Source organism: Corythoichthys intestinalis, chromosome 15, assembly GCF_030265065.1.
Source record: "Corythoichthys intestinalis isolate RoL2023-P3 chromosome 15, ASM3026506v1, whole genome shotgun sequence".
In the NCBI taxonomy this organism is placed as follows: Eukaryota; Metazoa; Chordata; class Actinopteri; order Syngnathiformes; family Syngnathidae; genus Corythoichthys; species Corythoichthys intestinalis.
Genome location: NC_080409.1, coordinates 35,134,157 through 35,278,335, shown reverse-complemented (window position 1 = coordinate 35,278,335; position 144,179 = coordinate 35,134,157). Strand labels below are relative to the sequence as shown.

Below are 144,179 nucleotides of genomic sequence, written 5' to 3'. Positions count from 1 at the left end.
CGGGTTGGACCCCCTTTTGCCTTCAGAGCTGCCTCAATTCTTCGTGGCATAGATTCAACAAGGTGCTGGAAAGCATTCCTCAGAGAGTTTGTTCCATATTGACATGATGGCATCTCACAGTTGGTGCAGATTTGTCGGCTGCACATCCATGATGCGAATCTCCCGTACCACCGCATCCCAAAGATGCTCTATTGGATTGAGATCTGGTGACAGTGGAGGACATTTGAGTACAGTGAGCTCATTATCATGTTCAAGAAACCAGTCTGAGATGATTCCAGCTTTATGAAATGGCGCATTATCCTGCTGAAAGTAGCCATCAGAAGTTGAGTACATTGTGGTCATAAAGGAATGGACATGGTCAGCAACAATACTCAGGTAGGCTGTGGCATTCCAACGATGCTCAATTGGTACCAAGGGGCCCAAAGAGTGCCAAGAAAATATTCCCCACACCCATTACACCACCACCACCAGCCTGAACCGCTGATACAAGGCAGGATGGATCCATGCTTTCATGTTGTTGACGCAAAATTCTGACCCTACCATCCGAATGTCGCAGCAGAAATCGAGACTCATCAGACCAGGCAATGTTTTTCCAATCTTCTATTGTCCAATTTCGATGAGCTTGTGCAAATTGTAGCCTCAGTTTCCTGTTCTTAGCTGAAAGGAGTGGCACCCGGCGTGGTCTTCTGCTGCTGTAGCTCGTCTGCCTCAAAGTTCGACATACTGTGCGTTCAGAAATGCTCTTCTGCCTACCTTGGTTGTAACGGGTGGTTATTTGAGTCACTGTTGCCTTTCTATCAGCTCGAACCAGTCTGGCCATTCTCCTCTGACCAATGGCATCAACAAGGCATTTCCGCCCACAGAACTGCCGCTCACTGGATATTTTTTCTTTTTCCGACCATTCTCTGTAAACCCTAGATTTGGTTGTGCGTGAAAATCCCAGTAGATCAGCAGTTTCTGAAATACTCAGACCAGCCCTTCTGGCACCAACAACCATGCCACGTTCAAAGTCACTCAAATCACCAACTGTGTGATGCCATCATGTCAATATGGACCAAACTCTCTGAGGAACGCTTCCAGCACCTTGTTGAATCTATGCCACGAACTATTGAGGCAGTTCTGAAGGTAAAAGGGGGTCCAACCCGTTACTAGCATGGTGTACCTAATAAAGTGGCAGGTGAGTGTATATTGAGCAAGAAAACTCAAAGAGACCACGACTGTTCGGAGTCCAGACTGAGACAAGACCAAGACCATAAAAATCAATTTCTGACACGAAACAGGGAACAAATGGACCCAAGAATGTAGAACTCAGATCAAAGGTTTATCCAGCAAATTCCCAGACTGGACAGGCCTTGTCTTTCCGTGAAGTCTGGAGGGTTTGTCGAACGGGTGGGGGGGTCAAGCAAGGCAAAGGCAGGAAACGTTCCGGGTCAGGTTCCCGTTGCAGTTTGAGGGTCACTGAAATACAGTCAGAAAAATGCAGAGGCACAGGCAAGGAACAGGCTAGAGGCAGAGGTCCAAAAAGTCAAAAACATGTATCAAGGTCCGGGAAGGCAAGATGACAGGAAAACATTCGTAAGTTGCTTATAAGGTCGAACAAACTCACACTGAGGCAGAGGGCTTACAGTGTATAAGTAGGGTGGCTATAATGAGCTTCAGGTGTGCAGAACAGGTGGGTGGAATGAGTGCTAATGAACGGGGTGGGAGGGTGGAGAAAAAACACGCAGGCCTGCTGCTGCACGCTAAAAATTTCAAATAATAAAGAATTTATTCATCAATTCATTTTGTGGTGTTAAGTTTGCGGTATGGGGACTTTATATACAGTGGTACCGCTACATACAAAGTAAATTCGTTCCAGGACCTTGCTTGTAAGTCGAAATGATCGTATGTCAAGCAGGATTTTCCCATAAGAATCCATTATAATTCTATTACCGTAATTTTCGGATTATAAACCACTACTTTTTTCCTTCATTTTGAATCCTGCGTTTTATAGTCCAGTGCGGCTTATTTGTTGATTTATTTGGGTTAATAGGTAACACTTTATTTGACAGCGGCGTCATAGCACTCACATTATAACATGACACTGTCATCGGCATTACTGAATGCTTATGTCATTAAGTGCCATCCGGCAAATTATGTCACTAACTCCATTTATGTCCAGCTCGGATATTTTACATCCATTCAAAAGTGAGATAACATGCCAGATGACACTAAATGACATCTGCATTCATTAATGCTCATGACAGTGTCATGTCATAATTATGATTGTCTAATGACAGACATATGATGCCACTGTCAAATAAAGTGTTACCAAATACCATAACTAGCGATTAATGAAACAACTGAAATAGTAACTGAAGAAATATTTAGCACAGAACATGAATTTTGATTGTTACTTACATTTGTAGCTCTGCAATGCATGCTAAGAGGCATGTTGGACTACAACAATGTTGACAGCAGGTGGCAGCAGAGGTTGACTGTCTCCCCCAAGGGAGCAGTGACGGTCAAATTAAGCTTCTTGAAGCAATGAATGGTTGTTCATTTGGTCTTATGACTGTAGTATGATGTCACTGTCAAATACAGTGTTACCAGTTAATATCTTTTAGTGTAAATATCCCATAATACAGTGAGGACAGCTGCGGCTTATATTCCAGTGCGGCTTATCTATGAACAAATGTCGTTTCGTGCCAAATTTGGTGGGTAGCAGCTTATAGTCAGGTGCACGTTATAATGCGGAAATTACGGTAATTTGTTCCACAGCCCGAAAACCTACACTAAATCCTTAAAAAATACTGCTGGTACTATTGCAAATAGCAATTAGACAGAGCAAAACATATAAAGTATGAATATGTCAGAATAATAAGTAGGGCTGTCAAACGATTCAAATTTTTAATCGAGTTAATCACAGCTTAAAAATTAATTAATCGTAATTCAAACCATCTCTAAAATATGCCATATTGTTCAAGACGAACATAAACATTCAACATACTGTACATAAGTACTGTATTGTTTATTATAACAATAAATCCACAAGATGGCATGAACATTATCAACATTCTTTGTTAAAGGGATTACGGATAGAAAGACTTGTAGTTCTTAAAAGATAAATGTTAGTACAAGTTATAGTCATTTTATATTAAAACCCCTCAATGTTTTCGTTTTAATAACATTTGCAAAATTTTCAATCAAAAAATAAACTAGTAGCTCGCCATTGTTGACCTCGCCGAGCGGTGAAGTCACAGCCATTCTTCCACAGTGTCTTTAACTATGTAAGATAGTGATTGAAATACACCACAAGGTGGCAATGGCGAGTTTTAAATTACTTAAGAAATCAAGCCAAGGCAAAGTCTGAGTAAGTTTTATGTATATTTTGCATAGCTATTTTGATTGGGTATGCCAGTTCTCATTGCATTGAGCGCTTTTCTATTTGTGAACATTATTTTTTTGAGAGATAGGAATATTATTTTTGTTGTGCTTTCGCTAAGTGATACTGTTGCGACTTAACTGTTCCGCCCAAATGCATGATGGGAAGTTGGGCAACCATGACTGTCAGTGGTGGCTGCAAATGGTATAAAGTATGTTCTGTGTTGTGTTCAACTAAGCGTGTTAAGAAAAAGATCGTCTCCTGTGAGAGATGAATATTATTTTTGTTGTGCTTTCATTAAATGAAATTGTATAGACTAAACCGGTCCGCCCAAATGCATGATGGGAAGTTGGGCAACCATGACTGTCAGTGGTGGCTGCAAATCGTATACAGTATATTCTGCGTTGTGTTCAATTAAGCGTGTTAAGAAATAGATCGTCTCTTGTCATCCTTCCCCACCAGTTGCCAAAGCTTAAGCCAATAAAAGGCGCGGTCCAATGAACGCCTGTGTCCACTCGCATTTCTCTGCCTTAGCGCTCTCAATGTGCTAAATCGGCGTCATTGTAAACAGTTTGAGGCAATGCATGAACGGGTCATTCCGCGCATGCGGTAATTGCGTCAAATATTTTAACGTGATTAATTTTAAAAATCTGTTACCGCCCGTTAACGCGATAAATTTGACAGCTCTAATAATAAGATAATAATAGTAGTGATACCTGTAATAATGTAACAGAACGGGTTCTAATGTGGTGGATGTATTTCGCGAGGTGTACCAGAACGCACCGCGTGGCTGACTTGACAGAGTGAGAGAGGACTTTTTACTTTCACTTTTCATGTTCTGTTGAAGCCGTCAGCTGCTGCAGACAGGAGCTATGTTGTGTTGCACAAGTTCTAAAATAAATGGTTAAAAACCTGACGAAGCTGGCGATTTCTTTGGGATGTTACAATAATATTAATTGTCACCTTATAAAAACTAGTGAATGGAGGAGGACCGTCGAGATCGTAGACATTCTACGGCCGTATTGTCGAGCCAGTTCACGGATGCGCACACCACGCTCATATTTTTCCATCGTTTCAATCTTCATTTCAATGGCCCCCTATTTTTTCTTTTTTCATCACCTGCACAAACATTGCTGGAACACATGTTGATTTCTCTCACAAGAAAATCTGCCGTGCGTTCATTTTGCAGGAAAGCATAGAAACTGGGGCGCTGTCATAAACCGTTGTATTTAGAGCATGTCGTCGAATGTAAAAACAAATGGCCAGTCAAATTTTACGCCGGATGTGGAAAAGTTCGCGTGTCGAAGCGATCGTATGTTGAGGTACCACTGTATATTGAATTTGGTATATACAGTGATCCCTCGTTTCTCACGGTTAATGGGGATCCCGCCAATCCCCCTCGAACTCCTCAGCGCTGAGTTCAGTTGAGGGGGGGGATGTCACGCCAGCGAGTGAAAGCCGGGCCAATGTTTATTCTGTGTATCCTGATGGCCTATCTTTTTTTCTCCTCAGACAAAACTTTTTGTCTCTTGTTGCTCTGCCATCTTTGCAGCATTCGCGCGAAACCGTTCGCATCGACTTCCGTCTTTAATATGAAGGGGGAGAGAGGGAAGTGACGTATGCCATAAAGCGGTCAGCACTTTTTTAGTTTTTTTTGTGTGGCAGGGTTCTAACCATCCTCCTCAAAGTTAATTAGTGCCGGAGAAAGCGATACAGACTCCCTCGAGATATAAAAGAGGTGTCAAATGTCAGTTGACATATCACGAATGTTATGAAAATCTCTTATAAAGGTTGAAAAGTTATACCTAGTGTTGTTTTAACAGCATTGGAAAGAGATACATATAAGACATGTTTTTTCTAGGGCTGTCAAATGGTTAAAATTTTAATCAATATTTTAATTTAATATTTAATCGATATCCATATTTTTCTGTAAATTATTGTTGGAGTGGAAAGATAAGACACAAGACAGACATAAACATTCAATATACTGTACATAAGTACTGTATTTGTTTATTATAACATTAAATCAACAAGATGGCATTAACATTATTAACATTCTGTTAAAGCAATCCATGGATAGAAAGACTTGTAGTTCTTAAAAGATAAATGTTAGTACAAGTTATATAAATTTTATATTAAAGCCCCTCTTAATGTTTTTGTTTTAATAAAATTTGTAAAATTTTCAATCAAAAAATAAACTAGTAGCTCGCCATTGTTGATGTCAATAATTACACAATGCTCATGGTGCTCAAACCCATAAAATCAGTCGCAACCAAGCGCCAGCAGAGGGTGACAAAACACCAAAAAACACTAGTAAGAAGTGGACATAACACTGTGCTGTCATTTTAATCTGTTTGAACGGGGCATGTGCGTTAAATGCGTCAAATATTCTAACGTGATTAATTTAAAAAATTAATTACCGCCCATTAACGTGATAATTTTGACAGCCCAATTTTTTCATGGTATTTTTTAGGGTTGTTCCGATCATGTTTTTTTTGCTCCCGATCTGATCCCGATCGTTTTAGTTTGAGTATCTGCCGATCCCGATATTTCCCGATCCGATTGCTTTTTTTTGCTCCCGATTCAATTCCAATCATTCCCGATAATTTTTCCCGATCATATACATTTTGGCAATGCATTAAGAAAAAAATGAATAAAACTCGGACGAATATATACATTCAACATACAGTACATAAGTACTGTATTTGTTTATTATGACAATAAATCCTCAAGATGGCATTTACATTATTAACATTCTTTCTGTGAGAGGGATCCACGGACAGAAAGACTTGTGACTTTGTAAATTGTGACTAAATATTGCCATCTAAGTGTATTTGTTGAGCTTTCAGTAAATGATACTGAAGGCCATGCCCAAATGCATGATGAAAAGTGGAACCATGACTGTGCGTAGTGCTACCAATTGATATATCTTCTCTGCGTTGAGAAAGAACATAAGGTATTAAGAAAAAGATCAATTGCTACCTTGCTTCCCCACATTGCTTCCCATGATATTTCTAATCAAAGGGAGAGGGATTGTAAGGCTTTAGCCAATTAGAATAAGGCTCCAAAGGCTGCCAAAATTCACTCTACTCATTTTACGCTGCCTTTTAGCTCTCTATATAGGCAAAACGGCGCCATTACAGATGGAGCGCGACAATGCGTGAGTGGGTCGTGCAGTGCATGCATTAATTGCGTTAAATATTTTAACGTGATACATTTTTTAAAAAATTAATTACCGCCATTATTGGGATAAATTTGATAACTCTACCTTAAGCCTAAACTAAAGACTCTGGATAAGTGTGACATATTATGTCTGTAACATTAAATACAATTAGAAAACGATTTAATTAAAAAATATATATTAAAAAAAGGCATGGCCGATATTTTTTTGCCGATTTCGATACTTTGAAAATGACGTGATCGGACCCAATCGATCGGCATCTCTAGTATTTTTTTTACCGCAAAGTATAATTTAAAAAAAAAAAAAAACTGGTACATGTATGTATATTTCTATAAATGTTTTTTAAGCACTGCAAATGTAATAATTATGATATAAATAATATATGAAAGAAAACAATGATTTGTACCTGTATACATGCATATATCTCAACATTTTTAATATAATACTGTACACAGTATTTACGTATTTCTCAAAACGAAACAAAAATACAGTAGATATCTGTAATATAAACGTTAAATAATGTGATTTATACTGTACATGAATTGATTAGTGGACAGATAGCCCCGCAACAAAACTGGTGATTAGTCAACTATCAAAATTATCGTTTGTGGCAGTGCAGTATCTCAAGGCTTCACTACGATAATTTAAATATAGTATCTCAAGGCGCCACTATGAGAATTTAATCTGTTCTTAGACCGGTTAGAATAGACAAGGAGCAAGTGCTCCACACACAAGAAGCCCTTGGGAGCACATAGCGTGGTCTTTAAAATTACATACTGAGCTTTTTGATTTGCTCGCAGCATTAATCGCCTCCAAATTAAATGGCAACATCTGAATAAAGATCTTCTCAGAATAAGAACAGTTACCTCAGTTAGGAACAGGAAAAAGGGCTGTTTAGCTAAGGCCTAAAAATCCAGGCTTGGGGTTGGCCCATGGTGACGCATGTTGGATCAGCCAAGTGCAGGTCCATGAGGCTTTCAACGGAGGAACATCTGGTTGCGTTTAAGGACGCCTGCAGTTCATTCTGCACAACATTACAAGGCGCGGTCTGTTGTGATGTGTCATAGATGTAAAGAATGTGGAGGTCCAGCAGTGAGATTGCAAAAATGTGGGTGTCTAAAAATGAATGGAAAATTTGGACATTCATAGCTGTCAATGGCATAGCCTTACTTGGGTGCCAGTTAAATGTCAATGCGCTGCCATGTAAAGTGTATGGTCAAAAATCACAACCACATGTTTTTGTGCTATTCAAAATGAATAGAAAATGTGGACGTTCATAGCCGTCAATGGCATAGGCTGACTTGGGCGCCAATTGAATGTCAATGTGCTGAAATGGCAAGTGTATGGTCAAAAACCACAGCCACACGTTTTCTGCCATTTAAAATGATTTGAAAATTCAGACGTTCATAGCCATCAATGGCATAGCCCGACGTGGGTGCCAGTTGAATGTCAATGCGCTGTAATGTAAAGTGTATGGTCAAAAATCACAACCACATGTTTTTGTGCTATTCAAAATGAATGGAAAATGTGGACGTTCATAGTCGTCAATGGCATAGGCTGACTTGGGCGCCAGTTGAATGTCAATGTGCTGAAATGGCAAGTGTATGGTCAAAAATCACAGCCACGTGTTTTTCTGCCAATTAAAATGAATGGAAAATTTGGACGAGCATAGCCATCAATGGCATGGACGTGCATGGTCTGCAAAAATTCCATTTACAAAAAAGCCACATACCAAAAAAAAAAAAAAATTGTAAAAATGCTACATGCCAAAATCCATTTTGCCACATACCAAAAAATGCCATGTGGCAAGATTTTGCCACGTACCAAAAAAATGCCATATGGCAAAATCAATTTTGCAACAACATACCAAATACCACTTTTCGTTCTTGGCCCTGCTGAAAGACGAACTAGTAAAGTTTGTAATAATTTGTATTTTATCATACTGTGTGGAAGTAAGGAGGAATAATTTCTAATCATTTTTTTGAAAAGCCATACACGAAAAGCAGCATTAAAACATGTGGTCCCCAGGTTACGAGCAACTTCCATTCCTGTGCCGGCGACGAAACCCGGCTTTTCGCGTGAATCGGAATTTACCCTTTAAGCACCCCTAGATACCCTCTAAATCGCAAAATAACTATCCAAAAACATGTATCACAGGTCGTTGTACTATCCTCGTCAAGACGTTGGAGCCTAAGTCCTAACTAGACAACGAGTTAATTTGTAATCTTTCTCCTCTATCTCTCACTCGGCTGCGCAACTTCTTCGTGGGAGTAAATACATTCTTTTTTGTGTGTACGTGCGTGCTTATTCGCATGCGGAAGTACTACCTGCTCCACGCTTCCAGCGCCAAAATAAAAGCATAAATCACAAAACAAATGTCAACATTATAATCAAATACACATTTCAACAAAGAGCAGAATAGTCACCGTATTGGCCCGAATATAAGACTGTGTTTTTTGCATTGAAATAAGACTGAAAAAGTGGGGGTCATCTTATATTCGCGGTCTAGACATTATACCCATTCACGACGCTAGATGGCGCCAGATATCATTGAAGCGATGTTCTGTCATGAGAGATCTCACCTATTCTAGAAATTTAACCAGTTTGCATTATTTATTTGCAATGTTTTTCCTTATTCAGATTTGTTTCAAGACTACAGTTAAAGTTAGACTTGACTTTGATGGTTAATGCAGTTATTGCAATTTTGTTGTTTTACATTTCAAAACCAGAAGCCATTCATTTACGAATGTGATTGCACTTTAGTTTACATATTTAAATGTTCAGATATTAAGATGGGGGATGCCCAGGACTTGAACTTTATTCATCTTTGTTTACTTATTTGTTGTTTCTGACTGTGTATCATATTACCTTGTTGTGAGGGCTATACAAATAAAATTGAATTGAATAGAATTAAGATTTGAATGAGGCCAAATAAGATGCTTTTTCCCTCAAATATATTGTTATAATCATTTGTTTCAGATGTACTGTAATTATTTTCTGTATAAAAATTAATTTGGTGTTCAAAAAGTCTTTTTTCAAACTTGAGTCTTGAAAAAGAGGGGGTCGTCTTATAATCAGTGCCGTCTTATATTCGGGCCAATACGGTAATAAAGTAAAAATTAAAAATACTGTGAGGTACAATAAGGTACTGTTTACGCAAAGAAAAAAAAAGGCTGGAGACAAAATGGTGGATGAGACACCAGCGTCGTAAAGTTGAAATCACACAAATCGGGTACGTCCGGGGACTACCTGGATTAAACATGCTGCCTCACTTCAGAGAAGAAACATTTGCCGATTGCCATGCTTTGTGCTAAATGGGACCAGGGGCAGTTAGTTAGCGATTATGCTAATCAGTGTCTTTAAGTGTCTGTTTGAAATCGGGTTTTAGAGAATATAATGTATAGGCGCTTGTGTTATTTTTAGATCGTAAAGTTGTCTAATTTCTTTTTGTACAGAAACCACACACATCAACCCATTCGCACAATAGCTTAGGGCACTTTCACATTAACCCAAGAGAACTTTGGTTTGGTTGGAGAGCTACCTCGCAACAACACTTGCAAATGACTTGAAAAAGTTCAGTGTTCACACTGTGCCAACCGAACTTTCCGAGTAGCATCACGTGGACGAAAGGCGCACTCATTGATTGGACAAATTTTGAAGAGGAAATACCTCCCTCGGAGCAGAGCGGACGGTAGGGGAGGGAGAGTGGTATGATGCTGCACGTAATGTAGCATACGCGCACCCTGGTGCGCTTGGACTGAGACCCACGAACTACAGCTCGGATGCGCGTTCATATTTACAAAACGAAGCGGACTATCTGAGAAAAAGAACTCTGGTCAATTTAAAACAGACCAAACAGTGCTAGAGTAAAAGAGTCCCCTTTCAACACAAACTGGCATTCACACTGTAAATTGTCATACAAGAGAGTGTGCTTTGAAAATGGATTTGAATCATATTAATGAACAACTGTTGATAAAGAAAAGTCATTCGTTAGTCTGCCTCCTCCTCATTCGATTTTGTCGTTTAGTTGGTTTGAAGAAAAAATGTCTTATGCACTTAAAACAATACAATTGTAGACTACAGTTAAGTCAGAAAGCTGTAATAATCTGTAATATATCGTCCAATTAATCGATAAAAAAAAAAAAAATTGGGGTTGTTCCAGTGCTCCCGATCCGATCCCGATCGTTTTAGTTTGAGTATCTGCCGATCCCAATATTTCCCGATCCGTTTTTTTTTTTTTTTTTTTTTTTGCTCCCGATTCAATTCCAATCATTCCCGATAATTTTTCCCGATCATATACATTTTGGCAATGCATTAAGAAAAAAAATAAAATAAAACTCAATTCAGTTGCTCCAATTATCTTTTTTTATTGTCCAACATTACATTGTTCCACTGCTTTGGATCAAAACAAAGCTTATCAGCACGGTGCCATAAAATATGTAAACAATAAACATGTTAAATAAAGTTTTTTCGGTGCCACACTTTGTGACTGCGACAATAAATGGCAGGAGAGGATGTTTGTTGTTATTATGAACCAATCTTTAAACCAAAACTAAAGACTCTGGATGAGTGTAAGAAATTTTGTCTGTAACGTTAATTACAATTAGAAAACGATTTAATCCAAAAAAAAAAAAAAATTTAAAAAAAGCATGTCCGATATTTTTTTGCCGATTCCGAGACTTTGAAAATGACGTGATCGGACCTTAGTTGCAGCCTAACACCAACCTATACCCATACATACATTTTCAACAGGATGTATTAACTTGTTGAATCAATTAGTTTTGTTTAACAGTACTTCTTCCTGTAAATAATGTGCTGATTCCCATCATCTAAGCTTATTATTGTTTTCTACCAGCATTCTACTGCTGTGTGTTCCAATCAGTTTTATCAGCGCGACCATGCCAGCCACTGACAGTCATCAGGAAGTAGATTAATTTGGAGCATTGTGACCCACGTATTATCGGGGGGTAATGTGTTTTCAGGAGAAAGGTTGTAAACTTATCTTGTGGGCAAGTCAGAAGGGAGTTTTACCAACCTTGTAACAGCCTGATTTGGTGCCAGACTGGCTGGTAAAAATAAAAATAAAGAAGTCACAGCACCCCGATTAATTGACTTTGCATCCCAGTATCTGATTACGGGAAGGGTTTCTATCACTCATTTAACTCATTTGTTGTCGTTGACGGCGCAAGACGTCCAATAAATTTTGACTGGGTCTCTAGCAGTGATCGTGATAAAGTACTAACATGTAACTTAATCCATTGATGGTGCTAGACATCGAATCCATTTTGACCGGATATTATATTAATAATTAAAAATACATAAGTAACAAGAAACTGCGATTTCTGGAGCTGTGTGGAGATACAGCTCTTCGCCCCGCCTAGGTTGTTTGGGGACATTTCATGGACAATATCAGGTCACTTCCTGTTGATTTGGGGACATTTTTTTTTGCCATTGAAAATGAATGGGGAATTTGGATATCCATGGCCGTCAAAGGCATCGACTTACATATGTGTCAATGGAATCCAAGTACATTGGCATCAATAGAACTGACATACATAGCTGTCAATGGCATTAGCCAAAGTAAATGCCATTTGATATGAATGGGGAAATTTGGACGTCCACGGCCGTCAATGGCATCCCATTAAAAATGAATATGAAAGTTTTTGGCAAATTTCCGGGGAACCGAATTTTTTTTTTCCAAATTCTGTATACAACTTTTATGCCCCTCACCGTTTTTGATGTCAAAATTATGTGATTTGGTCAAAAATTGTAGGACTTGATACATTGACCCCCCCCCCCCCCCCCCCCCCCCGAAAAATCGGCGTTTACGGGCGAACAGAATATTTTCGGGGTAGTTCGAAAAAGTCCAAGCATCGTGCGAAAATCCCGGCCGTTTTGATATTTGAACAATGCCAATCTGCCAAACGGTTTGGGCTGTGTTGCGTGCCAAAGAAACGCCATTCAAAAAAGTTTTTGAATTTTGCTATCTGGGTCTTTGCACCGCAAGCCCCAGATATCTATAATTGAGACCTGGCAGCCACATACATTGGTACAACAAATTTTGGGCACTATTTTAAATTTTCATGCTTATCTTTTATAAATAACTGCTTGTACAGCTCAGCTATTAAGTCAAATACAGTGCTTCAATGATTAACTCGAGTAATTCGATTAGAAAAACAGATTGGAATTAAATTTTGCAGCTTCGAGTATTCGTTTAATGAAAGTGGCGTTGTAATAGTTTGTTTTGAAAGTGTTTGCATTTAATTTAATTGATTTAGCTGGATACACTGCCCTTCTAGTGGTAACACAGAATATGACATAACTCATTTCTACATGGCTGAATCCAGCTGCTCCCTGTTAAGACCATCAGAAGTTTTTGTTTGAGCTCATGCTTTTTAATAGAGATGCACGATAATATCGGTCACTGATAATTATCGGCCGATAATGGCAATTATGATGTCACACAGATAATCCAGATAAAACGAAATTCAACCGATACTGCAATCCGATAATTATATACTTGATTTAGCCTCCAAATGTGCGCAATCAACAGTTTTGTCCAATTCTGCTAGTTTTAAGGAGGTGTTTTTGCGGTGTAGTAATGTGATATATGTTAGGAATGGCTTACTTTTAAAGGCATTTTTGTGCAACTTGGGTGTTTACTCTCTAAGTAATTGTTGCCAAAAGCATACCATTACACAATGTCATTGTCATTGTTTAGATGTTAGAATTTACTACTTGTTCACATTTGATGTGGAAAAAAAAGCACTAAATTACATTTTTGCACAGTAAAATTTGATCTTTGTATACTTTAGAATTTTACATACATATTTGAATAGAATTATCGGCGTGCCATTATCGATATCGGTTGAAAAATGTATTATGGTGCATCACTACTTTTTAATGAATTCCTAATTAATTTATAGGTATATTTAGCTGTTTTTGTGGCAATATGTGTTTGAACCATTTGTTTAAAGCATTGTTTAAAAAAAAATAATTTAAAAAAAACATTAGCATTTTATAGCATTTAAGCTAGCGGACTTTTACTATGCAAGTTAGCCAATTGTTCTTTTTTGTACTTACAGTAGATCCTCATCCATTTTGTTATACCGTTTGAGGCTCAGCTCAAGTATTTAAATTTTTTATGTTCCTTATCCGATTACTCAATTATTCGAAGAAACTAGATCATCGATTAATCGACTAGTAAAATAATCGATAGCAGCAGCACTAGTTAAATATACAAAAATCAGAAAAGCACAGCATAAAAAAAAAAAAAAAACGTATTGACAGAACTCTCGATCTCACTCTAAATCACTACCAAACCCATTAAATTCATTTTCTGAAACAAATCTATGGCCATAGCCAACCAAATTCCGAGTTTTGTCGCTCCTGTCAAAGTTTAAAAATTTGCTGACCAGTAACTTTGTCTTTTGGCCCCAACCCCATCTGCACAGTTTCAATTCCAAGTCCGTCTGCCCAGCGTTACGCGCTGAGGCTCTTCTCCAGCTTCTCTAGCGTTTCAGAAGCGACTTGCAGCTGGAGCTTCAGCTGGTTCGTCCGTACTCCGTTGATATTCTGGGCAGCCAGAAGACCTGCCGCCTGGCTCTTAAGCAGAGCTTCATACTCCAGCTCTTTGTTCTCCAGCTCCCGCACGAGGATGCTGTGATTAATGGACAAATCTTCAAGCTCGTCCTCCAGGACCCTGAGGCGAGCGTCACTGGCCTCGCGCTGTGCCTTGTCCTCATTGTGCTTCTCCAGCTGACTGTAGAGCTCCTGCAGGTTCTCCTTGTCCTGCTGGAGGTTTTTCTGCGGGCATGACGGCTGCTTTTGGATGGACGACAGCTGCTTCACTACACCTTGGCACATGAGCGTGGTGAGCTGTTTCTCCAGGAGCGAGATCTCCTCCATGTGGGCTTGGTAGAACTCCCAGCTCCGCTTTAGCGCAAGGCGGAAGGCTCCATCGTGTTCTTTTTTCAGCGTCTCCAGACGAATTTGCATCTGGGTGTCCAGGATGTTGATCTCGGCCTCTAGCTTCATCTCCGATGCCTCGATCATCGGTAGAATCTTGGCATTGTGCTTTGCTTCCAGCTCCACTGTTCTCCAGTCGTGCGGGACCATGATGTCCACCATCTTGGAGGCCTGCTCAAACTTGAGCTGCTCGATGTGGTTTTGGCTGTACAGCTCTTTCTCGCTAAGGTCAACTTGTAGGCGACGGATCTCGTTCAGCGCCCCTTGCTCCATCTCAAAGCGGTTGTTGTCGTTGACAGTAGAGAAGCTGGTCTTGTCTAGCTTCAGTTGTGAGACATTGGTGTGGCACTCTGACTCCAAGTGCCGGACTTTTTGCTGGTACTGGGCTACCTTCATGCGGTGACGCATCTTGGCCTCATCGCGCACAATGCTACCTTCGCGTATCTTGTCCTTTACATCTTGCAGTTTCTGTTTGGAGATCTCCCAGAAGGCCTTAACCTGGTCCCTCATTAGTTGGAAGTTCTTCTTCTCCTCTTGGATGCGGCGCAGCTCCTCCGTAATCTTAGCAACGCGCTCCGTCAGCTGTTGCTCCGTCAACTCGGTCAGTGGCGTGTTTTCGTCGACTTCCGCCGCCTTAGCTTTGCCTTTACCCTTTCCTTTGCCTTTGCCCTTCCCTTTGCCGGCCATTCTGGAAAACCCTTACCAGTCCTGGATGTATTTTGAGGACAACCAGTTGATTCAGTTCTGTTCCACAATGAGTGATGCTATTTCAAACAGGAACTGTTTCAAAACACGGTGATGTCATATTTGTCACTGAGGCGTTCTTTGAAGAGAAGGCTGGTTTAGATGACATGAAAATCCTCATCAAACATCACAGATGACATCTTTACTAGGGTTGGGAATCTCTGGCATGAAGCCGATTCGATATGTATCTAGATTAGAGCTGAAACGAGTACTCGAGCAACTCGAGTAACTCGAGTTTAAAAACTGATCCGAGTAATTTTATTCACCTCGAGTAATCGTTTATTTTGACAGCTCTAAGCATCACGTTTTGCTAGGACTACTTTTAATGCGGGACAGCGCGCTGTCACGTGCGGAGAGGAAGAGGAAGAAAAAAACAAAAAACTTACCGCAGCCGACAGCCCCCACAAACGACGCCGACGTTGCTAAATACTAGCCCGCACAATGCTACATTGGTAACAGGCAGCGTCTGGTGCGTCTCATAGAGATCACATGTATGTTGAACTAGATGCACAATGACAGACTCGGCCGCGTCTGGGCAGCGTTTGTAAACAGCCGCCATCTTAAAGCAGTACAGCGCTAAGCGCTAATAAAGAGCGCTAAGCGCTAATAAATAAGATTAACGTTACTGTCGCTACTAGCTCACGGAACGTTAGCCCTGCGGAGGGCTAGGTTTCAATTCATTAAGACCACTGTCGATGCGTGGCTAACGTGTCTTACATACAGGCTTTAACATAACATAGCATTGTGGAGTGATGAGGGTGTAAAATAAAAACTTAATCATGCTAACTATCAATTTTAGCTCAGTAGTCATTGCTGGATAAAACACCAAGTAGCACTGGTCCCTAATGTGCTCCAATACAGCCTGTATCATACATTTATTTTGAACACAGCAAAAACTCAAAATCCTATCAGGACTTACAGTTTAGACTAACTTAAAACTTAACTAGAACTTAAAAATGGCTTGACACAAAGAGAAATTCAATTGAAACACGTGGGAAAAAATCCTAACTTTTAAGTGATGTGTGTTATCAAGCGTAATGGCATTTTTAGGTAAGATATATATATATATATTAATAAGATCTAAAAGTTTTTTGAGTGAAAGCAGTGAATTAGTCTTTTTTTTTATTCTAGTTACATCTGAGATGCAATTGTTGGCTGTTTTCAACAATATACATCGAAAATAAAGACATTGATTGACTGTAAATGGTTCAAGATTACATGAAATGTCTTGTTTTCTCATGTATATGTATAATTGCTCTTCACCTAAAAATATATTTGTTTTATCCGATTACTCGATTAATCGATAGAATTTTCAGTCGATTACTCGATTACTAAAATATTCGATAGCTGCAGCCCTAATCTAGATACACCGGTTACGATTCGATTAAAAAAAAAAAAAACGATACATTTTTAAGGCCGAGCGATTCGATATGATATGACAGTGTAAGAACGATACGGTTCGATAGAGTGAAAACGATACGATAGTAAATATTTGCTGTGTGTATTTGTACAATATTTTAAACATATAAAAAGACCACATTTCTAATACAGCAAAATTAAACAACAAAATTTCATACCAATGTTATGTTTTATTTTTTTATGAAAAAAAAAAAGGCTTACTATTTGACCGTCATTTTGTTGTCGGTATGGTATCGGCCGATACTGCACAGCCAGGTATCGGTCTCGGGGCCAAAAAATGGTATCGGTGCAACACTAACATTCAATGCTTTTTTGAATGTGCAATCTTAGCAAGCCTTTTTTACATCTCCTAGAATTTATTCTACTACGCATTAAATGTTCCTAATCCGATTATTCGAGCTAACTAGTTGATAGATTAATCGATTACTAAAATAATCGATACTGCAGCCCGAGTTATGTTATTCATTTTTTATTTACCAAAAATAATCACTTGACGCATAAAGGAGTAAAAACTTACAGCCAAAATTTGAATAGCGGATTCCACTGCTGATGTGGCTTAAAATGCAGTATTTTTTGGGTTTTAAGACTCACCTGGATCATAAGCATTCTCAGGCCAGTCCTCACAGTTTAAATGAATTGGATATTAAAAGGAAATAGTTTTTTCTATTTTCATTATTTTTTTTAAATCTACATTTTAGTATTATTGGGGGTCATTACCAGAATGTATTTTTTTTTTAGATGTCCACATAAGTGGATGCTAGTCTTTGTATTTTTTTTTATTTTTTATTACCAAAACTAGTCATTTGCCCTATAAAGAATTACGCAAAACTTAAAAAAGTTAAAACAGTAATCCCTCGCTACGTCGCCTTCAAACTTCACGCCCCCAGTCCATCGCAGATTTTTTTTTTTTTTTTTTCAATTAAAGAATAAATTATTACAGATGAGCTGTCCCGAGCCGATCACTTAGTCTCACTCTCCCGCCTGCTGCTCTTTGTTGGTCAGGCAGTGCACTAGAGTTGCTTATTAAATGCTATAAAATGCTTTTTTTTTTTTTTTTTTTTTTTTTTTAAACAGTTCTCGAAAAACAAATCCTTCAAACACATATAACCACAAATGCTGCTAAGTATACCTATAAACTAAATTACGGATGCATTAAAAAAAACATGAGATCAAACAAAAACTTACCTTATGTTGGTCTTAACTGGGAGCAGCTGGATTCAGCCATGTTGGACAAGTTATGGCATATTCACTGTTGCCACTGGAGAGCAGTGTATCCACCCAAATCAATAAAACTAAATGCAAAACTTTCAAAACAAGCCATGACAACGCCACTCTAATTAAACGAAGCCTCGAAGCAGCAAAATGAGATTTGACGCTTTTTTCTAATCGAATTACTCAGAATAATCGATAAATCGTTACAGAACTAAACATAACCCCATAAAGACCTGGGGGAGAACAAGTATTTGATTCACTGCCGATTTTGCCACTTGCAAGCCATGTAGAGGTCTGTAATTTGTATCATAAATTCTCTTCAACTGTGAGGGAAGGAATCTAATACAAAAATCTAGAAAATGACATTGTATAATTTCTAAATAATACATTTTTATTTAACTGCATGAAATAAGTATTTGATACATTACCAACAAGTAAATATTTCGGCTCTTAGTTCTTTTTTAAGAACCCCTCCTGTTCTCCACTCATTACCGGAAGTAACTGCACCTGTTTGAACTTGTTACCTGTATAAAAGACACCTGTTCACATGCTCAAACAAACAAACTCCAACCTCTTCACAATGACCAAGACCGAAGAGCTGTGTAAGGACACCAGGGATAAAATAATAGACCTGCACAAGGCTGGGATGGGCTACAGGAAAATAAGCAAGCAGCCTGGTGAGAAGGTAACAACTGTTGGAGTGATTATTAGAAAATGGAAGAAGTTAAAGTTGACGGTCAATCTGCCTCGTTCTGGGGCTCCATGCAAGATCTCACCTCGTGGGGCATCACTGATCATGAGGAAGGTGAGGGATCAGCCCAGAGCTACACGGCAGGACCTGGTCAATGACCTGAAGGGAGCTGGAACCACAGTCTCGAAGAAAACCATCGGAAACACATTACGCCATCATGGATTAAAATCCTACAGCGCACACAAGGTACCGCTGCTGAAGCCAGTGCATGTCAAGACACGTCTGAAGTTTGCCACTGACCACCTGGATGATCCAGAGGAGCAATGGGAGTGGGTCATGTGGTCGGATGAGACCAAAATGGAACTTTTTGGTCTAAACTCGGCTCGTCGTGTTTGGAGGAAAAAGAAGGATGAGTACAACCCCAAGAACACCATCCCAACCGTGAAACATGGAAGAGGAAACATCATTTTTTGGGGCTGCTTCTTTGCCAAGGGTACAGGACGACTGCACCGTATTGAGGGGAGGATGGATGGGGCTATGTATCGCCAGATCTTGGCTGACAACCTCCTTCCTTCAGTGACAGCCCTGAAGATGGGTTGTGGCTGGGTCTTCCAGCATGACAACGACCCAAAGCACACAGCCAAGGCAACTAAAGAGTGGCTCCGTAAGAAGCATCTTAAGGTCCTGGAGTGGCCTAGCCGGTCACCAGATCTGAACCCGATAGAAAATCTATGGAGGGAGCTGAAAGTCCGTGTTGCCCGGCAGCAGCCCCGAAACCTGAAGGCTCTGGAGAAGATCTGCATGGAGGAGTGGGCCAAAATCCCTGCTGCAGTATGTGCAAACCTTGTCAAGGACTAAAGGAAACGTTTGGTATCTGTAATAGCAAACAAAGGTTTCTGTACCAAATATGAAGTTTGATTTTTGTGATGTATCAAATACTTATTTCATGCAATTAAATGCAAATTTATTATTTAAAAATCATACAACGTGATTTTCTGTTTTTTTGTATTAGATTCCGTCCCTCAACATGCTTTGCAAGTGGGAAAACCAGCAAAATCGGCAGTCTATCAAATACTTGTTCTCCCCACCGTATCATTTTGATCTGATTGAAAACAATACCAGCAATACTGATTAAATAAAGACCTTGCCATTTCACCGGACTGTGAACTGTGCACTGCAAAAAAAAAAGTTCCACCAGGTAAACAAGTTTATGTTGTAACTTAAAACTTCTGCTCTGGGACGTTTGGAGAAGGATTAAGTGTCTCCTAGGCATTTGTCTGTTTCCACCAAACAACTGATTAGCGCATTCCACAGCATCTCTCTTACATCTGAGAAAAATTATGGTTTTTAAGGCTTGTTTTTCGGATGCTGACGTAAGCGTTTTTTTCCCCTCTCTCAAGGATAGAAGCTTTTTCTCCTTTGAGATCCAAGGGTGGAGGTTTGACTTGGTCACCACAGCAGGACCCACCCTTTTCCTCCTCTGGGAAGGAACTACAGTCCATATAATTCTAGACATAATCAAGCAAACCACAAATGCTATTATTTCATCCTCCAGCTAGCTTGGTTGCGTTATTACCGGCTAGTTATCCAACCAAAAGCTTCAAACCAGACCCACTTGTGTTCGATATGAATGAAGAACAGATAATGAGATTAATGTGAAATTGGCAGAGTATGTTTGTAATCTAAAACGTAACAAGTAATTAAATTTTTGGGTTACAAGGTCAAAGGTCATAGAGGTCAGAAAGGGATTTGGCAATAACTTGATTATGGATTATTCTATTTAAGTCAAATTTGCAGGGTATGTTATGTAAGAGAATGAGTGATGACAATCTGGGGGAAAATTGTGTGGCCACACTAACAAATATGACAATGCTTTGATTTGGACTATTTAGGCAGAAATCTGCTCTCAGTCCTCCTCTAATTTAGATATTTAATTGATCATGCTCGTAATTCAATTTGACCTAGGGGTTTGGAACACTGAGGCTTCAGCTGAAGTAGGTGACGAACCCGGGCCCGAGGGCCAGCTTTGGCCCGCCACATCATCCCGTGTGGCCCGTAAAAGCGAAGTGTATCATTTTTATGTTTTCATGTTTCTCGCTAACAATGTTTGAATAAAATTTCTGTTGTCTTCAATGTAAGATCACGCACAAATCATTGAAAAGAATAACAAATAAAAATGTTTTTCTTATTTTTATTCAAATAAAAAATTTAAAAAGATTAACTGTTTTCCCCCTTTTTTTTGAAAACGAAAAACGGAAATACATAAAGAGGATATTTGCAAACTTTTCTAATTAAAAAAATAAAAACAATGAATGAAAACTGAAAACATATCATAATATCAAAATAAATAAATAGGGAATATTTGGTTTTCCCTCCTATTGTTTTGTTTTAAACTAGAGATCGGCATCCCGATCGATCGGGTCCAATCACGTCATTTTCAAAGTATGGAATCGGCAAAAAAATATCGGACATGCCTTTTTGTAATATATATATATATTTTTTTTTTAATTAAATCGTTTTCTAATTGTATTTAACGTTACAGACATAATATGTTACACTCATCCAGAGTCTAGTTTAGGCTTAAGGTAGGGTTATCAGATTCATCCCAATAACGGTGGTAATTATTTTTTTTTTTTATGTATCACGTTAAAATATTTAACGCAATTAATGCATGCGCTGCACGACCCACTCACGCATTGTTGGGTTCAATCTGTAATGACACCGTTTTACCTATATAGAGAAAAGCTATAAACGGCAGCATAAAATGAGTAGAGTGAATTTTGGCAGCCTTTGGAGCCTTTTTTTTAACTGGCTAAAGCCTTACAATCCCTCTCCCTACGATTAGAAATATCATGGGAAGCAATGTGGGGAAGCAAGGTAGCAATTGATCTTTTTCTTAACACCTTATGTTATTTCCCAACACAGAGAAGATATATCAATTGGTAGCACTACGCACAGTCATGGTTCCACTTCCCATCATGCATTTGGGCATGGCCACAGTATCATTTACTGCTAGCTCAACAAATACACTAGATGGCAATATTTAGTCACAATATACAAAGTCACAAGTCTTTCTATCCGTGGATCCCTCTCACAGAAAGAATGTTAATAATGTAAATGCCATCTTGAGGATTTATTGTCATAATAAACAAATACAGTACTTATGTACTATATGTTGAATGTATATATTCGTCTGAGTTTTATTCATTTTTTTCTTAATGCATTGCCAAAATGTATATAATCGAGAAAAATTATCAGGAATGATTGGAATTGAATCGGGAGCAAAAAAAAGCAATCGGATCGGGAAATATCGGGATCGGCAGATACTCAAACTAAAACGATCGGATCGGGAGCAAAAAAACATGATCGGAACAACCCTATTTTAAACACATTCGTCGAAAAACAAAAAAAAGAATATTTGCAATTAAGAGGCTCTATTTTTACAACTTTAGGTCAACATACAGTGTCTAAATGATTCATTGACAATTATAATGTTTTTTCAATAACAATAAATTATGTATCTCCAGTGAGGAGCAGAAGTATTTGCACCCCTTGTGATTTTGCAAGTCCACCCACTTAGAAAATAGGTAGGGGTCTAAAATTTCAATCATAGATCCATTTCCACTTATAGGCATAATTTTTTTTCTTAAAGGGGATGTTTCGGCAAAGGGGGTGTGAGACATCAATAGAACCGTTATGTGCCAAGATAACAAATATTGATAAAGTTAACAAAAAAATCAATCACATTAATGAGCAATTATCGAAAATAGATCGAAAATGACGAACACTACCGAAAGTGTTCCGGAAACAGCCGAATGGGGCGGCGACGTCACGACAAGTGATTGAAAGTCGAGGCGGAGCTAGGTGCCATTGTTTTTTAACGACGAGAGAGTAGCGTTGGGGTTTGTTTGACCAAAACATCACAACAATGGTTCAAAACTGCTGTGCTATGTGGTGTACAAATAGTTGTTTATCGGAATATAGTATCCATGAGTTCCTGAACGCGAAAAAAAAAGCTGGACTACACAGAAAATGGGTAAAGTTCGTCCGTGCAAAGAGGGCTAATTTTCTAGACACAGCCTCCGGCACGCTTTTCTGTGGTGCGCATTTTCCAACTGAAAGCTTCTCGAACTATGGACAAGAGAAATCGGGTTTTGCTAAAAGATTGCTGCTCAAAGGAGATGCGGTGCCGACCATAGATGCACAGCCACCTAAATGTCCCGAGATATCAAGAGAGAGACGATGACTGCTAAAGGAGGCTAAAGCTACGCAAAGAAGGGAGCAGCCAAGCTTGAAATGGCCAGAGTGAGTACTCTTTTATAATTAATAAAAAAAAATGTCACGCCTTTGGATACAGGACTCGACACATGTATAAATGATCGTTCGTAAAATATATAGAACAAATCCTCTGATCCCGTTCATATTTGTGTCTGTTGGCAGAGCGAAAAGCTATGATAGCGCAATAAATTATAATTATTCTATGCATTCCTTTATTTTGCAGTCACGGTGTATCAGCTTCACAAAAAGAAATGCTAAACAAATCATTGGTGTTTCCCACACGATCTGCTGCCGATGTTTCATCAGTGTCATTGCTCCCCTCAATGACCGTTTCATTACGCTGCATTGGCGTTCGTTTGGGCTCAAATTGGTCACCTATAACACCGATTAAAGCTTTGCAACTCTCCTCGTCACCATTAGATGAACATTCGTTACGTCCTTCTACGTCGGATTCGTCGCTGAAACTAGAAACGAAATTGTCTGCCATCATCGCCGCCATTCAGTATTAAAGCACTGAGCCTTTTTCTTGTTGAAGAAACAGCCCTCACTGCCAACTCTGAATTCTCTTTTATTGACAACGAGCGGTGTTTCTTCATGAGGGAACCTGGAATATGTGCAGGACGAACACAATGCATCAGCATAAACAGCTCAAAACACCCCTAATTCTCCCCACACTAGAAGGAATTATATTGATGCAGACAGGCGCTGCCCCCCTAGTGGCCGGTGGCACTCTCTTCACTTGACGTGACGTCACGCACACAATCTGCCAGATCTCGGGCGCCGGTCGTTTTAGCTTGACAATCGAGCCAAATTTCTCTCATTTTCTTGTGTGTAATTACACGAAGTGGCATGATATGAATACAAAAGGCATGCGTTTATGGATAAATGATGGAATATCAAAATTTTCCCAGGGCGCTACATCCCCTTTAAATCTGGAAAATTGTATGAGTTTTCAATAATTTATTTGTAATTTACTGGGGTTAATCAGTATTTGTACCCCTTAGGAAATCAGTGCTAATATTTAGTGCAGAAGCCTTTGTTTGCAATTACAGAGGTCAGACGCTTTCTGTATTTTTTCACCAGGTTTTCACATATGCAAACAGGGATTTTCGCCCATTCCTCTATACAAATCTTCTCTAGATCTGTCAGGTTTCGGGGCTGTTGTTGAGAAACACGAAGTTTCAGCTCCAGACAAAGATTTTCTTCTGGATTGAGGTCTGAAGAATGGTAGGCCACTCCAGAACCTTGGTATGCTTTTACACAGCCACTCCTTGGTCAGCTTGGCTGTGTGCTTCAGATCATTGTCATGTTGAAAGATCCAGTCACGACTCATCTTCAAGTCTCTGACTGAGGGAAAGAGGTTGTGGCTCAAAATCTGACGATACATTACACGATTCATCCATTGCTTTATAGAGTACAGTTGTCCTTTCCCCTTTGCCGAAAAACAGCCCTAAAGCATGAGTTTTCCACCCGCATACTTCACAGTGGAGATGGTGTTCTCAGAATTGTAGTCTTCCTTGTTTTTCCTCCACACACCACGAGTAAAGTTTGCACTAAAAAGTTCTACTTTTGGTCTCAGGTGACCACATGACTTTCTGCCATGACCCCCATCTTGGCAAACTTCAGACAGCCATCACATGTACTGGCTTCAAAAGGGGAACCTTCTGACCAATGCATGATTTTAAACAATTGCACCGTAGTGTTCTACTGACGGTAGCCTTTGAAACTGTGCACCCAGCTCTCTTCAGGTCATTGACCAGCTCCTGTTGTGTAGTTCTAGGCTGAGCCCTCACTTTTCTCATCATGAGTGATTCCCAACGAGGCGAGATTTTACATGGAGCCCCAGTCTGAGGCAGATTATCAGTCATGTTTAGCCTTTTTCATTTTCTAACAATTGCTGCAACTGTTGATTTATTCCCACCAAGCTGCTTTCCAATTGTCCCACTGCCTTTTCCAGCTTTGTAGAGCTCTTTTTTTTCCCTCTGGTTTCTTTAGAAAGCTCTCTGGTTTGGCCCATGGTAGCAGTTGGATTATGACTGACTGTGGGGTGCACAGGTGACAATATTGAGCTTAAAAGCGTGGTGAGTGGGTGGTTACTCATGGGGTAAAGGTAGCCTTTTTTAAGGTAGACTGACAACTCTGAGTGTCATAATTATTACTTATTTAGAGGGTTAAAAAAAATCATACAATGTGAATTCTGGTTTAAAAAAAAAAAAGAAAAAAAAAGATTTTGTCTCTATGGGTGGAAATGCATCTATGATTGAAATTTCAGACCTACACCTATTTTCTAAGTGGGTAAACGTGCAAAATCACAAGGCAGGCAAATACTTACGCTTCTCACTATATATACACACACACCTCGATTTTTTAATATTCATACATATATATATATATATATATATATATATATATATATATATATATATATATATATTAGGGCTGTCAAAATTATCGCGTTAACGCGCGGTAATTAATTTTTTTAATGAATCACGTTAAAATATTTGACGCAATTAACGCACATGTCCCGCTCAGACAGTATTCTGCCTTTTGGTAAGTTGTACAGCAAGGTTTTTTGTGCTGTCTAACAGCGAACTCTTGTAGTCGCTTTGCGACATGGTTTATTGCTTTCTTGCCAGTTCAATGTGGCTGCACGACGTCTCGGGCTGACGCCTACATTGTAATGTTGTGCTTATATGATCCTTGGACAAGATTTGTCCGTAAGTATGGTTGTTGTAAAGAATGTACATATTATGTTAGTAAGCGAAATGTTATATTTTTTGTATGAGACGCTTTTTGTTTATGTTTAGTGAACCTGTATAGCGTGCTAAGCTAACGTTGTTGTTAATGCAATGCTTGTGTACTTTTTTTTTGTAGTTTCACTACGGTCTAAAGAGGACAGTGGTTTGAGGCCATTTTATCAATAAATCAGAGAAAAAGGAAGAAGTCTGATTATTAAGGCGTCGTTCACTAGCTGTCTAACTTTGGAAAAAGTAGACGCTTCGGAGTGAGGACAGCATAGACAGATTTAAATGACAGTAGAGTGAAATGCCCACTACAGTCCTTATGTACCGTATGTTGAATGTATATATCCATCTTGTGTCTTATCTTTCCATTCCAACAAATTATTTTACAGAATATATATATAATTTACAGAAAAATATGGCATATTTTATAGATGATTTGAATTGCGATTAATTGCGATTAATTACGATTAATTAATTTTTAAGCTGTAATTAACTCGATTAAAAATTTTAATCGTTTGACAGCCCTAATATATATATATATATATATATATATATACACACATATATATATATATATATTAGGGCTGTCAAAATTATCGCGTTAACAGGCGGTAATTAATTTTTTAAATTCACCACGTTAAAATATTTGACGCAATTAACCCACATGCCCCGCTCAAACAGATTAAAATGACTGCACAGTGCAATGTCCACTTGTTTTTTGTGTTTTTGGGAGTTTTGTCGCCCTCTGCTGGCGCTTGGGTGCGACTGATTTCATGGGCTTCATCACTCATGAGTATTGTGTAATTATTGACATTAACAAGCTACTAGTTTAGTTTTTGATTGAAAATTTTACAAATTTTTTTTTTTACAAATTTTATTAAAACGAAAACATTAAGAGGGGTTTTAATATAAAATTTCTATAACTTGTACTAACATTTATCTTTTAAGAACTACAAGTCTTTCTATCCATGGATCGCTTTACCAGAATGTTAATGTTAATGCCATCTCGTTGATTTATTGTTATAATAAACAAATACAGTACTTATGTACCGTATGTTGAATGTATATATCCTTCTTGTGTCTTATCTTTCCATTCCAACAATAATTTACAGAAAAATATGGCATATTTTATAGATCGTTTGAATTGCTATTAATTTTTAAGCTGTAATTAACTCGATTAAAAATTTTAATCGTTTGACAGCCCTAATATATATATATATATATATATATATATATATATATATATATATATATATATATACACACATAGGATATTTTGTAATTTCAAAAAAAGATTTAGACAATTTTTAGGTCGATAATTTCTCTACTGGTTCATCGACCATGAAAATATTTTGTCGATTAATTTGATCATCAACTAGTAGTCAAATAGTCGAATAACTCATTCACTACTATGCAAAGACATATAAACAATGTTGCTTATGATGTTCAACTGCTCATGACTGAAGGACGAAAAAAAAGTATAACCATTTTTTTCTTTATGATGAAAGATTCATGTACTCATAGAACGCAATATTCCACGGCGCTGGAAAGAAGGGAATGTCTTGTGACTTTTTCATTTTTGGTAGGTAATGAGTTAATTATGTCAGCCCAAATTGGCACAGATAATCAAACACGACTTTTAAACCCCTGCTGTAACTTTTTATTTTTAAAATCTTGCATAATATGCTTGTTCCAGTGTCTGAGACATCTGTGTCACATATGCCACTTGGGTAACATTTTTTAGGGAACGGAAACAGTGTTTGTGGTTTACGACCAAATACATGAACAGGATCATACATTTTAATCTCAGGGTCGTGTATCTGAAGGGACATACATTGATCACATCTTGACATGTTTTCAGCAGAGAACGTTTGATGCTAAGAGAATGACTCTTGTACTCAATTTCACTTGGCAACGTAAAATTTGGCAGTTATGGGGGGAAATAAAGCGTCAACATGCTTGAAAAGACAGGCCTAGATTGCCATTTAATAGTGTTGATCACTTGAAAAAGTCTTGATTTAGACTTGTTCTTTGTTATCTGTTTCAGACAAGTCTTGGTCGTGCCTTGAGAACAACACTGACTACTACATTAAGGCTATATGTAGACCACACATGTCTAAAGTGCAGCCCGGGGGCCAAATGCGGCCCGTGGTCAAATTTCATCCGCCCCCCAGCCTCTGTCATAAGATCAATAACGTCTGGCCCGCACACAGAGTTAATAAATTGGTCAGCAGAACTGCTACCACAAAATGAAGTAGCTTACACACTAAATGCTGCTCCTCATTTACCCACTAAAAGGCAGCAGCACTCTAAGCGACATAACCCCGTGTGATCCTTGACTTCCAATTTTCTAAAATGGCGACAATCAACAACAAAAAAAGTTGACTGCGACGGCTGACTCTTCAAGGATAGGTGGAAATTGGACTATTTCTTCAATAAAATATGCAACAACTGTGTCTACCTCATTTGCAAAGAGACAGACGCTGTTTTTAAAGAATTCAATGTGAGGTGATATTACCAAACAAGACACGCTGACATGTACGACAAGATTACGGGGAAGATACGCAGCGAGAAGTTGAAGCAACTTTTGAAGCTAGTTTAATTTCACAGCAGCAATATTTCGCAAGAGCCCGAGAGTCAAAAAAGAACGCTAGTTGCGAGATTGTTGAAATTAGTAATTTAAAAAAAATAATAAAGCAAATGTGACACACAGAATGGCTTGCTAAAATTTGCTTAAATATATTGTTCTGCGTAAAGGACTTCAACCAGGGCGCCCCCTCCACATTTTTACCACATCAAATCTGGCCCCCTTTGCTAAAAGTTTGGACACCCCTGATGTAGACCCTTCTACAGTGCTGGCCAAAATTACTGGTACCCCTGCAATTCTGTCAGATAATGCTCAATTTCTCCCAGAAAATGATTGCAATTATAAATGCTTTGGGAGTAATATCTTCATTTATTTAGCTTGCAATGAAAAAACAAACGAGAAGGGAAAAAAAGTTAAGTCATTGTCATTTTACACAAATCTCCAAAAATGGGACAAGCAAAAGTATTGACACCCTTTGAATTATCATGTAATGCTTCTCTAATTTGTGTTATCAACAGCACCAGTTACTTACCTGTGGCACATAACAGGTGGTGGCAATAACTAAATCACACTTGCAGCCAGTTAAAATGGATTGAAGTTGACTCAACATCTGCCCTGTGTACTTGTGTGTACCACATTGAGCATGGAGAAAAGTAGGAGACCAAAGAACTGTCTGAAGACTTGAGAAGCAAACTTGTGAGTAAGCATGGGCAATCTCAAGGCTACAAGTCCATCTCCAAAGACCTGAATGTTCCTGTGTCTACCGTGCGCAGTGTCATCAATAAGTGTAAAGCCCATGGCACTGTGGCTAACCTCCCTAGATGTGCAGATTGTGGATAAAGAACCTCGACTGACATCCAAACAAGTTCAAGCTGTTCTGCAGTCCGAGGGTACAATAGTGTCAACCCGTAATATCAGTCGGCGTCTGAATGAAAAGGGACTCCATGGTAAGATACCCAGCAAGACCCCACTTCTGACCCAAAGATGGTCAGATGAGACAAAAGTAAAGCTTTTGGGGAAAAGGCATCTACATAGAGTTTATAGGGAAAAAGACGAAGCCTTCAAAGAAAAGAACACGCCCCCACAGTCAAACATGGCGGAGGTCCCCTAATGTTTTGGGGTTGCTTTGCTTCCTCTGGCACTGGACTGCTTGACCGTGTGCATGGCATTATGAAGTCTGAAGACTACCAACAAATTTTGCAGCATAATGTAGGGCCCAGTGCGGGAAAGCTGGTTCTCCCTCAGAGGTCATGGGTCTTCCAGCAGGACAATGACCCAAAACACACTTCAAAAAACATAAGAAAACGGTTTGAGAGAAAGCACTGGAAACTTCTAAAGTGGCCAGCAATGAGTCCAGACCTGAATCCCATAGAGCACATGTTGAGAGATCTGAAAATGGCAGTTTGGAGGAGGCACCTTTCAAATCTCAGAGACCTGGAGCAGTTGGCCAAAGAAGAATAGTCTAAAATTCCAGCAGAGCATTGTAAGAATCCCATTGATGGATACCGGAAGCGGTTGTTCGCAGTTATTTTGTCTAAAGGTTGTGCTCCAAAATGAATATAAATATAATATTCACCTGAAAGCAGTTTTACTGAGTAACATGAAATGTGGTAGGCATGTCTACTACTGGTGGATCGGGCTCCTCAAAGCAGTTTTTCTCAGCACCATGAAATTAGGGAGCCATGCCTATCACAAGTAAAGCCAAAAAGCCTCCAAAGATCTTAAGACACACTAAAAGTCTGTCATTTTGTGTTGAAGCGACACCATTTTGGCTACAACTGTGTGCGCGCTCGTGCTTTGTTGGCGTGTGAGAGCAAAGTCAGTGAAGTGTGACCATGGTTGTGCTCGCACACACGAGTTGGGGCCTGCCCTCCATTCAGCAGGATGAACCCGAGCTTACATTTGGGAATGTGTCGGCATGTCGAGCGTGAAATCCAAACAATGCAACTTGGTTGCATTTAAATGCCTCCCTGGGGAAAATAAAAGCTGTTCTCACTGTGCCCGTCTACAACCGAGGCTATAGAGGGAAGATTTTAAAGTGGGACTGTCTGACCTCAGTTTGAAAGTCGAACTAAATGGGGAATACAAACGGTCATCAGTGCAGAGTAGGGCTGCGACAAAAAATTGTTTTAATGGTCAACTAATCACCAATTATTTTTGCGATTAGTGGACTAATCAGTCCAAAAAGCAAATTTTTTACAGTTTATATTACAGAAATAAGTGAATATTTACAGTTTTTTTTCTTTTTTAATAAACGATCAAATGTATTTACAATCATTTTACTTGTTTGGTAAAAAATTATACATATTTCAAAATTACATGAGTTCGTTTTTTTTTCATTGAGGATTAAAAAAAATATATATATATATTAGGGCTGTCAAAATTATCGCGTTAACAGGCGTTAATTTTTAAAAAAATTAATCACGTTAAAATATTTGACGCAATTAACGCACAAATACTCTGCTCAAAGAGATTACAATGACAGCACAGTGAAACGTGTACTTGTGTTTTTCGGAGTTTTGGCTTTCTCTGCTGGCGCTTGGGTGCGACTGATTTCATAGGCTTCAGCAATCACGACCATTGTGTAAGTAATTATTGACATCAACAATGGCGGGCTACTAGTTTATTTTTTGATTGAAAATTTTACAAATTTTATTAAAACGAAAACATGAAGAGGGGTTTTAATATAAAATTTTTATAACTCGTACTAACAGTTATCTTTTAAGAACTACAAGTCTTTCTATCCATGGATCGCTTTAACAGAATGTTAATAATGGTAATGCCATCTTGTTGATTTATTGTAATAATAAAGAAATACAGTACTTATGTACCATATGTTGAATGGATATATCCATCTTGTGTCTTATCTTTCCATTCCAACAATAATTTACAGAAAAATATGGCATATTTTATAGATGGTTTGAATTGCGATTATTGCGATTAATTACGATTAATTAATTTTTAAGCTGTAATTAACTCGATTAAAAATTTTAATCGTTTGACACCCCTAATTACATATATATTATATATATGGCGGAAAACACAGACAAGACTGGAAAAGCAGTTTTTGATCTTGCACTCCTCTTTAAAAGAAACTGCTGTATTTTAAGCCAAAACTGTTGTGTTTGATAGAGCAATACGTCTACATGCTGCCATAGCAGATTCATGGCGTATTAAGCCCCCCATACTATTTTTAATTTGCCCGTTTTACTCAGGAAACCCGTTTGCAGCCGTCGTGCAACCGCTTTTGTTTTAACCCAGCCATAAAATGACGTAATTAATTATATACATTATTCAAAATGTCTGTCCTTTTTAGCTTAGAATCATTAATTGATTTCTAATATTTCATTTTAAAAAAAAAAATTAAAAAAAAACGACTTAAAAACTTTATTCATTCGCATATTTTAAACTTTTAAACAAATTACGTCACAATGAAAAAAATGTAAAAGTCACGGATATCTTCCTCATAACGATTACTTAATTGTATTTTTTTGTTACTGTCGCATTTTCTCCGATATGTTTGATGATAAATAATCGATCCAAACAAAGAAAAATTGAAGAAAAAAAAACAACATTTAAAAGGGTAAATATATGAAAATCCTGACCACTGCTTGATGTCTGCAGTTTGTGCATTGCGACCCTTGTTATATTATCATGTTTCACCCATAAAATCCCCCAAAAATCCAGCTGTGGCCATTCACAGCTGTGTCTTGACACTCGGTGATACATGCTACAAGGAGTTTTTGGAACGAAACAAGGTAAGTACGCAATAATATCTCGTTAAAGTCATGGCGTCTTTAATTCTGCTCTTTCATGCTCTAACCTCCAGATAGGGTTTAGCTGTAATTTATTTATTTTTTAATAAATGGTGTTATACTTATATAGCGCTTTTCCACCTTTCAAGGTGCTCAAAGCGCTTTACACTATCTCGCCCTCCTGTTCAAAACTTTTCTTCTCCCAGAAAATTGAGATTTTTAGCTTACCAATGATATATCACACATGTATTTCGGACAATTTTGAAAGTTGGCCAAATTAGGAGTCTCAGAGCACTTCCAAATCACCTGAGTGTTTTCCGCCATATATGTTTTGCAACTAGAAGAATGTGAGAGATTTACTGTTTGTTTTTATATTTTATGCAAAACAAACATTGCGTGAAAAAAATATATATTTTCTCATTTAAAAAAAAAAAAAAAAAGAGCATATTTACTATAAACTCATTGCCATTGACTGTTTTTTCCCTTTTTTTTCTTTTTTTTTTTTTTTTTTAAAGATTTTAAAGAAAATATGATGAGGATATTATGTATTGCTTCCTTTTCGTTTTTGTATTATAATTTAAAAAATATATTTAAAACAATTTTTTTTAAAATTATATATATTTAACGTTTCCCTTTTTTAAAAATGTATCTATATAGTCACACACACAAGTGAATAAGAGAATATTTACAATCAATAATTAAAAAAGAATACCTAAATCACGCAGTATCAGTCCAGCCAAGATTCGAACAAAATATTTAAAAATTCATGAAAACAATTAGATTAATAAAAACTCGTCGCGCTGACAGGGGAAAAATATTGTCCATCATTAGAGTGACATCTACTGGTAAGAAATTACCGCAGCTCAATACAAGCAATAGAATTCAGACAACCTGCGTGCGAAAACAAACGCATGTTCAAAACGAGCTTGGATTCAAAGATAATTCCGTTTTATTCAAAGAAAATTCCAAACAAACAGGTGGCGAATGCTACAGTCTTTAAATAGTGGTGTGTCCAATGAGTTAAAAAAAATAAAATAATAATAACCACCACCCTTATTTTGTCCATTAAAAATGTTTTTAGCCATAAAACAAGAAAATGAGAAATTCAAATAATTCTATAAACACGCACTCTGCTGTTCCAATTTGGTTTGACAGAGATTAATCATAGATATCTTAAAACAATACATATCAATGGATGACATTTTTTTTTAATTAAACCGTTTCTACTTCTTTGTCAACAGCATGGTAGTGAAAATGATAAAAGTTCAAAAAAAAAAATTTCTGCACTAAAACCAACATAAAACAATAGTAAGGTGGAACCTCCAAAGTGGTATATAATATATGGTTGCAGGGTTTCCCACAGTGCTTTATAAGACTGGCGGGCCATCAGGCTTTTCCTGGCCAGGCTAAAACAGTGCTACAAAAAAAAAAAAAAAAAGTATACAGATTTTACGGTAAACACTATCTGGTGATAGGAGTACAAGCGCAATGGCGAGATCTTATGGCTGTATGTGACCAGACATGTACTCTGCCATTGCATTAAATTGCATTGTCATGTACAGTGCTGGCCAAAAGTTTTGGCACCTCTGCAATTCTGTCATATAATGCAATTTCTCCTAGAAAATGATTACAATTACAAATGCTTTGGTAGTAATATCTTTATTTATTTTGCTTGCAATGAAAAAACACAAAAGAAAATGGGAAAATAAATACATCATTATCATTTTACACAAAACTGTAAAAATGGGCCAGACAAAAGTATTGGCACCCTTTGAAAAATCATGTGATGCTTCTTTAATTTGTGTAATTAACCGCACCTGTTACTTACCTGTGGCACATAGCAGGTGGTGGCAATATCTAAATCACACTTGCGGCCAGTTAAAATGGATTAAAGTTGACTTAACCTCTGTCCTGTGTCCTTGTGTGTACCACATTGAGCATGGAGAAAAGAAAGAAGACCAAAAAACTGTCTAAGGACTTGAGAAGCAAAATTGTGAGGAAGCATGGGCGATCTCAAGGCTACAAGTCCAAAGAGCTGAATGTTCCTGTGTCTACCTTGCGCATTGTCATCAATAAGTGTAAAGCCAATGGCACTGTGGCTAACCTCCCTAGATGTGGACGGAAAAGAAAATTGACGAGAGATTTCAACGAAAGATTGTACTGATGGTGGATAAAGAACCACGACTAACATCCAAACAAGTTCAAGCTGTCCCACAGTCCAACAGGGAAAAAACAATGCCTTCAAAGAAAAGAACACTGTCCCCATTAGAGGTGTGCAAAATTTCCGATTCTTAGATTATTCGCGATTCGGCCGTGGAAGATTCGAGAACGATTCACAAACATCCAAATTCCGATTATTGAAATATGCCAAGTAAAGCGGAAGTACGACACACTCCGCACGCTGCGCGGTCTTCGGAATGAGGAACGGAGCGAGAGTAGCTAAATATCATGCTTCTCATTACCCGGCCCCTCGGGCAATGCCAATGCTCAACTCATGGCTCTAGCTCAACTCATGCCACGAGATAAAAAAACACAACAACATACCTGACTGCTGCCGAAAAGCTGCTACAAAGTACATCCACATGTTATGGTAGATATCATTTATATAGGACTAGATGCATTATAGATTCGGTAGCGTTAGCAGCACAGCTACAAAAAGCTAGATGCGGGCGTTAGTAAACGGCCGCCATCTTAAAGCAGTACACTTCCCTGCAAGGCTGTTGTAGCGAACCTTCCAAGCAAACCTAATTCACTTTTTATCTAAAATACTCCTAAATCGGTAAAATATTGATTTGAATCTATCTTTAAAATAGTTTTAAAACTTTCACATGTCGAAAGTAGACAAAAGGGAAATTATGGAATAACGGGAGCAATTTTAACAACTTTAACGGTTGATTCACAACATTAAATTAATTGAATGTAGTTGAAAGCTGCTGATACAGAATGGAGACTGGAGTTTTTCATTTACTGTTATTTTTGTATATTTATTTACCGCTATATGTTAACTTGATACTGAAATAGTAGTTTGGTGTAGCCTGAGAGTATTTTTGAACAATTTTGGAACTAATGTACAAAACATTAAAAAAAAAAAAAAAAACACACACACACAAAAAAACAAAAAAAGGAGGGGGGTGCATCAATAATTGTTTTATAATCGAATCGGAGCCTTTGAATCGCAATCGAATCGTTAGGTGGCCAAAGATTCCCAGCTCTAGTCCCCATAGTCAAACATGGCAGAGGTTCCCTGATGTTTTGGGGTTGCTTTGCTACCTCTGGCACTGGACCGCTTGACCGTGTGCATGACATTATGAAGTCTGAAGACTACCAATAAATTTTGCAGTGTGAGAAAGCTGGGTCTTCCTGTAGAGGTCATGGGTCTTCCAGCAGGACAATGACCCAAAACACACTTCAAAAAGCACTAGAAAATGGTTTGAGAGAAAGCACTGGATACTTCTAAAGTGGCCAGAAATGAGTCCAGATCTGAATCTGATAGAACACCAGTGGAGAGATCTGAAAATGGCATTTTGGAGATGGCACCCTTAAAATCTCTGAGATCTGGAGAAGTTGCCCGATGAAGAATGGTCTAAAATTTCAGCAGAGCATTGTAAGAAACTCATTGATGGATACCGGAAGCGGTTGTTCGCAGTCATTTTGTCTAAAGGTTGTGCTACCAAGTATTAGGCTGAGGGTGCCAATACTTTTGTCCGGCCCATTTTGGGAGTTTTGTGTAAAATGATAATGATTTAATTTTTCATTCTCTTTTGTGTTTTTTATTGCAAGCAAAATAAATGAAGATATTACTACCAAAGCATTTGTAATTGCAATCATTTTCTGGGAGGAATTGAGCATTATCTGACATAACTGCTGGGGTGCCAATACTTTTGGCCAGCAGTGTTGTTTGGTAAAACAGTATTTCATTTTCAAGACTGCCTATTTGTAAGACACTGCGCTTAAGTATTGCTGAGAGGTGGCTTAGGATACCTCATAATAGTCATCGTTTCCAAATTCCTGTCAACTCCACATTTATGAGCCATTAGTGGGCTTCCCTACCACCAGGCTTTTGCAAGTTTCTGAGGGAAACCCTGGTTTGCCATGGTCGTCACAGAACAGGAAATGGCATTTTCTTTGTGCTGTGACACAAGAAATAGCAGTCCATAAACTGAGTTTCAACTGGCAAAATTTTACATGTTCCACTGTAGAAAAATGACATGTGAATGATTACAGTAGAGTGGATTGTAAATCTGGAGTGATATTAGGTCTGTTTCTAATCCTACTTTGCGTGTGTAAACAGAGTGCAACTCAGTACTTATTTGAAATAGGTGAGAAGTGAACACCCTTAAGTAATTCCGGTCTACAGAGGTACCTCTGGATACAAAAGCTTCGTTACACGAAATATCCCCCCCAAGTTTTACAAAGGTTTTTTTGGATTCGTATTACGAAAAACTATTCAGCATACGAAATACGAACTATAAAAATACGTAATTTTCACCGGCAGAAACTTTTTATAAGTTGCTCCATAAGATACTGCTGCCCTATTGGTCAGAATCTTTCCGATAACGCGCTACAGCGTTGTTGTTGTTGTAGCGGACTCGACGTCTTTGCAAAAAGTCTACTTGCGTTTTTGTCTCACGAAGGTCCGCTACATTTCACCTCCCTCAAAAAGTAAGGTTCCAGTAAGGTTTTTCATATGTATTTTCTTTTCTCCATTATGTTCCATTGTCTACTTTATTACAGGTATTAATTAGGTATTGAATGATTCAAATGTATTTGGCTTATTCCAATCTGGTTTTACTTTTATTTAGGGCTGTCAAAATTATCGCGTTAACGGCTGTTAATAAATTTTTTAAATTAATCACGTTAAAATATTTGACGCATTTAACGCACATGCCCCGCTCAAACAGTAAAATGACAGCAGTGTCATTTCGACTCGTTACTTGTGTTTTTTTGGTGTTTTTCCGCCCTCTGCTGGCGCTTGGGTGCGACTGATTTTATTGGTTTCAGTCTTCAGCACCATAATTATTATTGACATCAACAATGGCAAGCTACTAGTTTATTTTTTGATTGAAAATTTTACAAACTTTATTAAAACTAAAACATTAAGAGGGATTTAAATATAAAATTTCTATAACTTGTACTAACATTTATCTTTTAAGAACTACAAGTCTTTCTATCCATGGATCGCTTTTACAGAATGTTAATGCCATCTTGTTGATTGTTATAATAAACAAATACAGTACTTATGTACAGTATGTTGAATGTATATATCCGTCTTGTGTCTTATCTTTCCATTCCAACAATAATTTACAGAAAAATTGGCATATTTTATAGATGGTTTGAATTGCGATTAATTACGATTAATTTTTAAGCTGTGATTAATTCGATTAAAAATTTTAATCGTTTGACAGCCCTACTTTTATTATAAAATGTGGTGTTTTAGTAGTGCTTGAAACGAATTAGACGATTTACATTTAAACGTGGCTTATGATACAAAAAATTCATGATACAAAAGTCACTCCGGAATAGACATGTGGAGTTACCGGTTTCAAGGTATACCGTGGTATGAAAACGTCAAGGTTTCAAAACCGCAAAAATCTCCATCATACCGTCCTTAAGGTATCAACCATTTTTTATGTCGCAAAAATGCATGGAGAAATCCCTCGGTTGCAGCTGTAAAGCTCTCCCACCAGTTGTTGCTCAATGTCAGTGAGTCAGCTGTGCTGCACGATGGCTGGAGAAGGTAAAACTCCTAAACTTTTTCCCCCATTGAAGAAAACGAAATCGCAGGAATGGGAATACTATGATTTTGCATTTATACAAAATTAAAGGTTAGTAAACACTGTCATGAGCGTTTCCCACCAGCTACGAGAGTTAACTCCAGCATGTTCAGTGTGTCTAGCGGTGGTAAAACGTTTTTTTTTTCACTCTGGCAACTGTCTGTGTTGAGAAAGAGTGTGTGTGTATAATGTAAAAATGATTCGAGTCATACACACCTGCTTGTATGGAAAATAATTCAATTATTTTTGTTCTGATGCTGATAATGTTGAGCTGTGGCTGTGGGTTAAGGCTCACCTAAAGAATTGGAATATTTTTTTTCCCAATAAGCTAATATGTTTTGAAAAGTAAAAATCCTGTTCAAGGGGGAAAAAAATGTTTTAAACCCAGATGTCTCAAACTAACACATTTTAGAGCTCTAATTGCAATACTGCGAAACCATGATATTTTGGCTTAAGGTTATCATACCGTCAGAATCTCATACCGGCACATGCCTACTCCAGAACGAATTAATTTCTTATCTAGAGGTACCACTGTACTGCAATTTAAACAACTATACAGTCTTCCACTAGGGAGCAGTAAGTACAATTAACCTTTATACGGCTGTTTCCAGTAAGTGTGTGAGTAAATAGATGCCGTGAGCTTTTCGATTATGGACCTTGGATATGGTTGCAAAAGGGGTGGGAATTTTGGAAATATCCATAAATAGACTCTTTCCATGGGAATTAAGGAGAATTTAACCTTTTATAGAGCTAGTGACTATTTTCGATCATTTAAAAACTTAGCTTCATAAAGACTTGATGTCCACATTGTTTGATGACGTCACATTTTGATTCATATTGGCCACAACATTTGGTATCCTACATCGCCCAAAATGGGATGTCCACATTTGTAAACACCAGGTGTAAATTATAACACTGGCCAATATATATATATATATATATATATATATATATATATGTATATACAGTGCCTTGCAAAAGTATTCGGCCCCCTTGAATCTTGCAACCTTTCGCCACATTTCAGGCTTCAAACATAAAGATATGAAATTTAATTTTTTTGTCAAGAATCAACAACAAGTGGGACTCAATCGTGAAGTGGAACAACATTTATTGGATAATTTAAACTTTTTTAACAAATAAAAAACTGAAAAGTGGGGCGTGCAATATTATTCGGCCCCTTTTCTTTCAGTGCAGCAAACTCACTCCAGAAGTTCAGTGAGGATCTCTGAATGATCCAATGTTGTCCTAAATGACCGATGTTTACAAATGGAATCCACCCGTGTGTAATCAAGTCTCCGTATAAATGCACCTGCTCTGTGATAGTCTCAGGGTTCTGTTTAGAGTGCAGAGAGCATTATGAAAACCAAGGAACACACCAGACAGGTCCGAGATACTGTTGTGGAGAAGTTTAAAGCCGGATTTGGATACAAAAAGATTTCCCAAGCTTTAAACATCTCAAGGAGCACTGTGCAAGCCATCACATTGAAATGGAAGGAGCATCAGACTACTGCAAATCTACCAAGACCCGGCCGTCCTTCCAAACTTTCTTCTCAAACAAGGAGAAAACTGATCAGAGATGCAGCCAAGAGGCCCATGATCACTCTGGATGAACTGCAGAGATTTACAGCTGAGGTGGGAGAGTCTGTCCATAGGACAACAATCAGTCGTACACTACACAAATATGGCCTTTATGGAAGAGTGGCAAGAAGAAAGCCATTTCTCAAAGATATCCATAAAAAGTCTCGTTTAAAGTTTGCCACAAGCCACCTGGGAGACACACCAAACATGTGGAAGAAGGTGCTCTGGTCAGATGAAACCAAAATTGAACTTTTTGGCCACAATGCAAAACGATATGTTTGGCGTAAAAGCAACACAGCTCATCACCCTGAACACACCATCCCCACTGTCAAACATGGTGGTGGCAGCATCATGGTTTGGGCCTGCTTTTCTTCAGTAGGGACAGGGAAGATGGTTAAAATTGACGGGAAGATAGATGCAGCCAAATACAGGAACATTCTGGAAGAAAACCTGTTGGTATCTGCACAAGACCTGAGACTGGGACGGAGATTTATCTTCCAACAGGACAATGATCCAAAAGATAAAGCCAAATCTACAATGGAATGGTTAAAAAATAAAGGTATCCAGGTGTTAGAATGGCCAAGTCAAAGTCCAGACCTGAATCCAATCGAGAATCTGTGGAAAGAGCTGAAGACTGCTGTTCACAAACACTCTCCATCCAACCTCACTGAGCTCCAGCTGTTTTGCAAGGAAGAATGGGCAAGAATGTCAGTCTCTCGATGTGCAAAACTGATAGAAACATACCCCAAGCGACTTGCAGCTGTAATTGGAGCAAAAGGTGGCGCTACAAAGTATTAACGCAAGGGGGCCGAATAATATTGCACGCCCTACTTTTCAGTTTTTTATTTGTTAAAAAAGTTTAAATTATCCAATAAATTTTGTTCCACTTCACGATTGTGTCCCACTTGTTGTTGATTCTTGACAAAAAATTAAAATTTTATATCTTTATGTCTGAAGCCTGAAATGTGGCGAAAGGTTGCAAGGTTCAAGGGGGCCGAATACTTTTGCAAGGCACTGTATATATATATATATATATATATATATATATATATATATATATATATATATATATTACATTAGGGCTGTCAAAATTGTCGCGTTAACGGTCGGTAATTAAGTTTTTTAATTAATCACGTTAAAATATTTGACGCAATTAACGCACATGTCCAGCTCAGACAGATTTAAATGTCAGTAGAGTGAAATGCCCACTTGTTAATTGTGTTTTATGGAGTTTTGCCACCCTCTGCTGGCGCTTGGGTGCGACTGATTTTATAGGCTTCAGCACCCATGAGCATTGTGTAAGTAATTATTGACAACAACAATGGCGGGCTACTAGTTTATTTTCTGATTGAAAATTTTACAAATTTTATTAATACGAAAACATTAAGAGGGGTTTTAATATAAAATTTCTATAACTTGTACTAACATTTTTCTTTTAAGAACTACAAGTCTTTCTATCCATGGATCGCTTTAACAGAATGTTAATAATGTTAATGCCATCTTGTTGATTCATTGTTATGATAAACAAATACAGTCGTTATGTACCATATGTTGAATGTATATATCCATCTTGTGTCTTATCTTTCCATTCCAACAATTTATTTTACAGACTAATTTACAGAAAAATGTGGCATATTTTATAGATGGTTTGAATTGCAATTAATTACGATTAATTAATTTTTAAGCTGTAATTAACTTGATTAAAATTTTTAATCGTTTGACAGCCCTAATATATATATATTCTGTTGCATGTGTTTGTTTGGTTGCTTGTTTGTTTTTGAAGAGTGATTATATACAATTTTTGGTTCACTTTTTCCTGTATGTTTTAGTTTTCGTGCAATCTGCATTTTTTTATTTTCTTATATTAGTGGTAATTTTTTTACCTGTTCAGTATATATTTTCCAGTTTTTCCTTATTTTTTGCAATTTTAAATATTTTTCTGATATTTTTCTAGGCAGGACCATAAGTCACATTGTTCATAATTTTGGTTTCCTGTGTCGCAGTTGTCGAAAACAGATTTGGATTTAACAGCCCAAAATGATATTAGATATATATATATATATATATATATTATACATCAGTCATTTATTATTTCATAATATTTAACATATTTTATGAATAAATAAAATTTTAATAAAACTAAATTAATTAAATTAAAAACAGAAATACTCAACAAATATCGACCCTAATAACCCACTTAAGCAGATTTTATTTTATTTTTTTATAGTATTTAACTCGTTGTCTGTCATTGGCAATGATAGACTTCCAATTCTGTTTGACTGGCAGCTCCGAGACAAAATGGATTGAACATCTCACACCGTCAATGGCAGCCAATGAGTGCGCTATAAAGGGTTAATGGAAAGGTACCATAATCAAACAAGAAATCCTTCTGTGCGTAATTTTTGGAAAAGATGAACATGGCTTTGAAACTTACTGGACATTTACAAGCCTAATCGTTGTTTAGAAACGCTGCACTCGTGCGCCAATAAATGCTAACACCAGGACATATGACATGATTTATGTACATTAAAAGTTATATAAACAAACATAAACAATGTATGCATAGTCGAAAAAGGAACTCTCCACAAACCTACCAATTCTCAAGTTTTGTTCCCAGGTTGAGCCGCAATGGCGCCCCAAGTGGCGGCTCTTCTCGTGTTGATTCCACCCACTCGACATAAGATGACGTGACGTCCTACAACGTGTGTCTAAGTGTCTTCTTCTTCTTCGTCATCGTTGTCTCCTTTGCGTCCAGGCATCGCCCTCTTCCTTACCGCCTGTCCTTTGGGCTCGGGCTGGCCCTCGGGGGAGGCCCTGCGTGGCCGCCGCTGCGTCCTCCACGCCTCGTCCACGTCCTCCTCGTCCTCTTCATCGTCGTCCTCCTCCTCGCCATCGGCCTCGTGTTCTTCTTCCTCCTGCTGCTGTTGAAGCAGCCAGGCCTGCTCTGCCGTTTGTTTCTCTGTGCATCAATGAACTCAATTAAATCTAGTGTTCCTGTTCAACCCTTTATAGGACAAGTGACTATTTTTGGTCGATAAAAACAATGATCTGGCGCCGCCGTCCACAGATGTGAACATCACGTTTTGAGTCATGTAGACGACAATATAAGCATTACAAGTGTGAAGTGTGACTAAATGTAATGTCCACATACAGTGGGGCAAAGAAGTATTTCGTCAACCACTAATTCTGAAAGTTCCCCCACTTGAAAAGATTAGAGAGGCCTGTAATTGTCAACATGGGTAAAGCTCAACCATGAGAGACAGAATGTGGGGAAAAAAACAGAAAATCACATTGTTTGATTTTTAAAGAATTTATTTGCAAATCATGGTGGAAAATAAGTATTTGTTCAATACCAAAAGTTCATCTCAATACTTTCTTATGTACCCTTTGCTGGCAATAACGGAGGCCAAACGTTTTCTGTAAGTCTTCACAAGCTTTTCACACACTGTTGCCGATATTTTGGCCCATTCCTCCATGCAGATCTCCTCTAGAGCAGTGATGTCCCTCCACAGATTTTCAATGGGGTTGAGATCTGAAGACTGGCTAGGCCACTCCAGGACCTTGAAATGCTTCTTACGAAGCCACACCTTTTGTTGCCCTGGCTGTGTGTTTGGGATCATTGTCATGCTGAAAGACCCAGCCACATCTCATCTTCAATGCCCTTGCTGATGGAAGGAGATTTTCACTCAAAATCTCTCGATACATGGCCCCATTCATTCTTTCCTTTCCACAGATCAGTCGTCCTGGTCCCTTTGCAGAAAAACAGCCCCAGAGCATGATGTTTCCAGACCCATGCTTCACAGTGGGTATGTTGTTCTTCGGATGCAATTCAGTATTCTTTCTCCTCCAAACACGAGAACCTGTGTTTCTACCAAAAAGGTCTATTTTGGTTTCATCTGACCCTAACACATTCTCCCAGTCCTCTTCTAGATCATCCAAATGCCCTCTAGCGAACCGCAGACGGGCCTGGACGTGTACTGGCTTCAGCAGGGGGACACGTCTGGAAGTGCAGGATTTGATTCCCTGGTGGTGCATTATGTTATTGATAGTAGCTTTTGTTACTGTGGTCCCAGCTCTCTAAGTCATTCACTAGGTCCCCCCGTGTGGTTCTGGGATTTTTGCTCCCCGTTCTTATCATTTTGACGCCACGGGGTGAGATCTTGCATGGAGCCCCAGATCAAGGGAGATTATCAGTGGTCTTGTATGTCTTCCATTTTCTAATAATTGCTGCCACGGTTGATTTCTTTACACCAAGCGTTTTACCTATTGCAGATTCAGTCTTCCCAGCCTGGTGCAGGTCTACAATTTTGTCTCTGGTGTCCTTCGACAGCTCTTTGGTCTTGGTCATAGTGGAGTTTGGAGTGTGACTGACAGGTGTCTTTTATACCGATAATGAGTTGATTTCTTTACACCAAGCGTTTTAGCTATTGCAGATTCAGTCTTCCCTCCAGTCTTGCAGAAATTCGCATTTGAACACTTTATTTTTCATTCAAACTGTTTTCTTTGATTGAAGCAATCCTTTTTGTGTTTGAGCCATATTATGGGTAGGACATTTGTGTCTAAATCATTCAATCGCAATAAAAGTTGCTTTAATCAAAAAACTATTTTCAATCAAAGAAAAAAATCATTTGCAAAAATATATATTTTTTGAAAATATTTTTTTATTGAAGTGTCACTTTTTTTGAAGTGGAAAAAGTTTTGAATGCACTTTTTTTTTAAGTGGAAAAAGTCTTGAAGGCACTTTTTTTCTATTGAATCATTTTGACACAAAGATTCAACTTCAACATTACTTTCGGCATATTTGAGTGGCAGGTGACTATGCCAATGACATAAAAGAATGAAGCAAGAATAATGGCCACCAGGGCTCCATCCAGCCATCGGACTCTGCTGGAGTCGCGTCGAATATAGGGCACCGGTACGGGGGTGTGACATTGGCATCTCACCGGAGTACGGTGCCCTGCTGCTTAATGTGATTCAACATGGCGAACTTCACCCGCTGCCCTGACGTGACGGTTGGCAATTTGTTCCAACCGGAGTGTCCACGATGCGCCAGTACGGGAGTGGTCAGCGAATGGCCCGACGCTAGCCTGCCCAGTAAGCGAGTGGACTACCGGCGAGTCGCCGGCGTCCACGCCGGGAGCCCCGTCACTTCAGCTTTGAATGAGTGTCGTGTCACTCGCAGGCCGTCCACTCGACAGCCGGCCTCCACGCCTGGGGGGTTATATCGGGGTTCGACCATTGTGCCGCCACAGGGCAACGTACTGTTGCGAGTACTCCGGTGAGATGCCGATGTCACACCCCCGTACCAGTGCCCTATATTCGGCTTGGACTCTAGCAGACTCCGTTGGCTGGATGGAGCCATTCTTTATTAAAGTACAAATAAACATGTAAATAACAATAATTAATCACACATGAACACTGAGGTCAAATGCTGATAGTAGGCCTGAACGATATCGGAAAAAACTATAATTGTGAATTTTGGGGAGTTTGCGATATTATATTGCGATATTAAAACGAGAAACTTTTCACCAAATAACTTGAATAGCTCCGTTCGGGATACCTGCACTGTTGACGAAGAAAAACAGTTTTGTCGCGCTGCCTAGCAGGAGGGAGAGTAAGACACTGTGGTGCTGTATGAGCATGAAGCAGAAAAAAATGAATGTATGTTGTTTTTAAATTCCGATGCTCTGAAAAATGGCGCCATCCGCCCTATTTTTATAACTCAGTTTAATCCAGGATCTGCACACTTGCTGCGTTCATGACGTAAAACAAAAGTTTAAATGTTGAAAAAAAAGAAAAAAATTGCACGTTCTGCGATGTGACTATTGTGCATGCGCACTTTACGATGGCGATGTTCAAACGATATATTGTGCAGGCTTAGCTGATAGCATTTACTAGTGCGAAAGAATGGAATGTAAACAGATTAAGAACACTGACTTCGCCTTTCCAACATGATTCAAAACAATTCTTATGAAAAAAATGTCTAGCAATATTATTATAGTATACTACTACAGTGATACCTCAGCTCACGAACGCTTAAGCTCACGAACTTTTCGCCTCAATAACATTAAATTCGCGAGCATATAGTCTCTGCTGACGAACTAGTTTTCGGCGGACGAACCAATTCACGCGGTCGAAAAGCGCCACGAGAAGCTGACGCACGCTCACGGCGTCCCAGTTCGTCCCCTCACTTTCGTTGAGTGCGGACGTGGTTTGTGTTTGATAGACATTTTGGACCATATTGAGTGTACTTTTGCTATTATGGGACCGAAAAAGAGTTACCTACAGTCCTTATGGAAGGTGACTCGTGTTACCAATTCGCCCTCGACTGGTAATTGGCGGTGCTTTCAGCTTCCCACCGTAGTGAGAAGTGGACCGGCGAGTCACGTTGGCTCGTTGTCGTCGGTTGTCTTCGGTTCGCCCGATTTCCTCTCCAGAAAGGAGGCGGCGTGCATACAAACACCCAGAGGCGTCGGATGGCTTTTTGTGGGCACTTTTATTAACAACCAAAAGCATGTGGGGGGCACAGCAGTGGAGTCTACGCTAACTGCGCACTTTGCCGGTAACACTCTCCTTCCAAACAGTAACTCCCTCCCACCTTCCTCCTCCCACTCCATTCCATCAAGCCATCAACTACCATCACAAAGGTAAATAAAACGACTTTATTATACAGTACAGTTTATTTCTTTAATTATAATACAATAGCACATTTATTACACATAAAATAAGGTATATTTTTGTGTAGTTTTAAGGCTTATTTAGTAGAAAATTATGTTTTATGGGGACCTGGAAACGGATTATTCTCATTTTAATGGTTTCTTATGGGAAATAAATGTTCGGAAGACGAACTTTTCGCCTTACACACACTTTCTGGGAACCAATTATGTTCGTGAGCTGAGGTATCACTGTATATATAATAGTATTACAATAATTCTAATATTAATTGCCAATCATATTTTTTAAAAAGGGTGTCATTTTAAAGTTATTCTTAGTGTAAAATCTGAATTCTGTAGTCTTATAGTATTTACATATTATAGTATTAATTCTGAAGTATGTGGGATTAACTCCAGAAATCGTTAGTTATATGACAAACGTGACGCGCATTTATTTTGAAATGTTCACCGGATGTACATTCGCTAAACCGCTAACAACTTTACACTCCGCAAAAAGCACTTTTCGTCATTGCTTGTGGTGTCACTAATAGATTTTTTTTTTTTCATTTTTTCGTTTGCAAATGCTGTTAACCTGTGATTTTTCAGGTTTGAAGTGTCACCTTCGTTTTGGAAAAGACTGCCAATGTTTTATAGCAGGCTAAAGTAAGTTGTCTTTTTTCCCCATTAGTCTCAGTGTAGCAATGCTAACATTTACAGAGTTTAATATAGATGTGTTTCCTTATTTTGTATGTGTGAACTGTAATTCTATGGCGTGTTGTTGACGAATAAACATCTGGACACCACAATCGGAGTCTCATATGTCATCTACACGCAAGCACAAATGTAGGCACGCACGCGGTGATAAAACGCAGCCGTGAAAATTACCGCCTTAATTTTTATTTACCTTGCGATAAATGGACTCATGGCATATCACGACAGGCTTAGCAACTTCAATAAAACATGTTGTTAGTTAGTTAGATGGACTTACGAACCCCCCCTCAAAAAAAATTATCCTCAAATCTACACAATTCACGTAAGTCACCCTTTTTGACTTCAAAACGGCGAATTTCGCCGAAAGGTGAGTGATTTTCATGCCTGCATTTTTAAAAAGAATGGATATCCAAATGTTACCATGACATGGTTCTCGCCAGCTATCCTCATCAACATTGGGAATAAAAACATAAAAACTTACTCTGGTAATAGTCCGGCGAGGACAAACGCCGCGACGGGAAGACAAAATCAGCGATGAACACCAGTAGCTGAAAAACCAACACATATTAGTGGAGCTGTGCTTTAACAAATGATTGAGGAAAAGTTCAGCTTTTGCTCACCAGTCCGAGCGCAAGACCGGAGAAAAGCGTGACCAAGCCGAAGATGACGTACGAGCCCCACACGGGGAGGCCCATTTTATCCGTCATGTAGTTATGGCAACGCTGGTAGAAAATGAAGAGCAGCATGTTAGCATATGCTTTTGTGGCAGACTGTCAAATTTGGTACGTCAAAACTGAGTAGAGAAAGTTTCAAGAATCCACTCCTAAAAAGAAAACGTCTATCATTTTGATCTGACATGTTAATTTTAAGGTTGATTTTGCCCATTTTTAAGTCCTTACCACATTGTTTCACGTTGGTGTAAAATAGGGACGCCACAAATAATTGACAACTAATTATCAAATGACGGTAATCGACAACTATTTTTTTTTTTTTTCTTCTCCTGACATATTCCCATTGTGATCATTCAACATGCCTCGTTCATTGGTAGAAAGCAGCAAACAGGAAGCATTTATGCGGGGACAGAGGAAAAGAGGGAGAGAGAGAGACAGAAGAAGTACAAACAACCAGAAATACATTGAACGCCTAAACTATGCATATGATGGTGCTATCGTTAGCCAGCTATATTCCCAGTTGACACTATGAGGGGCAAATCAGGCATGTGAGGTGTAGAACCCAATATTTGTGTGAATCCCTTGTGAGTCTGAGAATGCTGGCACCCTATTCTATGCCATCTGATCGCTAGTGCTGAATGTGTCTAAGTACACCTAGTCATGTGTGAATCCGATCAGAGATGTGATAGTCCTGCAGGCGAGTGGAAATGACGGTGGGAGCCACCCCAGGGCCGCAGCCCTTTCCCAGCCAATCGACAACTATTTTAAAAGTCCATGACTTGCTTACAGACATCGCTGACCTGAAAATTGTGCAAATCCTTTTTTGAGTATCAGAATAGAATGTATTTTTATAATCTCCCCATTTTTTAAATTAAAAATAACAAGAAACATTGTTTTTTAAATTTCTAAAATTATAATTTATAATTTTTTTATGTTGTTTTTTTTTAATTAAAAAATGAGAAAACAGTAAGTGTTCTGTGATTTCCGCATTCCTTGATTAAATCAAATGTTTATTTTTGTAATTAATCAAAATTTGTTGTTTACGAACATGATTTAAATTTAAGCCGATTAGTCGACTAATGGCAAAAATGATCAATGATTAGACCACTTTCAAAATAATCTTTTCTGGTAGCCCTACTATAAAATTTGGGCTGCCAAAAAGAGGGGGAAAAAAGGGCTAAAACTTCACCAACAAATGATGAACTGTCTCCAAACCAAGATGATCTCAGCTACATGAAAAGCATCAAATGGAATTCGAAGCTCAGACCGGTAACAAAAAACCACTCGAGAGAAAGACTTATCTGGCGTCCCACTTAGTGTAACATGACACTGTTACTTTTCTCCATTGTCTTACTTCACTCTTTTCTTAAAGTACTTTGAAAGAGATAAACATAAGTGAAAAAGACTTACTCGTATGAACATAGAAAGTTTGAATAGAGCTGACATGGAGTTCATTCTGCAAAAAGATGACGTCACATCATTAAAAGCAGGCTTGTTCAGTAGTGACAAAACTCCAAAACACTTTGAAAAGTGAGCGCAATCATGGAACAGACAGTCAGACATCTTGCAGACTCACAGAAAAGATGAAGGCGCGAACCATGAGGAGACCGGCTCCACCGTAGCCCATTTTTTGTCACCCACGAAGCTGAGGAACTCTTCTTTGGTGCGCGCTCCCTGGTACTTGCGGAAAACGCCATCTTTGCAACTGCATCACAGAAATGAAACACGCCAATGTTAGAAAATAAATATTTGATCGCTGCTCTATGGTGGTAACTCAATCCTTTATACAGCACTCATTGGCTGCCATTGACGCTGCTAGGCATCCAACCCATTTTGACTGGGAGGGCTGGGTCAAAATGCGTTGGACACCAAGCACTGTAAATAGCATCGAAACATGAACATTCAAAGCTATTCTCTCAGTTTAAATTGTATTTCTGTTTTTATGCAGTTTAATTTGAATAATGTTGCTTTTTAACATTCATTAGAGGTTATGTATTCAGCTCCTTATGTCTGTTTGCATATTTGTGTTCATGATAACTCAAGAACAACTAAAGGGATTATTATCAAACTTGCAGTATGCATTATTATTTATCATTTTTAAATAACTATTTAAAAGGGGCAGCGAACAATAATGAACATGTACATGTAAATACGCCAATGAAAAGAACAAATGAAAAATCGGACGTCACCGTCAATGGCACCGAAACATTATCATTGACTGTTACAAAACTCTGTAAAAAGTGACCAGATTTAGGAGAGGAAAACTTACTGGTAAATGGTCGGCAGTGAAGTAATGACAAATCTCCCGCTTAGCCCTTTAAAGTGAGAAAGACAACGTGACTAAAGACTCTGTCATGAAGGCACAATGTACTTTTTGTGGGGCTCCCTACCTGGTTGCTCTGTCACATCCACCTTTGCTATGTTGACCTCCATGTCCTCCCCCCAGTCAGCAAACTCTTGCCACACCGGTTGTAGCTGCTGGCAGGCTGGACACCAAGGCGCATAGCTGCAAGAGTGTAACAATAAAGCGCAATTCTTTATGATATACTTGTGCAGTATTAACTTATTGGCTGCCATTGAATGCAAAAGAATTCCAACCCGTTCACACAGTCAGCCCATCCCAGTTCAAATGAATTGGACATCCATCGCCGTTATAACAAAATCAAATTAATTAAAATTAGTGCTGCAACGATTAATCGATTAACTCGAGTATTCGATGAGAAAAAAAGATTCAAATTAAATTTTGCTGCTCCGAGTATTCGTTTAATTAAAGTGGCGTTGTAATGGTTTGTTTTGAAAGTGTTTGCATTTAGCTTCATTGATTTGGGTGGATACACTGCCCTTTAGTCTGCCTCATTTCACATGGCTTAATCCAGCTGCTCCCTGTTGAGTCCAACATAAGATACGTTTTTGTTTAAGTTTTTTTTTTTTTAATGCATTCGTAATTTAGTTTATAGGTATATTTAGCCTTTTTTTGTGGGAATATGTGTGTGAACCATTTGTTAAGAGCATTGTAAAAAAGATAGCATTTTACAGCATTTAAACCAGCAGACTTTTGCTATGTAAATTAGCCAATTGTTCTTTTGTTGTATATAGATCCTCATTTACCGGTATTTTTTTTTGGTACCGTTTGAGGTTCAGCTCAGGTATTTTAATTTTTTATGTTCCTTATCCGATTACTCGATTATTCTAACTAATTAGTTCATCGATTAATCGACTACTAAAATAATCTATAGCTGCACACCTAATTAAAATTAAAATAAATAAGACAAATAAACACTGGTCATGGCCACAATTACAAATCTACAGTTGATAAATAATAAAAAAATAAATAACAATAACAGAATACAGAGAATATCTGCAGTTTTAGCTTTTTTTCAATTTGATATTTAAAATGTTAAGAATATTTACTGTTTTTACATTTATTGTTATATTTATTTAAATTAAAAATGTAAAAAAAAAAAAAAAAAAAAAAAAAAAATTAAATTAAATGTTTTACATGGATAGAGATGGATATTTTTTAATGAATAAATAACAAAATATTTTACCATTAACTCATTGCCTCCGATTGTCGACAGACCTCCTATTCATGTAAACTTGGAGGTCTGGTTATGAATGCTCATGCTTTAGTGCCATTGACAGCGCTAGACGTCCAATCTACTGTATTTTGACTGGCTCTGACACCTCTTCCAGTAAAAATGACTTGGACGTCAAGCCCCGTCAGTGGCAGACAATGAGATAACTGAATGCGCTATAAGGGGTTGATAACTTACTGAGGCAGGATTCTAAAACAAAACTATGTCCCATAACATTAAATTCAAATACTTTTGCTCTTAGCTAGTGCACTTGAACAGTGGACCATTTGGCTAAAATAACGTCGCGCAGACAACTACATGAACAACTAAATAAAATCTTATCGTAACGTTACATTAGCTGTGTCGAGATTAATTTAAATAAACAATTGTGCCTTGAAATGACAAAGTTAGACAACAAAATGTCCTTCCCGTTTCCCCTCCATGCGGCTAGCTAGCTAAGCTACTGTACTTACAATTCAATCATCCACTCTCCAGTCAGGATGTCCTCCCAGTTGCTGTCAGTGACAATCCGGAGGCTGTCCTGCTTGGCTCCGGTAACCGGTAATGACACGAGGCACACGGTAAGAAGAAGATAACATATCAGCGAAGTCTCTTGTTTACACGGACTCGAGGGAAACATGGTAGCGCTTTCGCCCATGACGCTAATAAGCTAACGAAAATGTACTACCGGAATGACGCGTTTGAGGACAGATTAGCATTGTTACTTTTCTTGGCGTTACGGCTACGCTTGGGTTCGTTAACTCAAAAAAAAAAAAAAAAAAAACACCACGAAAACCTTCTAAAAGATGACACGTAACATCAACAGGCTTTATTTCGTAATTAGTGGCTGTTGTGCCACGTTAGTCATATTAGTGTTGCTTGTTGTGAGTTTATTAGTGACAAATTGTCACAGCGAAAACTACGACCGATAAAATACGCTGTTCAAAGAGCCGTTACTTAAAATTTTACATCGAAGGCGAGTTTTGGTTACTTTTTGAAAACAATTAGTCCGCGTTATCCCATCAAACGTCTGTACACTCGTTTATCCTGTAAGACTTGAACGCATCATTGATGTCGTACATTTCAACATTTCAAGTACACTACATTACAACACTACCGCGTTTAAACTTATCGACTGTAAGTTGAAAATGCATTTTAGTCTACACACATCAATTGCAAATAGTATATATGTAATATGTATTAAATTTCCTCATATAATTTCAGCATTGAACAGTGATGACATTTTACCAGCAGATGGTGATATTGTTCTTTTAGCATGAAACATTTGATGTCTTCTTGTAATTTTGCAGGAGAATAAACATTTTTTGCCTGAAATAAAATCGGTGGAGTTACGCTTTTGTTCATTCATTCATCTTCTGTACTGCTTATTCTCACAAAGGTTGCGGGGGTGCTGGAGCACATCCCTGACAACTATGGGCAGGAGGCTGGGTACACCATGAACTGGTTGCTAACCACTGGCGTGCACACATAGACGCCAGGTGGTGCTCAAGCACTGAGCCTTGCCCTCTTAACCGAGCAATTGCCTTAATCAAGATTATTAAGGCATGATCATTATTGTGTTAGTAATGCGTGTGCCCCCCAAGTGCCGCAGCCATAATCACTGCGACACCATCCTCTGTCCTCCAAACGCTGCAGCAGTTACAGTTCAATGGCTTCCATCCCCGCCCTCCCCTCGCCCCCACCTGCAGCCCCTACGCAGAGGTAACACATAATGTGTATGCATAGACTTCATAACTATTGATGGGACACGGGGCGTGGTGCCAATTAATAGGAGGCCTGCATTGTTGGCATGGCTTTCAAAGCTGACCGAGTGGAATCACAGACAAACAGCTTTTTCCTTTGAAAATTCTTGTGAACAAATGCTTAAATCCCCCAATTCTTTACAGATATGAATGTTAAACAGTCTCGATTCTTTGTTAAAAGAGCAACAACAACAAAAAAGGGTAGTTAGCATTTATTTTATATAAATATGTTGAAGAATGATGCTAGTCTATTAGTCAATGTGGCGGCCGCCATACAGTGGGGAGAACAAGTATTTGATACACAGTCAATGGGAAAACCCATTGGCAGCGTATCAAATACTTGTTCTCCCCACTGTATGTAAACAGAGCTTTTCCGGTGAAAATTCTTGTGAATAAATTCTTAAATCCCCGAATTCTTTACAGATATGGACGTAAAACAGACTCGATTCTTTGTTAAAAGAGCAAAAAAAGGGTAGTTTGCATTTATTTTATGTAAATATGTTGAAGAATGATGCTAGTCTGTTAGTCAATGTGGTGGCCGCCATTTGTAAATAGAGCTTTCTTTCGTTGAAAATTCTTGTGAATAAATGCTTAAATCCCCGAATTCTTTATAAATATGAACGTAAAACAGTCTCAATTCTTTGTTAAGCAAAAAACTGGACATTTGGGCATCTATTTTACGTAAATATGTCAAAGAATGACGCCAATGCCGTAGTGCTTCCCATTCTCCCTATTGATTTTTCCACAATTTTTCAAAATGAATGCATGGTACGAAAAATATAGTAATTAACTCGAATCCTCGAACAAATCACTTCTGAGACAATCTTTCCTGTTTATATGCGGTACAGCTTTCGTACTGTTTAAATCCGGGGTGTTAAAATCCTGCACGTTTTTACTCGGCGACCGACTGGGAATAACAGAAGCTGACTATAGGGCGGCCCCCTCCTTAAAAGTTTTGCATGGTGAAGTTCGATTCTGACCCGTCAATCATAATGAAGTCTATGGTGTATGTATATGTGCCCCCCCTCAACTTCAGTTGCTTAACTATTTGTCTGGTGAAGTAGCCTTTGTCTCTGTGCAACTCTCTAAATTAGCCGAATTCTCTGTCCCAACTGTTAAACAAGCCAGGCTAGCCGCTCGCGATAATCAATTAATAGATGTAATGTGGTGACCAGCACACAACCAGTGTCGGTGGGAAAAATAAATAAAACTATATACTGTAATGCCCTCGGCTGAGAGAGGAGAGGAGTCAGGAATGGCTTCACTCAGTTTAATGTGACAACAATAAAAACAATAATATGGCGGACTCCTGCGGAGTGCGACTGCTATCACTAGCTTCCAGCCAGTTCCCTACATCACAGCCCACACGTCCAGAGCATCTCTTAAAGGGGCCACGCATAGTTACGGAGATTACATTATTATAGCTCAATATTTAGTAATCTGTTTGCATGTTTAACAGTCGTACTGCCGCAAGGCAGCTGGGCTGGCCGTTACATACGTTGCAAAAGGTGCCCTTTTTACCCCCTCTTACCACCTGCCCCCCAAATTGTCTGTGCACGCCACATCTGCTAACCAATTACAGTTTTTATTCATTTATTTTTCATTTTTATCCATCATTTCCTTACAAAATTTAATCCACAAAAAGGGAGGGAATAAGTAAACATTCTTTTTTCCAAATTAAAAATTGTAAATATTCTCTTTATTTTATGATTTTTTTACATTTATTTTATTTGCAAGGGGGAAAACACTAAATGTCGAGCAGTAAATATTTAATATTACAATAATTTTCTTTTAGCGCAAAAAAGTCAATGCATGTGATTTACTTTCGCGGGCCACACAAAATGATGCACAGTGCCAAATCTGTCTCCCATGTCAGTAGTTTGACACACCTGCTAGAGAGTATGATTTATTGCATTTTCTCCATACATTTACTGCATTTTACTTTTGATAATTCTCACCTGGAGGAAAATTAGGCTTCAGTGTCTTGCTCAACGACACTGACATTGAATGTTTGGAACTGGGATTTGAGCAGCTGATTCTATTGTCACTGAATGACCCACTAACCCAACCGAATCAGAGCCACTAGAGCTGTTCTGAGACAAATATGAGCAACCCAGTTTTAAAAAAACAACAACAAAAAAACCCTCTTTACCGAATGCCTCATGTGAAAGAATTGGAATATGTAAATATTCGCTACATTCGGCGCACATTTGTAAGAGGTTTACCGTTAAATTAATCAGCCTTGTTGATACCTTGTATGTTTCATCCTTGCTGTGACTTTGCAGGTCTAATGTTCCTCTGACTTTTCAACTTTGTTCTGCTACATTCTCTTGCAAACTCATAAATAATTTATTCAGCTCCATCTGCATCCTTTTCTTCTAAGTGACCCTCGTTTAAAATCCTTTTTAACACATTCACTACCATTGACATTAATAGACAGTAGGAAGGATGTTAATGTGTTTCCTTAGTTTCAGTACTGTAAGTTGGAATGTGCAAAAATTATTGAATGGTCAATGGAAAAATAATTCATTTTTAGAGCAACTCTGGTGCATCTATCACACAGGTGTCAAACTTTCAGCCTAGGGGCCAGATCGCTACAGCCCGCTGCGTCATTTTGTGTGGCCTGTCAGCAGGGCCGTGCAGAGACTGACGGAAGGGCAGGTCCTTATAGATCAAAAGGGGCACATGAACAAAAATTGTGACCTTACAACAACATAATTTCCAGTTTAACCAGCTTTACAGTATAAATGGCTGTGACTGTGACAGACTTTAAAGTGCCTGTGACATGAAAAAGCATGTTTATTTCATAATACACGCGGTATTTTATGCCCCTGAATGATATGGGCCGCTTGGGTGTGTGTGGAAGCAATCGCTATTTTTATTTAGTTTTTTGAATCCCGCGCCATGAAAATGAGTGACTTCCGGCTTCGGTCTTGCATTGAGGAGGAGGGCGCTGTGACGTGTGCGGTAGAAGACGTCCTCTTCACGCTACAGTGTACTGTTGTGTATGAGGACGAAGGATTCAGCTGATTTTGTGGATTAATACGTTTATTTTTCGCATCACGCCAGCCAAACGGCTGCAGAAAAATCATTCTGTATGAGGGAGAGGCGTATGCGCCTTTTTGGAGTTTCAAAAGGTTCCCATTCACCGTGGATATTTACTGTGGGACCATTGGACTTACGAGGAAGTTCACTAAACATAAACAAAAAGTGTCTCATACAAAAAATATAACATTTCGCTTACTAACATAATATGTACATTCTTTACAACAACCATACTTACGGACAAATCTTGTCCAAGGATCATATAAGCACAACATTATCAGCCCGAGACATCGTGCAGCCATAATGAACTGGTAAGAAAACAATAAACCATGTCGCAAAGCGACCACAAGAGTTTGCTGTTGGACAGCACTTGCCGTAAAACTTACCAAAAGGCAGAATACTTTCTGAGCGGGACATGTGCGTTAATTGCGTCAAATATTTTAACGCGATTAATTTAAAAAATTAATTATCGCGCGTTAACGCGATAATTTTGACAGCCCTAGAAAAAATAAAAATGCACTTATTCAGGACGACATGGCAAAATTACTCCATAAAGGTCAAAACTGTCGACTTCACCTTTACTGTCGCACCTCCCGAACGATATTTTATGACACCTAAATCGGACATATGTCATTTCCCTTCCCCGACTTTGGAGAATGTAAACAAACCAAGAGGCGTGACAGCTAGCCGACATGCTAACCCGAACCGAGTGATGTTTCAAAGTCTTCAAAGCGGAAAATCACACATAACTAGCCCGGATTATTTGACATGACGACTGGTTTGTCGATTGTCTTCGCGGATCGGCAAACCGCCCGGTGGAGAGCAATTTACAGTTCGTTCCCCGGAGGAGGGTGGCTGCAGTTGTTGTGCAGCTAACGTGCAGCTAATGTGCATGGGGAGAGCTTTTTATATGCCTATCAATGATCAAACGTAAGTAGTCCTTTATTTAAAAAACTTTGTAGTGTTTACTTTGTAATCGCTGTATTCGTATTTGACATAATACAAAACAAGATGTTTACTCACTTCCTCGTAAGTCCAGTGGTCCCACAGTAGTAGGGCTTCTTTTGGCCAATATCCACGGTGAATGGAAACCTTTTGAAACTCCAAAAAGGCGCACACTCCTCTCCCTCATAAAGCAAGAATTTTCTGCAGCCGTTTGGCTGGCGTGATGCGAAAAATAAATGTATTAATCCGCAAAATCAGCTGAGTCCTTAGTGCTCATACACAACAGTATGGCTGTTTAGTGAAGAGGAGTCCTTCTCCCGTACACGTCACAGCGCCCTCCTCCTCAATGCAAGACCGAAGCCGGAAGTCACTCATTTTCATGGCGCGGGATTCAAAAAACTAAATAAATATAGCGATCGCTTCCGCACACATCCAAGCGGGCCATATCATTCAGGAGCATAAAATACCGCGTGTATTATGAAATAAACATGCTTTTTCGTGTCAAATGCACTTTAATTGGGAAGGGGGAACAGTAAATAGAAATCAACAATCAACTTTTTCTGACTGTGACTCAGTCTTTGCTTCTTTTCTTCCTTCAACCTCTATATCAAAACTTCCTTACTCAACTTGTTGTTCATCTGAGAACAAACCAAATTAGATGTTCACTTAACCACCATCAGCACAGTTTTTTTCAAAACTATTATTTCATTATTAGAGAACTTAAAGATGTGTACCTTTCTAGATAACGTTGTTAAGAGAATGGCTCAATGTAAGATCCAGGACTACAGCAGTCAGAGAATACTTACTGTATATGTACCCCGCCCCCCTCTCCTTTTTGTTTTTTTTAAAGATTTATGGATCACCACCAATGTCAGCCAATGGCTTGTTGTTTGTAAATTTAACCTTCCAGCTAAGAACTGAAGATGGGACATCATAGCTACTCTGTTCTCAAAACTAATGACATTCAAGTGGTGATTATCCCTATATATGCTTTTTATCAGTGTTCAGCCATACATGTGACTTTTTACATTCATAATTACCAAGCATAGTAAGTGAAACATTGCCTCTAATTGGACATGAGAGACAGGAATTCCATTGTGACGAGCTGGTTTGCATTTGGTACCATTTTTTCACTGGAAACAGCTGGAACAACAAGTAACCCACAAGCTGAGCGAGCCATTATTCCAATGGGCACACGGTGTGTGGGCGGCAAGATAGCGAGAGTGAAACATGTGAGCAGGCAACGGCCTGAGTACACGTGCCGTGTCGCTCTCCGTGTCTCGTGCAATGCAGCCTCCGCAGGGATTTTGCGCTGCAATTAATAGACTAATGGGTTTTTTTAATGATCCAAAATGGTTGGATGAGTTGGCGCCACTGCTGAATTGGGACTCACATGATGGGACGCCCGTGGAATGAAGAAGAAGCAGAAGGAAAAAGGTTAAATGAATGCCTTCATTTGAAGGTCTTTATTTGGATAAATATTTATATGTAAGATTGAGGAGTAACAAAAGATCGGACATGTATCATTATACAGTATGGCATATACAGTGGTATGAAAAAGTATCTGAACCGTTTGGAATTTCTCACATTTCTGCATAAAATCACCATTAAATGTGATCTGATCTTTGTTAAAATCACACAGATGTAAAAACAGTGTCTGCTTTAACTAAAACCACCCATTTTCATATTTTAATGAGGATAGTATGCAAACAATGACAGAATATGGAAAAGTCAGTAAGTGAACCATCACATTTAATATTTTGTGAACCCTCCTTTGGCAGCAATACCTTCAACCAGATGCTTCCTGTAGCTGCAGATCAGTCTAGCACATCGATCAGTACTAATTTCGGCCCATTCTTCTCAACAAAACTGCTGTAGTTCAGTCACATTCCTGGAATGTCTTGCATGAATCGCTGTCTTTAAGTCATGTCACAGCATCTCAATGGGGTTCAAGTCTGGACTTTGAGTTGGCCACTCCAGAACGTGTATTTTGTTCTTCTGAAACCATTCTGAAGTTGATTTACTTCTGTGTTTTGGGTCATTATCTTGATGAAGCATCCATCCTCTTTATAGCTTCAATTGTCTGACAGACGGCCTCAGATTTTCCCGCAAAACATCCTGATAAACTTTTGAATTCATTCTTCCATTAATGATTGGAAGTGTTCCAGGCCCTGAAGCAGCAAAACAGCCCCAAATCATGATGCTGCCTCTACCATGCTTCACGGTGGGGATGAGCTGTTGATGTTGCTGGGCTGTTCCATTTTTCTTCCACACATGACGTTGTGTGTTACTCCCAAACAATTCAACTTGGGTTTCATCAGTACACAAAATATTTTGCCAAAACTTCTGCGGCATGCCCAAGTGCCTTTTTGCGAACAATAAATGAGCCACAATGTTTTTTTAGACAGCAGTAGCTTCCTCCATGGAGTCCTCCCAGGATCACTATCCTTGGCTATAGTTTTACATATACAGTAATTTTCGCACTATAAGGCGCACCTGACTATAAGCCGCCCCCCACCAAATTTGGCACAAAAACGGCATTTGTACTTACACAAGCCGCACTGGACTATTAGGCGCAGCTTTCCTCACTGTATTATGGGATATTTACACCAAAAGATATTAACCAGTAGCACTTTATTTGACAGCGGCATTATACGGCTGTCATAAAACCAACTGAACCACTCATCATTGCTTCAAGAAGCTTCATTTGGCCATCACTGCTCCCTTGGGGGAGACATTCAAAGTCTGATGCCACCTGCTGTCAAGACTGTTGTTGTCCAACATGCCTCCCAGCATGCATTGCAGCGCTACAGATGTAAATAACAATCAAAATTCATGTTCTGTGCTAATTATGTCTTCAGTTACTGTTCCAGTTGTTTCATTAATTGCGAGTTATGGTATTTGGTAACACTTTATTCGACAGTGACGCCATTCGACCATCATAATTATGGCATGACACTGTCATGAGCATTAATGAATGCTTATAACAGATGGCATTTAGTGTTATCCGGCAAATTATCTCACTTTTGAATGGATGTAAAAGATCCAAGCTGGACATGAATGGAGTTAGTGACACTTGATGACAACTGTCATAAGCATTCAGTAATGTCCATGATTGTGCCATGTCATAATTATACGATCTTTTGACCGTCTTATGATGCCGCTGTCAAAAAAAATGTGACCTATTAACCGAAATAAATCACCAAATAAGCCGCACTTGACTATAAGCCGCAGGGTTCAAACTGAAGGAAAAAAGTAGCGGCTTATAGTCCGAAAATTACGGTAGTTGATGTGTGCACAGAGATATTGGACTGTGCCAATGATTTCTGTAAGTCTTAAGTAGACAGTTTAAGGTTCTTTTTTACCTCTCTGAGTATTCTGCGCTGAACTCTTGGCGTAATCTTTGGTGGACGGCCACTCCTCGGGAGGGAAGCAACAGTGCCAAACTCTCTCCGTTTGTAGACAGCTCCTCTGACTGTCGATTGATGAACATCCAGACTTTTAGAGATGGTTGTGTATCCTTTCCCAGCTTTATACAAATCAACAATCCTTGATCGCAGGTCTTCAGACAGCTCTTTTGACCGAGCCATGCTGCACATCAGACAATGCTTCTTATCAAGACAATTCTAACCAAGTGTGTGCTTTACAGTGGACAGGGCAGCTTTAAACCACTCATCAGTGATTGAGCACACACCTGACTTAAATTGTTTGGTAAAAAATGGTTTCAATTGCTCTTTAAGTCTCTTTAGAGATTTCACTGACTTATTTCTCCACCTTCTGTCATTGTTTGCATGCTATCCGCATTAAAATATGAAAACCTATAAATGTTTGGGTGGTTTTGTTTAAAGCAGACACTGTTTTTTCCATCTGTGTGATTTTGACGAAGATCAGATCACATTTGATGCAGAAATGTGAGAAATTCCAAAAGGTTCAGATACTTTTTCATATCACTGGATCTACTAGGGCTGCCACAAATGATTATTTTAATAGTTGATTAAACACTAATTATATTTTAGATTTGTTCATTTGTAATCAGCATTTGTATAAATTCGTGTATTTCTTGTTGTATTACTCTCAGATTTAAATTTTAGCAGGTAATGTAAGTTGGAACCAAAAAATGATGTCCTGAGAAAAGCTGAACTGTGAATATTATGGAATTTTGTAACTATAAATATTTTCAAAAGCAAAAGCAGATGCTTGAAAATATCTTATTTTCATTCCTTACCAAGATAATTGCCTCTATCTTGGTAATGAATGAAAATGAGATATTAGCATACAACCGCTTTTTACTTTGGATAATAATGCGCATAGCAGAAGACATCGTTTTTTGTTCCAATACATATTTCAAAGATAAAAATGTGAAGCCAAGAGTAGTATAACAGTAAATAATGTGATTTATAAACAAGCCGATTAATCGACTAATCACAAAAATAACTGGGGGATAATCGACTAAAAGAAATCACACAGTAAAATTAGCATTAAGTATTCTAGCAAAAAATAACTAAGATGTAAATATATTGATAAATAAAGGGATTAATAAAGTTTATTGAATTGAATTGAACTAAAATATTGCTAGCTAAACTTTCACTGGCAAAACAACTTTTCTCTGTTATTATTATTCTGCCTTTCCCCGAGGAGAGGCTGCACTGTAAGAGAATCTTTCATTGTGCTCCATTTCTCCACACCTGTTCTGTTTTCACGGGGCCAAACAAAAGGAGCGCTGCCATGCAGCCTGCAGTAATAAGAGCTGACTCCATTAGGCGGGAGGGGGTCCTCCTGGGGGCGTTGAGGTAGAAACGAGATGAACGAACGCTGGCTTTCTTGGAGCCATTTTGCTACTGTACTGTTTAGGGGTGTGACAAAATATCGAAATGGTGATATATGGTGATACTTTTTATCCCAAAAGGTTATTGATATGCTCCTGCCAAGAATCGAGATATCGTTTTAAAAAGGTGTCAATGTCTAAAAAAATAAATAAGAATTAACCAACAAGTTGCAACCAAAATCTTCCACTATAATAGTGTCACAGTTAACTCTAAGGCTGCATTGACGGTGCTCGACGCCCAATCCATTTAGACTGGTGAAGGGAAAAGGTACCGTTCTCGCACACACCATATAATTGTTTGCATTAGTATAACACGTTCATTTAACTATAGTTTAGGCAGACTCCACTCAGTGGCCTTGAACACAGTAAAGTGAATCACCTTATCGGCGCTCATGAGGGGGAAAAGGAAAAATGGTACCGTTTCTCGTAGGCACCATCTAACTGTTTGCATTACTCGAACACACGTAATGTAATCAATCAGGGAATAGTGTCATTTCTCATATTCACTGTAGGACTGCACTACTCTAACACACCTAATGTAAAATAAATAGCACACCATAGTTTAAAGAAACAGAATAGATACACAACACCATCTTATCACAGAAGCCCAAAACGTGTGTGCCACGAGCAAGATTGACGCACCAAACTCTGGCAATCAGTCCTACCGACAAACGAACAAGGACAAAGACCAGCACGCTTTGTCCTAAAACAAGTAGTGCCAGCCCGGATAATAAAGTTGATAGCAGGCGCTTGTGACATCAAGACCAGCGTCGGTCGCTGTGGCAACCACATCCCATCCACGCACAAACCTAAACAGCCCGAAACCGGCCAGAGAGGGATGATCCCAAAGCAACGCCTGGACACACCTCCGGCCGGCACACAGACTTAAAAAACACTGGACACTGACATAAGACAGATTTTGCTGCTCGGAAACATGTAGCCTTTTTTTGTATCCAGAATTGTCCCTCCGTCGTCTGTTTTTGCCGTGTTTTTGACCATTGTCGATGAATAAATTGTCAACCTGCTTTCGGCGAGTCTTTTTCAAACTTTTGGAACATGGAGTCAGTACAAAGGGTTAATATCAGAGATGAACGCGGGAAGTTCCGCCTTCCCGGTTGGCGCGCGCTGAGGCAGCATCGGCAGAGCGGCACTTTGTTCAGCTGTCGCTGTTTCCGTGCGGCTTGTCTGGGGAGCCGAATTTCAACACTGGGAACGTTCGTTCTTTCGAAACCAGAGCATTCACAGTCATTCTGTCCAGTTTTCATGGCATTTACAGGTCACTTGTTGTTCATTGTAGGGCATATACAGGTCATTACCTGCCGAGTTTGAGTCACTGCCTATTCATTTGGGTGAATCCCAGGTCACTTTCCTGTTCTGTAACTCAAAATAAACAGGAAGTGACCCATAAAATACCCCAAAATCAACAGGAAGTAACTGAAAATCAACAGGTAAATGACCTTAAATGGCCCAAAATTACCTCATTGGCTGCCACTACCGGCCATAGACGTTCGGGTTGTCGATTGTCTTCGCGGATCGACAAACCGGCCGGCGGAGAGCAATTTACAGTTCGTTCCCCGGAGGAGGGCGGCTGCATTTGTTGTGCAGCTAACGTGCAGCTAATGTTTTTATATGCCTATCAATGATCAAACGTAAGTAGTTCTTTATTTAAAGAAAGTTTGTAGTGTTTACTTTGTAATTGCTGTATTCGTATTTAACATAATATAAAACAAGATGTTTACTCACTTCCTCGTAAGTCCAATGGCCCACAGTAGTAGGGCTTGTTTTGGCGAATTCCCTCATAAAGCAAGATTTTTCTGCAGCCGTTTGGCTGGCGTGATGCAAAAAATAAACGTATTAATCCACAAAATCAGCTGAATCCTTAGTGCTCATACACAACAGTATGGCTATTTAGTGAAGAGGACGCCTTCACCCGTACACGTCACAGCGCCCTCCTCCTCAATGCAAGACCGAAGCCGGAAGTCACTCATTTTCATGGCGCGGGATTCAAAAAACTAAATAAATATAGCGATCGCTTCCTCACAAATCCAACCGGTCCATATCATTCACGAGCATAAAATACCGCGTGTATCATGGAATAAACATGCTTTTTCGTGTCACATGCACTTTAAAGTCCTTCACCGGACTTCAGGGCATGTCTGAAAGGGGCTGTAGTCTATTCCCAAAATTCGATATCATCCTTTTTTGCCATCCCCCAACACTCCACAGGCATTCACTGAAGGACAAAGGTTGACTTGGTAACCACTGATTGCTTTACCTATTGACAAACCCCCATGCACAAACTGAAGCAGTGGCAATTCCCCGAGGAGTCATAAAAGAGGCCCGGTAAATGAACCCCAGGAGAGGTGTTTTTTTTTTTGAGACAGCATGTCTAAATTCTGAATATTAAAGGAAATGTATTCAAAAGGGGTGGAAAGGAGCCATCTGTTTCAAACAAGGAATGCCATTTCTAAACAGATGAGGCGGTTTGAGGCATCGCCAAAAAAACTGCTTATTAACAGGCATGGCGGTTGTTTCACTATCCGAACCGGTAACAACACTCTGATGTTGCCCATCACGAACTGAGGCACAAATAAAGGAACTAACAATTATAACTAGAGATCCTTCGTTCGGCCTATCTGAGAAACTCAGATTGTGGGTGGTTATCATGTTAACCCTTTAACACTTGAGCCTGTTTTGTCAGAATTTGCATGGCTTTGATGTTGCCTTTATATTTCAAAGAAAAAAATTGTTCACAAGGGCCGGATTGTGTCCCTTTTTTCAGAACACCATAATATTCATGTCCAAACTGTTGTTTTCTTCACTGCCCAATTATAATCGACATTTTGGACCCAAAAAGACAACAAAATTTGTAAAATTCATGTCCCATTGACAACATGTTCAACGAAACGTTATAAACCTTGAGAAAATTTATTCAGCTTGTTATGATAAATATTCAACAGAAAAAAATGAGACAGAATAGTTTTATATTTGATAATTCAACAGAAACAGCAGGAATGGTCATTGGCGTTTTTGTCTTTTCTACATACTACTGTCAAAACGGGTTATATGCAGTAGACCAACAGGAGTAAGTAGCAAAATAGTAATAATATCTATCCATCCAACACAAAAATGGTTTGGAGGATGCGGTTAGGTATGGAACCCATCACCTTATCAAAAGTATATACATACAATCAGGGCTGTCAACAGACTTGTAGGGGCCCGGGGACAAGAGGCCATTATAGGGCCCCCCACCCACCTCTGCCACTGGCTTGTCACGACAACATACGCAGTACTTTTAACGCTTTGCAAGCAATGACACTGTAAATTTTCAAATTGTTTAATTTGAGATGGACAGTTAAATTTAACAGACCTTAATGTGATGTGACACAGTATGAACAATTTCCATCTATTGTCCCACGTAGGCTACACTACTATACAACTGAGAGTGCTATGCCTGCCTGCTAAGCAACAAAACTGTATAACTAAACATCCTGTGCCTGTCCCCTCCACATCCCTGGGGTTATCAAGCCCTCAAACAGTGATGCGCCTGGATTTTTTTGACAGCAAAGTCATTTATAACATCAGTGAAATCCAATTTTTGAGCAAGCTCATGCTCGATGGAGAACATGGCTAGGTTGTTAAGCCTGCCTTGTGATATGGTGGAGCGTAGGTAGTTTTTTTTTTTTTTTTTAGTTATTTTTATTTTACTGAAGGCAATAACAGAGGCCAAACGTTTTCTGTAACTCTTCACAAGCTTTTTATACACTGTTGCTGGTATTTTAGTCCATTCCTCCATGCAGATCTCCTCTAGAGCAGTGATGTTTTGGGGCTGTCGTTGGGCAACACGGACTTTCAACTCCCTCCACATATTTTCTATGGAGTTGAGATCTGGAGACTGGCTAGGCCACTCCAGGATCTTGAAATGCTTCTTACGAAGCCACTCCTTTGTTGCCCTGGCTGTGTGTTTGGGATCATTGTCATGCTGAAAGACCCAGCCACGTCTCATCTTCAATGTCCTTGCTAATGGAAGGAGACTTTCACTCAAAATCTCTTGATACATGGCCCCATTCATTCTGTACTTTACACAGATCAGTCGTCCTGGTCCCTTTGCAGCCCCAAAGCATGATGTTTCCACCCCCATGCTTCACCTTGGGTATGGTGTTCTTCAGATGCAAATCAGTATTCTTTCTCCTCCAAACACGAGAACCTGTGTTTCTACCAAAAAGTTCTATTTTGGTTTCATCTGACCATAACACGTTCTTCTAGTCCTCTTCTGGATCATCCAAATGCTCTCTAGCGAACCGCAGACGGGCCTGAACGTGTACTTTCTTCAGCAGGGGGACACGTCTGGCAGTGCAGGATTTGAGTCCCTGGCGGCGCATTGTGTTACTGATAGTAGCCTTTGTTCCTGTGGTCCCAGCTCTCTGTAGGTCATTCACTAGGTCCCCCTGTGTGGTTCTGGGATTTTTGCTCACCGTTCTTGTTATCATTTTGATGCCACTGGGTGATATCTTGCATGGAGCCCCAAATCTAGGGAGATTATCAGTGTTCTTGTATGTCTTCCATTTTCTAATAATTGCTCCCACAGTTGATTTCTTTACACCAAGCGTTTTACCTATTGCAGATTCAGTCTTCCCAGCCTGGTGCAGGTGTACAATTTTGTCTCTGGTGTCCTTCGACAGCTCTTTTGTCTTGGCCATAGTGGAGTTTGGAATGTGACTGACTGACTGACATTGTGTACAGGTGTCTTTTATACAGATAATGAGTTAAAACAGGTGCCATTAATACAGGTAACGAGTGGAACCTCGTTAGACCTCGTTGGACGAAGTTAGACCTCTTTGACTGCCAGAAATTTTGCTTGTTTGTAGGTTACCAAATACTTATTTTCCACTCTAATTTGGAAATAAATTATTTAAAAATCAAACAATGTGATTTTCTGTTTGTTTTTTTCCACATTCTGTCTCTCATGGTTGAGGTTTACCCATGTTGACAATTACAGGCCTCTCTAATCTATTCAAGTAGGAGAACTTGCACAATTGGTGGTTGACTAAATACTTATTTGCCCCACTGTACGTAATGTAGCCTTGAGTGTGCCAGAGCGGGGTCAAACCATTCTCTGCTAAAACAGAGGGGGAGGGGGGTTGTGCAAAAAAGGAAAAAATATATATTTGAAATATTTCATATGTTAAAGTTTTTAAGTATATATGGAGTAGAACATAATATTTAATCAGAGCATGATTTAAATAAAAAAGAAATACAGTATGTGAATGTAAAGTAAAATAAATTAAGGGTCATTCAGGGGCCCCGATGATCCTGAGGCCTGGGACAACATACCCGGGTGCCCCCCCCCCCCCCCCCCCCCGACGGGCAAAATGGTGGTTAAATAACAATTTACTTTTGTTTTTTGAGTTCACATTTAATGAGTGGTCGTTTAAAAATATGTCCCATTTGAAGCTCTCAAATCTTTGTTTATCTATAGTGTAGCTGTCGGCGGTACTCCTACAATAGCTACATCATGTTTTGAGGTAAGTGTGTGCGTGGACGTGTGTCCATGAATACTACCACGCTGTTAAATACGAGCTCCCACGCCTTCCGACGGTCTTTTTTTGCCTTTCAGACGCCAGCGTTTGAGTGAGTCACTTCTGATTTGCTACCTTCTCAGACATTTCCCATTGTGAGGAATTTCTTTACATAAGACAGATGAGCTGTTTTGAGCTGAATATCACCGGCCTAAATATGGAGCGTAAATGTGTTTGTTTTTTTTGTTTTTTTTTTTTATTAAACATCTCGGCCTTGTTTGGCTACAGTAAAAATGATTGTGTTGAATGAATTCACCTATGCATTGTATGTTAACTCAGTGACTACCAAAAATAGTCACTTACAATGTAAAGGTAATATAAAGGAGAGATTGTTATTTTTTGTTGTTATACCAAAACCTTATGAAAATCAATCCATGTGATTCATTTTGCTGTGCCGGTGTCATATCTGCGGTGTAGAGCAATCATTTTATCATCCAGTTAGCATTTTTTAGCAAGCGCTAACGGCTCAACTGCATCCACAGTTTCCAGATGGCTCGACATCTTAAGCACTTCACACGTCCTGTTCTCATTGCGTAATACCACATAGCGTTAAAACGGCGCCGTTCCTTGTGTTGTGTTGACGCAGTAAGCACTCATGTAGCTGAACATAACAGGACACCAGGATTTTTAATGTTTTTTTTGTCAACTGATACTTGTTTTTGGGCTATTTTTAACATATTTGTTTATACTTTTGTGCAGTGTCACTCAGAGAAATACGAGGCCAGACGATGAAGCCTCCCAAGTAATTAGAAGCGGCACTGACGGCTCCAGATGTTGACCAGGACCCTCCAACAGCTGCTGTTCAGTTCTCCGGTGCAGGTATGCTTGTTGTTGTTTTTCTTTAACCCCTTTTCCTGTTTTTGCGCCCCTAAAAGACTTACTATTTTCGTGATACAGACGAGTTTCAAACCAGGAAATTTCTTATTTAAAATAGGGTGAATAAGGTGGCCTTCATTGCCACCAACTAAAATGGTTCCTCCCATCCCCTTTAATTTATCATGATCCAGTGTTATCAACAGATGATCCCTCAAAATGGCTGTCATCAATCACCTGTTGCACGAATAAATCAGAGCGTGGAGATTGAATGAAGTGGAACGAGTGCAGCATTTGCACTGGTATTCGTATTTGCAGGCTGTTCTTTGGTAGACTGGTAACCATGGCAACAGTCACCCGGTCACTTGACTCAACAGCAAATAAGGGTGGGCGATCATTCGCTGCCAGCTTTCCCAGTTCAAAATTCGAATGGATTAGGCAGTGGCAGTTAATGACTTCATCAAAAGCTAAAGATAAAAGTAGAGTAAGTAAAAGTAAAAAAAAAAACTAAATCTACCAAAAGCAGTAAACATTAGACAAAAATACATGAAAAAAAACTTCATAAAAATACAAAGTATGACTTACAATAGAAATATTTAATCAAAAATACCCAGATATCAGGCTCAATTACACTAATCCATCATTATATTGAAGCACAATTATAAAAATATTACAGAAATAACTTAATTATTTGAAAAGATTAGGAGATATTATATAAAAATACACAAATAGAAGATAGAAATACAGATTTTTATTTTCATAAAACCTAAAAAATGAGGACAAAAAAAGGAAAAGAAACCTTTTTATGAATAAAATATTAGATAAATAATAAATGGGAAAACAAGGTTAACCTAGCCTTACTACATGATTACATAGATGCCAATATGATGCAGGCGTCAACCAGCATGATGTACCATAAATAGATGGCAGTCCTTCTGAGGCGACATTTGGTGTGCATCAACAGAGATCCGAGCAAATATTGTTTCAAGAATCAAAATGCCATTTGTTGTCTGTTTGCTGAAAGACACCCATAAGTCTAACTCCTAAAGTTTTTGCTGAAATCAATTTCCATGCTTTCTCTTTCTTTCATCAGTATTTCATGAAGCACTTAAGTTATTGGCTGCCATTGACGTCAATAGACATCCAGAGTTAATTTGTGAAAAAAAATATTAAAGCCTTTAAAACATTGGCATTGCTCATTTAATTCTCATTGTCACTAATTAACAACACCCAGAAGAAATTGTACTTTCTATCCTATAGACCAGACATGTCCAAAGTCCGGCCGGCCAAATGCGGCCCCTGGTCAAATTTCATCTGGCCCCCCAGCCTCTGTCATAAAATCTATAACGTCTGGCCCGCACAAAGACTTAATAAATTGGTCAGAAGTACTGCAACCAGCATATGAAGTAGCTTACACACGAAATGCTGCTCCTCATTTACCCACTAAAAGGCAGCAGCACTTTAACCCTTTATTGCCAAATGTATCACATTTGATGCACCTAAAAGTTCATGATTTTGAGACTTATTTAGAATTTTGACATTTCTTTTTTACCCCCCCCCCCCAAAAAAAAAAAAAAAAAAAACGATGGATGCAAGTCAACACATGCATTTGCAGGTTCTATGAGAAAAAAAAAAAACATGATTAAGCATGGGTTATAGACAGGGGGGCACATAAGTGGTCCGCATGCGCGCATGCGTACTGGACGTAGACAAACGTGCTGGCCCTCAACGGCTTCCATACGCTTTTGCGTACCGATGGCTGACCACTGTATTTGCGGCGGACACGAGAAAATAACTTCTCAAAATGTCGAAGAGGCAGGCCACACTGAGTAATTACTTCCGTGTTCCCCCACCCCCGTCAAAAGACAGACAGACGACAGAGACGTCACCGGAGCTACCGAAAAAAAAGGACTTTTGCTGAAAAGTGGCTACAGGAGGTACCATGGCTAGAAGCAAATGATGCTCGCACGGAAATGCGTTACAAAATGTGCCGTGAGAATCCCAATGTCGCCGATCAGAGCAGCGCATTTTATGTAGGGTCAAAGAATTTCAGCCATCCAAACTTTGAAAAGCACAAAAAAAAACAGAGAGCATGTGGCAATTAAGCAAACTATCGATGTCAAACAGGACCCCACTCGCTCTGTGGACAAGTGGCGGAATAGGGCAGAATAAAGGTAATGAACAGCGACATGCACTGACAAACGTGTTTTTGCTTGCATTTTACAAAGCTAAACATGCACGTTCAATGAGGTCTTACGAGGAGGACATCCCACTTTTAAAAAGGCTTGGAGTTAATGTGAGAGCCGCATAATGCCCTTTATTTTGAATTGGTGCTTTTTATTTCTTTACATTTCACTTAAAAGTAATGGCAATTTTGTTGTGCCAGTTGATGTTAATCAAGCATTAATTGTTAATATAATTAATTAAAGTTAATTGGCTCTAAGTAAAGCTCGTCATAAATTTATCGCATCAGGCGGGTCGGCTCTCAAGCTCAATGAGGACCAAGTCACATCTGCAGGTCCTCCTCTGAGAACCTGGGCGAAAAAATTATGTGCACCCCTGGTTATAGATATTAGAGCGCTTATTACACATATTCATTTTGACTTTTCTTTTTACAAATTTGAAAAGATGGTTTCATTAGGACCATATTTTTCAAATTTTGGGATTCTCCGATAATTGCTTCATGTTGCAGGTATTGAAGGGCTAAGCAACATTACCTCGTGTGACCCATTACTTCCATTTTCTAAAATGGTGACAATCAACAAAAAAAAAAGAAAGTTGACTTCGACGACCGACGCTTCAGGGATAGGTGGAAATTTGACAACAACTGTGTCTGCCTCATTTGCAAAAAGACGGTCGCTGTTTTTAAAGAGTTCAATGTTAGCCGATATTACCAAACAAGACACGCTGACATGTACAGCAAGATTACAGGGAAGATTCGCAGCGAGAAATTGAAGCAACTTGAAGCTAGTTTAATATCACAGCAGCAGTATTTCGCAAGAGCCCGAGAGTCGAAAGAGAACTCCACAAAGGCTAGTTGTAAGATTGTTGAAATTATTCAATTAAAGAAATAATAAAGCAAATGTGAAACATTGAATGGCTTGCTAAAATTTGCTTTAATATATTGTTCTACGTAAAGGACGTCAGCCAAGGTCGGCCCCCCACATTTTTACCACACCAAATCTGGCCCCCTTTGCAAAAAGTTTGGACAGCCCTGCTATAGACATTCAAATTCAAAATTCTTCATTGGTGGAGCTGCCAAAAATACTCTTGGACATTTATGGACACACTAAAACACCTCTGTTAGTGATCATTATTCTTGACCAAAAATTCAACAGGAAAATACATGTACATATAGTACGACGTACCTGACTTACTTGATTTTGACTTCACGACACTGGAGTTTTGTCCGTCATTCGTCTCCAGTTGTTGTTTTTTTAAAAATAATGTTTACTTTCGTTTTGTGATGCATGCTTTTATTTTGGCGCGGGAAGCATAGAGCAGGTAGTACTTCCACACGTGAGTAGGAGCGTGGGTCCACACGAATAAGAACGTAATCACACACACCAAGAAGAGCGCACAGCCGAGTGAGAGAGAGGGGAGTATTACAGATGCAATCCTGTGCACATATTTGTTGCTTGTGAAACATCCACAGAGGCAACACCTGTATATAACAGCTTTTGTATTCTTTACTGTACGTTTTCAATTGTGGTCAAATACTTGGGCCAAGTTTATGTGATTATTTTTGATGATTTGCGGACACTAACTGATACATGCTAATCGTTTGTGTGGATTGTTATTGCTGTATTAGCAGGTAGCTATAAACAAAAATTTGAATTGCTGTTATTGAATATGACACTGATTTAATTTCATTTTTACTTTAGCTTCATTCTGCAAGCGTTGATGCAATGAGCAGCTGAATAAAGTCAGCAAACCGCACGGATGTCTGACGTTGTCATTTCGGAGCTTAACTCGCTGTCTAGACTGTCTTAGCTGCAACGTCTTGGCGAAGACAGTACAGCGGTTTACAAAACATGTTTTTGGATAGCTATTTTGAGATTTGGGGGGATACTTAGGGCTACTTAAAGTGTTAATTTCGACATATGAGGAAATTCAGGTTACGTCACCAGCGATGTGACGCATTTCGCACATGCGTGGGGTCATTCGGGGAGCTGGACGGCTAATATGTAAACTTTTATAGAATTTAAATAATGTTTTGAATAGGGCTGTCAAACGATTAAAATTTTTAATCGAGTTAATCACTGGTTAAAAATTAATCGTAATTAATCGCAATTCAAACCATCTATAAAACATGCCATATTTTTATGTAAATTAATGTTGGAATGGAATGATAAGACACAAGACGGATATATACATTCAACATACTGTACATAAGTACTGTATTTTTTTATTATAACAATAAATCAACAAGATGGCATTAACATTATTAACATTCTGTTAAAGCAGGGGTCCCCAAACTACGGCCCGCGGGCCGGATACGGCCCGCCTCCATATTTAGTCCGGCCCCCTGAACAATACCAGAGAGCATTTATTTTTTTTTTTTTTTTTTTCTCAATAGTGTTATTTATATCCTGGCCTTTTCCTGTGAAGAACTCAGAGAGGGTTATTTGGTTATTATCTATTTAATTGATAATTTTATTATTATTTATTATTATTATATTATTACTTTTATTTTATTTACTTTTGTTCCGTGAAGAATCCAGAAAGGGTTATTTAATTATGGCTTTCTGAAAAACATTAGGCACTCCAGCAATCGTCACACTTTTTCTGTTACAAACTGCCCCCGGCCCCTCATCAGAGAAGGGAAAAGTTATGTGGCCCTCACAGGAAAAAGTTTGGGGACCCCTGTGTTAAAGCGATCCATGGATAGAAAGACTTGTACTTCTTAAAAGATAAATGTTATTACAAGTTATAGAAATTTTATATTAAAATCCCTCTTAATGTTTTCGTTTGAATAAAGTTTGTAAAATTTTCAATCAAAAAATAAACTAGTAGCTCGCCATTGTTGATGTCAATAATAATTGTGGTGCTGAAACCCATAAAAATCAGTCGCACCCAAGCGCCAGCAGAGGGCGGCAAAACACCAAAAAACACAAGTAACAAGTGGAAATGACACTTTGCTGTCATTTTAATCTGTTTGAGCGGGGCATGTGCGTTAAATGCGTCATATATTTTAACGTGATTAATTTAAAAAATTAATTACCGCCCGTTAACGCGATAATTTTGACAGCCCTAGTTTTGAAGTTTCGTTTTTCTGTATGTAAATGTGATTTACAAATAAGGTGTACCTGACATGCCCCACCTATTTAGAATAATGTACTTCCACCGCTGAATCTATCACGTATATATCTATAGCAGTGTCACGCTCAACTGTAAGTGACGCAGTTTGGTGGCTTGTCGCAATTGGCATAGATATCACATGTACAGGATATAGAAGTAGATGCGAAAAGTCGGCCGGTGTGGTAACCTTGGGTCCTCTGAAAGCAGTGGACTTTTAAGGTGGGCTTTGTTGCAGCAATTCTAAGGTGAGTGATTTTTTTCCACTAAAATGCTCTTAACAAAGCAAAAACTTCAATGGTTTTGTCAATAGGAAAGGGTATTAATGTAGCGATGATTCAGCCTGGATTTTTAAAAGAATATTTACAATTTTTTTTAGGTATTAAGTTAATTTAATGCCCTTCTGACATTAGTAAAAAAAAACCAAGCCGTTTGAAAATCAGTTGAAAATTAAGGACTTTATAGTTATTTCAAAGTACACACTGCATTGGCCATAATGTTATGTATATTAAATGGCACTGACACAAAATGGGCGACAAGTGATAACGCCTTCAGGAATGGCTCACAGCGTGCATTAAGCGTCAATGAAAATGAAATGCCTATTGTAGAAATGTCCCAAAATCTAAACGAATGGAAATCAACAGGCAGTGAACCAAAGTCCACAGGAATCCAAGGAGTCCCATGCAATTCTTCCCAGAAATTGCATTTTTTACAAAGTTGCTGTCGGTCGTAAGCATTCAGTTCAGTCCCACTTCGGAATCCAGCGGCGATCCAATCAAAAGCCGAGTTAAGCGTGTACCGCTCGCCAATTGGCCTAGACGTATCAAGGCCCATCCCCCTCACGCCTGATGGATGTCGCGTCCGCTCCGCTGAGTCCACTGCGCCCGCCGCTCATCATTCGACGATCGGCAGTCGGGGCGACTGGCTACTCGAGGCACTCGCTTCTGGTTGCAGCCATGGACGAGATGGAGGAAGAGCTCAAGTGCCCCGTGTGCGGCTCCTTCTTCCGCGAGCCTATCATCCTGCCCTGCTCGCACAACATTTGCCTGGCGTGCGCTCGCAACATTTTAGTGCAGACGCCCGACACCGAGTCCCCGCCTAGTAGCCGAGCCTCCGGGTCCGACTACGACTACCTGGACCTGGATAAGATGAGCCTATACAGCGAAGCGGACAGCGGTTACGGCTCGTACGGGGGTTTCGTCAGCCTGCCCACCACGCCGTGCCAAAAGTCCCCCAACGGTGTGCGGGTGTTCCCCCCAGGTCCGGCGCCGGCAGCCCCTCCGCAGCCCAAGCACCACCACCAGCAGCAGCAGCAGCAGCAGCAGCCCTCGTCGCAAGCCGGCTGCCTGGCGCCCATCCCCCGTAACTCGTGCATTACGTGCCCGCAGTGCCACCGCAGCCTAGTGTTGGACGAGCGGGGTCTCCGCGGCTTCCCCCGGAACAGGGTGCTGGAGGGCGTCGTGGAACGCTACCGCCAGGGCCGGGCGGCCGCCCTTAAGTGTCAACTGTGCGAAAGGAGCCCCCGGGAGGCCACCGTCATGTGCGAGCAGTGCGACGTCTCATACTGCGAGCCGTGCCGGATGCGATGCCACCCGCCCCGCGGCCCTCTGGCCAAGCACCGGCTGCTACCGCCAGCCCAGGGCCGGGTAGGTCCCGGGCGCCGCGCCGCCCCGCGCAAAACCTCTACCTGCACGGAACACGAACTGGAAAACCTCAGCATGTACTGCGTGCAGTGCAAAACACCCGTGTGCTACCAGTGCCTGGAGGAGGGCAAGCACGGTACGCACGAAGTCAAGGCGCTTGGGGCCATGTGGAAGCTGCACAAGGTAGGGCAAGGCAATTAATGTAGTTTGAATGTTGCGTTTTCCCAAAAACAACATTTGTTCACTGCCACTGTGGGCTATCCAATCCAATGCATGATAATTCCCTGTCAGCCTTCCCACTTCTGATGGATTGGACGTCAATCGCCGTCAATGGCAGTAAACAAATGACAGGTGACTATTTTTGGTAGGCCTAATTAAAAAAAAAAAAAAAAAAAAAGAATGAATAAATAAATATATATATATATACACATACATATATGGCGGGAAACACTCAGGTGACTTGAAGTTCCGCTGTGAGACCCCCAATTTGGCCAACTTTCAAAATTGTCCGATATGCATGTGTGATAAATCATTGTAAAGCTTAAAATCTCGATTTTCTGGGGGAAGAAAATTTTGAACAGGAAGGGCATTTAAAAAATAATAATAATAAAGTTAAACAGCAAAACCCGAGGTGAGAGCACGCGACAGAAGAATTCCAGACGCCATGAATTTAACGAGATATTACTGCGTGCTTACCTTTTTTTGATCCAAAAACTCGATGTAGCATGTATCACCGAGTGTCAAGACACAGCTGTGAATGGCCTTAGCTGGATTTTTGGGGGATTTTATGGGTGAAACATGGTAATATAACAAGGGTCGCGATGCAGAAATTGCAGACATCATGGAGTGGTCGAGGTTTTCTTTTTCATATGTTTAGCCTTTTTTTTTTTCTTTTCAATTTTTCTTGTTTGGATCGATTATTTATCATCTAACATATCGGAGAAAATGCAACAATAACAAAAAAAAATACAATTAAGTGGTTCTAAGGTAGATATACGTGACTTTTTTACAGACACCATTTTTTTCCATTGTGACATAATTTGTTTAAAAGTTTAAAAAATGCGAGTGAATAATTTTTTTAAGTTTTTTTTTTTTTTTTTTTTTACGAAATATTAGGCATCAATTAATGATTCTAAGCTAAAAATGACAGACAATTTGAATAATATAATTATAAAAAAATAATTACCTTTGTTTTATGGCTGGGTTGAAACAAAAGCGGTTGCGCGATGGCTGAAAACTGGGGTTTCCAGGGTAAAACGGACAAATTAAAAATAGTTTGGGGGCCTAATGTGCCATGAATCTGCTATGGCAGCATACAAACATGTTGTTCTATCAAACACAACAGTTGTTTTGGCTTAAAATACAGCAGTTTATTTTAAAGAGGGTTGCAAGAGCAGAAAATGCTTTTTCAGTCTTGTCTGTGTTTTCCGCCATATATATATCTATATATCTATATACATACACATAAAATATACCGTAATTTCCAGAATATAAGCCACTACTTTTTTCCCCTTCATTTTGAATCCTGCGGCTAGTAGTCCAGTGCGGCTTATTTGTTGATTTATTTTGGTTAATTGGTAACACTTTATTTGACAGCGGCGTCATAATTATGACATGGCACTATCATGGACATTACTGAATTCTTATGACAGATGTCATTAGGTGTCATCCGGCAAATTATGTCACTACCTCCATTTATGTCCAGCTCAGATCTTTTACATCCATTCAAAAGTTAGATAATTTGCCAGATAACACTAAATGGACATCTGTTATACAGTAAGCATTCATTAATGCTCATGACAGTGTCATGTCATAATTATGATTCTCTAATGACAGTCTTATGGCGTACCTATCAAATAAAGTGTTACCAAATACCATAACTAGCAATTAATGAAACAACTGGAACAATAACTGAAGAAATAATTAGCACAGAACATGAATTTTTATTGTTATTTACATCTATAGCGCTGCAATGCATGATAGGAGGCAAGTTGGACAACAACAGTGTTGACAGGAGGTGGCAGCAGAGGTTGACTGTCTCCCCCAAGGCAGCAGTGATGGCCAAATGAAGCTTCTTGAAGCAATGAAGCTTTGCAGCCAATTGGTTCAAAGCTTCATAGTAGTTCATTTGGTCTTATGACAGTCATATGATGCCGCTGTCAAATAAAGGGTTACCGGTTAATAACTTAAATATCTCATAATATAGTGCGAAAATTACGGTGTGTATGAAGACCTGGCATCCACATATGTGGACATCAATTGATTGACTGTAATTGGGAACACAGTTTGAATAGGCTGTGTGCATCTGTTGTTCATTTGTACCACCCCTTTTGAAATTATTTAATGTTTTTTCAATTACAGGTCATAAGAATGCTAGAAACGGTATGATATCTGCATTTGGAGAGGGGTGTAAACTTTTTTGCTTGGGCTGTACCTGTGATAACTGCGCGGGCCAGCGCCATGGCAACCAAAAAGCTCTCTCCATCTTTTTAATATTCCCTTCTACCTCGTTGTGGTCACGTACTTGCCAGCCTGCCCGCCCTGGATACATGATGGGGAGCGAGCGCATTGTTGCATTTTTGTTGGCTGTATCTACCGCTTGAGGTGTCTTTATCAGATGTGACATACATATGGCCGTCATGCTCACTTACATTGGAGCCAATTACAAGTTACCGCCTCATTTCATTTCATTTTCATTGTTTTTTTCCCCCCCTCCTTTTAGACTCCAAGTAGGATTTAGTTAAGATATTTATTTCAATTTAAGGAAGCATCTATTTTTTTTCTCCTGGTGCATGCCTCAGCTAATTTCATTTTATCAAATGTTTACTCCTCCCCATAGGTAAAATCATTGTAAATGTTTGTAAGATAAATGATAAAAATTTGGGACAATAAGGTCAAAGATCACAGAGGTCAAAAAATGAATTTCGCAATCACTTGTTTCATGCGTAAATGGAGTGCCCACTCTATCAAATATGGCGATGCTTTGAATTTGGCTGCTGAGGCGGAAGCCTGCTCTCTCTCTCATCGCCCTCTTAGTTATTTTTTTTTTTGTAAATTTTATATTTTGAGAGTGACCTTTGAAGCAGCTTGTTCTAGATTTGATCTCAATATATCTCATACGCACTTACATCTGAGCCAATGACATGTTACTGCCTCAAAAGTATTTTATTTTAATAACATTTATTGCTAACAATTAACTTAATGTAACACATCACCTAAATATTGAACACAAATACTGTCACAAGAAACAAAATGAATGAATGAATAAACAAAGACATAATAATTATCTTCTCAAACATTAAAAAAATTAATAAGAGAATATTTACCGTTGTTTTTAATTTATATATATATATATTAGGGCTGTCAAATGATAAAATTTTTTAATCGAGTTAATTACAGCTTAAAAATTAATAAATCGTAATTAATCGCAATTAATCGCAATTCAAACCATCTATAAAATATGCCATATTTTTCTGTAAATTATTGTTGGAATGGAAAGATAAGACACAAGATGGATATATACATTCAACATACGGTACATAAGGACTCTATTTGTTTATTATAACAATAAATCAACAAGATGGCATTAACATTATTAACATTCTGTTAAAGCGATCCATGGATAGAAAGACTAGTACTTTTTTAAAGGAAAATGTTAGTACAAGTTATAGAAATTTTATATTAAAACCCCTCTTAATGTTTTCGTTTTAATAAAATTTGTGAAATTTTCAATCAAAAAATAAACTAACAGCCCGCCATTGTTGATGTCAATAATTACATACACAATGCTCATGGGTGCTGAAGCCTATAAAATCAGTCGCACTCAAGCGCCAGCAGAGGGTGGCAAAACTCCATAAAACACAATTAACAAGTGAGCGTTTCACTGTACCGTCATTTGAATCTGTCTGAGCGGGGCATCTGCGTTAATTGCGTCAAATATTTTAACATGATTAATTTAAAAAATTAATTAACGCCCGTTAACGCAATAATTTTGACAGCCCTAATATATATATATTTTTCATAAACAAGTTTATTTTTTAAAGATAATGGAAATCCCAGACATTTTACAGTTTTTTTCTTTATTAAAAAAAGGGGGCACTTTAAAAAAATAATAATAATAAATTATAGGTCAACATGGGCTCAATAAGTAATCAACTATTAAAAAGTTGTCAATTAATTGACGATTAGTTGAATAATCGTGGCAGCTCTAAAGCTGACAATGACTCAGTTTTGCTATTATCATTACACTCGTTATTAGTTCATTGGGGATTTGGCAGCTACACAGTTGTGCATTATTAATGCTACAAGTGATGAATTATGAATGTATCATCTTGTTAAACAGTCTGCTTGAATGTTTTTCCTAAAAAGTAGTCAAATACTGACAAGTTAAACTGAGAAAATTGGACCATGTCCAAAACGCATTCCGACGAGACGAAAATACAATGTCGCTGCTCGCTGGAGTGAGAGTGCTTCCCACCAGGTCACGTAACCTCAGCTGCACATACGTACATGAAACCCCGCAACACCCACCCCAAAAGTGCCCAAACAGGATTTTTTTGTGTGGGATTTCCTGTCACATGAGCTTTTCATCTCCTTCGACAATCAAGCACACAACAGCATGGATGATCCAAATGAATAGATAATGACTCATTTTGTTGTTGTAATCGAAGTTGTCATAATTCCTGTTTTTCATTTTAAAATGTAATTTTTTTGGAAAAATCAGTAACTTACTAATCGATCAGTAACTTATTGGCTGCCACTGACTGTGATAGACATCCAATACATTTGGACTGGAAGATCACTGTGAGCCTTTCTCAGTTGAAAACAATATTTTTTACATATTCATTTATATTTTTGAAAACGGTATTTTGATAGTCAATCTATCCATCCATCCATACATACATGCATCCATCCATTTTCTCCCTCTTATCCTAGGTCAGTTCAACAATTTATATCTCCCGATTAGCTGACTGATTAGCTCGTTAATACTCTAACTTACTTCCAAAACTATGTGTCGAGACATAGACTTCATAATGTATTGACAGGACACGGGGCACGCCGATAAATAGGGGGCCTGCATTGTTAGCGGGGTCGTCAAAGCTGACCGAGTAGAATCACAGACAAAAAGCTTTTTTCGTTGAAAATTCTTGTGAATAAATGCTTAAATCCCCGAATTCTTGATAGATATGGATGTAAAACAGTCTCGATTTTTGTTTAAAAGCAAAAAAAACGTACAGTTGGTATTTATTTTATGTAAATATGTCGAAGAACAGTGCTAGTCTGTTAGTGAATGTAGCTAGCGGCCGCCTTATGTAAACAGCTTTTCCAGTGAAAATTTTTGTGAATAAATGCTTAAATCCCCAAATTCTTTACAGATACGGACGTAAAACAGTCTCGATTCTTGGTTAAAAGCAAGAAAAAATGTGCACTTAGCATTTATTTTACGTAAATATGTCGTAGTACAATGCTAGTCTGTTGGTAAATGTAGCTAGCGGCCGCTTTATGTCAACAGAGCTTTTCCGGTGAAAACTCTACTGAATAAATGCTTAAATCCCTGAATTCTTTATAGATATGGATGTAAAATAATCTCGAATCTTGGTTAAAAGCTAAAAAAAAAGTGCAGTTGGCATTAATTTTACGTAAATATGTTGAAGTAAATGCTAGTCTCTTAGTGAATGTAGCTAGCAGCCGCCTTATGTAAACAGAGCTTTTCCGGTGAAAATTCTTGTGAATAAATGCTTAAATCCCCGAATTCTTTACAGATATGGACGTAAAACAGTCTCGATTCTTGGTTAAAAGCAAAAAAATAATGTGCAGTTGGCATTTTTTTACGTAACTACGTCGAAGTACAATGCTAGTCTTTTACTGAATGTAGTTAGCGGCCGCCTTATGTAAACAGAGCTTTTCCGGTGAAAATTCGTGTGAATAAATGCTTGAATCCCTGAATTTTTTATAGATATGGACGTAAAACAGTCTCGATTCTTGGTTAAAAGCAAAAAAAAAAACAAAAAAAAAAAAAAACGTACAGTTAGCTTTTATTTTACGTAAATATGTCGAAGTATAATAATGTAGCTAGCGGCCGCTTTATGTAAACAGAGCTTTTCCGATGAAAATTCTTGTGAATAAATGATTAAATCCCCAAAATTTTTATAGATATGTATGTAAAACAGTCTCGATTCTTGGTTAAAAGCAACAACAACAAAAAAACATGCAGTTGGCATTTATTTTACTGGAATAGGTTGAAGTACAATGCTAGTCTGTCAGTGAATATAGCTAGCGGCCTCCTGATGTAAACAAAGCTTTTCCGGTGAAAATTCTTGTGAATAAATGCTTAAATCTTCCAATTCTTTATAGATATGGACGTAAAACAGTCTTGATTCTTGGTTAAAAACAAAAAAACATGCAGATGGCATTTATTTTACGTAAATGTGTCGAAGTACAATTCTAGTCTGTTACTGAAGGTAGCTAGCAGCCGCCTTATATAAACAGAGCTATTCCGGTGAAAGTTCTTGTGAATAAATGCTTAAATCCCCAAATTCTTTAGAGATAGGGACATAAAACAGTCTCGAATTCTTGGTTAAAAGCAAAAAAAAAAACATGCAGCTAGCATTTATTTTACGTAAATATTGTTAACTATGATGCCAGTGCAGTAGCGGCTAATTTCTCCCATTGATTTTTTTTTTCACAATGTTTCAAAATGTATCCATGGTACAAAATATATAATAATTACTTTGAATCCTGTAACAAATCACCCCTAAGACAATCCTTCCTGTTTGTATGCGGTACAGCTTTCGTACTTTTTCAACAGAAATCCGGCGTTAGATCGCTGCGTTTGTGAATAGCTCCTCTTGATATGGGCGACCTCCTACTTGAATGCGAGGTGCAGTGCATGACCGATCTGACCCGTCAATACCATTATTAAGTCTATGGTTGAGAAATATTGGAATACGTATAAATATCATGCAACCTGTATCATTGTTTTCCGAGATGTTCGTAAATATCTTACATTGATTAATTACAAAGATAATTATATGTTTTCATCCAGGACCACAGAAATTAGATTTGCAGTTGTTTTTTTTTAAATTTGGAAAAAAAAGATAAATATAATTATTCTTTATATTTAGTTTTTAAAATTACAACAATCATAACTGAAAAAGAACATTTGTAGGTTTGTTTTACATTTTAGCTTTAAAAAGCATTAAACCATATAATTTAAAAAAATGAAGAAAAATGGATGAATGAAAAATATTTACTCATAGACTTGATTAACTATTAACTTCTTCACTACCAAACATCATATCACAAGACATCCCTTTCTTTGAAGTGCCACAGAATATGGTGTTTACACTTAAGAATGATTATATTCCCATCACTCATCATTAAGAACATTTGTTTCTACTCTTTTTTTGTTTGTTAGTTATGAGCAGTTGAACATCATGAACAAAATTGTTATATGTCTTTGTAATGAATAAGAGCCTCAGAAAGAATATTCGGACAATTTTTCTGTCAACAATAACAACTAAACGATGACTCAACTATCAAAATGAATTGCAGTCGCCCTTCGAAGCAGGAAGAACAGAGGTACTTTCACTGAAGTACTGCCTTTGTTGTGCTGTGTCGACATAGGGTCAGCTGTCTCAGGCACTCAACGGGCTGTCGGAGCGAGCTGGTGAAGCCAAAGAGTTTTTGGTGCAGCTCAGAAACACCGTGCAGCACATTCAGGTAACACTTACGCCTCAGAATTGCTAATCCTGCTGTCATTCTGTCTACTGGACTGTATCATTATTTTAAAAAAAAATTATTTTTAATGTAATTTTAACCCCTATTTAAAAAAAACACACACACATAAACACATTTTAGGAATTTTTATTTCTTGTTTTGAGAAGTGTTTTTTAGACCAAGTCATTCTACAAAAGTTAGTAGAACATTTGTTTAGGAAATGCTATCTAAATTCCTAAAATGCATTGTTACTCATAAAGATCCAGGAACTTTAATTCCTATTTAACAAACAGTTCGTGTCGTCAAGAGGTTTAACGAACAATCAATTCTTGTTTAGGGAACTGTTCCAAATATATGGAGGAGAACGGGGTTGGTAGTCACACGGGTTGGTTGTCACAGTTGCTAAAACTTGACTACCAGAGAGAGGGGTTATCTGTATTGAAATGATCAGAATTTCGCCCGCCCCCACCATAATCTACAGCAGGGGTCCCCATCTGCCGGGCCGCGGACCGGTACCGGTCCGTGGCGTATTTGCTCCCGGGCCGCACGGAAATAATAATTTATTAACGACCGCATTCTGGCTGAATTAACCCTGTGCCCCTGCTTAACACACCAATATCCCTGTCTACTCTATATATAATACTACAGGATAGATCAGAATATCGTCATAGAAATCCATTGATTGGACTGCTAGCAGTACATCTTGTTTTGTGTATATAATATATCTATGTGCGCTTCTCCTTGATAATAACGTATTACTAGGCCGCGGCCGCAGCACAATTGTTCCCGGAAATAATTAGCCCCCACACGAGCAAAGATGACTGGAAAACAGACATCTTTGGAGATATTTTTTACGGCGAAAAGGGCACCTGACGAGCCAGAAGATGAGCCACGAACTGCGAAGGAGTGGATTCGTGACCTGTTTGTGAATAAACCAAGTGATTCGAGCATGTCTGTGCAACAGGACGATCAGCTTGTAGAGATCGCAAATGACGGCGAACTTAAACGTACATTTGAGACAACAGTTCTATCGAGGTTCTGGATTAAAATCATTCCGGAATATCCTGACATCGCTACGAGAGCACTGAAAACCTTGCTACAATTTCCAACATCGTATCTTTGTGAAGCGGGCTTCTTAATCAATGCTTAACGACAAGGCGAAGTCGTGTGCAGTTGTTGTGTGCAGCTAACATGGCAAGATGTATCTGAGGAGAACTTTTCTACATGTTCTTCCATGATCAAACGTGATTTAATATCCCTTTCTTTAAAGAAAGTTTGTAGTGTTTACTTTGGAATCGCTGCATTGGCGGCCTTGTTTAACGTTACGTGCATGCGCAGAACCACATCGTTGCAATTTTTGATGGGTTGCAAAATTTGTCAGAACACCGGTCCGTGAAAAAAAGACCCAAATAACACCGGTCCGTGGTGCCATAAAGGTTGGGGAACCCTGATCTACAGTACATTGTCTTTTATGGAGAGTGCCACATCAGTTTGAGGTATGAGGCAATACATATTTTAAGGTCATTTCAAAATGTTAAAGTCTTCACTATTCTTTTGACTGGCTTTTACACAATAGGTTTCTAGTTATGGAAGTGTAAAATATACAGGACAAAGCTTGATTCATATTCTCTCGCTAGCCGGTCTCTTGCTAATTTTGAGCCAAAAACAGGAGTTTGGGTTGGTTGTCACAATTTGGATGGTGATGGGATGGGGTGGGGTTGGTGATCCTGTCAGCAGTTCAAAAGATTTTTACTGTGTCTTTTTTGGGCACAGTGAAATTGTTTTCCGACAGCTCTCAGATGCCTATGTCGTATAATTAGATAAAATTAAGACACACACAGTTTAAGATACTAAAGCACAAAAGTGGTGAGTGTAGTCAGCAGGAGGTGGACCACATTCACTCTGTATACAGTGCTGGCCAAAAGTATTGGCACCCCTGCAATTCTGTCAGATAATGCTCAATTTCTCAAAGAAAATGATTGCAATTGCAAATGCTTTGGTAGTATTGTATTCATTGATTTTGCATGCAATGAAAAAACACAAAAGAGAATGGGAAAAAAATTCAATCATTATCATTTTACACAAAACTGAACTGAAAATGGGCCGGACAATAGTATTGGCACCCTTTTAAAAAATCATGTAATGCCTCTGTAATTTGTGTAATTAATAGCACCTGTTACTTACCTGTGGCACATAAGAGGTGATTGCAATAAATAAATAACACGTGCAGCCAGTTAAAATGGATTAAAGTTGAGTCAACCTCTGTCCTGTGTCCTTGTGTGTACCACATTGAGCATAGAGAAAAGAAAGAAGACCAAAAAACTGTCTGAGAACTTGAGAAGCAAAATTGTGAGGAAGCATGGGCAATCTCAAGGCTACAAGTCCATCTCCAAAGAGCTGAATGTTCCTGTGTCTGCTGCGCTCATTGTCATCAATAAGTGTAAAGCCCATGGCACTGTGGCTAACCTCCCTAGATGTGGAAGGAAAACAAAATTGAATAGAGATTATAACGAAACAATGTGCAGATGGTGGATAAATAACCTTGACTAACAGGCAAACGAGTTCAAGCTGTCCTGCAGTCTGAGGGTACAACAGTGTCAACCCGTACTATCCGTCGGCGTCTTAATGAAAAGAGACTATGGTAGGATACCCAGGAAGACCCCAGTTCTGACCCAGAAACATAAAAAAGGCAGGCTAGAGTTTGCCAAAACTTACCTGAAAAAGCCAAAAATGTTTTGGAAGAATGTTCTCCGGTCAGATGAGACAAAGTAGAGCTTTTTGGGGAAATGCATCAACATAGAGTTTACAGGAAAAAAATCGAGGCCTTCAAAGAAAAGAACAGGGTCCCCACAGTGAAACATGGCGGAGGTTCCCTGATGTTTTGGGGTTGCTTTGCTGCCTCTGGCACTGGACTGCTTGACCGTGCGCATGCCATTACGAAGTCTGAAGACTACCAACAAATTTTGCAGTATAATGTAGGGCCCAGTGTGAGAAAGCTGGGTCTCCCTCAGAGGTCATGGGTATTCCAGCAGGACAATGACCCAAAACACACTTCAAAAAGAACTAGAAAAAGGTTTGAGAGAAAGCACTGGAGACTTCTAAAGTGGCCAGCAGTGAGTCCAGACATGAATCCCATAGAACACCTGTGGAGAGATCTGAAAATGGCAGTTTGGAGAAGGCACCTATCAAATCCCAGAGACCTGAAGCAGTTGGCCAAAGAAAAATGGTCTAAAATTCCAGAAGAGCATTTTAAGAAACTCAGTGATGGATACCGGAAGCGGTTGTTCGCAGTTATTTTGTCTAAAAGTTGTGCTCCCAAGTATTAGTCTGAGGGTGCCAATACTTTTGTCTGGCCCATTTTTGGAGTTTTGTGTAAAATGATCATGATTTAATTTTTTTTTTCATTTTCTTTTGTGTTTTTTTCATTGTGAGCAAAATAAATGCAGATATTACTACCAAAGCATTTGTAATTGTAATCATTTTCAGGGACAAATTGAACATTATCTGACAGAATTGCCGGGGTGCCAATACTTTTGGCCAGCACTGTTGTTTGGTAAAACAGTATTTCGTTTTCAAGACTGCCTATTTGCTAACATCACTTTGTTTCAGAAAGTGAGTAGCTATCTATTTGACAAGATGATGTTCATTTCGGGACTAGGCATGTGCCAGTATGATATTCTGACGGTATGATAACCTCAAGCCAAAATATCACGGTTTCATGGTATTGCAATCACAGCTCTGAAGTATGTTACTTTGAGATATCTGTGTTTTATAACAAAACAAAAAAAATTCCATTGAACAGGATTTTTATTTTTCAAAACAGCAAATTGGAACATCAGTATAATGTTAAGTTAAAAAATATACAGTATATATACTGTATTCCAAATAGAATTGAAATAAATGCATTCCTTTAGGTGTACCTAAACCCACAGCCACAGCTCAACATAATTACCATCAAAACAAAAATAATTGAATTATTTTCCATAAAAAGCACGCGTGTATGACTCGTATCATTTTTACATTATACACACACCCTCTTTCTTAACATAGACAGTTGCCGGAGAGAAAAAAAACACATGTTTTACCACCGCTAGACACACCAAACACGCTGGAGTTAACTCTCATAGCCGGTGGGAAATGTCCATGACAGTGTTTACTAGAGATATCCTGATCGATCGGGATGCCGATCGATCGGGTCCGATCACGTCATTTTCAAAGAATCGGAATCGGCCAAAAAATATCGGACATACCTTTTTTAAATATATATATATATATATATATATATATATATGTATTTTAATTAAATTGTTTTCTAATTGTATTTAACGTTACGGATATAATATGTTACACTCATCCAGAGTCTTTAGTTCAGGCTTAAGATAGGGTTATCAAATTTATCCTGATAACGGCGGTAATTAATTTTTAAAAAAATGTATCACGTTAAAATATTTAATGCAATTAATGCATGCGCTGCATGACCCACTCACGCATTGTCGCGCGCAATCTGTGATGGCACCGTTTTACCTACAGTATACAGAGAGCTAAAGGGCAGCATAAAATGAGTAGAGTGAATTTTGGCAGCCTTAGGAGCGTTCTTTTAATTGGCTAAAGCCTTACAATCCCTCCCCCTACGATTAGAAATATCGTGGGAAGCAATGTGGGAAAGCAAGGTAGCAATTGATCTTTTTCTTAACAGCCTATGTTATTTCCCAACGCAGAGAAGATATATCAATTGGTAGCACCATGCACAGTCATGGTTGCTAAAGGAGTCTTACATCCACCCATCATGCATTTGGGCATGACCACAGTATCATTTACTGAAAGCTCAACAAATACACTAGATTCAATATTTAGTCGCAGTATACAAAGTCACAAGTCTCTCTATCCGTGGATCCCTCTCACGGAAAGAATGTTAATAATGTAAATGCCATCTTGAGGATTTATTGTCATAATAAACAAATACAGTACTTTTGTACTGTATGTTGAATGTATATATTCGTCCGAGTTTTATTCATTTTTTCTTAATGCATTGCTAAAATGTATATGATCGGGAAAAATTATCGGGAATGATCGGGATCGGATCGGGAGCAAAAAAACATGATCGGAACAACCCTAGTGTTTACTAACCTTTAATTTTGTAAAATTGCGAAATCATATTGGAGGTATTGCCTCCTCGGCAGCCACCCTCCGCAGACATGTTTTACATGTCTGTTGGCCCTCCTCTAATCAACGGCAGTCTGTAATTTTTTTTGTAGCGGAAGTATTCCCATACCAGCGATTTGGTTTTGTTCGATGTAGCACAGCTGACTCACTGACACCGAGCAACAACCGGTCGGGGAGGGTTGAGCCTTGGAGCTGCAAGCGAGGGATTTCTCCCTGCATTTTTGGGATACAAAAAATAGCTAATACCGTAGGGACTGTATGACGGAAATTTTTTGCGGTTTTGTAACCTTGACGTTTTCATACCATGGTATACCTTGAAACCAGTAATTGGCACATGTCTATTCCGAACTCAATCTAATTTTGTGTTGAATACCTCGTAATGAGTTCTTGATGTTCTGGTTTTTTGATGCAATATTAATAATAATATATGATATAATAATAACAGTAACGTTATAACGTATTCTCTTTCATGGTTTTTATTAGAACTTTTAGTTGTCTATCATCTAGGGCACAATAATTCAAGTTCAAATGCAAAATGTTGCTCTAAGATTTTTTTGGGGGGGGGTTAACGATTTTCTTTCCAAATAACTTTTTTACTTGTGTTTTGCATTTGTATCATCAGGAGAATGGCGTGGAGTTCGAAGCGTGTCTGGTGGCGCAGTGCGACGCCCTCATCGACGCGCTGAACCGACGCAAAGCTCAGCTACTGGCTTGCATCAACAAGGAGCACGAACACAAGCTCAAGGTAAAGGCTCGCATGCGCACGCAAAAATGGCGGACGTACTATCATGAGGTGCTCACATGGGACGGGGGATGGCAAAAAAATTGCAGAATGGGGCATCTGTTAGGATATCCAGTTCGGATTAGCCCCAGAATTCACAACTTTGAACTAAAATTAAAAATTCTCATTCAGTTATGGGCACGAGTCTAATTCTTTATTTCATATATTAATATTAATATTTTGAGTTTTTCATACGATTTGTATTTTTTGCCAAATACTTTTGTACTTTGCAAATTTACTTTTGTCAAACTTATTTGTATTTCATTGCTAATGCATAAGGATTTGAGATTTTTTTTTCCCAAATGTATTTGCTTAACCCTTCAATGCCAGCAATATGAAGCAATTGTCAGAGAATCACAAAATTTGAAAAATAAGGTCTTAATTAGGGTTGTTCCGATCATGTTTTTTTGCTCCCGATCCGATCATTTTAGTTTGAGTATCTGCCGATCGTGATATTTCCCGATCCGATTGCTTTTTTTTTTTTTTCTCCCGATTCAATTACAATCATTCCCGATAAATTTTCCCGGTCATATACATTTTGGCAATGCATTAAGAAAAAAATGAATAAAACTCAGACGAATATATACATTCAACATACAGTACATAAGTACTGTATTTGTTTATTATGACAATAAATCCTCAAGATGGCATTTACATTATTAACATTCTTTCTGTGAGAGGGATCCACGGATAGAAAGACTTGTGACTTTGTATATTGTGACTAAATATTGCCATCTAGTGTATTTGTTGAGCTTTCAATAAATGATACTGTAGGCATGCCCAAATGCATGATGGGAAGTGGAACCATGACTGCGCGTAGTGCTACCAATTGATATATCTTCTCTGCGTTGGGAAATAACATAAGGTGTTAAGAAAAACATCAATTGCTACCTTGCTTCCCCACATTGGTTCCCATGATATTTCTAATCGTGGGAAGAGGGATTGTAAGGTTTTAGCCAATTAAAAAAAGGCTCAAAGGCCGCCATAATTCACTCTACTCATTTTACGCTGCCTTTTATCTCTCTTTATAGGTAAAACGGCGTCATTACAGATTGAGCGCGACAATGCGTGAGTGGATCATGCAGCGCATGCATTAATTGCGTTAAATATTTTAACGTGATACATTTTTTAAAAAATTAATTACCGCTGTTATCAGGATAAATTTGATAACCCTACCTTAAGCCTAAACTAAAGACTCTGGATGAGTGTAACATATTATGTCTGTAACGTTCAATACAATTAGAAAACAATTTAATTTAAAAAAATATATGTATTAAAAAAAGGCATGTCCGATATTTTTTTGCCAATTCCAATACTGTGGGATGCCGATCGATCGGGACATCTCTAATATTTTGTTCTTATTCTTACATTTTACACAGGGAATATTTTCATTTACAGTTAAAGATATTTTATTATCATGTTAAAATCCTCCCAAATGCATGTCAACGTAGCTTTTTTTCCATCAAAGGATGCCACACAGTGAAAAACATACCCTGCATGATTATTGCATGCGGAGTGTGATCACGCTGATTTGCCAAACATTTTGTCTTCACACCGCTCGTAATGTGTTTGGTGGGAGGCACGCGTTAGTGTTTCCAATTTCATGCTTGGACACCGACGAGAATCAATGTTTGGCACGTGTAGGTGTTGTCAGCGAGCATATCAAAATCAATATATAGTACACGAAAGGCTATACAGCCAACACTAACTCAGATACCATCCACACTTTTCTGCACGTGTGTGCGCGCCTGTTTGTATGTCTGGAAGTGGGCCGGCCCATCTGCCAATGTCCAGATTAGCCAGATTGCTCAAGTCTTCTCCTACAGCACACACACATCTTTAAACCATACACGAGCCTGCATGTTTGTTGCTAGTATTCTGATTAAATGCACTCAAAATGTGTGGCTGTTTTTTTTGTTTATTATGGCCAGCTGAGATAGTGCTCCTATTTGAACAAGTTGTCAGAAAATAGTTGTAATTCTTCATATTCTTTCATTGTGTTTCAGGGTTCCACTGGCATGCCACTTAAAGCAACAATAGGCAACTTTTCAACCTTCATAAAATATTTTCATAAAATTTGTGATAATATTTCGACTGACAACTAGTTGGATGACACCTCTTTTATATCTTGAGGGTGTCTGTATCTCTTTCACCGACACTAGCATAGACTACATAATGTATTGACGGGACACCGGGCCGATTAATAGGGTGCCTGCATTGTTGGCGTTGCCGTCAACGCTGACCAAGTGGAATCACAGACAAAGAGCTTTTTTTCGTTAAAAATTCTTGTGAGTAAAGGCATAAATCCCTGAATTCTTTATAGATACAGTGGGGCAAATAAGTATTTGGTCAACCACTAACTGTGCAAGTTCTCCCACTTGAAAATATTAAAGAGGCCTGTAATTGTCAACATGGGTAAACCTCAACCATGAGAGACAGAATGTGGAAAAAAAACAGAAAATCACATTGTTTGATTTTTAAAGAATTTATTTGCAAATCATTGTGGAAAATACCAAAAGTTCATCTCAATACATTGTTATGTACCCTTTGTTGGCAATATCAGAGGCGAAACGTTTTCTGTAACTCTTCTCAAGCTTTTCACACACTGTTGCTGGTATTTTGGCCCATTCCTCCATGCAGATCTCCTCTAGAGCAGTGATGTTTTGGGGCTGTCATTGGGCAACACGGACTTTCAAGTCCCTCCACAGATTTGGGTTGAGATCTGGAGACTGGCTAGGACACTCCAGGTTCTTGAAATGCTTCTTATGAAGCACTGTGTGTTTGGGATCATTGTCATGCTGAAAGACCCAGCCACGTCTCATCTTCAACGCCCTTCCTGATGGAAGGAGATTTTTACTCAAAATCTCTTGATACATGGCCCCATTCATTCTTTCCTTTACACTGATCAGTCGTCCTGGTCCGTTTGCAGAAAAACAGCCCCAAAGCATGATGTTTCCACCCCCATGCTTCACAGTGGGTATGGTGTTCTTCAGATGCAATTCAGTATTCTTTCTCCTCCAAACACGAGAACCTGTGTTTCTACCAAAAAGTTCTATTTTGGTTTCATCTGACCATAACACATTCTTCCAGTCCTCTTCTGGATCATCCAAATGCTCTCTAGCGAACCGCAGACGGGCCTGGAGGTGTACTTTCTTCAGCAGGGGGACACGTCTGGCAGTGCAGGATTTGAGTACCTGGCGGCGCATTGTGTTACTGATAGTAGCCTTTGTTACTGTGGTCCCAGCTCTCTGTAGGTCATTCACTAGGTCCCCCCGTGTGGTTCTGGGATTTTTGCTCACCGTTCTTGTTATCATTTTGACGACACGGGGTGAGATCTTGCATGGAGCCCCAGATCGAGGGAGATTATCAGTGGTCTTGTATGTCTTCCATTTTCTAATAATTCCTCCCACAGTTGATATCTTTACACCAAGTGTTTTACCTATTGCAGATTCAGTCTTCCCAGCCTAGTGCAGGTCTACAATTTTGTCTCTGGTGTCCTTTGACAGCTCGTTGGTCTTGGCCATAGTGGAGTTTGGAGTGTGACTGACTGAGATTGTGGACAGGTGTCTTTTATACCGATAATGAGTTAAAACAGGTGCCATTAATACAGGTAACGAGTGGAGCCTCGTTAGAAGAAGTTAGACCTCTTTGACAGCCAGAAATCTTGCTTGTTTGTAGGTGACCAAATACTTATTTTCCACTCTAATTTGGAAATAAATTCTTTTAAAATCAAACAATGTGATTTTCGTTTTTTTTTTCCCCCATATTCTCTCTCATGATTGAGGTTTACCCATGTTGACAATTACAGGCCTCTCTAATCTTTTCAAGTAGGAGAACTTGCACAATTGGTGGTTGCCTAAATACTTATTTGCCCCACTGTACTGTATAGAAAATAATTTTGGAACATTTATGATTTGTGTTGTGCTGCGAGATTTTTTGCAACGTAAAAACGTGCCGTGAGTCAAAAAGGTTGAAAAACACTGCCATAGCAAACACCCATCGCAAGCATGTCAGCTGTCCTTCCTCCTCTAAGCCGCAGCAGTGTTTCTTTTCGGTAGCCGAAGTACTCCCATACTAGCGACTTTGTCATTTACGAGGGGAGCAAAAGCTCAGGTGCAGTGTCACCGATAGACAGGACAGAACACCAACCGGAGGGCGAGAGGCGAGCGCTGCCGCTCCAAGCCACGGATTTCTCGCTGCATTTTTTCGACATAAAAAATCGCTAATACCGGACTACGGTAAAGGAAAATTTTAGCGGTTTTGAAACCGTGTCGTTTCCATACCACGGTAAACCTTGAAACCGGTAACCGGCACATGCCTACTTGAAACGCGTGGCCATTTTGCATTAGGGGCAAATGAGGTGGTGGCCCACTCAATCTGGCAATCTGTCCTTTTAGTGAAAGAAAAAAACAGCATAGTGGCTGGTGTATGCCCGGTGTATCTCCTCAAATTCTGCCCAGCAACAAGTAATGAAGGACTCATGAGATGGAAAAGAAATGTGTGTCACAACACTTGTTTAGGTTGTCATCCTCCATGTTTCCTTTGCAGGATTTTGCCTCCTCTCGGCCCCCTCGTAGCCACGACCGGGTTACTGTTACCTAGCAACCCCATGGTCCAGCTCTATTCTGACTGTGTGTGTGTGTTCCACTTCACTCTATTTTCCATAAGAAAGCTCTACGGACAGTATCAAGCCTCCTCCGGCATAATGCAAAAACTGTTTACGCATTCCCGGACGTGAAACTGTCGCCTGACTTGACAGTTTTTAGGGCCTCTCACAATGGTTATACAGTAGCGCCTGGATTGGCGATCACGTTTGCAGGTCAAAACAGAATTCCCTAACGCAGGGTTGTCAAACTCATCTTTGACGTGGGACACATCGTCCTTCGGAAGGCTGACACAATCAGAATCACAATCGCAATTGATAACTATTTTGATAGTTGATGAATCATGGAGACTTAGTTGCTATGAAAATCTTTTTGGAGCCTCTTATTTGCAAATATTCTCTTTCTTTCTTTCTTGAAAAAACAATATATATGTATATATATATATATATATATATATACACACACACACATTCTTTTTTTCTTTTTTAACATAGTTTTTTTTTTTAATTAAAAGAGGCCAAAAAAAATTCTCTTTGTCTAATTTAAAAATATATATTTTTCAGTTTCTTTTGTTTTTTATTTATATATATATTTAAAGAGAGAAACAAAAAAGTTATTTAATTTAAAATATTCTCTTATTTATCTATTTATTTGTATTCATTCTTATTTACTCCAATGTAGCACTTTAAAACTCATCGTTTATAGACCTTCAGGTTTATCATTCTCCATTACTCAGTAGCTGGACAGAAAAAGTGGAAAAAATTGCAAATCTTCTCTTTCTTTTATGTGTTTTTTAATATATATATTTTTTAATTACCTCTTCAGACCCGCATTTTTTTCTGCTGGGCAAACAAAAAAAATCTGCGCTGATTTTTACTCTACTCAAACACCAGAACAAAGTGCAATTTTTTGGTCAGGGATATTTCATGCTTTTATTGGTTATTATTAATGTTAATGTGTTTTTAATGAGAAATGGGCACTTTACGTTATCCTTTTTGAAGTTGCGTTTGGTCAGCCATTTTGAAAGAGCCAAAATAGCAAAGAGGGCGTGCCAAATCTCATGATTTCATTTCAATGGGTAAAGTTTCATCCGATCATATCCCGGAAGTGGCAATAGCAACTAAATTCAGTGTGTTTATTGTTTTAGAGATGCGAACGCGTCATGTCCTTCAGCAGCATGCTTAGGTCTGAAAGGGTTAAAAAACACAAAAAGAAACAAAAAGTATCTTATTATTTTTTTCATTAATTTTTTTAAAAACTGTAAATATTCTTATTATTGTAATCCTCAATGTTTGAGGACAAAATACATTTTATTTTAGTGAGATCCATGATTTTACTTTCGTGGGCCACGCAAAATCATAGGACAGGCCGGTTTTGGCTGCTGGGCGGCAAGTTTGCACTTGTGCCCTAACTAAACAAAAAATTGTTTCCAGGTTGTCCGTGACCAGATCTCTCATTGCACGGTGAAGTTGCGGCAAACAACGGGTCTGATGGAGTACTGCCTGGAGGTGATCAAAGAGAATGACCCGAGCGGCTTCCTCCAGGTGAGAGGTTTGATTTACCGTGGTGACCGCTCTCTGACAAACTCTCCCGGCGTGGCGTTTGTCAGATCTCGGACGCGTTGATCCGGAGGGTGCTGATGACTGAAAGCCAGTGGGGCAAAGGGACATTGACGGCAAGGACGACCAGCGACTTTGACCTGACGCTGGATAGCGCACCGCTCCTGCAAACCATCCACCAGTTGGACTTTGTGCAGATGAAAGGTATGGCCTCTGTTGGTCCGGATGCTTAATAGCAGTGGTTCTCAAAGTGTGGTTCGCGGGTTCCATTTAGTGCATAGTTGCCAAACACAAAGCTAGATCTGGCCCGCCACATCATTCCGTGTGGCCGGGGAAAGTAAATTTTGTGCATCGAATTCATGTTTCTTGCAAAAAATGACTGACTGGTTGCCATCGACGGGGATAGACATCTAATCCGTTTGAACTGGGACGGCTGGCAGTCCAGAATCTGTTTGAGAACGACTACATTCTCATCCTCAGTGCCTTCAGCTCCAATGCTGCAGCTTGAAGAATGCTGCACAGAAAACAACAGCGCCACGTTGTCATGGAAACAGCCACCGCTCTCCACAATCGCCGCCGATGGATACATCTTGGAGCTGGACGACGGCGAGGGCGGACACTTCAGGGTAGGCAAATTAAGATATAAATGCTGAAATTCTTTCAACACTGTTGCTAACCACAAAAAGCAGCACCTACTCAGGCGCTTGGTTCAATTAAAGTTCTTCATCGTAATGACGGAAATAGAGGGCTTAGTGCTATTATTCTTCGTAGAGAAGCCCTATGAATAATTTCGCAATTATTTGTTATTGTAATTTGTTACAGAGTTCCTTTCTTGTCATATTTTCTGTGTACTATATTAGGTTTGATGTGCTAAAAAAATAAATAAATAGAAAAAAACACAAAAAGCACATACAAAAACCTGGAAAAAAAAAAACCCAGAAAGAAATCACAAAAAAAAAAACACCAAAAAAAAAAAAAAACCTCAAGCACCATGGAAAGTCTTGAAAAAAGAAAATACTTGGAAAATGCGAAAAACTTCAAGGCAAATAAAATGTAAAAGCACCAAAAAAGAAATTCCATCAAACTGTGGAAAAAATTGCCAAAGCAACAACGACAACAACAACAAAAGAAAACACACAAAGACCAAACCCTCGCCCAAAAAATTTTGCAAAACCAGATAAAACTGCAAAAAACAGACAAAAATCCGAATAGAAACAGAAAAAAATTGCAAACAATCACAAAAATGGATCATTTCTTGATTTGCTCATATTTCTCAGTATTTTTAAAAAGGATTTTATTATTTATTATCTTTTGTCCTTTCTTCAAATATTTTTTTCTGTACTATTTGGTTATATTTTCGAGTATTTTAAAATGTAAAAATAATATCCTTTTCTAACTAATGCGTTTTCTTATAGTTATTTACCAAATGTTTGTGTTTGTCCCTTGAATATTTCATACATCTATTTATATCAAAACTAGGGCTGTCAAAATTATCGCGTTAACGGGCGGTAATTAACTTTTTCAATTAATCACGTTAAAATATTTGACGCAATTAACGCACATGCCCCGCTCAAACAGATTAAAATGACAGCACAGTGTCATGTCCACTTGTTACTTGTGTTTTTTGGTGTTTTGTCGCCCTCTGCTGGTGCTTGGGTGCGACTGATTTTATGGGTTTCAGCACAATGAGCATTGTGTAATTATTGACATCAACAATGGCGAGCTACTAGTTTATTTTTTGATTGAAAATTTTACAAATTTTATTAAAACAAAAACATTAAGAGGGGTTTTAATATAAAATTTCTATAACTTGTACTAACATTTATCTTTTAAGAACTACAAGTCTTTCTATCCATGGATCGCTTTAACAGAATGTTAATGTTAATGCCATGTTTTGATTTATTGTTATAATAAACAAATACACTACTTATGTACAGTATGTTGAATGTATATAGCTGCCTTGTGTCTTATCTTTCCATTCCAACAATAATTTACAGAAAAATATGGCATATTTTACATATGGTTTGAATTGCGATTAATTACGATTAATTAATTTTTAAGCTGTGATTAACTCGATTAAAAAATTTTAATCGTTTGACAGCCCTAATCAAAACACAATTGTTTTTGTACTGTAATATTTTTGCTTTTGAATTCAAGTGTTGCAACGATTAATCTATTAATTCAAGTAATTCGATTAGAAAAAAGCTTCGAAGCAAATTTTGCTGCTTCGAGTATTCGTTTAATTAGAGTGGCGTTACAATGGTTTGTGTGGAAAGTTTTTGCATTTAGTTTTATTGATTTGGGAGGATACACTGCCCTCTAGTGGCATTAGTGTCAATCAAGACCAACATAGGTTTTTGCTTGAGCTAACATGTTTTTTTTATGCATTCATAATTTAGTTTATAGTGGAAATATGTGTTTGAACGATCTAAAAGCATTGTTTAAAAAAAAAAAAAAATTAAGATACCGGACTTTTGCTAAATGCAAGTTAGCCAGTTGTTCTTCTGTTGTACTTAGATCGTCATTTATTTTCCTTTTTTATACCGTTTGAGGCTAAACTCAGGTATTTCAATTTATTTCTAAATGATAGTGCAATTCTGCATAGTTTGAAGAAAAACCCGGGAATTTTATTTTGTATTCACATTGAATGCTCTGTTGAAAGTGCAATTTTAGCAAGCCTCTGTTTAACATCTCCTAAAATTTATTCTGCAGTGCATGAAATGTTCCTAATCCGATTACTCGAATACTGGAACTAAGTTGTTGATAGATTAATCGACTACTAAAATAATTGATAGCTGGAGTCCTAAATTCAACATTTTCTAGTTATAACATAATTGTAGTTTAAAAAAAAAAAATTTAATCATGTTTTCCCCCCAATATTTTAACAGCAGATGGTATTTTATTGGCATTTGTGTTTTTATTTTGAAATGATTTTAGTTTCCTACTTTTGTTGTTTTCTCATAATAATATATATTATATACATAATATATATTATTTCAATATTTGTTCATATATTTTTTTAAGTATTTTTAAAGACTATTCAAAATCTTTCGTCCTTATTGTCTTTACTTTTTTTTTGCTATATTCTCTATTATTTTTTAGAATTCAATAATATACATACAACTATTTTCCAATAATTATTTAAATTTTATGTATGTAGTTAAAATGGTTTTTTACTTGGTAATTTACACTGAAAAACATACATATTATATTTGTTCTCTAATTCTGTTTTCCCCCCAAATATTTTTATTGAATTTTCACACATTGATGGGGGGGATACAGGCAAACACAGCAAACATAAAAGGGACAGGTGAATAATAAAGTTCTAATGACACAGAACTACCTTCTTTGAAAAAGAGTCTAGATAAAGGTACTCTGCCCTTCCAGCCACAAACACAACAACAAACATTCACTCATTCACAACTTACCATAAAAAATTGAAGAGGTTAACTAATTAGGGAGGAAAATAAAAGAAAATGTCAAAAAAAAAAAAAAAAAAAGGAACGTTAAAGGGGGTGGGTTAGGTAGCTCAATGTTTTCCGGCTTTTATAGATATTTAATCTATGTGGAGTTAAAAAGGCTGCCAAGTTCTATCAAAGGCTTGCGGGGAACCTGATTTTTTTCAAGTCTTAAGTTCTGCAAAATTTCTTGGATCCATTTACTGTGTGTCAGTGGTGATAAGTGAGTCCAGTAAGAAAAATAAGCCTCCTAGCGAGTAGGGTGGTAAAAGAAAAGACTTCCGTTGATGACTTAGACAAAGCGGTTGAGGGAGATGTTCCAAAAATGGCAATTAGGGGCAAAGGCAGTTTTCCAAAAGACATTTAATTTGGGACGTCACCAAAACATATATTTTTGTTTTTAACTCTTTCGGTGCCATTGACAGTGATATGTCCAATCATGTGGCTCTGCTGTCAATTTAAATTACAGTGGTACCGCGACATACGATCGCTTAGACACACGCAGCACAGCATATTTTCTTGTGAGAGAAATCAACATGGGTTCCAACAATGTTAGTGCAGGTAGTAAAAAAAAAGTAAAAAGGTGATGCTTACCATTGACATGAAGATGGATCTCATGGATATGATAGAAAAATATGAGCGTGGGGTACACATCCGTGATATGGCTCAACAATCCAGCCGTAGACGGTCTATCTCGGCGGTCCTCCTCCGTTCGCCAGTCTATATAAGTTAAGGTGGTAATTATTATTGTGGAAACATCGCCAACGCCAGCTTTGTCAGGTTTCTAATCATTTATTCCATCACCTTGTGCAACACAGCAAGCCTAGTGTCCCCCGAAGCAAGTTAACAAAATTAAAGTAAAAAGGCTCACTCCGCCAAGTCAGCCACGCGATGCGTTCAGGTACACCACGCAAACACATTTGCCACATTAGAACACGTTTTTTTACATTATTACAGGTATTATTAATATTATTTATATTATCATTCCAATTTTTATTCATAATTTATTTGTTTTGCTCTTTTTAATTGATTTTTGCAATAGTAACATAAGTATTTATTCATATTTAGTAGGGTTGTTCCGATCATATTTTTTTGCTCCCGATCCGATCCCGATCGTTTTAGTTTGAGTATCTGCCGATCACGATATTTCCCGATCCGATTGCTTTTTTTTTTGCTCCCGATTCAATTCCAATCATTCCCGATAATTTTTCCCAATCATATACATTTTGGCAATGCATTAAGAATAAAATGAATATAACTCGGACGAATATATACATTCAACATACAGTACATAAGTACTGTATTTGTTTATTATGACAATAAATCCTCAAGGTGGCATTTACATTATTAACATTCTTTCTGTGAGAGGGATCCACGGATAAAAAGACTTGTGACTTTGTATATTGTGACTAAATATTGCCATCTAGTGTATTAGTTAAGCTTTAAGTAAATGATACTGTAGTCATGGCCAAATGCATGATGGGAAGTGGAACCATGACTGTGCGTAGTGCTACCAATTGATATATCTTCTCTGCGTTGGGAAATAATATAAGGTGTTAAGAAAAAGATCATTTGCTACCTTGCCTTCCCACATTGCTTCCCATGATATGTCCAATCATAAGGAGATGGATTGTAAGGCTTTAGCCAGTTAAAAAAAGGCTCCAAAGGCTGCCAAAATTCACTCTACTCATTCTACACTGCCTTTATCTCTCTATATAGGTAAAACGGCGCCGTTACAGATTGAGCGCGAAAATGCGTGGGTGGGTCGTAAAGCGCATGCATTATTTGCGTTAAAAATTTTAACGTGATACTTTTTTTTTTTAATTAATTACTGCTGTTTTTGGGGTAAATTTAATACCCTACCTTAACCCTTTTAGGTCTGGGCTTATTTTGTCTGATTTTGCATGCCTTTGAAGTTGCCTTTATATTTCAAAGAAAGAATTGTTTACGATGGCCTGGTTTGGTCCCTTTTTTTGTGACACCTTGAACTTCATGTCCAAACTGTTGTTTCCTTCACTGACCAATTATAAATCATCATTTTGGACCCAAAAAGACCAAAAATTCCAAAATCGTTTTGTCAAAATTTTTAATATTGATGTCCAATTGACAACCAAACATGCGTAACGAACCGTTTTGAAACTTTGTAATATTTATTCAACATGATAGGATGAACATTCAACCAAAAAATTTTAGAATAAATAGTCTTATATTTGACAATTCAACATAAACAACAGGTACAGCCATAGGCGTTTTTTGCCTTTATACATGCTCTAGTCAAAACAGGTTATATACAGCAGACCGAACAGTGAAAAAATATATACCATCTAACACAAAAAGTGTTTAGAGGCCATCTCTTTATGAGTTTAGGTATTGCGGCCCATCACCTGATGAAAACTATGTACACACAATCAAGCTTCTTGAACACACATTTATATACACAAATTGAGAAGACTGATTGTGGGAAAAAAAAAAAAAAAAAAAAAAAAATATATATATATATATATATATATATATATATATATATATATATATAACATTAGGGGAAAAAAAGTATTTTCAAAAATATTTACAATAAACAAGTTAAATTTTTTTCAGGCATGCCACTCCGAAAAGCAGTTTCGTCCTGGAATTCGACACAGGGCGACATCACACAGCCTCTTTCCACCCTTCCACCCTTCCATTTTCATTTCACTTTACTTTCATTGTCACTATAAATGTACATGGAAAAAAAGTCAGTATTTATGAAAATAATAAAGTATAAAATAAAAATATATACAGCAATAAATAATAATGGAAATCTACATGTATGACAATAGAAAGAATACCATAGCTGAATATGTGCTACATCCCTAATCTTCATATAGAAAGAAGATCACCACAATTATAAATTCCTGCCTTGGATACACACAGTGCACGTACGACTTTGATCTGATATGCACATTTTATTATTATATACACAAACACACACTTATATTGCATCAAAATTAACTTTGTCTTGCAATATCAAAATAAACTTTCAAAAGAAACTTTTTCAGCATAAAAAAAAAAAAAGTGAGTTTGCTTACCTCTGCTCGTCGATGGCGTCACCCACGTGTTCAAATCCGTCACTAACTTCACTCGAGGACTCTTCCGAAGAAGACGATGATGACGAATTTGGACCATCCTCTTCCTCAAGTTGATCAAAAAGCACAATTGCTTGCGCTAAATTTAGTTTTCCGTTCATTCTCAAAGTCACACAAAGTCGCTGCTCGATCCAAACGGCCGTCGCTCGCCACCTTGCTGCTTCAGAACACTCCTCCCTCTCGTTCGTTGGAACCTCGCACGGCGGTTATATTTATTAAAAAAACGCATTTTGTGCTTCCACTTAAATGACAATATCTCACGTTTTAGTTGGTCGATTGACTTCAGATAATAACGAGAGTAAACCGCAACTTCCACACTTTAAAACGAGACCAACCAACGGCATGTGGGTGACGTAATTAAAACGTGAGGGCGCTTCAAAGACGACGTGCGCTGAGGACGCACCGGCGCGTCCTTCGACTCTCAAGGGTTAAGCCTAAACTAAAGACTCTGGATGAGTGTAACATATTATGTTTGTAACGTTAAATACAATTAGAAAACGCTTTAATTAAAAAATATACTGTATATACATTAAAAAAAAGGAATGGCCGATATTTTTTTGCCGATTTCGATACTTTGAAAATGACGTGATCGGACCCAATCGATCGGGATGCTGATCGATCGGGACATCTCTAATATTTAGTGTAGGTTTTCAGGCTGTGGAACGAATTAATGGAATTATAATGTATTCTTATGCGAAAATCCTGCTTGACATACGACCATTTCGACTTACAAACAAGGTCCTGGAACGAATTAACTTCGTATGTAGAGGTACCACTGTAGTTTGTTACAAGTACACATCCAATCCAGTGGAGAGGGCTGGCAGTGAACGAAAAAATGTTCATACGCTGCCATCCCTCCCTCAGTTGGACATCTGTCGCTGTCAATGGCGGCCAATGATTTAAATTCAGCCTTTTGTTTCGTTCTGACATCATTTTACACACTGCCTGAATGTCCCCCTCACTTCTTGACTCACCGACAGCCGTATTTATTAATAGCCCAACGTGGGCCGAATCGACCGCGCAGCATCCTTTAAAGCGCTCTCGTGTGCGCCCCCTTCCAGGAAGTGTACGTGGGGACGGAGACCATCTGCACGGTGGATGGCCTGCACTATAACTGTACGTACAAATCCAGGGTGAAGGCCTTCAACGCCAGCGGGGTGGGACAGTACAGCAAGACCCTCGTCATGCAGACTTCCCAGGGTACTGAAATGTTTTTTTTTTTTTTAAATGCATTCTTGATAACATATTTAAATTTTGTGTTATGATGCAAAATCACGTTCAAATGTGATCTAATCTTTGTCAAAATCACACAGATGTAAAAACAATGTTTGCTTTAACTAAAACCACCCAAATATTTATAGGTTTTCATATTTTAATGAGGATAGCATGCAAACAATGACTGAAGAGGGAAAAATAAGCAAGTGAACCCTGTGCCTAAGGAGACTTAAAGAGCAATTGAAACCAATTTTTACCAAACAATTGAAGTCAGGTGTGTGCTCAATCACTGATGAGTGGTTCAAAGCTGCCATGTAATGCCCACTATGAAACACATACCTGGTAAGAAATGTCTTGATGAGAAGCATTGTCTGATTTGCATCATGGCTCGGTCAAAAGAGCTGTCTGAAGACCTGCGATTAAGGATTGTTGATTTGAATGAAGCTGTGAAAGGATACACAACCATTTAAAAGTGTGGATGTTCATCAATCGACAGTCAGAGAAGTTGTCTACAAATGGAGGGAGTTTGGGACTGTTGCTTCTCTCCCCAGGAGTGGCTGTCCACCAAATATGACGCCAAGAGTTCAGCGCAGAACACTCAGAGAGGTAAAAAAGAACCACAGAGTGTCTGCTAAAGACTTAGAGAAATTACTGGCACAGTCTAATATCTCTGTGCACACATCAACTTTCTGTAAAACTATGGCCAAGAATGGTGTTCATGTGACGCCACAGAGGAAGCCAACGCTGTCTAAAAAAACCCATTGTTGCTCGTCTAATGTTTGCAAAAAGGCACTTGGACAATCCAAAGAAGTTTTGGCAAAATATTTTGTGGACTAATGAAACCAAAGTTGAACTGTTTGTGAATAACACACGTCATGTGTGGAGGAAAAATGGAACAGCTCACCAACACCTCATCCCCACCGTGAAGCATGATTGAGGGAGCATCATGATTTGGGGCTGTTTTGCTGCCTCAGAGCCTGGACAACTTGCAGTCATTAATGGAAGAATGAATTCAAAAGTTTATCAGGATGTTTTGCAGGAAAACCTGAGGCCGTCTGTCAGACAGTTGAAGGTTAAAAGAGGATGGATGCCGAAACAAGACAATGATACAAAACACAGAAGTAAATCAACTTCAGAATGGTTTCATAAGAACAAAATACACATTCTGGAGTGGCCAAGTCAAAGTCCAGACTTGAACCCTATTGAGATGCTGTGGCATGACCTAAAGGCAGTGATTCATGCCAGACATCTCAGGAATCTGACTGAACTTCAGCAGTTTTGTAGAGAAGAATTAGTCCTGATCGATGTACCAGACTGATCTGCAGCTACAGGAAGCGTCTGGTTGCTGCCAAAGACGGGGCCACAAAATATTAAATGTGATGGTTCACTTACTTATTTTTCCCTCCTTCTTTCAGTGTTTGCATACTATCTTCATTAAAATATGGAAACCTATAAATGTTTGGGTGGTTTTAGTTAAAGCAGACACTATTTTTTCATCTGTGTGATTTTGACAAAGTTCACATCACATTTGACAGTGATTTTATGCAGAAGTGTGAGAAAATCCAAAAGGTTCAGATACTTTTTCATACCACTGTATTTGTTATTCGTTTAAAGACATTGTTGGCCTCAAAATTGTCCAAATACTTTTTTAAGTCTTCAAAGTATTTTTTGGAATTTGTTTGTACGTACATTTTTTTTAATTTAAAAAAAAAAAAAAAAACAACAATAAAAAAATTTGTGCCATCAACCATTTTAAAACCGTGATTAATCGAATGCTTTCCATAGTTAACTTGCGATTAATTGCAAATTAATCGCTTTATTTCTATTTTAAATGCACATAAGATTATATGCTTTAAGTTTAAAATACAAGTGCAAGTGATAAAAACATGTTTTTTCTACCTTATATATCAAATGAGCTTTTATATGTGATGCCAAGCATAAAAATAGAAGCGCTCTGGCTTGACGAGCTTGCTTTCATCGGCTCTAAGAAAACAAAAACAAACACGAAGTGTTCCTGCCGTGTTTGATTGGGTTTTGTTTTGCTAAAGCTGCTTCCGTGCTCTTTCCTTTCTCTCCGCCTTCCAGCTGGACTCCCTCCGTGTGATATGCAATCAGGTAAGCAAGCTCACCCGCTTTGTTGTTGCTGACTTTGGTGCGCACGTTCTTAAGAAGCACACGCACGTCGCCGCTGCTTATATCTTATGAGAAAACCTCCAAAAAATTAACCAATTATTCAATCAGATATTAACTCATTAGCTTCTGTGGACGGCAATAGATGTCCAATCCATTTGGACTGGGATGACTGATCAGATGATAGCTGCCAGTCCCTCACAGTTCAAATGAAGTGGACGTCTTTCGCCGTCAATGGCGATTTAACATGCCAGCCATCCCAGTTAAAATGGATTTGATGTCTATCAATCAGTGGAAGTGAATGAGTAAATTGTACTTTCTGTATTATCCTTATTATTTTTTAATGTTTTTTTTTGGTTTTTTTAATTGAGAAAAATGGTAAATATTTGTTTTTATTTTTAATTTTTCCTTCTTATTTGAGAAAAAGTTCATTACTTTTAACTTTTCTTAAAAAAAGTATGTATTTTCTTTTTTCTTTTTTTTTTGATTCATAATTTTTTTTTAAATAAAGGAAGCACTAGTTTGCTGCTTCAGGCTAAAGAATGAGACCAATACTGGCTAACTCCTTATCTACAGGCAAGTCCGCAATGGATAATCAGCTCTGATACAAAAAATAAATAAAAATGCGGCGCTGAGGATTGATGTGTATACATTCCTAGAATATACCTACCAAATTTCATTTTGATCCATCCAGGAATAGCTAAAAAAATGATTGTGTACACACCCCCAACATGAGCAGTGTAGAAAGGAAAAAAGTGAACTACAGTGATCCCTCGTTACTTTGCGCTTCAAACTTCACGCCATCAGTCCATCGCAGATTTTTTTTTCAATAAAAAAAAAAAAAAAAAAAAAAAGAATGAATAAATACAGATGAGCCGTCCAGAGCCGATCATGTAGTCTCGCTCTCCCTCCTGGTGCTCTTTGTTGGTCAGACAGTGCACTGGAGTTGCTTATTAAAATTAACGATGATTGACAGACGTTTAATGTTTGAGCTTGCCACAGGTGCTTGAAAGCCGAAGCTTCATAATACCACATGCGTCAATCATCGTTTAACTTGTTAAACAGTTGCTGTGGCAACTTATTGCGTGTAAGTGAGCAGCTTAAGCATTTTTAAAAAACTTTTCAATGCTAAATCTGTTTGAATACATTGAACACATACAAAAACGAAAAAAAATTGGGGAGGGGGTGGGGGGCGCTTGCTTGGCACGGCCAGAATGTTCTCCCTGTATTTTTCAAACACTGAGAGAAAAGTCTGGGACCCAGGCCATTAACGGCCTCTCGAGCAAGTACATAATCAATCGACAAATCAGATTCGTTTATTTGCGTGACGTGTTCTTCACGAGCAACGTCACTCTTGCGCGTCGGAAGTCGTCTCCACAACAACACAGATGGTGAACAGGAGAGCCGAGAATATGTTCCAATCCACGGTAAAATCAGTTTTAAATTACCAAAAACACATCGACATGAGTCATTGACAACAGTCTGTCTCGCGCTAGCCATGTTGAATAAACTCCGCTCTCCTCGTATGTTTACTTCCGCGCGCAAGTCCCTCGTCCTGCCCTCGTCGTTTTACTAACGTCACGTCTGCCCGTCGCTGATTGGTCCACTCCGCTGTCTGTTTGCTGTGGCTTGCTCCGCCCTGGAAATTGTATCCGCTGAATGGTGGCCAGACTCAATAGCTGGAACAGCGGTGAGTCTGGTGTACCAGGCAAGGGGGGCGCCACTTCGCAGTTTTTCGAGGCAGGTTCTGGTCCCCATTGACCGCGAAAAACGAGGGATCACTGTAATCGCAAATACTCTCTTTTTCTGATTTATACGTATTTACATTTTTCAATTCAAAAACAAAAATATTTAACTCATTGGCTGCTGTTGACGGTGATAGACAAACGAGTTATCTTTTGCCTCGAGAGAAAAAATTGAATCCAATTATACTGTAGTAGACCGGTGATGATTTGATGTTGGGGCCCATTCTATCCAATCTCTCTCCTCCCGGTTTTGCATCGCGTGGGCGCAGTGGCCTGGTTCACCTTCGACACAGCGTCAGCGCATCCAGACATCATCTTGTCCAACGACAACCTGACAGTGACCTGCAACAGCTACGATGACCGCGTGGCCCTGGGTGGTGCCGCTTTCTCGCGCGGCCTCCACTATTGGGAGATGACGCTGGACCGCTACGACAACCACCCCGACCCCGCCTTTGGGGTGGCGCGTGCCGACGTCTTGAAAGACGTCATGCTGGGCAAGGACGACAAGGCCTGGGCCGTGTATGTGGACAACAACCGTTCCTGGTTCATGCACAACAACTCGCACACCAACAGGTAACGTTTCTTTTGCTAACTACATGCAACTACATGATGCATGGACAACGAAATGCGCACGTGGCCAGTATGTTAACGTAACATAGCTATTAAGAGTTATTCAGATAACCGCAGCATAAAGGATATGCTAACATGTTTACCAAACCATCAGTGTCACTCCAAAACACCAAAATAATATGTGAAATGATATAATAATGTATTAAACATTTCACACATAAGCCGCTCCAGCGTATAAGTTGCACCCCCAGCCAAACTATGAAAAAAACTGATTTATAGTCCGAAAAATACGGTATACAGTATTTGGGATGATGTGGTCAAAGGTCACGGGTCAGAATTTTGCAAGGTGAGATGATGAGAATTTTTTTTAAGGGGAGTATCCACTCTACCAAATATGACGACGCTTTCAATTTTCAAATCTTTATGTATATATGGTTTTTTTTTTGTAAATTGAAACAAAAACGGAAAATGAAATAACAGTAAATACGGTATGGTCTTTTCATTAGTTTTTTTTTTTTTTTTAATTTAACTGATATTAAATAAAAAAAAAAAAAAACAGTAAATATTTTATTTTTAGCTGTTAAATTTAATAATAAAAAAGGTAAATGTGATCCCTTTTTACTTTTTTAGATTTCATTTTATATTTTAAAAAAAAAATATATATATATATATATATATATATATATATATATATATACATATATATATATATATATATATATACACTCACCGGCCACTTTATTAGGTACACCTGTCCAACTGCTCGTTAACACTTAATTTCTAATCAGCCAATCACATGGCGGCAACTCATTGCATTTAGGCGTGTAGACATGGTTTAAGACAATCTCCTGCAGTTCAAACCGAGCTTCAGGATTGGGAAGAAAGGTGATTTGAGTGACTTTGAACGTGGCATGGTTGTTGGTGCCAGAAGGGCTGGTCTAAGTATTTCAGAAACTGCTGATCTACTGGGATTTTCACGCACAACCATCTCTAGGGTTTACAGAGAATGGTCCGAAAAAGAAAAAATATCCAGTGAGCGGCAGTTCTGTGGGCGGAAATGCCTTGTTGATGCCAGAGGTCAGAGGAGAATGGCCAGACTGGTTCGAGCTGATAGAAAGGCAACAGTGACTCAAATAACCACCCGTTACAACCAAGGTAGGCAGAAGAGCATCTCTGAATGCGCAGTATGTCGAACTTTGAGGCAGATGGGCTACAGCAGCAGAAGACCACGCCGGGTGCCACTCCTTTCAGCTAAGAACAGGAAACTGAGGCTACAATTTGCACAAGCTCATCGAAATTGGACAATAGAAGATTGGAAAAACGTTGCCTGGTCTGATGAGTCTCAATTTCTGTTGCGACATTCGGATGGTAGGGTCAGAATTTGGCGTCAACAACATGAACGCATGGATCCATCCTGCCTTGTATCAACGGTTCAGGCTGGTGGTGGTGGTGTCATGGTGTGGGGAATATTTTCTTGGCACTCTTTGGGCCCCTTGGTACCAATTGAGCATCGTTGGAACGCCACAGCCTACCTGAGTATTGTTGCTGACCATGTCCATCCCTTTATGACCACAATGTACCCAACTTCTGATGGCCACTTTCAGCAGGATAATGCGCCATTTCATAAAGCTGGAATCATCTCAGACTGGTTTCTTGAACATGACAATGAGTTCACTGTACTTAAATGGCCTCCACAGTCACCAGATCTCAATCCAATAGAGCATCTTTGGGATGTGGTGGAACGGGAGATTTGCATCATGGATGTGCAGCCGACAAATCTGCACCAACTGTGTGATGCCATCATGTCAATATGGACCAAACTGTCTGAGGAATGCTTCCAGCACCTTGTTGAATCTATGCCACGAAGAATTGAGGCAGTTCTAAAGGCAAATTAGGAAAATAACTTCAGAGTGTTGTTGGGAGTCATTACCAAAGCGTATTTCTGTTTTTATTTATTTTAATTTTATTAATTTTGTTTTATTAACATTTTATTAATTTACCATTTTACATACAGAATATGGACATCACATATTTTGGCCTACATTAAGCCAAAATATGATATCCATGAATGTGGATGCCAGGCCTTTAAGGGATTTTAATTTTTTAATTACCCAAAATAACCCATTAACTTAGCAGGTGCCTATTTTTGTGTGGGTGCAGGACGGACGGCGGCATTGGCAAAGGCTCCACTGTCGGTGTGCTGCTGGACTTGACGCGCGGGATCCTCATCTTCCTCATCAACGACGAGCAGCAGGGCCCTGTGGCTTTCGAGGGTCTGGAAGGCACTTTCTATCCCGCTGTCAGCCTCAATCGCAATGTGCAGGTAGGATTTTACCAATATTTTTGGAAAAGTACACACTTAATACATACAAATGAACTACGTAATACATAATGATTTCTTAAATCATTCTAGGAAACATGAATGACCGAATTATTCCTATGATTTGCCAGTTTTTATTGATCATCACAAAATTTACTGAATTATTATTCCGTTGTTTAAAAAATATTTCCAAGTTGAAACTATTGTTAATAAGTACAGTTACTATACATACAATTATTCAACTTTTATAGATTTTAAATGGTATATATGGTATGATATGGATTATTACAAAAAAAGATCATTTATATACTTAAATGTTTAAGAATATTTACTTAGTTATTTTGAAGTTCATATACCCTACAGTCCCTGACAAAAGTGACTTCCATGGGCTTCGACAAGGATTCATACAATTTATTGATGAAGTCATCAGGAACATCAGAGAAGGCAGTCTTGCATGCCTCCCAGAGTTCATCAACATTCTTGGGTTTCATCTTCCATGCTTCCTTTTTCATCCTACCCAAGACATGCTCAATGATGTTCATGTCTGGTGACTGGGCTGGTCAGTCCTGGAGGATCTTGATCTTCTTTGCCTTGAGGAACTTTGAGGTAGAGATTGAAGTATGCGATGGAGCACCATCCTGCTGCAGAATTTGTCCTTTTTAATGGTTAGGAATGTAAGAGGCAGCTAAGATTTGTTGATATTTCCGACTATTTATCTCTCAGGGTGCAGACAATTAAAAATTGTGGTGCATTTGCCAAGGCCCACAGCCTGTGAAAAGGATGGACACTGGAAAAGTGGCAAAAGGTGGATTTTTCAGATGAATCTTCCATTGAATTACACCACAGTCGCCCCAAATATTGCAGGAGATACTAGAGCCCGCATTGATCCGAGATTCGCTCAGAAAACAGTGAAGTTTGGTGGTTACATCATTACCAAAATCATGGTCTGGGGTTACATCCATTATGGGGGTGTGCGAGAGATCTGCAGGGTGAAAGGCAACAGAAATAGTCTGAAATATCAACGAATCTTAGCTGCCTCTTACATTCCTAACATAAAAAGGGACAAATTCTGCAGCAGGATGGTGCTCCATCGCATACTTCAATCGCTACCTCAAAGTTCCTCAAGGCAAAGAAGATCAAAATTTTAAATTTGGGTCTCACAGCACCACTACTTAATTCGCTTATGTTATGTAACATATCTTTGTATTTGTACTACATTTTTGTTCAATTTTCACACTACTTTCTGGAGGCGATAAAACTTTTGTCTTGCCAAAATTTGACTTTTATGTCTTCATTAAATGATAAATCTTTCTTCAGTGAAACAAATACATTTTACGGGGTCGGCGAAAACGAAAAATTCTGAATCCTGCCTCCAAAGTGGAAGAATCCGATTGCGGGGGATTGAGCAGGGCTTGCTCCGCATGCATATCAAAGCCTCCCGCGGCGTGAGACCGCGCCGATAACGTCTCACGTCAGCAATGTACACGTCACATTGGGTGTGCGCAGCTGTGCTACTAAACATTAAAAACAGCAAATATGGCGGAATGTCGGCTTTAATTTACAGTTTTAATAATATTTTTGAAATAAATATGTTGAATGTTTCCATTTTTGTGCCTTTTTGAACAAAAGAAAAATGCCATTGCTTCGAGTGGGCGGGCATATTTTTTTCCGGGTTGAGGAGCTTGGTGGGGTCAAAGTACATCATTCGCTGTCACCTTGTAAATCTGCACTGCCCCCTAGAGCCTGTCATGAATACTACATCGTTTTCATGCGGAATTGTGACATTGTTCGAATGGAGACGGGCCCATATAAATGCAAATTTTAAATTTTTCGTATTCTCGGAGAGTCACCATGTAAACGGCCCATTTAAATTTAGGCCTTTGAAATTCTGCTTTGTTTTTTTAAATGGAGCAACGGCGTCCTCTGCAGGCCTTATTGAGCATGCCCCTTTTTTTCCAACAGGTGACGCTGCACACAGGCTTGCCCATCCCGGATTTCTACACTCCAGGAGAGGTGGATCCGGCAGCTCACATGTGCTAAATGCCTCTCCTCCTCACGACTCCCACCCCTGTTCATTTGGGAAAACGAAGCAAGAAAGGGAAACTATGGACTCCTAAAGATTACGCTTTTGTTCCTGTACTCGTCATGTTTTCGGCGCTTCTCGTTGCTTTTTTGTGATGACCCAAAAAAATCGGCTTTTTGTACTTGATATCGCAAAGAGTGTACAAGTTGTTGCTGTTTTGGATTGGATGTCTAGGTGTATTGAACAGAGGAGTCTATTTAGTTGCTTTTTATTTAGTGTGGGGGATTCAAATGGGGGGATAGCATTTTTTTTTCTCCCAGGGAAGCACTGAATGAATAATTTAATCTTGATCTATACATTGATCGTTTCAGCAATGTTTACATTCAAATCGAAGGAAACACAAAGCATCAATTAACATGTTCATCTTTTAGATCTGACGTTTTGTTCAAAAGAATGATTTTCATTCAAATGTCTGATATGTTTCAGTGACAAAATTGCTTTTCCCTCCCAGTGCTTTAGATGAAATGGAACTGATTTTGTTCAATGTGTACGTATCATGTTAAACTGTTCGATTTCCCTTAATTCGAATAGAATTGTGGCAGATTTCTTAATATCGGCAAATATCGTATCGCTTTCCAAAGAAACGATATCGTATCATCATAAAACTGATGATATACACTTTCAAAAATAGTGGACACGAGGATAAGAAATGTGAGTGTTTGGTGGTAAACTAAACAGGAAATGGAGCTCTAAATTTTTCTGCCAGAAAAGTGCCACTTGTTTGTTCAAAAAAATTTAGCCTTAACATATACTTCCAAAAATTTCAGCATTGGTGTCTTGCAAGAAAATGAAGTGAAAATTATCCTGCCAGAAAATTGAGTTCTAAATTGTACTGCCAGACAAATTAAGTGAAATTCATCCATCCAGAATACGAAGCTCTAACTTTCTTTCATCTGACTTTAGATGTTTAGCGGCTATGTTTATTAAAACTCTCTCCAAGCCATTGCAGAAGACCTAGACTTCCCATACCTGCCTGAATCCTTGAATTGACAGATGTGTTGCATCTGACTCATTCATGCATAAGGTGCTATATCCTGCTATACACTGCTGTTCCACTTGCTGCTACTTACAAAGCTTAGTTATAAAAACTATAAGATATATTTATATTAAGATTATATTTGTACAGTATTAACTCATTGGCTGCCATTGGCCTCCCATTCCTAAAAGATTGGATGTCTACCGTCGTCAATGGCCGCCAGTGACGGGATATTATCACCGGGTGTTTATTTCGTTTCCGTGACAACAGCATGGTGTTTTTAATTGAAAAAAATAATAGCTTACTAGCAGATGATTTATTGGTCTAGCGCAGCTTTTTCATAATTATTATGCGCAGTCGCTGGGCGACATTAGCCATATATGGTATAAAGTATACATACAGTCTATTGAAATGTACATGCGTGGGATAATTTCTGTTCTTCTAATTTAACACCATGATATGGTTGTTTATGTGTCCTCTATTACTGGATGACTGCAATATTATTATGATGATGATTTGAGCCTACTATGAGCCTGTGATTTTGTGTGTATGTGAATATTCAATAAATGGTAATGCTGAAGACCATAGACGGAGTTTGACTTTTGGGGCAGGGAGGGCACAACATGTTGATGACCCCGAAACGTAGTGTCAGCAATAAAATTAACTTACAAGAATATTTATAATCATAAGTTGACAATGAGTGTTTTTTGTTTCCCATCATTCTTGAGGGGAATTCTAAATCAGGCTGCTTAGGCAATACTTTTCGCCAAGATTGTCATGCATTGAATATGGTACGCCCGCCGGTGTCGTGCCAATGTAGTTACCCCAGTCAAAAATTGTATCCCCTGGGCGGAGCCATATGGAGGTAGATTTGTGTCTTTATTATTCAACCGAAAAAATGTCGCTTCAATAAAAAAAAATGTGTTTGAATGCAAAAATAAATTTGAAACTCAAAAAACTCAACAAAAAAATGCACGTGAAAGCTATTTTTCTTTGATTTTTTTTTTTTTAATTGAAGTCTTTTTGATTGAAGCAACTTTTTTGATTGAAGTAATGTTGATGTGTTTTTGGGCCACATTTTGGCTAGGACATTTGTGTCTATATTATTCAATGAAAAAATAAGTTGCCTCAAAAAAATATAGATTTTAAAAAAGAAAATCACTTCAATCAAAAAAAAGAAAAATTTCAATCATAGAAAAAGTTTTTGAATACGAAAAAACATTTGAGATTGAAAAATTTGCATTTGAGCACTTAATTTTTCATTGAAAAAGTTTTCTTTGATTGAAGCAATCCTTTTTGTGTTTGGGCCATATTATGATTAGGACATTTGTGTCTAAATCATTCAATCCTCCCAAAATGTTGCTTCAATCAAAAAAAATATTTTCGGTCAAAGAAAAAAAATCATTTTTGAAAACTTTTTTTTTTTTTTTTTTAAATTATATGCAAAGCAAATGACCATATAAGGTGCTCGAAAAATAATTTTGACCCATTATAAAATTATATTTTTTTGTTCATTTCATTCATTTTTGTTGCAGTTTTATTGCTTTTGAACTTTTTTATATATATAGGAAAGTCAATTACATGCAATGACACTTTTCAGACACCGGGGGGGGGCCCACCGGCCCCCACATAAAATCCGCTTATGCTGATGACGCAAGGGCATATGTTTGGTCTCAACATTGGCAGGGACGATATAACAGCATAACCTGCATGTACACTTTTTGCCGGGGACAGGACATTTATAAAACCAAACAGACTGGGTGAACAGTGGTCAGGGCTACATTTCTCACCAGTATGAACCTATATGAACCTAAATGATCAATGCAAAATAAATTTGTATTGACTTATACTAACTATCATGTGTATTGGTTCAGTTGACACACCATTCGATTCAAACCTTGGTTTTTAAAAACTACTAAAGAAACATTTTGAAAACTTCCAGAATAAGTGTCTGGATTTTATAAGCAAATTTAAATAGCAATATTTCAACACAAATTATATTAACATACACAAGAAATACAAATGTATTAATCATCAATTAAATATCTTTAAGGGAGTAATCCTTAGTTCACTACATTTCTTACAATTTAATTACCTTTAACAGTAGAAAACATGCAAGAAGATATTTCTCAACACAGCTTCCTCCTCGAGTTCGAGAAATTCCATAGCAAAATTAGTGGTGTGTTCCCGACCTCCACAACATTGACGTCTTTTTACATTGCTTACAGTGGCTGCTGCTGGCGGAAAAAAACTTCTAATATCCCTCGTTTTCGAAGGGGCAGAGGAGGCGGCATGTTGTATTTCTATCGGGCTGTGAATGCATGTGTGTGTGTGGGAGGGGTCAAGTCATCAGCCAATCAAACGTGCGTTTGAGGGGAAAAAATGGACTTGCACATTCAGCAAGTGAAAATGGGTCAATGTAAGTCTGAACCTAATGAAAGTACTGTAGTTCACTTCGTAATGATCGGGTCAGTGTTATCCTTACAACATATGGGAAGACAGTCTAAATGACCTAAATAACCTAAAACCCCAAATAAGGTTGCTTAAAAGTTGGTGGGGACAATTTCAGCATCCTGAAAAGTTGGCAGTGTGATGTCTCTACCGTTCCAATGCAAACCTATGCCCTTGCTGATGAGATATTTAGATATTTAGATTTATTAGACAGCCGTCCAGTCCTGCATTCTGATTGGTCCAATTGATTTACACGAAGTCCAAAGGCGAATTTTGATTGGATGAGTGCCGACGGTGACAAAAATAAGTGATAGTTTCTGTCAAAACGTCAAGCAATTGCCTATTCAATAGTATCTTGTTCATTTTTCAGTTATATAATCCGTAATCTTTGGCGTTAATCAATTTGGGCTAAAAGACAATGCAAGGAAGCGAAGTCAGGAAAAAAGAAGTCAGCGATTGGATTGGCCAAAAGTGGACTCCGTGAAATATGATTGGCTGAAAGTGGTGCAGGAAAAAGTTGGAAGAAACGTACATAGACATCACATTAATAGAAGCTAGATGTCTAATGAGAGCTGTGAGCCAACCAAAACGGCCGTTATCATTCGTCGTCCATCCATGTCAGTAACATTCGATATTTAAAAAAAACAAAAAAGAAAGAAAAGAAAAACAGTCAATTGAGCGTGTTGTTTGAAATAAACATTTCTCAATTTTCGGCCGATTTTCAAACGGCCTGATTTTTCCCGTGAGAGAAAAAAATAATAATTGTAATTTGTTCAACATCCAGTCTGAATCATAGTCCCGTTAACGCGCTTCTTTGTAAACCAAAACCTTTGCAAATCTGTCAAGATTTCGTCAAGTTAATAGTATTTTACTTCAAGAAATCATTTACCTTAGGTTTCATGTAGACCACCAGAGATGGTACTGCTCCAAGAGGGCCGCCGGTTACTAACGCTATTCTGCTCGCATCTAGCTAACTATGCGAGATATATGGAAACGTGACTTTTGCAGCGACTTCATCAAAGTTCCACACCTCGCCCCTCCCACCCAAATGACGACTGACTTCCTCCTGCTCACCTCCGGAGCTCCACTCGCCAGTCACCGAGTGATAGCAGAGCGACAGCCCGGACTCAGAAAGATTCTCGGCGTACACAGGAAGTTGAAGGAGACATGGCCAAACCTCTGAGCGACCAGGAGAAGCGCAAGCAGATCAGCATCCGCGGTATCGTCGGCGTCGAGAATGTGGCCGAGCTGAAGAAGGGCTTCAACCGACACCTGCACTTCACCCTTGTCAAGGACCGAAACATCGCCACGCCGCGGGACTACTACTCCGCCCTGGCGCACACCGTCCGCGACCATCTGGTGGGTCGCTGGATCCGGACACAACAGTTCTACTACGAGGCCGACCCCAAGGTACACGCAATAAAGTTGGGGCAGTTAAAAAAAAAAAAAAAAAAAAAAAAAACTCATTAGGTAACCATTAGCTACACCTGGTGCAGTTTATGATAAACCACTTAACTAGATATGACATCTCTTTAAATCAAGAAAAATAAAGTGGAAAAATAACGTAAACGCAACGTCTTATAGTATTTTTATCATTAATATATTTTTCTGCCATTGACGGCTATAGACGTCCAATGTATTTGAGCTGTCAGACGGCTATAGACGTCCAATGTATTTGAGCTGTCAGGCATAAGCGGAGTTTAGGGGGGGGGGCAGAGAAAAGGGTCATTGCATGTAATTGACTTTGATATATATACGGTATGTGTAAAAGTTGTAAAGCAAGAAAACAAACAACAAAAATGAATGAAATGAACAAAAAAAGATTTTTATAACGGGTCTAAATTATATTTCGAACAGATCATGTTACTAGCACCTTAGACATTAATTTGCTTTGCACATCATTGTCAACAACAAAAAATGGGGAGGGCAATTTTATTTTTTATAAATTATTTTTTTCTTTGATTGAAAAATATTTTTTTTATGATTGAAGCAACTTTTTGGGGGATTGAATGATTTAGACACAAATGCCCTACCCATAATATGGCCCAAACACAAAAAGAATTTTTGAGTTTCAAATATTTTTTTCGCATTCAAAAACTTTTTTTCGATGATTAAAATTGTTCCTCTTTTGAATTTTTATTTTTATTTTTGTATGAAACAACTTTTTTTTTTGGATTGATTAATAATGACACAAATGTCCTAACCAAAATGTGACCCACACGCAAAACAATAATAAAAAAAAATGGACTTCTATAAAAAAAAAAAAAAAAATCTAAAAAAAATAGCTTTCAAATGCATTTTTTTGAATTTCAAATTTATTTTTGCATTCCAACACATTTTTTTGTTTGAACTGACTTTTTTTTTAAATTGAAAATATATATTTTGATTGAAGCAACTTTTTTTTGAGTGAAGCAACTTTTTTTTTGATCGAATCATAAAGACACAAATCTACCTCCATAAGGCTCTGCCCAGGGGCTACAATTTTTGACTGAGGTAACTACATTGGCATGACACCGGCGGGCGTACCATATTCAATTGATGATGATCTTGGTGAAAAAGTATAGCTGTCCTGCCAGCAGCCTGATTTAGTATTCCCCTCAAGAATGATGGGGAAACAAAAAAACGCTCATTTTCAACTTATTATGATAAATATTCTTGTAAGTTAATTTTATTGCTGACACTGCGTTTCGGGGTCATCAACATGTTGTGCCCCCCGCCCCAAAAGTCAAACTCCGCCTATGCTGTCAGGGCTGACAGGTTCTCTTTCAATGGCAGCCAATGAGTTAATTACGATTATTTATGTCATTCAATTAATAAGTTGGAGGGAGTGGTGGTATAAATACAAAGGTTTTTTTATGTAAAATTGTTTATTATTGCAGTATTTTTTATTTGTGTTATCTATGATGAAGCAATTAACCAATTGTCTGAAACCAATAAGTACATTTAATTATTTGTTTCATTAAAAGCACTGGCTATTTTTCATTTATTTTGACCATGCATTCAATATAATCACTAAATATTTAATATTTTAAATCAATATGCTCATTTATAAAAGAAATTAATGAAGTTAAAAATGGTTTATTTGAATGATAAAATCTGATTAGCTATACTGAAATTCACTATATTCAGTCAAATCATAATTAAAACCTACATTAAAAGTAATGATCATCATCACAAATAGCTATTATTAATTTGCGAAATATTTTTGGTGAATAAATACTTAACATTCAGATCCACTGTACAGTATAAGGAAAATTGTGTATTTTATGAATACATTTATAATAGCTCAATTAATTAAACATGCAGTATTTACTAAAAATGAAAAATTGCTTGTTCAAATTCTGATTCATTTTTATCATTCATTCAATTTAAAATTTGATTTGATTATTGAATGAAATAAATGGATAAAAATCCATGTGGAAAGAGTTTAAATTGTTCACAGAATAATTAATTGACATTTGTATAGATTGATATGTTATGTTTTAATAAATCGAAATATAATAAATATCTCCATGCATTTGCTCAAATTTAAAATGAATCATTCGAATCCCCTTCCTTTGGTTGCGTTTGGAGATGTTGACTTCCTCTTGTCCGTGTGCATTTGCAGCGAGTTTACTACCTCTCTCTGGAGTTCTACATGGGCCGCACACTGCAGAACACCATGATCAACCTGGGTCTGCAAAACGCCTGCGATGAAGCCATCTACCAACTGGGCCTGGACATGGAGGAGCTTGAGGAGGTGGAGGAGGATGCAGGCCTGGGCAACGGAGGACTGGGCAGACTTGCAGGTAAATAGAATAAGCGAGACACTTCCATAATTCACACTGATGGTGATAGACGTCCAATCCATTTGAACTGCGAGCCTATGATCGCTGCCAGCCTTCCCTGTGCAAATGGATTAGACGTCTACCGCTGTCAGTGGTAGCCAATGAGCTAAATCAAACTTTTTATGAGTTTAAAATTACATTTTTAAATTTACTGTTAAAAAATGTAGAAATATTTTTGTATATGCATATTCTTTATTTGTACATATTATTTACATACATAGAAATACTTCATATGTATTTCTATCTTTTTGTCTAAGCGTTTAAGATCTTTTATTTCTTTCATGTATTTTTTTTTTTCATGAGTGTGTAGATTCATTTTTAGGGGTGGGACTTTAATGTCCTAATTACAATTACCTCATTCACTTCTTTATCGGCCATTTGATTTTTGACAGATCTTTGAAGTGCCACAGAATATTGTCTTCTATGACTACACTAACACACAACTTACAAAAAGATTAAATTCCCATATTTCATCATAAAAAAGGTTTGTTAAGCAGTTAAACATCATAGACAACATTGTTTATATGTGTTTGATAGCAAACATAAGTGTTCCAAAAAACATCTTTAGTAGCTAATTGAATACTTGCAAAAGATTTAACCTGTTAAAATATATTCTAATCATGGATTGTGTTCAAATCAAGGAATCTTTTCTGTCTTTATAATAATGGAAATACTGCATCATTGTCAAACCAATCAATATTGCTTATGAAACTTGTCATATATATATATATATATATATATATATATATATATATCGAAAAACACTCAGGTGACTTGAAGTTCCGCTCTGAGACCCCCAATTTGGCCAAATTTCAAAATTGTCCTATATCCATGTCTGAGACATCATTGGAAAGTTTAAAATGTCAGTTTTCCTGGGGGAAGAAAAATGTTGAACAGGAGGGCTTTATAAAAAAAAAAAAACATTTTTTTAAACAACAAAACATTAACTGGAGGTGAGAGCACACGACAGCATAATTGAAGACGCCATGATTTTAACGAGATATTATCGCGTATTCACCTCTTTTCAATCCAAAAACTCCATGTAGACTGTATCACCGAGTGTCAAGACACAGCTGTGAATGGCCACAGCCGGACTTTTGTGGGATTTTAGGGGTGAAACATGGTAATATTACAAGGGTCGCAATGCAGAAATCGAAGACATCAAGGAGTGGTTGAGATTTTTGTTTTCATATATTTACCTTTTTAAACGTTTTTTTTTTTTTTTTTTTTTTGATCGATTATTTATCATAAAAAATATTGGGAAAAATGCGACAGTAACGATAAAAATACAATTAAGCAATAGTTATGAGTAGGGTTGTTCCGATCATGTTGTTTTGCTCCCGATCCGATCCCGATCATTTTTGTTTGAGTATCTGCCGATCCCGATATTTCCTGATCCGATTGCTTTTTTTTTGCTCCCGATTCAATTCCAATCATTCCCGATAATTTTTCCCGATCATATACATTTTGGCAATGCATTAAGAAAAAAATGAATAAAACTCGGACGAGTATGTACATTCAACATACAGTACATAAGTACTGTATTTGTTTATTATGACAATAAATCCTCAAGATGGCATTTACATTATTAACATTCTTTCTGTGAGAGGGAACCACGGATAGGAAGACTTGTGACTTTGTATATTGTGACTAAATATTGCTGTCTAGTGTATTTGTTGAGCTTTCAGTAAATGATACTGTAGCCATGCCTAAATGCATGATGGGAAGTGGAACCATGACTGTGCGTAGTGGTACTAATTGATATATCTTCTCTGCGTTGGGAAATAACATAAGGTGTTAAGAAAAACATCATTTGCTACCTTGCTTCCCTACATTGCTTCCCATGATATTTCTAATCATAGGGAGAGGGATTGTAAGGCTTTAGCCAATTAAAAAAAGGTTCCAAAGGCTGCCATAATTCACTCTACTCATTTTACGCTGCCTTTTATCTCTCTATATAGGTAAACGGCGCCATTACAGATTGAGCACGTGAATGCGTGAGTGGGTTGGGCAGCGCACGCATTAATTGCGTTTAATATTTTAACGTGATACATTTTTTTTTAAATTACCACCGTTATCGGGATAAATTTGATTACCCTACCTTAAGCCTAAACTAAAGACTCTGGATGAGTGTAACATATTATGTCTGGAACGTTAAATACAATTAGAAAACGATTTAATTAAAAAATATACTGTATATATATTAAAAAAAGGCATAGCCGATATTTTTTTTGCCGATTCCGATACTTTGAAAATGACGTGATTGGACCCGATCTATCGGGATGCCGAGACATCTCTGGTTATGAGGTTGATATCCGTGACTTTTTTACAGACACAAATTTTTTTCATTGTGACGTAATTTGTTTAAAATATGCGGGTGAATATTTTTTAAGTCGTTTTTTTTTCTTTTTTTTTCTTTTAAAGCTAAATATTAGACATTACTTAATGATTCTAAGCAAAAAATGACAGACATTTCGAATAATAAATACAATTACTTACCTTCTTTTTATGGGTAGGTTGAAATAAAAGCGGTTGCCCAAGGTCTGTAAACGGGGGTCTCCAGGGTAAAACGGACAAATTAAAAATAGATCGGGGTGCAAGAGCAGAAACTGCTTTTTCAGCCTTGTCTGTGTTTTCCGCCATATATACTTTACATATATTTGTCTTTTTTTTTGTTTGTTTCTTTGTATGCTTGATTGTAGCCTGTTTCCTGGACTCCATGGCCACCCTGGGACTGGCAGCCTATGGTTACGGGATCCGCTACGAATACGGAATCTTCAACCAGAAAATTCGAGACGGTTGGCAGGTCAGCACTACAAAGTGCAGTGCAGATCTTATCTTTTTTTGCTTTTCAATATTATGTCGAAATCGGGCACGGGGCCAAAGTAGAGTCGGTCACTTGGCTGCAAGTGATAATCATTGACAGTAACTGAGCACTCAGACGAGGGTTTCATTTTTTTTGCCCTTTTGGATTCCTGTTGTTTGCTGTTCGACCTTCCATTGCAAACATTCACTTTTGCACACAATGGAATACAATAGATATATACTCAGTCTATATAGAATCCTTATTTACACACATTTTGCACTGTGTGACTGTTATGGTTGATGGTTGAAAAGAAAAAAAAATTCTATCCTCCGCAAATATCCCAAATGACAAAAACCTTAATAAAAGCTAATATAAACTGGGAAAAAAACTAACCATTTCAAGATAAATGATAATTGATTTAAAAATTAAAAATGTCCTTAATCAAAATTGGGGGAATCAAAAAATATTTGAAAATAATTACCGTAATGGATGATACAAAGATTAAATGAATAATCCAGAAGTGTCACAAAAGAAATGAAAAATATAGAATTATTGTTTTATTAAAGGGCATAGAAAAATATTAGGCTAAAGCTAAATGTTAGCAAACATTTTGAAATTTGAAAGAATTGGTAGCTTTTCAGTTTTGCTTCATTTTAGCGACGCCAGTGGACAAACGCGGTAGTGTTTTTCCTTAAGGAAGGCTGCATTTCCCATGAGGACCAGCGATGCGTTTCCCATGAGGACCAGTGCATAAGCACAGTGTTGTAAAATCATAAATCAATCAAAAATCAATCTCCCGGTCGCCTGCAGATGGAATAAACAACATTTCTGTTTCCAGCGGCTATGTGAAGGATGGATAGTAATAAGGTAATAAATCCAGTTATGGCTAAACAATAGCATATGACAGTTAGCAACCATGTGGCTAACCACACAGAACCCCTCAAGATATAAAAGAGGTGTCATTCAACTAGTTGTTAGTCGACATATTATCACAAATGTTATGAATTTTTTTTATAAAGGTTAGCTCGTTACCTAGAGTTGCTTTAAGATGATTGAGAAGATTAAGAGGATCTTTTTGAAGACTACTTTAGAAAAGGTTGGAGAATATATTTTTGGGGAAAAGCCCTCAAACATGCCCCAAAAAGAAAATGTAGTTGGAAAAAGAATTTTAAAAGGGATAATGATAAATATATAGCAGGAACAAAAATCAGTAGATAAATTATTGGGAGCAAAATCCAAGAGTATTTGAAAATTAGAACTACACAAATACAGTATAAGATTACATTGCAGATTACAAGACATTTTTTTTAAATTATATGTTTGAATGAAATAAAATTTACATTAAATATATATGTAAATAATAAAATGAAGTTAAAAATTAATAGAAAATACAGAGGGGGGTAAATATTTTAAATGTTTTTTGCACAATTCCAAATGCGCCTGCCATCTTCCTGTCAATTCTACCCGTAGGTTGAGGAGGCAGACGATTGGCTGCGTCACGGCAACCCCTGGGAGAAGGCCCGCCCCGAGTACATGCTGCCCGTTCACTTCTATGGACGCATAGAGGAGACAGAGAATGGCACCAAGTGGGTCGACACACAGGTATGAGGGTCACATATTACTTATTAACTCATTGAAGGCGATAGATGTCCAATCCATTTGAACTGGGAGGGGTAGGCAGCAATGACTGTTGCCTTCCTTCCCAGATTGGACATCTATTGCTTCTATAGAGGGGAATAAAGGTAGTGAGAAAAGTCCATTTCCAGCCAATGTATATTACCTTTGACCTGTTGAGGTGGTGCTGGCGCTGCCGTACGACACGCCCATCCCAGGCTACATGAACAACACGGTCAACACTATGCGCTTGTGGTCCGCGCGCGCCCCCAACGACTTCAACCTGAGAGACTGTGAGCATCCCGTCACTTGTGCAAAACCGCTTCCTGTTTCTTGGTCTTACAAAATTCAAATGTTTGTGTGTCCACAGTTAATGTGGGCGATTACATCCAGGCCGTCTTGGACCGCAACCTGGCAGAGAACATTTCCCGGGTGCTATATCCCAACGACAATGTAAGGGCTTAAGTGCAACGGGACTTTGAAGAGGCTGGTTATGAAACTTCCTTTGCGTGTTTGTGTTTTGAGTTTTTTGAGGGCAAAGAGCTGCGTCTGAAGCAGGAGTACTTTGTGGTGGCCGCCACTCTGCAGGACATCATCCGCCGTTTCAAGACCACCAAGAAAGGGACGCCCGGACGCACATCCTTCGAGAGCTTCCCTGATAAAGTATGACCACAAACGGAACCTAAGGTTTTAGTTCCATTCTGATTAATGTTGTCATTGCAGGTTGCCATCCAACTGAATGACACCCACCCTGCCATGGCCATTCCTGAGCTGATGAGGATCTTTGTGGACATCGAGAAGCTGGACTGGGACGAGGTGTGACGCGTTCACCAATCGTGGGGGTTTAGGGTCTGACCTGACGTCGAAAAATGAGTCGGAAACCGCACAGATTCCAAGATAAAGGCGATAATGATGCAGCTCCAACGACCCGGGCCGGCGGGATTTCGTCAATCCGGCCAGAAGGCCAAACTCCGCGCGTTCACCTTAGTCTTAACCAGTGTTGTCAGTAACGCGCTACTAAGTAACGCGTTACTGTAATCTGATTACTTTCTTTCAGAAATGAGAAATCTAACGCATTCATTTTTCCAGGCCAGTAATCTGATTGAAGTTAGTTTCCAGGTGCCTGTGCGTTACTATTTTGTTGTTGTCTTATACTGTATGTAGAATGAAGAATATTGTAGTCATGTACGCAGAGCATTTGAAAAGAAAATACTGCGCTTGAATTTGGGAGTGACATCACATCTGACGTTTTCTCATCGGGGGGGGGGGGAACGGGTCACGTGTAATACCATGCTGCCTGTGCCCGCGCCGTCTGCCACGGCGGTCAACAACATAGCCTGCTAGCTATCAGGATGCTAACAGTAAAGGAGCCGGAGAGATACAACAAACGGCCGCATTTGCTCACTGGCAATACAGCCATTACTTCACATATCCGTCCAGTAAAGATGACAAAAATATCTCCGTGCGTTGCAAACTCTGCGCTGGCTCAGAAAGACTGTCGACCGCTATATACTCGACGTCCAATTCAACAAGGAAGCACTTGGAATTACAGCACAACGCGTCGCGACGTCGCGAAAAAAAAGCCGACAGGTAACGAGACAGCCAGCTCTTCTACAGTTTGTAACCAGCCTTTATTATATGTGTAATTATGTACATTTTATAGTTAGAGTTTGTAATCATGGCGGAGTTCTACATTTGTGGGACTGGGGGGAGAAGCATGTTGAAAACTGAAACGAAAGTCAAAAGTTTGGACACACATTTTGCGTTTTATATATTTTCACTACTATTATATATTCTCACTGAAGACATCAAAACTATGAACGAACATGTGGAATGGCAAAAAAAAGTGAAATAACTGAAAACAGGTTTTGTTTTCTACATTCTTCAAAGTATCCACCTTTGAGGTGTCTCCAAACTTTTGGCCAGTACTGTGTGTGTGTATATATATATATATATATGTATTTATATACACATCTTGACACTGTTCGAGTTCAGTTGTTGGCAGCGTTTGAAAGCTTAGGTTGAAAGAAATTCTAAATATCCATCTTGCCTCCTCTGGTGTAGTTTTGGCTAAGAAAAGCAAAGGATAGTCTCCAAGGTGCAAGTCACGTGATCTGTTCGAAAAATGATTTTGACCCATTATGAAAACTTTACGTTGTAGGATTTTTGTTCATTTCATTAATTTTTGTTGTTTGTTTTATTGCTTTACAACTTTTAGAAACAATATTTTAACGGCTAGGTCTTTATTTCGAAGGGGAACTTCAGAATTTTTGACATTAGGCTTTATCTTGGAGTCAGCGGGGGTTCAATTAGTCAGTGGAGTTGATTTCAACAAATTGTGTGCAGTTTATCAGTGAGTTGTTAGTTTTAGGGCTCCGGAATGGCTTAGCAAGGGCGAGTCAATGGTGGTCGACTAATTAAACCCCTGCTAACGCAAAGATAAAGCCTTATGTGAAAAACTCAATTAAACGCGATGACATTTTTCTGTTATTTTTATGTTGAGGCAGCAAAAGGGAAAAAAATGGTAAAAAGTAACTGATAAGTTACTTTTAAAGTAACTTAGTTACTTTGATAATAAAGTAATTAGTAAAGTAACTAGATTACTTTTTTGAGGTGTAATCAGTAATCAGTAATTAAATTACTTTTTTAAGTAATCCGTGACAACACTGGTCTTAACCCTTTGAATTGACTCCATTTTAAACGGTTTAAAGAAGGCTCACCAAAAACAAATTGACAATTTATTCAGATCGACAGAGATCAAAACAGCAAGGCGAAACAGAAACACTCAGGCGGGGAGGCAAGGTCACCCTATTACACGTCAACAAAAGGTTCCTGAGAAAAATGACAACATTAGTTAAACATTGTCTTTTGAAGGCTCTCGTGGGGCGTGGGCAAGAAGAAGGGTGTGTTTGGGATTATTGTCTGTTTGTGGATTGGACAGGAGCATTCGGGAGTTACTGTTGTCCGGGCAATGAGGGTTGTGGATTCAGTGTCAAAGGGGCTCTTGGAGTCTTGTCAGTTGTGTTATCAGTTGGATATCGGGCGTTCTTCGGTGTTCCTTGTGTTTGGACAGACCGTCCTGCCATTTGTTCTGGACTGTCCAGGGAACTGAGTGCGAGAGTTTGTGCGTCAATCTTGCTCACTCAGTTCCCTGATTGATTATATTAAGTGTTAGAATAATGCAAACAGTTAGACAGTGCCAAAGAGAAAAGGTACTATCTCCTTCATTCACAATAGGTGAACATTTTCGAAATTGACATTTCCTCATTACAGCGATCCCTCGCTACTTTGCTAATTCAAACTTAGCGCCCTCAGTCCATTGTGGATTTTTTTCAATTAAATAAATAAATAAATAAATAAATACAGATGAGCTGTCCCGAGCCGATGGCGTAGTCTCACTCTCCCTCATTCCCTCCCTCTCCCTGCTCTTTGTTGGTCAGGCAGTGAATCTGAAGCTTCAAAGCGCCGCATTCGTCAATCACCGTTTAATTTGTTAAACAGTTGCTGTGGCAACTCATTGTGTGTAAGTGAGCAGCTTGAACTGATTTGAGTGGACTCACTCAATGAAGCATTTAATAAGCACAAGTGTTTTGTACTTTATTCTTGTTTAAAAATAATTCGGTGGGACAGTAACATGTTTAAAAGTACGTTTTTTTTTTTTTTTTTAATTATACTTTGGGGAAAAAAGTGAAATTTTTATGTGTATCTTTCCAATGCTAAATCTGAATAAATACATTAAACACACACAAAAAAAAGGGTCGGGGGGGGGGGGGGGGGGGCGACTTCAGTTTTTCACTTATCGCGGCACGTTCTGGTCCCCATTAACTGCGAAAAACGATCACTGTAAATGTTCCATAGACACCTATTGTAAATTCAAAGTTCCATTATCATGAAATAAATATCACAAAGTGTTCAAAAATCATTTAAGCTGCATTGTAAATAACAAAACTTTCTGTAAGTTAAGCTAACTTAAAGCGCAAAACAACAAATACATGACATTCTTATAAAAGACATTTGCTCAAAGTATTTATGCAAATTTTGAATTTCTCAGCGCTAATAATGGAGAATATTTTTTTTAAAATATTAATTTGCCCTCCCATTTCAAATGGATCGGACAGTCATCTGCAGCAGTGGTAGCCAATGATTTAATATATCATTTATCAGTTATTTTTTATTATTAATTTGTTTTTACATATTAGTTTGTGTGAATAAATACATTATGAAATTAATAAAATGTTAATACAAACTAAATATAAAATACAATTTCTAGATAATTGCATGGTGATGTTTTGCTCTCCTGGTCGGTCAACTCCCTTGGGTTGCTTCCTGTTAATTTTTGGGCATTTATCGGTCACCTCATGTTGTTAAGGTCATTTCCATGTGACTTCCTGTTCATTTTGAGGGATCACTTCCTGCTGATTTGGGACATTTTGGGACGTTTATGGCTCACAAGAACACTTAAAAGTTTTTTTTATTTATTTATTTTTTTTAACTCTAAAGGTTTTTTCAAAACATTATTTAAATGAGTGCCCTAAAGGGTTAAATGATTGAATGGCTCTTTGGAAGAAGACAGACGTTGCAAACAGTAGAATCAGCTTTTGGTTTGTAATTTGGATGGTGCTGCAAATACATGACGGTGGACTGAACTGGTGAAAGTAACTTGCGCAATGATGATGAACATGTAGTCAGAAACTGGAAGAATAAAGGACATGTACTGTCAATATAGAAATTATATTTTCCTTTTTCTCCTAATTTGGGAAATCCGAGATGAACAGTCAACCTAAAATTGTTAATGACTCTGAGTCATTGGAAAATGTCAATTGTGTCCCCACCAGGCCTGGGATCTAACCAAGCGCACCTTCGCCTACACCAACCACACGGTCCTGCCCGAGGCACTGGAGCGCTGGCCTGTGGAGCTGATGGAGACCCTTTTACCACGACACCTGCAGATTATCTACCAGATCAACCAAATACACCTAGATGTAAGCGACGCGCAAATCAGACGAAATGTAGGAGTGGGAGAAATGGCTAAATATGAAGGACAAACATTCAAATACTCGAGGGCTCATCTGCAAATATTAGAACAAAGAAAAATATTCAACAATCTAGAAATATTGGTATTGAATGGTAAATGGACAGTAATTATGTAGCGCATTTATCTGCATGGTTACCAGAAGCAAAGAGTGATGGAAGTAAAAAAAAAAAGAATTAATAGTAATGCCAATTGAGAAACAATGATGAAATATTAATTTTTCAAAATGTGACGTTCTTTAAATGGCATCTTGCTGTATGAATGCATTCTTGAAATCTGCTGTTGAGATTTTTCATTAATTCCTCATCTGAGCTGGGATGCTGTGATTTCATCCGGAATTCACCATGGGTACTAAAAATGCACATTGTTTACTTGCTCAAGGTCACTGTCTCGCAGTGCTGCCACATGCTCATGTCTCATGTCAAGCAAAAATTCCATTTATTTTTCATTATTCAAGATTGCATTCATGCATGCCATTTTTAGGCTGTAATTTCAAAATAAAAATTCAATAATCATAATAAGAACAAAAGTTCCATTCCAATTCCAAATATATAGGGCGCAAAACACAGACAAGACTGAAAAAGCAGTTTTTGCTCTTGCACCCCTTTTTAAAATAAACTGCTGTATTTTAAGCTGTTGTGTTTGACAGAACTATATATGCTGCCATAGCAGATTCATCGCACATTAAACCCCTGAACTAGTTTTGATTTGTCCGTTTTACCCTGGAAACCCCCTTTTACAGACATAGTGCAACCGCTTTTGTTTCAACCCAGCCATAAAACGAAGGTAATTAATTTATTATTCAAAATGTCTGTCATTTTTAGCTTAGAATCATTAATTGATATTAATATTTCATTAAAAAAAATTTTTTTTAATCTTTAAAAAATTATTCACTCACATATTTTAAACTTTTAAACAAATTACATCACAATGGACAAAAAGTGTTGTCTGTAAAAAAGTCACGGATATCTACCTCAGAACTACTTAATTGTATTTTTATTTTTTGTTACTGTTGCATTTTCTCCAATATGTTAGATGATAAATAATTGATCCAAACAAAGAAAATTTGAAAAAAATGTTTAAAAGGGTAAATATTAAAGTTGCACCGATACCGATACCAGTATCGGCAGGGGGCGCCGATCCGGCCCGAATTGGTGGTATCGGTATCGACGAGTACCAACATTTAGGGCGCCGATACCATCTACTGGCATCACTTTAGCGCAAATGAACTGTCCTCCCCACGTGAGCCAACTTCCCACATCCCGATGCGTGACATCTGTATGTCTTTGTCTCGCAAGTACCAAATGAAAATAACACCTTCGTCTTCAATATTAAAGGTCTTCACTATAACGCACATCTGCGATGTTACGCTGCTTTTCTTACATGACATTCACAAACGATTAGCATGCTTGAGCTAACGCTTGCTGTAGTAGCGCCGATGGGATCAGAAAGGTTAAAACCGTGAGAGACTAAGCAAACTCATGGTTTCATGATGAACAATGAGTGGCAAATTAAGAGCGCCGTACTTCAAACTCATCCTGTTTATGAAAGTCGATTGTCATATTATGCTGGTGTTGTGCAGTAATGAGCAGAAGTGACTTCTGTGGCCAGAAAACACTCAAGCGGCGCAGCGCGCACACTAGATATCATCAGATAGCAACCTAGATGTCCTATGTTAGATCCCATGTCAACTCTTGCGCGCACACACGAGATATCATCAAATAGCAACCTAGATGTGCTACAGTAGATCCCATGCCATTAGCTGCGTGTGCCCAGAGCGACGCATAGTCCATATAGTACATTGATGAATTAGAAACCGCCATGACTGAATGGAAGTTAAGCAGGCCAAATCAATCCATACCAGTGACTATAGATAATGCTGCAAATACTGTTAATTCAGCACGTTACAGATGGACTCGGACCACCAATAGGATGTTTTGCTCATATGGTAAATATAGCTGCTAAGAGAGCTGCAGCAATCAACAGTGTGCCCCACTTTACAAACAGTAAAGATTGTTCTCAGCACTTACAGTATATACAAAATTTCTTCAGATCAGTAAGAAGTAAACACATAAACATTATGCACTAAAATGCTTGTTTATATGATGGCACTGTTATTTTTGCTTGTTAGCAAAAAAAAAAAAAAAAAAAAATAATAATAATAATAATAACAGTTGTATTTTCTGTTTCAGAGCATTAAATGTATTGAATTGTATCGAAAATCGTACCGAACCGTGACTTAAATGTATCGTTGCATCCCTTATACGTATATATATATATATAATATATATATATGTTTGTATATATGTAATGTTTGTTTTTTTGTTTTTTTGCAAACAGAGTGGTATCGGAATGGTATCGGTATCGGCCGATACTGCACAGCCAGGTATCTGTATCGGTATCGGGCCCAAAAAAATGGTATCAGTGCAACACTAGTAAATATATGAAAAAATCTTGACCACTTCTTGATGTCTGCGATTTCTGCTCCGCGCCCCTTGTTATATTACCATGTTTCACCCATAAAATCCCCCCAAAAGCCAGCTGTGGCCATTCACAGCTGTGTCTTGAAAATCAGTGATACATGCTACATGAAGTTTTTGGATCTAAACAAGGTACATACGCGATAATATCTAGCTAAAGTCATGGCGTCTTTAATTCTGCTCTTGCGTGCTCTCACCTCCAGATAGGGTTTCACGTTTAATTTTTTTTTTAAAATGCCCTCCTGTTCAAAATTTTTCTTCCCCCAGAAAATTGAGATTATAAGCTTTCCAATGATGTATCACACGATAATATTGGACAATTTTGAAATGTGGCCAAATTGGGTGTCTCAGAGCGGAAGTTCAAGTCACCTGAGTGTTTTCCGCCATTTATATGACCAAGTGCCAAAATATTTAAACCCAACCCCTCAAAACAAATAGCACAGATAACACAAACATTTAAAAAATAATGTCATGTCAAACATGTTCAACAAAAACCACAATACATCAAAATATCCTTAAATATTCATAGAAAAAACAAGCATAACAACAAATATAATGAAAAATAAAACCCTTCCAACCTCCTAAAAAAAAAAAATCATAAAAATATTCACTGAGCAATATTTTTTTGATAATACTTGAAAATATGAAGACTCAACACTAAGCAACAATGAAAAGCAAAGCAGAAATCTTTGGGGAAATACAGTGGGGCAAATAAGTATTAGTCTACCACCAATTGTGCAAGTTCTCCTACTTGAAAAGATTAGAGAGGCCTGTAATTGTCAACATGGGTAAACCTCAACCATGAGAGACAGAATGTGGAAAAAAACACAGAAAATCACATTGTTTTATTTTTAAGGAATTTGTTTCCAAATTAGAGTGGAAATAAGTATTTGGTCACCTACAAACAAGATTTCTGGTTGTCAAAGAGGTCTAACTTCTAACTAGGCTCCACTCGTTACCTGTATTAATGGCACCTGTTTTAACTCATTATCAGTATAAAAGACACCTGTCCACAACCTCAGTCAGTCACACTCCAAACACCACTATGGCCAAGACCAAAGAGCTTTCAAAAGACACCAGAGACAAAATTGTAGACCTGCACCAGGCTGGGAAGATTGAATCTGCAATAGGTAAAACGCTTGGTGTAAAGAAATCAATTGTGGGAGCAATTATTAGAAAATGGAAGACATACAAGAACACTGATAATCTCCCTCGATCTGGGGCTCCATGCAAGATCCCCGTGGCGTCAAAATGATAACAAGAACAGTAAGCAAAAATCCCAGAACCACACGGGGGGACCTAGTGAATGACCTACAGAGAGCTGGGACTACAGTAACAAAGGTTACTATCAGTAACAAAATGCGCCGCCAGGGACTCAAATCCTGCACTGGCAGATGTGTCCCCCTGCTGAAGCCAGTGCACGTCCAGGCCCGTCTGCGGTTCGCTAAAGAGCATTTGGATGATCCAGAAGAGGACTGGGACAATGTGTTATGGTTAGATGAAACCAAAATACAACTTTTTGGTAGAAACGCAGGTTCTCGTGTTTGGAGGAGAAAGAATATTGAATTGCATCCGAAGAACACCATACTCACTGTGAACCATGGGGTTGGAAACATCATGCTTTGGGGCTGTTTTTCTGTAAAGGGACCAGGACGACTGATCTGTGTAAAGGAAAGAATGAATGGGGCCATGTATCGAGAGATTTTGAGTGAAAATCTCCTTCCATCAGCAAGGGCGTTGAAGATGAGACGTGGCTAGGTCATTCAGCATTACAATGATCCCAAACACACAGCGAGGGCAACAAAGGAGTGGCTTCGTAAGAAGCATTTCAAGGTCCTGCAGTGGCCTAGCCAGTCTCCAGATCTCAACCTCATAGAAAATCTGTGGAGGGAGTTGAAAGTCGGTGTTGCCCAAAGACAGCTCCAAATCATCACTGCTCTAGAGGAGATCTGCATTGAGGAATGGGCCAAAATACAAGCAACAGTGTGTGAAAAATTTTTGAAGAGTTACAGAAAACGTTTGACCTCCTTTATATATTCAACAAAGGGTACATAACAAAGTATTGAGATGAACTTTTGGTATTGACCAAATACTTATTTTCCAACATGATTTGCAAATAAATTATTTAAAAATCAAGCAATGTGATTTTCAGTTTTTTTCCCCACATTCTGTCTCTCATGGTTGAGGTTTACCCATGTTGACAATTACAGACCTCTTTAATATTTTCAAGTGGGAGAACTTGCACGATTAGTGGTTGACTAAATACTTATTTGCCCCACTGTAGTTGTAAACTTAACGAATTACAGAAAAAGACGTACATGCAGGCCGTCTAGTTGCATGTGCCTAGATCTGTCATGGCCGTTTGCTTGAAGATTTGCTCCACTTGCTCAAAAGTGCTTCAACAGGTTCCAAAACATCTTGTCGAGCAAGAATGAAATTATATTTGATGCAACTATTCCACTCTCCCCCCTTATTTCCCACACAGAGAATCGCGTCGCTCTTCCCCAACAACATGGACAAGCTGAGGAAGATGTCACTGATCGAGGAGGAGGGAGGCAAGCGAGTCAACATGGCGCACCTCTGCATCGTGGGCTCGCACGCCGTCAACGGAGTCGCTAGGATACACTCCGACATCATCAAGACACAAGTGTAAGCATGTGAAGAAGCTTATCGATTTTCCTGTGGAGTTTTTTCATGAAGTCAAGGCTGCTATTGACGTTGATAGATGAACCAGAGTTGTTCTAAAAATTGATATTGACGAAACAATAACTTTGGCATATTACCATTTACAACTCTTCCTACTGTTCTACCTACCGGCTTGAATATTATTTCATAGACATGAATAACAAGTTGGCTGCCATTGACGGCGATAACATAAATTGAGCGAAAAGATAATCATTCTATGCCGACCATCCCAGTTCAAATGGATTCGACATCTATTCCTGTCAATGGCAGTCAATGAGTTAATCACAAAGGAGGCCCACAGTGGACATCTTTTTTACACAAAGATAATATATACTGTATATCTCAATTTTCTGGGGTAAGAACATTTTTGAACAGGAGGGCATTTAAAAAAAAAATTAACCCCTTAACCCTAACTCGAGGTGAGAGCATGAGATATATGAGAATATAACAAGGGTCGCAATGGAGAAATCGCAGACATCAAGGAGTGGTCGAGATTTTCTTTTTGGAACAGTTACCCTTTAAATTTTTTTTCTTTCTCAATTTTCTTAGTTTGGATTGATTATTAATCATCTAAAATATTGGGGAAAATGCGACAGTGACAAAAAAATACAATTAAGCGATGGTTATGAGATGGGTATCCGTGACCTATTTACAGAGACTATTTTTTTCATTGTGATGTAATTTGTTTAAAAGTTTAAAATATGCGAGTGAATAATTTTTTAAAGTCGTTTTTTTTTTTTTTTTTTTAACGAAATATGAAACATCAATTAATGATTTTAAGCCAAAAATAAGAGACATTTTGAATAATATAATTTTTATGGCTGGGTTGAAACAAAAGCGGTTGCGCGACATCTGTAAACGGGGGTTTTCAGGGTAAAATGGACAAATTTAAAAATAGTTTGGGGGCTTAATGCGCCATGAAACTGCTATGGCAGCATATACACATATTGTACTGTCAAATACAACAGTTCTTTTGGCTTAAAATACAGCAGTTTATTTTAAAAAGGGGTGCAAAAGCAAAAACTGCTTTTTCAGTCATGTCTATATAGTGTATATACACACAATATACTGTATATATATTTGTATACTGTATTCATGCTGGGAGTGTTCATTTCTGTTTTTTGGGGGGGTTGTCTTATTTTTAGTTGTTTTAACTAGTAGTTTTACTTAGTTTTTGTATATTTTTTTATTTTATTGTAATGCATGCTTTTTTTTTTTTTTACGTTTGGATAACTGCATTAATATGTTATATTTTTGTTTGTAAATACCTTTTTATATTTCTTTATATTTGCTATTTTGATTTTGTTTTATATTGGTTATATTTCAATTTTATATTTGTTGCCATCTTTTTCATTAGAATTTTTTTTTTCATATTTTGATTTGAAAATACTTTATTTGTATGAGTGCATTTGTTTCATTTATTTGATTTATATTTTATACATTTATCAATTGTATGTGTTTATCTGTTAATTCCATTTGTATTTAATCAGTGTAAAGCACGAATTTCATGACAATACGAAACAATATCGATCCCCCCCTCCCCTTTTTTTGAAAGGGAGGCGGTGATACATTATTTGCCGATATTGCAAATTCTGCCATAATTTGATTAGATTCAGCAGCCATTGAGCGAGTTAATACGAGATCATGTACATATTTCGCACAGTTAAAATTAATTAAAAAGAAAGGATTTTTTTTTTCTTTTTTGTAAATAGTTTTTTTTTCATTATTATTATTATCAGCCAAACTATTTGAGTACTTTGTATTTATTTTGAGGATACCCATTTTATACTGTGCATGGCCCCCTTCTTTTATTACGGTGAACAAATTGCTGCTTTTGTTTGTCGCTTCCTCAAAAGATGTCCAATGCAACAAATTGAGCAAACGCCGCTCCGGTTGTGTCCTCATATCACAACGCAACATTAACACATCCCCTGTTGCAAACTCTCAACCGTAAACCGCTTAGCCACTCGTTGCTAGGCATATTCTGACCATGTTGCGTTTCTCTTCCAAGATTCCGCGACTTCAGCGACCTGGAGCCAGCCAAATTCCAGAACAAGACTAACGGCATCACTCCCAGGCGCTGGCTGCTGCTGTGCAACCCCGGACTGGCCGAGCTAATCGCCGAGGTCTGGCATAGCCTGATACTAAACGCTTTTTGGTATGTTCTTTTCTCGCAATTTCTAATCCATATCTGTATTTTCGCTCAGGTTATCGGCGAGGACTACGTCAAGGACCTCAGCCAACTGCAGCGGCTGAATGACTTTGTGGACGATGTCGCTTTCATTCGGGATGTCTCCAAAGTCAAACAGGTGAGAGAGGTCATACGATTAATGGACTGATCCACGATTTAATCAACTATCAAATTAATTGAACTGTCTTGTCAGGGGATTAATCGTTTAGAGGCAATATCAATGGAAAAATCATCCAAATACAGTACTCCTTTTTTGACTGCTCAACTCTTCGGTATCGCTGTCAATGGCAGTGAATGAGTTAAAAACTGCATTTTTACTTTGTTCATATTTGTTATGTTTATGTGAAGTCTACTGCCGTAAATGGCAGCCAGTTGTTTTCGTCAACGATAGCGAAAATATTTCGTCAAGGAACCATTTTTTTTTTTTCATGACGATGAAGAGACGATATTGAGCTAAAAACGTGCTTTGGGAGACTAAAACATAACGAGCCTAACGCCAGTTTTCATCTGATGAGAAGAGAACGACACGAAAATGCAAAATGCAATCAGTCACATTTTCACAATGTGTGACATTTTATGCGCAGTTAGCCTGTATCATAGCAGTGTCTGCTTGTGTCACTCTTGGGCCTTGCGCACACGGTAGTATTTGTTTTCTTATCTTGGCCCGACAGAATGTCTTTTAAGGTCTGTGCTGAGTGATCATCAGTCACCAAATGTAACTCATAGCATTAGCATAACATTCATAGAGTCTTCTGGCATCCAGGTGGGCACAATAAAGCCCCTTTCAGACTTTTATCCTGATAAATTCCCGTGGGTGGCTTGGGGGATTTTGTAACCCGTACATTGCGTCATTTTTGGTCGGCATCAACAACAAAATAAACCACACATTTCCAAAGATGGATGATGGACTGTTTCCTCCACAGCACTGCGCTTCAGTAGACATTTTAATTTGATAGGTTTCCAGTTTAATTTGGCTATTTCCAGTTTGCCATGTTGATAATGGCGATGTTTGTTTACCGCTTTTCGTCGTACTGTGAAAAAGGAAATGACGATCGGCCCGCCATGAAATTGTCATCAGCCTTCGCTCCGTGACCCGGGAATTAAATGCCTGCTTTCACACATGTCGCGTCTTGGATAAGTCCCAGACATTATATTAGGACGCGACCCAGTAAATGTCCATGTCATCTCTGTGTCAGTCGACCCTGAAAATTGCTTTCAGACATAAGGGCTACCCGTTAAAATCCCGGGATTTAAACTGAGTTCAGTGTAAGTCTGAAAGGGGCTTTAATTGAAAATAATGCACTGCTTTCCTGCTGAGTGTATAATATCACCAAGTTGGTGTTGTCCTTGTAGACTCTGCAATATGTGCTCGTCTGTCAATTTTCATTCGAAATAGTTTAAAACCTTTAATTATTTATTGGAGTAATTTTTTTAAATTTTACCGACGTAAACATTTTTAACATCGGCTAAAACTAGACGAAATTAGTCTTGAGTTTTCGTCAACAAAAACTATTAAGACACATTTTGAGATGACTAAAATATGAAGAAGACTAATAATTATTATGGTCCAAAAGACTAAGACGAAAAAGGGCTGCCAAAAACAAGACTGATGGCACCCAATGAGTTGTTGGTATATATATATTTTTGTCAATTAAACACAGAACGAAAAAACAAATATCCTCGAAGTCCTTTGATTCTAATAAGTTATTTAACTAAACTCTTTTTTTAATGTTTTTTTTTTTTTAATTTTCTAAAATCAAGTCGCTTTTTGATTTTATTTTTTTTGTTTAATTAAAAACAAAATGGAAAAAGTAATTCTCTTGCATTTTCAAACACAAAAATCTGTTTTAATATTATAAAATGTAAAAAATTATAATACAATAATTTCACAAATACAAATATTTTTTTTAATATTACTACTATGTGTTTTAAAAGAAAAAAATAAAGGGGGGATGTCTTTTGTTTTGCCCCCCAAATATTTACAAAAAAACAAAAAAACGAGACTCAGTAATTATTCTTTTTCGCTGGCTTTATTATAACAAGAAATAACATTTTTTAATAGCATGATTTATATCGTTGATTAGTGACGTGATCGCAAAAAAATGGCGATTAGTCAAATCTCAAAATAATCATTTTGTGGCAGCCTTACACCTTTGTTGCTTGGACAATTCTTTCACTTTTGACTTTACGAACACAAATTTCACTTACAAGCCACCTTTCTACTTCAAGGCAAAAGTTGGTGCGCCCATTCTTTCCCGTACACGCACAACATCTTGTGATATTGAGGACCTAATAATGTGTACAGGCGTGTCTCCTGCAAGCACAGACTTAAATTGCACAACGCCTGGCACACAAAGTTCCTCATAGCCATCTTAATCTTAACTCATTGGCTGCCGTTGACGATGATACACGTCCAATCCATATTGGGACGGCTGGCAACACTGCAGAAAATAAGCTCAAGCGCATCTTCACAATGCAAACATTGCCGTGAAAGTTTCTGATGTGATTGTCTCTTCATAAATCCTTTCAAAACATTTGGACACGTTTTGGCAGAATTGCTTACATACTAAATATGTGCGTTTCTATTTGTGATCGTGTTACACAGGACAACAAGGTGAAGTTCGCCCAGTACCTAGAAAAAGAGTACCGGGTGAGGATCAACGCGGCGTCCATGTTCGACGTGCACGTAAAGAGGATCCATGAGTACAAGCGGCAGCTGCTCAACTGCCTGCACATCGTCACCATGTACAACCGTGCGTACACGGATCCTTGTTCTTATGACCTCCCTCGGGGGAAAAACACCGCAACACACTACTACAAGTCTAAACAAACATTCGATTTTGCCCATGCACAAGGAATTTTCCACTGAGTTATGGGTGGGACTTGACTACCACACACTCTCACTTTGTCTCTAATATCACTCAATATGTACATAGTGAACCTTAGCAGGGTGTACACATTCATATTTTAATTAATTTCACTGCATGCATGACTTAATAATAAGCAAGTGTATGAAGACTCATAATAAGTTGCGTATTATTTCCACAGGCATTAAAAAGAACCCGTCTGCGCCTTTTGTACCTCGAACAGTGATCATCGGGGGAAAGGTTAACATTGCACACACACGCTCGCACAGAAATAGGTGAGCAACCTCTGCCCCCCGTAGGCCGCCCCAGGGTACCACATGGCCAAGATGATCATCAAGCTGATCACCTCAGTGGCAGCCGTGGTCAACAACGACCCAGTGGTGGGAAGCAAGCTGAAGGTCATCTTCCTTGAGAACTACAGAGTCTCCTTGGCTGAGAAAGGTTTGCACACATTTCAGGTTCATTGAGTGCTGTAGTTATCTAATTGGCTATTATTGACAGGGATAGATGTCCAATCCATAGTTCAAGAAGTTAAAGAAATTGATTTTTTTTTTCTATTTTCAGTTAGCAAATGCAGATAATTGAAGGTATTTTTTAATAACCATGCTTGATACTAGGGCTGCAGCTATCAAATATTTTAGTAATCGAGTATTCTACTGAAAATTCCATCGATTAATTGGGTAAACGGATAAAACATTTTTTTAGGTAAAGAGCAATGATAAATATACATGGGAAAACAAGGCATTTCACCTAATATTGAACCAATTTTAGACAGTCTTTATTTTTGATGGACATTGTTGAAAACAGCCAACAATTGCATCTCAGATGTGACTAGAAAAAAACAACAAATTCACTGCTTTTTCTCAAAAAATTTGAGACCTCATTTAAAAAAGTTCTCATTTCTTACCTAAAAATTAAGCTTGATAACACACATCACATAAAAGTTAAGTGTTTTTCCCATGTGTTTCAATTGAATTTTAATTTGTGTCAAGCTATTTTTAAGTTCTAGTTAAGTTTAAGTCTAAAGTGTATGTCCTGATAGGGTTTAGAGTTTTTGGAGTGTTCAAAATAAATATATGATACCTGCTGTATTGCATCACATTAGGCACCAGTGCTACTTGGTGTTTTATCCATCAATGACTACTGAGCTAAATTAGTAAGCTTTAGTATTTTTATTTTATTTTACACCCTCATCACTCAAAAGCGTTGTGTTTTTACAGATTAAATAAAACCTGTATGAAAGACACGTTAGCCATGCATTAACAGTAGTCATTTCAATTAATTGAAACCTAGCCCTCCGCAGGGCTAACTTTACGTTAGCAAGATACAGTAATGTTAATCTTATTTATTAGTGCTACGTTAACTTAATTTTACCTTGTCCATAGTATTGCTCTTCCACTCTCGGAGTAAACGTGGTGTCTTCGGTGGAGCAGGGGCTAGGCGGTCGGGTCGCCGGGCCTGTCATCGGTCGCCAGGTCCAGCCGGGGGTGCGGTAGCGTCGGTGGACCCGCGGTTAGCCGGGGCTGGGCAGGGGTAGTGTTATGCAAGTGTGAATACATGTGTGAATACGCTGTGTGAATACATGAAACAGTGCCTTGGTCTCCAGCTGGAAATGCTCCCACACTTTTGACATTTTCTGGTTTTTCTTTGTGCCTTTCTCTTCGCTTTCGTCGGCTTATATCAGTGGTTTTAACTGGGGTACGATTGAACCCCTGGGGTTCGGTGACTAAGCCTCAGGGGTTCGGTGAAGTTTAAGAAACGCAGAAGCCTATTTTGTACACTAACAAAATCTAGGCAAAATGGTGTTTTAGACCAGGTTTTGGACTGCTTTGCCTTATATTTAAAGGCTTTATTCCATTTCTTTCAACTGCTAGCCCTCTATCTAATGGGAGGAGAAATCGATTTGCTCAGTGGAAGGTTGACTCGCACTTGGTATGAGGGAGTATAACAGAGATACAGACAATGTGAACTGCGTAGATAATTTTTTTAAAGCTTCATTTTACGCCATGAAAATAGTATGTGATGCAAGGATGCGACAATAAAATGAGAATATAGACATGAAAACTAAAAAGGAACTGTGAAATAAAATGAGTATTATTTACTAACGTGAAAATCAACAACAAAAGGCAAAATTATTAGTAAATTCGAAATATGGAAGAAATTTAAACAGACATGTTAGCTTGCTTGGTTTTGAATTCGGCTTAATAATGAAATTCCGAAGGGTTTGGTGAGTGCACCTGTGAAACACGTGGGGTTTGGTACCTTTAGCAAGGTTAAGAACCACTGCTCTATATTCATGTGTGGTTGAAATCAAAGATGGCCGCCCCCTCTCCCTTCTTCCTCTACGCACGTGACTTAAGCGCGTTGTGCCGGATTAAAAGTAGTCAGGGCAAAACGTCATGCTTAGAGCTGGCAAAATTAAACGATTCCTCGAGGCGGAGAAATTGCCTCGATCAATTTTTGAAATTGAGTTACTCATAGTATTCAAGTAATTGTTTCAGCTCTAATTGATACTCTTTATTTTTTATTATATATGTACAGTGGGGAAACTAAGTATTTAGTCAACCACTTGGGTAACATGGGTAAACCTCAACCATGAGAGGCTGAATGTGGAAAAAAGAAACAAACAGAAAATCACATTGTTTGATTTTTAAAGAATTTATTTGCAAATCATGGTGGAAAATAAGTATTTGGTCAATACCAAAAGTTATTCTCAATACTTTTTTATGTACCCTTTGTTGACAATAACAGAGGCCAAACCGTTTCTGTAACTCTTCACAAGCTTTTTACACACTGTTGCTGGTATTTTGGCCCATTCCTCCATGCAGATCTCCTCTAGAGCAGTGATGTTTTGGGTCTGTCGTTGGGCAACACGGACTTTCAACTCTGTCTCCACAGATTTTCTATGGGGTTGAGATCTGGAGACTGGCTAGGCCACTCCAGGATCTTGAAATGTTTCTTACAAAGCCACTCCTTTGTCTGGCAGTGCAGGATTTAAGTCCCTGGCGGCGCATTGTGTTACTGATAGTAGCCTTGTTACTGTGGTCCCAGCTCTCTGTTGGTCTTTCACCTACAGCTCTTTGGTCTTGGCCATAATGAAGTTTGGAGTGTGACTGACTGAGGTTGTGGACAGGTGTCTTTTATACCGATAATGAGTTAAAACAGGTGCCATTAATACAGGTAATGAGTGGAGCCTCGTTAGAAGAAGTTAGACCTCTTTGACAGCTAGAAATCTTGCTTGTTTGTAGGTGACCAAATACTTATTTTCCACTCGAATTTGGAAATTAATTCTCTAAAAATCAAACAATGTGATTTTCTGTTTTTTTCCACATTCTGTCTCTCATGGTTGAGGTTTACCCATGTTGACAATTACAGGCCTCTCTAATCTTTTCAAGTAGGAGAACTTGCACAATTGGTGGTTGACTAAATACTTATTTGCCCCACTGTATATATATCATTAGCTGGGTCTATCTATAAATCAGCTATGTTTTCAAACAGTTCTATATTAATTCCAATACAGTATGTGCTGTTGAACATCTTTATTGTGTCATTTAAATTTACGTTTAACTTGTATAATTAGTTTAACTGCCTAATTAAAGGTAAAATTTTATTTTTCTAGCACTTGCTATTTAAAGGTGGGGGCATCAGTGATTAAATTTTGGCATAATGAAGTCAAAGGTCACAGAGGTCAGAAAGGGATTTTTTCTTAATGGATTAGCCTAGATTACTCAAATTTGCAGCCTGGGTGATGTGGTGAGAAAGAGGACATTTTGGGGAGTGAGGGCAAAGGTAGAGGTCCCACTCAACCAAATATCTGGCGATGCTTTGAATTTGGCTGCTTAGGCTGAGGTTTGCTCTTTGAATCCTCCTGTAGTTTCTATAATTGCGTTTGAATGAATATGACCTGCCTATTAATTTTTTTCAGGACATTATTCAATGTTTTTTCTGCATGTCTTTTGTGGTCAGTAATCCCAGCTACAGACCTATCTGAGCAGATCTCCACTGCGGGAACCGAGGCGTCGGGGACAGGCAACATGAAGTTCATGCTAAACGGAGCGCTCACCATCGGCACCATGGACGGCGCTAATGTGGAGATGGCAGAGGAGGCTGGTGTGGAAAATCTGTTCATCTTTGGCATGACAGTGGAAGATGTGGCAAATATGGACAAAAAGGGGTACCCAAAGAGAAAACTGTAGAAAATTGATTTTCTGCAATAAAATTTGAGCTTATAGTTGCGTTTTTTTTTTTTTCTTTTTTTTTTTTTAAAGATACGACGCCATGGTGTACTACAACAAGATCCCGGAGCTGAAACAAGTGATGGACCAGATCACCAGCGGATTCTTCAGTCCCAAAAATCCCAATTTATTCAAGGATTTGACTGAAATGCTCTTCAAATATGACAGGTGGGCTGATAACAGCAACAACAAAAATAACCACCACCTTTTTACAAATCCAATTTTTATTGTGTTGCACTTCAGGTTTAAAGTATTCGCTGACTTTGAAGCATATGTGAAATGTCAAGAGAAAGTGAACAAACTCTATCAGGTGATGTGGACCACATTCCATTGAATTTTCTAAATGTGCAATCCAAACTAACCCATCCTGACCAGTGGTTTTATTTCCCGCTCCAGAATCCGAAGGAGTGGACCCAGATGGTGGTGAAGAACATCGCGGCGACGGGCAAGTTCTCCAGCGACCGAACCATCACAGAGTACGCTACGGAGGTCTGGGGTGTGGAGCCCACAGACCTCAAGATCCCGCCACCCAGCGAGCCCCGAGAGGCCATCGAGAAAACTGCCCGAGAGCTCAAGAAAATGTGAAAGCTGCCTCTGTCATAGTTGGATGGGTGTTTTCAATAGAAATGGTCTTCTTTTACTAACTACCACAACACATAATCTGTGAAACTGCGCCCTCCCACCTAAAAAGAAAAAAACAAAAAACGCAAGTAACATTCACTTTTTATTTTTTAAGTATTAACCAAACCTATTTGTCTGTTACAGCTTTTTTCACTTTGCATTTGCAAAATATATTCACACGTGGAGGTGCGAGGACAAAACAACTCCTGTTACCGGTTTACATTTTCTAGCTTCACAAAAAAATTACAGTTATTTTCAGTGTTTTGCTACCACGGGAAAGTGGCTACTCTAATTTTTGGACTATAAATCGCTACTTTTCCCTCCACTTTGAAAACTGCTGATTATATTCCAGTGCGGCGGGGAAAATAGTTTTCTTGTAAAATTTTGGTGGGTGTGGCTTATAGTCCAAAAAATGTACAGTATTTTTGGGCCATGTAGGCCACTATATTATCATATGATATACAATGTTGTCTTTCTACAACACTTAATTTCAGGTCAGGTAGTACAGTTAAAAATTTAGAGCCCTGGGGATAATTCAATTAGCTGTATATATTGTATGATAAAATTAATGATCCTCTGCAGGGCTGGTTCTATGCAATTCTAGGCCTCGGAGCACAATCGGTGTGTAGCCCCCCACCACATTTTTTATTTTATTTTTTTTTGCCAATCAGATTTTTTTATAATCATTTGCTAGCTAGTATAGTCTGGAAAAGGAAATGGGTGGAAACTTTTTTGTCCTATGACAATTATAGCCCCGCAAATTAATTGATACGTTCCGTTGTGAAAACTATAATCATGGCAAGAAATGTGAATGTTGGACACTGTGAAGCCAAATCATTAAAATTTTGCCAATCAGATTTTTCATAATAGGTGTTATTTGAAAGATGGCGTAGTATAGAATATGAAAAGAGTGAGAAACCCGCCACCATTTTTGTTATGTACCAATTAAGAGTCCATCTAAATCAGTGGTGTCCAAACATTTAAACAAATTTAATTGAATTTGCCCTGCACAAGAAGCTCAAGGTCAGCCTCCACTCTGTTCCACTTAAACAGTGCCTGTATCCTCAGCTAGAAAAGAACATAGTACAAATGGCAAGGCCATTTACATA

At 38.4% G+C, this 144,179-nt stretch overlaps 4 protein-coding genes across 6 annotated transcripts; 2 read left to right on the top strand and 2 right to left on the bottom strand.

Moving 5' to 3' along the window:
* Positions 1-13,838: 13,838 nt before the first annotated feature.
* LOC130931043 (dynein regulatory complex subunit 4-like) lies at positions 13,839-17,716 on the bottom strand. The gene has a single exon (XM_057859498.1). The coding sequence runs from the start codon at positions 15,198-15,200 to the stop codon at positions 14,028-14,030; it is 1,173 nt and encodes a 390-aa protein (XP_057715481.1). The 5' UTR covers positions 15,201-17,716; the 3' UTR covers positions 13,839-14,027.
* Positions 17,717-32,575: 14,859 nt separating this feature from the next.
* On the bottom strand, positions 32,576-51,713 carry tmx1 (thioredoxin-related transmembrane protein 1). Of its 2 annotated transcripts, XR_009067157.1 has the most exons (9): positions 51,379-51,713; positions 49,721-49,836; positions 49,600-49,645; positions 48,907-49,035; positions 48,741-48,786; positions 47,280-47,381; positions 47,141-47,207; positions 41,890-42,254; positions 32,576-36,073 (listed from the first exon to the last, which is right to left on the bottom strand). XR_009067157.1 is itself a non-coding variant. In XM_057859500.1 (8 exons), the coding sequence occupies exons 1-8, from the start codon at positions 51,561-51,563 to the stop codon at positions 42,004-42,006; spliced, it is 942 nt and encodes a 313-aa protein (XP_057715483.1). In that variant the 5' UTR covers positions 51,564-51,711; the 3' UTR covers positions 40,339-42,003. The 2 variants fall into 2 exon arrangements, 1 of the variants encoding a protein (XP_057715483.1); XM_057859500.1 differs by lacking the exon at positions 32,576-36,073 and having other exon boundaries at positions 40,339-42,254; positions 51,379-51,711.
* Positions 51,714-74,025: 22,312 nt separating this feature from the next.
* Positions 74,026-113,179, top strand: trim9 (tripartite motif containing 9). 2 transcript variants are annotated; one of them, XM_057859648.1, is made up of 11 exons: positions 74,033-74,999; positions 82,443-82,538; positions 88,321-88,443; positions 94,517-94,627; positions 94,693-94,846; positions 95,123-95,268; positions 102,284-102,422; positions 104,523-104,552; positions 106,582-106,885; positions 109,043-109,205; positions 111,165-113,179. In XM_057859648.1, the coding sequence occupies exons 1-11, from the start codon at positions 74,130-74,132 to the stop codon at positions 111,240-111,242; spliced, it is 2,214 nt and encodes a 737-aa protein (XP_057715631.1). In that variant the 5' UTR covers positions 74,033-74,129; the 3' UTR covers positions 111,243-113,179. The 2 variants fall into 2 exon arrangements, with proteins under 2 accessions (XP_057715632.1, XP_057715631.1); XM_057859649.1 differs by lacking the exon at positions 104,523-104,552 and having other exon boundaries at positions 74,026-74,999.
* Positions 113,180-115,743: 2,564 nt separating this feature from the next.
* LOC130931358 (glycogen phosphorylase, liver form) lies at positions 115,744-143,927 on the top strand. The gene is made up of 19 exons (XM_057860093.1): positions 115,744-116,122; positions 118,320-118,500; positions 121,242-121,345; positions 122,816-122,947; positions 123,141-123,252; positions 123,330-123,412; positions 123,485-123,622; positions 123,683-123,775; positions 127,795-127,941; positions 132,957-133,120; positions 135,168-135,282; positions 135,364-135,465; positions 137,953-138,100; positions 138,396-138,454; positions 138,514-138,655; positions 142,181-142,388; positions 142,483-142,617; positions 142,693-142,759; positions 142,846-143,927. The coding sequence occupies exons 1-19, from the start codon at positions 115,880-115,882 to the stop codon at positions 143,032-143,034; spliced, it is 2,562 nt and encodes an 853-aa protein (XP_057716076.1). The 5' UTR covers positions 115,744-115,879; the 3' UTR covers positions 143,035-143,927.
* The last annotated feature ends 252 nt before the right edge of the window (positions 143,928-144,179 follow it).

Excerpts from the sequence above, each read along its gene's own strand:
- tmx1 (XM_057859500.1), bottom strand. The coding sequence starts at position 51,563 with ATGGGCGAAAGCGCTACCATGTTTCCCTCGAGTCCGTGTAAACAAGAG. Across the intron at positions 49,646-49,720 it reads GGATGTGACAGAGCAACCAG|GGCTAAGCGGGAGATTTGTC; the intron begins GTAGGGAGCCCC and ends CTCACTTTAAAG. Across the intron at positions 49,036-49,599 it reads TCACTGCCGACCATTTACCA|TTGCAAAGATGGCGTTTTCC; the intron begins GTAAGTTTTCCT and ends TCTGTGATGCAG.
- trim9 (XM_057859648.1), top strand. The coding sequence starts at position 74,130 with ATGGACGAGATGGAGGAAGAGCTCAAGTGCCCCGTGTGCGGCTCCTTC. Across the intron at positions 88,444-94,516 it reads AGCACGAACACAAGCTCAAG|GTTGTCCGTGACCAGATCTC; the intron begins GTAAAGGCTCGC and ends AATTGTTTCCAG. Across the intron at positions 106,886-109,042 it reads AACAACTCGCACACCAACAG|GACGGACGGCGGCATTGGCA; the intron begins GTAACGTTTCTT and ends GTGTGGGTGCAG.
- LOC130931043 (XM_057859498.1), bottom strand. The coding sequence starts at position 15,200 with ATGGCCGGCAAAGGGAAGGGCAAAGGCAAAGGAAAGGGTAAAGGCAAA.
- LOC130931358 (XM_057860093.1), top strand. The coding sequence starts at position 115,880 with ATGGCCAAACCTCTGAGCGACCAGGAGAAGCGCAAGCAGATCAGCATC. Across the intron at positions 116,123-118,319 it reads ACTACGAGGCCGACCCCAAG|CGAGTTTACTACCTCTCTCT; the intron begins GTACACGCAATA and ends GTGCATTTGCAG. Across the intron at positions 142,618-142,692 it reads ATGCTCTTCAAATATGACAG|GTTTAAAGTATTCGCTGACT; the intron begins GTGGGCTGATAA and ends GTTGCACTTCAG.